At 55.1% G+C, this 136,108-nt stretch overlaps 7 protein-coding genes across 20 annotated transcripts in view; 4 read left to right on the forward strand and 3 right to left on the reverse strand.

Annotated features, from left to right (window-relative positions):
* Nucleotides 1-2,085: 2,085 nt before the first annotated feature.
* Nucleotides 2,086-3,983, reverse strand: LAMTOR2 (late endosomal/lysosomal adaptor, MAPK and MTOR activator 2). The gene is made up of 4 exons (XM_036397651.2): nt 3,881-3,983; nt 2,777-2,939; nt 2,572-2,661; nt 2,086-2,292 (listed from the first exon to the last, which is right to left on the reverse strand). The coding sequence occupies exons 1-4, from the start codon at nt 3,946-3,948 to the stop codon at nt 2,236-2,238; spliced, it is 378 nt and encodes a 125-aa protein (XP_036253544.1). The 5' UTR covers nt 3,949-3,983; the 3' UTR covers nt 2,086-2,235.
* Nucleotides 3,984-4,347: 364 nt separating this feature from the next.
* On the forward strand, nt 4,348-16,520 carry UBQLN4 (ubiquilin 4). Of its 2 annotated transcripts, XM_036398036.2 has the most exons (11): nt 4,348-4,529; nt 6,501-6,652; nt 8,786-8,991; nt 9,297-9,559; nt 10,632-10,790; nt 11,471-11,696; nt 12,018-12,157; nt 12,606-12,689; nt 13,287-13,402; nt 13,993-14,170; nt 15,313-16,520. In XM_036398036.2, the coding sequence occupies exons 1-11, from the start codon at nt 4,371-4,373 to the stop codon at nt 15,463-15,465; spliced, it is 1,836 nt and encodes a 611-aa protein (XP_036253929.1). In that variant the 5' UTR covers nt 4,348-4,370; the 3' UTR covers nt 15,466-16,520. The 2 variants fall into 2 exon arrangements, with proteins under 2 accessions (XP_036253929.1, XP_036253930.1); XM_036398037.2 differs by lacking the exon at nt 12,606-12,689.
* Nucleotides 16,521-19,850: 3,330 nt separating this feature from the next.
* On the forward strand, nt 19,851-23,260 carry LOC118696137 (G patch domain-containing protein 4). Of its 2 annotated transcripts, XM_036398108.1 has the most exons (7): nt 19,851-19,988; nt 20,686-20,759; nt 20,840-20,932; nt 21,756-21,863; nt 21,958-22,061; nt 22,166-22,216; nt 22,329-23,260. In XM_036398108.1, exons 1-7 carry the CDS (start codon nt 19,913-19,915, stop codon nt 22,918-22,920), a joined length of 1,098 nt encoding a protein of 365 aa, XP_036254001.1. In that variant the 5' UTR covers nt 19,851-19,912; the 3' UTR covers nt 22,921-23,260. The 2 variants fall into 2 exon arrangements, with proteins under 2 accessions (XP_036254001.1, XP_036254002.1); XM_036398109.1 differs by lacking the exon at nt 21,756-21,863.
* On the reverse strand, nt 23,217-25,458 carry NAXE (NAD(P)HX epimerase). The gene is made up of 6 exons (XM_036398110.2): nt 25,197-25,458; nt 24,873-24,981; nt 24,273-24,383; nt 24,033-24,146; nt 23,800-23,947; nt 23,217-23,715 (listed from the first exon to the last, which is right to left on the reverse strand). The coding sequence occupies exons 1-6, from the start codon at nt 25,382-25,384 to the stop codon at nt 23,513-23,515; spliced, it is 873 nt and encodes a 290-aa protein (XP_036254003.1). The 5' UTR covers nt 25,385-25,458; the 3' UTR covers nt 23,217-23,512.
* A 391-nt stretch (nt 25,459-25,849) lies between these two features.
* TTC24 (tetratricopeptide repeat domain 24) lies at nt 25,850-30,153 on the reverse strand (the record flags this gene model as incomplete). The annotated part of the gene is made up of 11 exons (XM_054517589.1): nt 25,850-26,019; nt 26,652-26,694; nt 26,770-26,828; nt 27,053-27,185; nt 27,292-27,356; nt 27,452-27,522; nt 27,619-27,735; nt 27,817-27,938; nt 28,047-28,175; nt 29,097-29,309; nt 29,382-30,153. Coding segments are annotated over 11 exons (1,815 nt in total), but the record flags the coding sequence as incomplete, so codon positions are not given.
* Nucleotides 30,154-45,090: 14,937 nt separating this feature from the next.
* On the forward strand, nt 45,091-63,166 carry IQGAP3 (IQ motif containing GTPase activating protein 3). Its single transcript, XM_036398033.1, has 37 exons — nt 45,091-45,170; nt 45,698-45,854; nt 46,485-46,562; nt 46,693-46,769; nt 46,892-46,959; nt 47,225-47,338; nt 48,177-48,371; nt 48,641-48,703; nt 48,933-49,096; nt 49,412-49,499; nt 49,620-49,783; nt 50,328-50,488; nt 50,708-50,832; nt 51,008-51,171; nt 51,886-51,976; nt 52,056-52,223; nt 52,341-52,483; nt 52,945-53,115; nt 53,425-53,508; nt 53,997-54,068; nt 54,645-54,714; nt 55,031-55,239; nt 56,318-56,470; nt 56,970-57,133; nt 57,674-57,898; nt 57,983-58,123; nt 58,587-58,671; nt 58,946-59,178; nt 59,258-59,390; nt 59,672-59,774; nt 59,920-60,061; nt 60,198-60,285; nt 60,905-61,120; nt 61,231-61,397; nt 61,553-61,654; nt 62,013-62,121; nt 63,053-63,166. Exons 1-37 carry the CDS (start codon nt 45,106-45,108, stop codon nt 63,164-63,166), a joined length of 4,866 nt encoding a protein of 1,621 aa, XP_036253926.1. The 5' UTR covers nt 45,091-45,105.
* Nucleotides 63,167-89,063: 25,897 nt separating this feature from the next.
* MEF2D (myocyte enhancer factor 2D) overlaps nt 89,064-136,108 on the forward strand; it is a 96,044-nt gene continuing 48,999 nt past the window's right edge. For 5 of the 12 annotated variants that reach the window (XR_008508877.1, XR_008508879.1, XR_008508876.1 and 2 more), the window contains exons 1-3: nt 89,373-89,634; nt 116,190-116,258; nt 135,123-135,451. Coding sequence is in view for 8 of the 12 variants with exons in the window: in XM_054517549.1 (XP_054373524.1) it covers nt 135,398-135,451 (54 nt within the window). In the remaining 4 variants the exon portion in view is untranslated. Of the gene's footprint in view, nt 89,140-89,350; nt 89,635-97,804; nt 97,822-116,189; nt 116,259-119,494; nt 119,547-135,122; nt 135,452-136,108 lie in introns of those variants that run through there. The other 7 variants (XM_054517550.1, XM_054517556.1, XM_054517555.1 and 4 more) reach the window with 7 other exon arrangements.

Raw genomic sequence — 136,108 nt, forward strand, 5'->3', positions numbered from 1 at the left:
CCGGGTGTCGCAGCGCAGGTTGGGCAGGTAATGTCACCCCTGGGACCGTCACGGGGCGGCTGGAGGAGGAGCCAGGGCACGATCCCGAGTGCAGGCAGGCTGGGGCAGCGAGGGCAGCACCGGCAGAACGGGCACCGTGGGCAGCACCGACAGCGCGGGCACCGTGGGCACGGAGGGTGCGAGGGCAGCACCAGCAGCACGGGCACCGTGGGCACGGAGGGTGCGAGGGCAACACCAGCAGCACGGGCACCGTGGGCACGGAGGGTGCGAGGGCAGCACCAGCATCACGGGCAGGCTGGGACAGCACCGACAGTACGGGCGCCGTGGGCACGGAGGGTGCGAGGGCAGCACGGGCAGGCTGGGGCAGCGAGGGCAGCACCGACAGCATGGGCAGTGTGGGCACGGAGGGTGCGGGGGCAGCACCGACAGTACAGGCAGGCTGGGCACGGAGGGCAGCACTGACAGCACGGGCAGGCTGGGGCAGCGAGGGCAGCACCGGCAGAACGGGCACCGTGGGCACAGAAGGTGCCAGGGCTGCACGGGCAGCGCGCACAGGACACCGGGGGCATCACGGGCAGCGCGGCAGGGAGGGTGTTGCCCTGATTTTTTAAGATTTTCCAAGCCTTCTGATTTTTTCATTCTTGTAACGAAGTTTCTCACACGCTTTCTGTAATTTTGCATTCTTTTCTGGAGGAGGAGAAATCTGATGGACTGTTGCATTGTCCAGTGTCATTGGAGAGGTGGCACTGTCACCCTCCAATCCACTGTCACTTCTGGAAATCTGTAAATGTTGGAGTCAGAAAATAAACGTCTCTTTTTTGCCTTGAGAACAGCAGTGTGTGCGTGTCGTGTTATTTCGTGTGCTGTAGGGACAGGGAGAGTGCGAGGGCAGGACGTGGGGGCATCACAGGCATCCCAGGGAGGGTGGCACGGCCGGGAGGGCAGCACGGCGAGGGGACGGGTGCGGATGGCATCGGGGGCAGCGATGGCAGCAAAGGCAGAGCGAGGCACTGTGGGGTGCGATGGCATCGGGGGCAGCTGTGCCAGGAGCAGAACCCCCGCTCAGCCCGGCTCCCAGCGCTCTCAATGTTCCCTCGCCTCTGCTGCCATCGTGTGAAAGCCAGGGAAATAGGGATGGGAAGGAGCCCCCAGCACCCCCAGCTACCCCAGTGTGACCAGCAGGGCTGTGCTGGGGCTCGGCTCGGTTGAAACCCCTCTCCTTTGACAACAGCCCCTTGCAACTTCTTATCTTTCCTCAGCGCAATGGGCACCTCCCAAACACTGCCCAGTGTCCTGGATTGTCGAGCGAATTGTATTCTATTTACCATAAGTATGGCAGTTGTCTTCTGTTAAGTGGGCAGTTTTCCTTATCTCTTCCACAACTGGGGAGACATCTGCTGATAACAGCCTACTGAATATCACTGCATGACCGATAAGAACTATAGCATCCCCGTGTGAGATGCTCCACCCAGAGGAGAGAGCCAAGCATTCTACCCCGATATAATCTGGAGATTCTGGGACACCAACACGGCTTTTCTCTACTGGATTTCCCAGAGGAACAGCTGCTCTCTTCCCCTGGATCGTCAGAAGAAGACTGCACCTTTTCTACAGGACCCCTGCTCCACCAGAACCACCCTTGACACTGCAAGAGGGCTGCAGCCACAATTCCAATTGGACTTTTACAAGATTCCTGCTCCACCAGAACCACCCCTGACACTCCAGGAGGGCTGTAGCCACAATTCCAATGGGACTGCTACCAACACCCTGACCAAGAGGGTGTCAGGTTGTGTTCTGACTCTGTCAGCGTTGTTTAAGTTTACTGCAATGTTTATCTTTTTATTTTCTTCCCTATTAAAGAACTGTTATTCCCTGCTCCCTTTTTTTTTTTTTTTTGCCTGAGAGCCCCTTAATTTAAAATTTATAGCAGTTTGGAAAAAGGCAGGGGGAAGGTTACATTTTCCATTTCAGAAGAAGCTCCTGCCTTCCATTAGCAAACACCTGTCTTTTGAAACCAAGACACCCAGGCACCTCCAGCCCAGTCTGGCTGTGTTACCCCTCAGCTCCCCCAACAACAGACACAATGGACACAAGCATCAAACACTTTTATTCACCCCAGATTCTGGATTCCTGCCACCTTATTTTTCAGACCACACTGGAGCTCTGGGATGCCTGTGGGGCCACTCCTGCCCAACCCACGGTGGTGATGGTGATGTTGTCAGGCCCTCCACCGCCTGCTCACGATGCAGCCACCTGCGTGAGTGGCTCCTCCAGGTACTGCACCAGTGCCTGTGCCTGCAAGCAGAGAATGGCATCAGCCACGCTCAGGTGGGTTTGGCAACACGTGTGCCCACTGCCCGCTTGTTTATTGTCATTTATATTTCAGTTTAGAACCCTAAAAAGGTGTCATAAAAGGTGTCAGGGCAGGCACAGGGGGGACAGAGGAGTCTCTGCAAGGTGCAAAGAGTGGCCCAGGCACGGCAGCTTCCTCCAGCCCTTCCACCCCAATGCTCTTCAACAGCTCCTCCCCACACCAGAGCAGGGATGCAGCCCTGCAGCCTCCCCAGCCCTTACCTTGGCTTTCAGCATCCCAAATCCGACCGTCTCCTTGGCGTACATGCAGAGCAGCAGGTTTGCCACCCGTGTGATGGCCACTCGCCCCTCCTGCCCAGGGAGAAACAGCACCCATTGCACCCCAGCTTGGCCTGGAGCCCCAGCAGGGTCCTGGCACCACGGGCACGTCCCCAGGGAGGGCAGGGCAGGCTCCAGCCCCACATACCATGCAGTCCATCAGGATGAATTTGAGGTTGTCCTCATTGAATGCCTGGTGCCCGTTTTTGTCATAGGCCACCCAGATGTTGCTGGCGATGGCTGCAGTGACCCTGGCATCAGTGTCCCCATAGCCAGAGTAGGCAAGCAAGGAGCCCTCGTTGTTCAGCAGCCTGGCAAGGACACAGCAGGGCAAACTGATGCCTCTAACACCAGAGGAAGAACAAACTTCCTCCCCCTCTCAGCACCAGGGGAAGAACAAACCTCTCCACCAGTCCCAAGCACTGTTCTCAACACAATCCCAATCTGCAGGGTTTTGGCAGGGGGTGGGGGGCTTCAAAGCCAGAAAGCTCTGCAGTGTCCCCAGGCCCGAGCAGGGCAGTGCAGGATCTGTCTGTTGAAGCAGTAGGATCTGCCACAGGCTGGGCATGAGCCTGGGGGACAAACACTGTGCAAAGCCCCAGCTCTGTGCGTGGCCCTTGCACTGTGCACGAGGCATCCCAGCACCAGGCATCAGGAGCCCCACACACTGTGCACAGTGCCAGCACCATCGGTAGCCCAGCTCCATGCAGGGTGCGTGGTGTCAGCCCCATGCCTGCCCCTGGAAGGGCCCGGCCCCTCTCCTTCCCCAGGCAGACACAGGGAGCATCCCTGGGAAGGGGCAGGAGCAGGGGCAGGAGCAAGGGCAAGGAGCATCCCTGGGCAGGGGCAGGGAGCATCCCTGGGAAGGGGCAAAAGCAAGGGCAAGCAGCATCCCCAGGCAGGGGCAAGAGCAGGAGCAGGGGCTGGGGAATGGCAGGAGCATCCTTGAACAGGGGCAGCATTCCCAGGGCAGGAGGGGGGAGCATCCCCCGGTGCAGGGACAGGGGCAGCATGACCGAGGCAGGTTCAGGGACAGGGACGGGGGAATGTCAGGCAGCATCTCCGGGCAGGGGCAGCATCGCCTGGGGCAGGGACAGCGGGCGTATCTTCCGGTACGAGGTCGGTACGAGGGAAACATTCCCGGGCAGGGAAAGCATCTCCCCTCAGTGGCGTCACCCCGCATCACGGAGCGCCCGGTGCCCGCGGTGCCCGCTCGGGGAAAGGCGCCCCCCGCCCGGCTCCCCGCACTCACAGCGTGCTCTGGACGCCGCCGGTGTTGGCCTGGCTGAGCACCTGCGTCAGGGCCTTGGGCCGCAGCATGGCCGCCGCCGGCACCGCGGGGCGGGGGTGCGGCCGCGCCGGGCCGCGCCGTCACGGGGCCGCGCCGGCCCCGGAGCATTCTGGGGGCTGTAGTCCCGCCCGGGCCCCGCCGTTGTCCTCGTGGGCGCCGGGACTCCAGAGGGGCCTCGGCAGCAGAAGGGAGCGCGGGGCAGGTGACCGCGGGGAGCGGGGATGGGGCCGGTGAAAGGGGGGTCGGTGAAAGGGGGGTCGGTAGGGGCACCGGCGGCACCCCCGCCCCAGGCTCCGGCCGCCTCTTTCCGCTCCCGTTCCGCCTCCACGCCCCGCGCTGCCGCTGTTCCTCCGCGCCGCAGGGAGGCGCTGTCCCGGGCCGAGGCGGTGCCGTGGCGCCGCTCCCGGCTCTCTGTGGTGGCGGTGGCCCGGGCTGGCGGCGGGCGGCGAAGATGGCGGAGCCGAGTGGCGGCGGCGGCGGCGGTGGCCCCGGCCCCGGGTCTGGCGGGGAGGGCCAGGCGGGGCCCGGCGGGGCGCTCATCCGCGTAACCGTGAAGACCCCCAAGGACAAGGAGGAGATCGTCATCGCGGATGGCGCCTCCGTGCGCGAGGTGGGGGCGGCGGCAGGCCGGGGAGGCGGAGAGGCCTGGGGGGCGCTGCCGCGGGTGCTTAGGGGCGGGGGCGGCTTCTCCGCGGGGGCTGAGGGATCCAGGGGTGCCGTAAAGGGTTTTTGGGAAGGGACCTGAGTTTTGGGGCCGGGGAGGAATTTCGGGCGCGCACAAGGAGCGGGGGAAGGGTGCTGTGGGCTGGGGGGCGGTCAGAGGGTTCGGGGGACCTCTTGAAGACCCGGATCAGGGCTGGGGCTGCGTTCGGGGGCTTTTCGGGGCAGCCCCGTCCTTTGGGCCTTGCTGGAGCCCGGGTGGGAGGGAGCGGGGAGATCTGAAGGAGGGCAGGTGCTAGAGGCCTTTGGAGGGGTCTGGAGGTGGTCTGGGGGGGCTCACCTGTGGGAGGGGTCGTAGGTGTGTGTCCAAACCACAATAGTTGAGGGACTCGGAGAGCGGCCTGGGGGGTGGTGGCAGTGGGAAGGACCGGGTGGGGTCTGGGGGCTCGGCCCGTGGGCTGGGCTGCGGGGGAGAGCGTTCCCTGGGCGGAGGGGTGGGAAAGGTGCTGGGCTTGTGGGCAGAGGCGCTTGGGTGCGTGGGGGGCTGCCGGGGGGATATCTGGGGGTCCTGGCGTGCGTCTGGACTTCTCTGGAGGGAAATTCCCCGGGCGAGGGGCGAGGAGCCGGGCAGATGTTTGGGGCCAGCGTTGCGTGAGGTAGAGGAAAGCAAACATCGGGTGGGCTGGAGGGGGGGCCCGTGCACCTGCTAGGGAGCGGGAGAGGGCTGGGATTGCCAAGAGCTGCGCTTAGCAAAGGCTGCGATTGGCAGGGGCGGGCTCAAGGGCTGCTCCTGGCGTTGAGGAAGTGGCGATGCCCACTGGGACAAGGTGTCATGGGCTCTGCCTTGGGCTGGCTGGCGCTTTGGTCGGGCGTAGGGCACGAGGTCGGCGTGTGAAGGGCCTGGCAGGGATCTCTGGGCAGCAGTTCATGCTGGGAGCAGGAGCTGTGCACGTGTGGCCCTCCTGATCCTTTCCCTCGGGGGGAGCCCCTTGGTAAGGGGGTGTGGAGACAGGGCTTTGTGCAGGGAGGGCACGGAGCTGTGTGGGGAGAGACACAGACAGGGTGATCTGGGGCCAGGGCTGTGCTGTGCCCAGCTTTGATTTTAGAGTTCTGCTGGGAAGGCTGAGAGCTCTGTAACCAGCGTGTATTTCACTCTCCATCCTGGCCTTCCCCTCTGAATTCCCTTTACTTTGTGTTTTCATCAAATTCCCTTCCCCTCTATAACCAGCGTGTGTTTCACTCTCCATCCTGGCCTTCCCCTCTGAATTCCCTTTAGTTTGTGTTTTCCAAGTGCAAGGCTTTATTTCCTCCAAATCAATCTGGGGATGCCCTGGCAGGGCCAGCAGTGAGAGCCTTGCTTGCAGGTGTAAATCCCAGCACACAGTAAGGATGAGGTGTCCATGCTCCATGGCATGCTCACAGGGAATTCAGTTGCAGAAATAGGAATTGGAGAAGACCTAGTTTATCTCCATTGGCTGATAAAGGATTATTGCCTTTTCCATAGAGCTCTGTCCTGTATTAAATCAGAGCTTGGCTTTCCTTAGGAAAAAAAAAAAAAAAAAAAACAAAACTCAAATGAGCAGATGAAACCAGTTCAGTCATTCAGCATAGAAGATGTGTTTGGGTTAGGCCTGAAGCACAACTGGTCTGGCTTTGGAAGCCTTCAGGGAATGCCTTCAGCCTCTTCTGAGGGAATGGCTCTGGTTTTTCCTGAGATTTCCTCCATAGTTTGTGATTTCAGAGCTTGTCTTTGCTTTGGTTTGGTTTTCATTAACACCTCAGACATCATCAACAACTGGTGACTGTGTGATACCTTCATGGGCTCTCAGTTCCTTGGGCTCTTCCTAGACTACAAATCAGCCCTGGAGCTTTATGTTCCTGCTACCAATCCTTTGCCTGAAAAATGCTGTTTGTTTTTCAGTTCAAAGAAGAGATTTCTAGACGGTTTAAAGCCAAACAGGATCAGCTGGTTCTGATCTTTGCTGGGAAGATCCTGAAGGATGGAGACACGTTGAATCAACATGGGATCAAAGATGGGCTCACTGTTCACTTGGTCATTAAGACTCCGCAGAAGTAAGAGCTTGGTTTTGGGGGGGGCTGGGGTCAAATGGGGGTGGGAATTACTGATTGTGGTGATTTTTACCTGCCCCAGCTGTGGGGTTTGTCACTAACCTGTCCATGGATGACACAGCTGTGATGGTGTATGGCAGGTCCTTTAACATTACTCGTGTGTGTGTGTGTGTCTTGGAAGAACCCATCAGAAATGGATACTGGTTCTAGCAAACCAGCAAAAGTTCTAGGAAAAGTTGCTGATAAAAGAAATTACTTTCCCAGTGAATTTGTGTTAATACCTGGGTTTTCTGTCACCTCTCTGAGGTGCTCTGTGTGGGCCCTGCAGGCACAGCTGCTCAGGCTGGTGCAGGCAGTGGATGCTGTGCAGCCACGGGGCACTGTGGGCTTCACTCATGTGGCTGCACCTGGGCAGTTCCCTGTGGGGATGTGGCTCAGGAGCACCACAGAGCTCAGACTGAGAACAGGACACAGGGCTGACCTCAGGGTCCTGCAGGTTTGGCTCTTCCCAGCACTTTCCAGAGGGGTGGTGGGCATGGAAGGGTTTTGGGAACAGCTGCTGTGCTTTAGTTGCAGCCACATTTCATTGATCTTGGAAGGCCCTTCACAGCCATGCCTCAGGCTCTGGCCACAGTGAGCCCCAGCTCCCAGGAGCTCCAGGGCTGTGTCTCTGTGCAGTTCTTCTATCCCCTGGGGGAGCTGCATTAATCAAGATGGGCTTTTTCCCTTTGTTTTTGTTTTTTTTTTTTTATTCCACCTGTTCTTTTACAAAGACAAGGAAGTTTGCTGCCAGGTTCTGCAGCCTCTCCTTGGATTCTGCCTCTCCAGGCAGCCTGAGAGCCTGGTGCTGTTTCTGCTGTCTCCACTATAAATGTGGTATTGGTGAACCATTTCAAAGAGGGAATCAGAGCTGTCCTAGGCTGCTCATTTTTCTCCTGCTAATAGTTCTAGAAAAGTCCTTACTGAAGACATTACAGCCTCTTCCTGTGAGAAGAGGCTGAGAGAAACCAAGTGCCCTTTCTCTGGCTTCCTTCTTCCTTTCTTATTCAGCTTCCCATTTGCTTTGTTTTCCCACTCTTTGCCTCTCTCAGTGGCCACTGGTTTTCAGCAGCACTCAGGTTAGTCTGGACAGTGGACAGGGACCTTCAGGGTTGATTTTTCAAGTTTTAGAAGAGTGAAAAAGGAAAGGGAGATTAAAAAAATGAATAATTCTTGGTTTGGGGGAAAAAAACCAACAGGAATTAATTGTTCTTATTGTCAGAGGCATAACAGCATTATTGAGGAGAGTAAAGTGAATTTTGTGGTCTAATTTAATGAAAGCTCTTCAGCACTAGTCCAAGGCTCACTGTTGTGACTGCAGAGGCTTCAGAAAATCTTTAAATGTTCTCTTCCAAATTCCTGTAACACTCTTGAGGATAACTGTGGTAAGAAGGTACTAACCTGGGTTGGTGTATTCAGCAAAGCTGATGTCCAGCACCTGCTGTGTGGTGGCTTACAGCACAGTGTCTGTGTGGGTGGGTTAAAAGCAGCTCCAGACAATTTGTGTTGGAGCAGGAGCCTTGCATCAAGGTGCAGCCAGTGGCAGAGCTGGGAATTTGGAGCCAAGCTGGCCAGAAAGGTTCCATGGCTTTGTGAGACAGGTGCTGGCTGCCTCGTGCCTCAGTTTCCCTCTTTGCACAGTAATGCTGATGCTTCTTTTTGCCCCAGAAGCACTGATAGGAATATTCAGAAGTGAACATTGTTGTTTACCCCATGCACTAGCCCTGCTGTAACCTCCTGTGGTTTCTGTGGGAGCAGCAGAAGGATTTTGCTGTTTGAAGCACACTCATTGCTCAAGGATATGGCTGCAGTAAATAGTTCAGTGGGATTCAAGGAAGAGCTGGAGACAACTCAGGGTAAGACCCATCCAGGCGCTCTGCGTGGGCCAGGACATGTCAGGGGCTGCAGTGCTGCAGGATGGGAGGCAGATTGCAGCAGATGGAAGCATCTGGGAGCACAGCTGTGCATCAGTGCAGGCAGACACGGGGTAGAAGCTGGGCTGGCTGCTGTGCTGGGAGCCTGCTCACCGTGTACCCGCAGAGGACTCCCCTTCCTCTTCCCCAGTACCAGGAGTTTAATACTTTTTATCCTTTACAGGGTCCAAGATTCAACATCTGCTGCTTCTGCCCCTAATGCTGCTTCTGCCCCCACTGCAAGCCCTTCTTCTCCTGCTGCCCCATCTCAGCCCTCCACATCCAGCAGTGCTGGTCCGGACGCAGGGAGCGGCAGCAGACGGAGCAGCGGGTCAGGGAGCGTGGGAGGTCCTGGAGATGGAGGCCCCAACAGTGCTGCATCCATCCTGTGTAAGTGGGCACTGGGAGAAGGAAGAATTTTCTGGGATTAGACCAAGGACTTGGGGTTCTTGACCCCTGTTGTTGTCTGTGCTTGCCATGGGTTTTGCCTGAGTCACTCCCATGGCACAGCTCTGTGTCCCTGCTCAAGGCAGTGCCACTTGGTGAGGTGTGTGTGTGTAGGGATGTCCTTACTCAGAGCTGGCTGCTGTAGGAATACAGGATAGCCCTGGATTTGTGGGGATGCAGTGCTGTGCCTGGCCTCTCTGACAGTTACTGACTCATGCCTCTCTTCCCATGTGTTGTTCCCTCTCCAGCTGGCTTCGGTGGCATCACTGGGCTGGGCAACCTCGGCATGGGCTCTGCCAACTTCATGGAGCTCCAGCAGCAGATGCAGCGGCAGCTGATGTCCAACCCAGAGATGCTTTCCCAGATCATGGAGAATCCCTTGGTGCAGAACATGATGTCTAACCCTGACCTCATGAGGCAGATGATCATGGCCAATCCCCAGATGCAGCAGCTCATGGAGCGAAATCCAGAGATAAGCCACATGCTCAATAACCCAGAGCTCATGAGGCAGGTGAGTCACACCAGGGCTCAGTAAAGAGTGTTGAGGAGAGTCTTTGTGGACCAACATCAGTGTCTGCACTGCAGAGGAGGAGTGGGAATGCCAGGGCAGTGGTTTTTGGAGATCTCTTCCTTCCTGCTGTGAGCTCCCCACAAACAGATGGTGGTCTTGAGTTATGTTAATACTAAATGCTCAACCCACATCCTTGCAACTCTTTTCTTCCTTCCAGAGCTATTGAATTCATGGTGTATTGGGAAAAAAAGAGATGCTGGGATTTTCCTTGCAAGGCTACTGTGGTGTGATTCAGGAATGGGAGTAAAAACAGTGCTAGAGAAGTGAAGCTACTGCAAAAGCTCTTTGTTTCTCTCTAGTTCTCTTGACAGATTATGTAGAGACTCTAGAGCTGTACAGTGAATGTTTCACTACCTGTATCAGTGAGGAGCATTAGTGTAGGCTGGGATCCTAGAGGGCTGTAATTTTTCCCCTGTCCAAGAGGACTGACTGTCTGGAAGACCAAAGGTTCATTGCAAGGGAATCCTAAGGGATCAGTGGGAATCAGGGTGTTAATAGCCATTAACAGGACTCTGCTGTTTACTGGGAAGGCTTGTGAAGAGGGTTGTGCTGAACGGGCCTCATTTCCATCTGCTTCTCAGTCATTCTGCTTTCAGCTGTGTTGACCATACATGAAATTGCAGAGCTGCAGACTAAATTGTGAATAATCTGTACTTGAGCAGTTCCTCAAATGAGACCTGGATATTTTTTGTGCAGGGGAGACTCATCAAAAGTCTGGAGAGGGTGGAAGGATCCATCTTCCCAGTTGTTGTATGTAGTCCATCCAGTCTGAGTGGGAACATATGGGTGTTGGGATGTCCTGGTACTGCTTAGGAACAGAACAGTCTCATGGAGCTGAACTGAGGCTGAGAAGGAAGAGAGCTGAGCAAGGCTGGGGAGGAGCCTGGATCCCTGGTCTCTCTCTGCTTGGATCAATGATCTCTCTGCTCTCTGCCTGTGAATTGGGTTTAATTATCTCCTCTCTCTCCTGGGAGAGGAGCCTGAGCTTTCCACCTTTTCCTCCTTCTCCCAGACGATGGAGTTGGCTCGTAACCCTGCCATGATGCAGGAGATGATGCGGAACCAGGACCGTGCTTTGAGTAACCTCGAGAGCATTCCAGGAGGATACAACGCCCTGCGCCGGATGTACACGGACATCCAGGAGCCCATGTTCAGTGCAGCCAGGGAGCAGGTATGGCTGTGCTCTGTCAGTGGGGTGTAGTGTGGGAAGGGGGTCTTTAGGGGGTGTTTTTCCCTGTCCCCTCTGCTGATGGGGCAGTTTTCCTACAGCGTGGCTCCACTCCAGGCAGGCACTGGCTGGAGAACATGGTGCAGTGTCTCTTGTGACATGGCTTGAGGTGTCAGAGGAAAGACCTGCTCTGGCTCCTGCAGTTCCCCAGCAGGCTGGATGCCAGCCCTGACTGATAGGCAGGCCCTGTCACTGTTAGCCCAGCCCTCTGCTCCCTGGATTAGCTGGAGCCTGATGCCTTCAGTACGGAGCTGGCTCAGATCCAGCTGGCTGGTAGTGCAGGAGGAGGGAGCACAGGCCTGGCTGCAGAGGGCTGTGCAGACACACTCCAGTCCAGCATTACCTACTGCTATGTCTGGGTGCTGGTTTTACAAGGGCATTTTGAAGCCCTGCATTTGGGAGCTGAATCTGAGGCTGTGGCCACTCCTGAGCCCGGTCTTTTTCTGAGTGAGGTGTGTTGTGGATTGCAGATTTCTCAGGAGGCGGATCATGGCACATGTTTAGCAAATTCTGGACTTGGCTGAATATGATCGGCTGTTCCCTGGCTCGCTCAGTGCTGGGGTTGGGGTTGCTCTGCTGGGACTAACTGATTCCATCTGTTCCTTTTTTTTTTTTCTCCCTAGTTTGGCAGCAATCCTTTCTCTTCCTTGACGGGGAATTCTGACAGCTCGAGCTCTCAGCCTTTGCGGACGGAGAACAGAGAGCCATTGCCAAACCCCTGGAGCCCCACACCCCCTGCTTCCCAGAGTCAGGCACCCAGCAGTGAAGGGAGCACGGGCTCAGCAACCACCCAGGGCACCCCAACTGTGTCCAACCCCTTTGGGCTGAATGCTGCCAGCATCGGCGCTGGTACGTAAGGGAGGAGCTGGAGGGTGCAGGTCACCCAGGCTTCCTTGGAGGACTGGTTCCTCTGGCATTTAAGCCCTGTTTGTGGCTGTTATTCAGAGGAATGGGCCTAGCCTACTTGCAGACACCAATGAGTTACTCTGATGCATTTGTTGGATGGTTCCTTTGGGAGCTCTGCTGTCCCTGAAGCTCTCAGGAGCAGGAGGGTGGCCAGCAGAGCACTGCCATGGCTGTCCACAGCCCTGTTTGCTGCTGGCTGGGGGATGGAGTACAGGCAGTGCTGTCACCTGTCACATTGTGTTTTGTCTTCCCTTCCCCTTGCAGGCATGTTCAACAGCCCAGAGATGCAAGGACTCCTGCAGCAGATTTCTGAAAACCCTCAATTGATGCAGAATATGATCTCTGCCCCCTACATGCGGAGCATGATGCAAACTCTTGCCCAGAACCCGGACTTTGCGGCACAGGTAAAAGTGTTGCAGGTGTCTGCTGTTGCCAGGCAGGCCATGAGCTCAGTGTGAGGTGTCAGTCTGCTGCTGGGGTCAGACTGGTTCCTCCTGCAGACACTGGAGCAGAGTGAATACACAGTCTGGTTGTGTTTCTCAATAGCCAGAAGGCAGCCCCAGCTCTGAGCCCAGTGTGTTTTGCAGAGCCCCTAACACAAGAGGTGGCTCTCAGAGGGACATGGGAATGGCCCTTCTCTTTGCCTGTGGCCAAGTGGCCCCTGTCCAGCACTGCTGTCAGGAATTGAGCTGTCCCATTTTGATTCCCCCATAGCAGGGCAGCATGTTGAAAGCCCAGGGAGGGAGTCAGGGGCCCCAGGAGTGACCTGTTCTTCATGGCTTAGTTGCATAGGGTTTAACAGCAAGTGGCAGCAACCCTCTGACCCTACCTACATGTGCTGTCTCTTGCTAGATCATGGTAAATGTCCCCCTCTTTGCTGGGAATCCACAGCTTCAAGAACAGCTCCGCCTTCAGCTCCCTGTCTTCTTGCAGCAGGTAAAGGCCTCTGGCTGGCCCTGTGCTGCCCTCAGCCCCTGGCTCCAGAGCTTCTCCCCCACTGTGGCACAGGCAGGATCTCAGCTGCTGGTTGAGTGCACTAGGAGGAAGCATGTGGGCTTGGGGGGCCGGGCTGAGCAAGGAAGGGGGTTGCACAGGGGAGACAAAGAGGAAGAACATGGTTAGAAAAGGTGGTCTGAATTAACTCATCCGAATTATTGAAAGGTGGACTCCAGATTAGGCTTGTTAAGCTACTTGGAACCCCTGTGTTGAGTTTGCTGTGTTGAGTTTACACAAATGACACAGTTCATTGTGCTAGAGCAGCTGTTCTCAGGTAAATCGGAATCCAAAGGCATGTGTCCCCACTTCTAATCTGATTCACCCAGTTCATTTAGGAAACTGATGTGAGCTCTGTGAGTGTCCCTGCAGGTGAGCCCTGCAGTCTGGAGCCTTGGAGGAGGATCCAGACACGAAGGGCAGCCCTGGCTGCGGGCAGGAGGTGCAGCTTGGCGCCGGCCCAGGTGTGGCAGTGCTGCAGCTCTGGCTGCCTGAGCTCTCACTGGTTGGTACCGTGTGTGTCTCTGCCTTGCTCCCCAGATGCAGAACCCGGACTCGCTGTCCATCCTCACCAACCCCCGCGCCATGCAGGCCCTGCTCCAGATCCAGCAGGGGCTCCAGACGCTGCAGACGGAGGCCCCCGGATTAGTGCCAAGGTACGGAGCGCTCCAGAGCAGAACTGCTGTGCCCAGAAACCAGCAGGCAGAGCTGGCTCTGCATTCATCCAGGAGATCTGCTTAGGGCAGTCTGTCATGGGGACTTGTGCTGGCCCCTCTGAGCAAGCTCATTAGCACTTGCTGCTTGCTTGTCCTTCACTGGGAAGTCCTTGACCCTTTGTTTTTGGAGAAAAGGTTTGGAATGCACTTGGTCCTTCCCCCATTCTTTGTTTGCTGCATTTAGTGTGGACTGAACTCAAGAGTTCTATCTCTGGAGAACAGTATGAGATGGACAGACACAGACACAAGGCTGGGTGGCTGTGCTGGGGCAGGCTGATCTACTGGCAGTCCTCAGCTCTCTGCTTACTGTCACCACGGGTCCTGCTCCATCACAGCAGTTCTCTGCAGGCTTCTGCTCACTCCCAGTTCCAGGCGTGACCAGAACATGGATGCAGCTGGTTCAGTTTGCAGAGCTGCCCTATAGCAGGGCCTTCAGTGAGGGCCAGCCTGGCTGTTCCTGCTGGCTGCCCCGCTCTGGGGAGGTGCCCAATGCCAGTGTCACCCTGAGCATGCCCTGCCTTCCTCTGCAGCCTTGGCTCCTTCGGCATGCCCCGGATGCCCCCGTCCTCCACAGGAGGAAGCACAATCCCGGAGAACCCCGTTCCCTCTGCTTCGACGCCGGCCAGTGCCTCTCCAGCTGGGGGTGGTAACCCTCAACAGCAGCTCATGCAGCAGATGATCCAGCTGCTGGCCGGAGGAAGCTCTCAAGTACGTAACCCCCAGGGGGTGCTGGCATGGGCAGGGAGCTCTCCAGGGGGGTCCTCACCCCACCCCACTCAGGGGATGTGGTCCCCAACAGTCTCTTGTGGCTGTGGTGCTCTAGGCCAGGTTTGGTGTTGGGGTCTGGCTGACCCTTTGGGGTGTTGAACTTTTAAGAGGTTTAAGCTCAGCGTGCTGAGGATCCTTCTGCCTGCACTGCTGCCTCTGTCAGTACAGAACCAGGACTGACTCTGGTGTGGCTGCTGTGCCACATCCCAGGGGGACATGGAGACTGTCCCCACACAACCCTGAAGCTGAGCTTGGGGTTCCTGCACGGGCTGCTGGCAGTGCCCGTGTTGGGATGTGACTGCAGGGTCCATGTGGGTCCATGTGTGCTCTGTGTGTGCTCTGACTCCATGCTCTGTGTGTGCCCTGTGTGTGCTCTGTGACTCCAGGTCTGTGTGCTCTGTGTGTGCTCTCTGACCCCAGGCTCTGTGTGTGCTCTGTGTGTTTTCTGTGACTCCAGGTCTGTGTGCTCTGTATGTGCTCTGTGTGTGCTCCCTGACCCCAGGCTCTGTGTGTGCTCTGTGTGTGCTCTCTAACTCCAGGTCTGTGTGCTCTGTGTGTGCTCTCTAACTCCAGGTCTGTGTGCTCTGTGTGCTCTCTAACTCCAGGTCTATGTGCTCTGTGTGTGCTCTCTGACCCCAGGCTCTGTGTGCTCTGTGTGTGCTCTGTGTGTGCTCTGTGTGTGCTCTGTGTGTGCTCTCTGACCCCAGGCTCTGTGTGTGCTCTGTGTGTGCTCTGTGTGTGCTCTGTGTGTGCTCTCTGACCCCAGGCTCTGTGTGTGCTCTGTGTGTGCTCTGTGTGTGCTCTGTGTGTGCTCTGTGTGTGCTCTGTGACCCCAGGCTCTGTGTGTGCTCTGTGTGTGCTCTGTGTGTGCTCTGTGTGTGCTCTCTGACCCCAGGCTCTGTGTGTGCTCTGTGTGTGCTCTCTGACCCCAGGCTCTGTGTGTGCTCTGTGTGTGCTCTGTGTGTGCTCTGTGTGTGCTCTGTGACCCCAGGCTCTGTGTGTGCTCTGTGTGCTCTGTGTGTGCTCTGTGTGTGCTCTGTGTGTGCTCTCTGACCCCAGGCTCTGTGTCCTTCCCCTCGCAGGCGCAGAGTCCCGAAGTGCGATTCCAACAGCAGCTGGAGCAGCTCAATGCCATGGGCTTCATCAACCGTGAGGCCAATCTGCAGGCGCTCATCGCCACCGGTGGGGACATCAACGCAGCTATCGAGAGACTGCTGGGCTCTCAGCCTTCCTAAACTCTGTCCTGCTGCCCCACAGACGTCAGCACATGCATCCATACACATGCACAGGGGATCTTTCCGGAAAGCCCGCCATCATTTTCATATCTGACAGCTGTCCATGTATTTAAAACAAAAAGATACAGCTTAACCCTGACCTTCCTACTAAGTTAAGATTTCATGTTGAAATGCTCTTTAACTGGCTTGTATGTGGATTCCAGTTCTCATCGTGGCCACAGAGACTTCAGATGTGTATTTTTTCCTAAATATGCCCTGTCTCAGACACTCTTCTCTCTCTCTCTAGATGGTAGAGGCGATACTTCTAGTTACTTACCTGAATGATTGTGTTTTGAGTAGCTTGATTTTAACTGTACATGATTCCTTCCCCTAGCCCTCCTTTCAGGCAAATATTTAAAAAATTGAGCCAAGTTTGGGGATTGGTTATTTCTCTCAGTGTCTTATTGGGAATGGATCAAAAGAAAAAATTGAAATTACCTGAGAATTTCTGATGTCATTTGTCTTAATGTTTCCTGGGATGAACCGAGCCCATGTCCCTCACTCACAGGTGCCTCCAATCTCCTGGTAGAGGGTTAATGGGTGAGAAACCTGCATTTGAAGTGTGGCCTCTTTACACCTTGGGGGTGGTGTAATGGAACCCAGGGGTGTGCAGTGACCAGGTGTGCTGTTCTTGAGCTTGAGTTGAAGGTGCTGTGCAGAGGAAAGTGTTTGGAAGGTGTGTTTCTGCCCAAGTCGTGTGGTTCCTGGTCAGAGGTGTCCAGGGGCATTGACTCCTGTGCTCAGTGGGTTCATTTGTACAAGTGTGAAAACTAAAAAGGAAATGGAAAAATAAGCTAACGGTCTTTTCGCTTCACTGGAAAATGTTGGAAGTTCATGTTCTTCCCAGTTTAGATCCATCCTCCACCCCCCCTTCCATTCTGGTGTGTTTGAATGTTCAGACTGTCCAAGAGCCTCCCTAGGACCAGCAGGGTGGTATTTCCCAGGAGCCTCCATGGCTGTGTAATTTGCATACACCATTTTTATCAAAGGAAAATAAATGCGCACAACCATCTGTCTCCCTGCATCCCTGTCTCATCCTTGCCTGCCTTGGCTCAGCTGGGCCACTTCCCAGTTACTTGGGATTAATCTGTGCTGTCCTGTTCCCCTCCCCGAGCTCAGCTCAGTGCAGGCACGGGGGTATCACCCGCTCCCTCCTGGCCAGGAAACCTCTGACGCTTGAGGAATGCTGCTGTAGCTTCCCAAACACTGGCCCTAAAGTGCCGGCTCGGAAGCTCCCTTTGAAGCAGAATTGGCAATTAGCAGCCGTTGAGAGCTGGGAGTCAGTGTTATTTCAGAGTTTAGAGTTTCTCTCAGTGTGGGAGGATTGGGCAGAGAGGGAACAGGAGGTTTGCTGCATACCTGTAAAACCTGCTGCACCCAGCTGGAACTGGGATCATCCATGGGTGTTGGTGTTGCTGAGAGTGTAGGTGGTGCTGGTGGTGGAGACAACACGGGGCTGGAAACACTCCTGCCTCTGTGTGTGCATCCTAATGAGACTGCAGTCCCTTGGAGGAGGATTTAGAAAGCAACTTTAGCCTCTTCTGGAGGCTGTGCACAAATGTGTGCAGTGCTTTGTGCAGCCTCTCCTCAGACGTGGGAAGTTTGCACAGAGCTGTGTAAGGATGGGACTGGAGATCCTGATTGGCACTGGCAGGGTCAGAGCTCTTCCCAAATGTTCCTGACTGGCCTCTTTTCAGCTCAAAACAGGCTCCTGAGAGTGCCTGTGTGAGCCTTGAGAGCTCTTCAGGGTCCCTTGATGGCACTAAAATCTGCACGGGCCAGCTCTTGTAAGGAACATGCTTGTGGGAGGAGAGGATGGATGGATGGATGGATGGATGGATGGATGGATGGATGGATGGATGGATGGATGGATGGATGGATGGATGGATGGATGGATGGATGGATGGATGGATGGATGGATGGATGGATGGATGGATGGATGGATGGATGGATGGATGGATGGATGGATGGAGCAAGCAGGGAAGGGAGGGTGCACAGGGTCACAGGGAGTGGGGACATAGCCCCGTGGCGAGTTTAAAATCCCTGAGGAGCAAAATGAATGCCAGCAATGTTGTTTCTGGCCAGGCAGAAATTCTCCTTGCACCCCTTCAGTGTGTCAGCAAGGTGTGACGTGGTGGTGTCAGTCACACAGTGCAAGGGCTCTGTGTGTGTGCTGGAACAGGGCCTTGGAGGGATGGAGCAGGTTGGTCACTCCAGAGCTGGCTGGAAATTTGTCCCTGCAAGGTGGAGGGATCCTGCTGCAGATGGCTGTGAAGCACTGAGGGGAGTCCACAGGAGTCTGAGAATCCCAGAAAGGTTTGGGTGGGAAGAGCCCTCATGGCTCATCTCACCCCACCCCTGCCATGGGGACACCTTCCACTATCCCAGGTTGCTCCAAGCCCTGTCCAACCTGGCCTTGGGCACTGCCAGGAATGGGGCAGCCACAGCTTCTCTGTGCCAGGGCCTGCCCACCCTCACAGGGAACAACTTCTTCCCAATATCCAGTGTAAATCTTCCCTCTTTTGCTTTAAAACCATTTCTCCTTGATTCATCATTATCTGTCCATATAAAAAGAGTTTGTCCATAATTTTAACAAGTTCTCTTTAACTCCTGAAAGGCCATGTCCTGGTTTAGGGAATGTCACCCTAGGACAGGCCATGATGAGCCCTCAAAGGCCATCCAGTCCTTGGTTAAGTGGGAAAAACAAATTTCTCCTGTCTCCCCACATTGTAGCATCTGCTCTTGTGCCACTTTGGGATCATTCCTGCCCTGCTGCCAGCCCAGCAGCCAAGGTGCTGAAACAGAGACCCAGGGCAGGCTGCAGCCTCTGGTGCCCACCCAGTGCCACCTCCCCCAGCAGAGCTGCCCGCGCCACGCTGCTCCCAGGGGCTTTGCTGCACTGCTCTGTACAGGAAGGAGAGTTGGAATCCCAAACCTTTCTGGGCCTGCAGCCTCCTCAGGGGTGGAACAGCAAGCCTGGGGTGGCTGGGACAGGGCTGGGAGGTGGATGCAGCTGGGTCTGCTCTTTGGTACCCACGGGGGTGCAGATCCTTCCCAGGCTCTGGAGGAAAAGGAGCTTTGAAGGCTGGTGGGAAGGAGCCTTTGAGTGAAATCTTAATCCCCTCCAGAGCTTTCCCTAATCCCTGGTAATATGCTGTTCAAAGGCCCACTTCCAAAGGAACCACTGCACTTTCTCACTCCCATATCCATCCTTCCCCAAGGAACTGCCCAAAGGTGTTCTCACTGACTGTTTCCTCTCATTTTCCTCTGGTAAATAGAATTAATTATTTTATTTTAAAGCATAATAAATGAAGCAATTTCTGCAGCAGGTAGTGGTAAATCTGGCTGGTTGATTGGGAGAGATTTCTGCTGTCAAGGATATATTTGTACTTCACTCCTCCCCCTTTCTGCAGCCTTTCTCCCCAATGTCCCAGTGCAACACTTCAACTTTGAAATCAAACCTCAAAAATGTTGGTGTGTGTGTGTATATGTCTGTCTGTCTGTCTGTGTGTGTACAGGTCAGCTCTGTGTGTGTGTGTACAGGGCAGCTTTGTGCGTCTGTCTGTCTGTCTGTGTGTGTACAGGTCAGCTCTGTGTTTATGTGTACAGGGCAGCTTTGTGCGTCTGTCTGTCTGTCTGTGTACAGGTCAGCTCTGTGTGTGTGTGTGTCTGTCTGTGTACAGGTCAGCTCTGTGTGTGTGTGTACAGGGCAGCTTTGTGCGTCTGTCTGTCTGTCTGTGTACAGGTCAGCTCTGTGTGTGTGTGCCTGTGTGCCCGCGTTCCTGTGTGTGACACGGCTGCAGCTGTGGGTAGGGCTCTGTGTGCACACGTGTGTGCACGGTTTTGTTCGTGTGAGCACACCCGTGTCTGTGTCCCTGTGTCTGTGTGTCCCCATGCCCGTGTATCCCACACCTCCATGTTCACGTCTCATGTTGCCATGTCCCCTAAATCCCCGTGTCCGTGCAACCCCGTCCCCATGTCCCTATCCTTGTTCCCATGTGCATGCACCCCCCTGTCCCCATGTCCCTTTCCCTGATCCCATGTCCGTGTATCCCCCCATCCCATTGTCCCTATCCCTGTCCCCATGTCCTCATCCCTGTCCTTCTCCCTGTCCCCATATCCCTGTCCCTCTGTCCCCATATCCCCACATCCCTGTCCCCATGTCCCTATCACTGTCCCTGTCCCCCATGTCCCCACGTCCCCCTGTCCCTGTCCCCACGTCCCTGTGCCCGTGCTCCGCCCCACCCTCGGCGCATTCTCTGCCCCGCCCCTCGCGCATGCGCGCAGCCCTTTCCGGGCGGTGCGGCCGTGACTCCGCCCCGGCCTCGTGCGGCGGTGCCGGGACCCACCGGGACCCTCCCCGGGACCCACACCGGGACCCACCGGGATCCCGCGGACCCTCCGGGCCATGAGCGCCGCGGAGCCGCCGGGCCGCGGGATGCTGTTCGCCGAGACCCAGCTGAGGCGGCACGGCTGGCGCCGAGGTGGGGCCGGGCGGGGGTCCCCGCACCGCGGTCCCGGCCTGTCCCGCCCTGCCCCAGCCCCCCTGAGCGCCCCCGGCTCCCCCAGACTCCGATCCCCCCCAAAGCCCATCTCCCCCAGCTCCCTCCAGGCCCCAGCCAACCCCGAGCCCCGGGACCCTGCAGCCCCCGGCAGCCCCCGGTGCCCATCCCAGACCCCAATGCTCCCCAAGTCCCGGGACCCTGCAGCCCCCCGATCCCCACCCCAGACCCCAGTCCCGTCCCCAGAGCCCCCGGACCCTGCAGACCCCGGCAGACCCCGGTCCCCATCCCAGATCCCACGCCCGTCCCCAGAGCCCCCGGACCCTGCAGCCCCCCGGTTCCCACCCCAGGACCCGGGACGCTGCAGACCCCGGCAGACCCCGGTGCCGTCCCCAGAGCCCCCGGACCCTGCAGTCCCCCGGTCCCCACCCCAGACCCCAATGGTCCCAGAGCCCGGGACCCTGCAGCCCCCGGCAGCCCCCGGTTCCCACCCCAGACCCCAATGGTCCCCCAAGCCCCGGGACCCTGCAGCCCCTCCCGGTCTCCACCCCTGACCCCAGTGGTCCCAGAGCCCGCCCCCCGCCTCCTCCGTCCTGTAGGACCCGGTCTGGACCTCTCCCCAGCCCCCGGTGTCTCCGGTGTCCCGGGCCATGCAGGGGTGACGCTGCCTTGTGTGCAGGGCAGGGGCTGGGCAGGCGGGAGGACGGCATCGCCGAGGCCATCCGGGTGAAGGTGAAATGCGACACGGCCGGGGTGAGTCCCGATCCCCGCCCGGGCCCGGCCCGGTGCCGCTGCCCGGTGCAGCCATCCCAGCAGCTCTCTGCACCCCGCAGGTGGGACACGACGCGGCGGAGCCCTTCACCTTCCACTGGTGGGACCACGTCTTCAACAAGGCGGCTGCCAACATCGCTGTGGAGGCCGGGCAGGTTGGAGGGCTGGGGGACAGGGACGGCGTTGAAGGCAGGGGAGGGTGTTTGGGTTCTTCCTTGGGTGACTCCTGTAGTGCCACCGTATCCCCCCAGGCCCTGTCAGGAAGCAGCACCTTGCACAGGGGATGTGGTGGTGGAAAAGTGTCAGAACTCAGGACATTCCTCTGGGTGTCCAGAGTTGCTGGGACCCCTGCCAGGGGGCTCAGAGACCCTGGCACACAGCCCAGAACACCTGTGGGTTTGATGATGACCCGTGGAGCAAATTACCAGCTTTGTATGAAGACCTGAAAGCCACAGAAGTTTAAGTAGTGTAATAATAAAATTATCACTAGGCGAAAAAGTAGATTTTTGGGTTTTTAGAATAGGGGTTCAGGGGACAAGATGGAGGGACTTGGGTGTGTCCAGCCTTTCTTCTTCTTCTTCTCTGCTTCCATCTTCTGCTGTGATGGTGGCACTTTTGGATTGGTTTAGAGTGGAAACTCACTGTTTAACACAGGTGATAGGTATTGGAAAGTAATTGTAAATATTGTACACATAGTTTTTAGTATAAAGACATAACACTACCCTGGGGGCAGGCAGAGTGCCTGGAACTGTCCTGCTGGATGGACCTCGGCAGGGCAGGAGAAAAATTTTTATAGATAAGATACAATAAACAACTCTGAGACCGAGAACTGAAGAACTCCAACTCATTCTTTGAACGTGTGGGCGGAAACAGAGACTTTTCACCTGTCTTGGGGCTGCAATAAACTGCAACCTTCCGAGAGAAAGGTGCTGCTTGGAGGGATCATTTCCAACCAAGCCTTTGCCTTTTCTCTCCCAGGATGGCATCTCTGTGAAGGCACTTTCTGAGCAGGGAGGCAGCATCAGCAATAAGAAGCCACGCAAGGCTGGCAGCAGCGGGAGCCTGCTGTACGGCCGCTTTGTGAAGGTGACTGGCCCCAGGAGCCTGGGGGCTGCCTGGCCCCCAGAGCCCCGTTTTCCTTGTCCCCCTTTCTCACAGTCCCCGTGTCTCTGTGCTGCAGTCAGCCACGCTCACAGCCTGTGGGGAGGAGTCTGTGACAGCCAGCTCTGAGAGCAGTCAGGAGGAGGAGGAGGAGGAGAAGCTGGACCTCTCTTCGGTCAGGAGGTGAGGCTGGGCCCCATCCCTTGATGGGAAGGGATGAGGGCTGAAAGGTGGAGCCGTGTTCCCCCCATGGATGCTGGGGTGACAGGTCCTGTCTGTGTCCCCAGGCTGACGGACGAGGAGCTGGTGCAGGCGTGCGGGGGCCGCACAGCACACAAGTGAGTGCCTGGGGGGGTCAGGGCTGCCCCCTCCTCGCAGGCTGGGCTGGGGAACACCTTCCCTGCTGGCTGGGGAACCAGTGCCAGTCCTCGCTGCCTGTGGTCATTGCAGGGGTGCCCGGCACGGCCTGACCATGAGTGCCAAGCTGGCGCGGCTGGAGGAGCAGGAACGAGCCTTCCTGGCCACGTACCGGCAACGGGAGCAGCAGCAGGAGCCCCCAGAGAGCAGCCAGGGCAAAAAGAAGAAAAGGAAACGGTCCAGGGATGGAGCTGAGGTGCCACAGAGCCAGGAAGCAAACACAGAACAGGAGGAGGTGTTGGAAGAAGAAAAGGTTGTGAAGAAGAAGAAGAAAAAGAAGCAGGGGCCAAGCAGAGAAGAGGAGGTGACAGGAGAGGAGGAGGTCATGAGGAAGAAGAAGAAGAAGGTGATCATGGAGCCATGTGGAGAAGAGGTATCAGGAGAGGAGGGGAAGGTCATGAAAAGGAGGAAGAAGCCAGAGCTAAGCACAGAAGAGGAGGTGGTGGAAGAGGATGGGAAGGCTGCAAAGAGGAGAAAGAAGAAAAAGAAGAAGAAGCAGGAAGAGGAGGACGAAGAAGAGCCAGCTGAAACAGATGTACCTCTACAAGATACAGATGAGCCAAACTTGGGACACAGCCCTACAAAGAAGAGGAAGAAGAAGAAGAGGAAGAGGGAGGCAGAGTGAGCAAGTGACATGGCTGCCATGCTGTGCAGCTGCCAGTCCCACCTGGCTGTAAGGGTCCTGATCCTGGTGGGTGCCATGGGCTGCTCTGAGCTCGTTCCACATGGAGCCCAGCACTGTGGCCCAGCTGCCCGGGGATGCTGAGCTAGGACAAGTTGGTCTGGAGCTGTATCAAGCTTTACTTCACCACCTGAACTTTCAGGAGTGACCCTGGTTCCCCCCAGGCCCTGGGGCAGGGACCCATTTACCACGGGCCTGTCACAGAAGGACACAAGGACACACCCTGCAGAGTACTAAAGTATTTTTTCAAGGGCATGAATAAATCTTTATTGTGATCAGGTTATCCCAAAGTGTGAGTGGTGCCGTGAGTGGCAGAACCCCAGATCACCTTACACCTTTAGCACTTGCATTAGGCAGCAGCCCCAAAGAGAGCAGCCCCTCACCACTCCCACCTCCTGGGCCTTTCCATCTTGCAGGCTCACACCAGAGCCCAGTGAGGCGCTGAGCACCCTCCTGGCAGAGCCTTGGGCAGAATTTGGCCCAGGTGTGCAGTGCTGAAGCCAAGCCTGGCCCCCCAGCCCCTCTGGCCCCAGCTCTAGGTGAGCTGCAGGACGCAGTCTGTGCCAGGGTACTCTGGCAGGTTCAGGCTGTATTTCTCCTGGAGCGCAGGGGGCACAAACCTGCCCCCAAGGAAGTGGTAGCGGCCCGTGAAATGCATCGCTGCCTTCTTGGGCGCCGTCAGGGAGATGAGCATGTCGGGCTGGAGGCCGTCTGCCTTCCCCTTCTCCACATCCCAGCCTGCAACGAGCGAGCCATGGCCAGGCTGGAGCTGGGAGCACCCTGGACGGGCACCTTCCTGCTGTAGGTGCAGCCACAACTCACCTGAGGGGATGTCAATGCTGGCGATGGGCACCGTGACACGCTCCAGAGTGCTGAGGATGCTGCCAAAGGGCTCCCGCACCGCTCCCGTGAAGCTGAAGCCGAAAATGGCATCCACCACCAGGCCGTAGAGCTCGTCAATAAACTCAGCCTGCAGTGGACATGGTGGCAGGTGAAGGGCAGTCCTGGCCACAGCTCCAGGAACAGGTGCTGCCAAGCTGAGGGCTGCTCCTCACCTCAGCTGGGAACTCGGGGAGAAAGGGAATATCCATCTTCTTGCACTGGGTGGTCAAACCTTCAAAGAGGGGCTTGCTGGAGCGCTTGGGGTAATACACAGTTGGCTGGTAGCCCTGCAAGAGCAGAAGGAACCTGAACTAATCCCACTCTGGCACCAGCAGCAGCCAGAGGAGCGGGATCCTGGAGCCCACAGGACCAGCACCCTCATAGGGACCCTGTGCTGCCTGTGCAAGACTCACAAACATCTTCAGGTGCCGGGCACAGACCAGCCCATCACCGCCGTTGTTCCCTGGCCCGCAGACCACCAGCACAGCGGGCTGGCTCGTGGTGAAGGAGCTGGGTGGGTAGGCCTGATGGGGGGCAAGAGGCACAGGGTTATGATGGGGAAGTGGACCCACACCATGGGACCAGCATTTGCAAGACCCTCAACTTTGGACTGGCATGCCCATGGGGCTGGGATGATTCCCAGGACCACCATCTGCCTCCCTGGTGCCCACCTTGGTGGTGGCACAGCTTGGTACATAATGCTAGAACCCCCAGGACCCTCCCTTGGCTCTGAGGGCCCCCAGCTTGTCGATGTAGTGCTGGAACTCTCCCCCAGGACCTCCACCCACCTCCTGGGCACCCACCCTGGCAGTGGCACAGCTCAGCCCGCAATGTCAGCATCCCCACCTTGCTGCTGGCAGTGGCACAGCTCATCCCATAGTGCCAGGACCCCCACCTTGGCAATGGCAATGGCACAGCTCAGCCCGCAGTGCCAGGACCCCCACCTTGGCAATGGCAGTGGCACAGCTCAGCCTGCAGTGCCAGGACCCCCTTCTGCCCCCCAGGACCCCCACCTTGGCAATGGCAGTGGCACAGCTCAGCCCCGCCAGCTCCATCAGCTGATCCACGCTGAACTTGTACTCAGTGAACAGCTCCTGGTCGATAGCCTGGGCCTCCTCCTGCCTGGGGTGGGACACGGCACCGCTGGGTACCCCAAAACCCGGCCAGGCCCAGCCTAGGGGCTGTGATCCTCTCGACTTTGCATGAGCCGGGCGGGGGGGACACACAGAGCCGAGCCCCCGTGTACACCTGCACCCCATCCCCGACCCCTCCGCACCCCGGCCCGGTGCCCCCTCCGCCCCGCCCGCCCCCTCTCCCGCCTCCCTCCTTCCTCCTACCCGAGGAAGCGGAGCCCCGTCGGGCCGGCCCCCGGGCTGGGGACGTGCATGGCGCGGCGGGGAAGGCACCGGCCCCGCTCCCGGCCCCAGCCCAAACCCCAGCTCCAGCCGCGATCCCGGCACCGCCCGCCCGCCCGCGCCGCCGCCACCAGCAGCCCCAGGCCCAGCAGCGCCCGCGGGCCCGGCATGCGGCGGGCACGGCCCGGTACGGCCCCGGTACGGCACCGGAGCGGGCACGGCCCAGTACAGCCCGGTACGGCAGCCGGAGCTCCACGGAGCAGGCGCGGGGCCGCCCCGGGGCGGAGCGCCCTTCAGCGCCCGGGGAGGAGCCGCGGAGAGGCCGCGGGCCCTGCAGGCCCTGCCGGGGTTTCGCGGTTCTGCCCGGCCTCGCCGTCTCTCCGCCGTTCCTCCAGCCCCGCTGGCTCTCCACCGTTCCTCCAGCCCCTGTTGGTTCTCCCCGATCCCCCAGCCTCCGCCGTCTCTCCGCCGTTCCCCCAGGCCTCGCCGTCTCTCCGCTGTTCCCCCAGCCCCGCCGTCTCTCCGCCGTTCCTCCAGCCCCCGTTGGCTCTCCCCGATCCCCCAGCCCCTTCTTTTCCTCCCCGGGAGCCCGACATACAAAGGACGGCAGAAACGGAACGGGGTCAGAACCGTGTTGGCTGAACGGCCCACCCCGCCTCCGGTTTGGGCCTGCACAGCCCCGCGAGAAGCGGCGTTTCCCCGGTGTCCTCCCGCTCACACGAGGCTGCAGACGAGGGACAGAGTCCTGGTGCCCGTGCGGGGTCCCCGGCGGGACCAGCAGCCGGCAGTGGGGTCATTGTCATGGCTGCAAGGTCACGGAGGCGTCACAGGGAGTGAGGGTGTCCAGCAGGATGCAAAATGGAATCATCAAATCACGGAGTCACTGACTGGTTTGGGTGGGAAGGGATCTTTAAGCCCATCTCATCCCACCCCCTGCCATGGGCAGGGGCACCTTCTGCTATCCCAGGTTGCTCCAAGCCCTGTCCAACCTGGCCTTGGACACTGCCTGGGATGGGGCAGCCACAGCTTCTCTGGGCACCTGTGCCAGGGCCTCCCCACCCTCACAGCCAAGAATTCCTTCCCAAAATCCCATCTAACCCTGCCCTCTGGCAGTGGGGAGCCATCTCCCTTGTCCTGTCCCTCCAGGCCCTTGTCCAAAGTCCCTCTCCAGCTCTGTTGGAGCCCCTTTAGGCAGGAACGGGCAAGAGGTTCATACCAGGGGACTGGAAGCCACCCTTAGATCTGCTGTCCCATCCACAGGGCATGGTTCTGGTGTTGGCTTGAGGTACCAAAATTCCCAGCCCCTGTGACTTCTGGCTTGGGGTCGTGTCCATTCCACGAAACAGCCTTGCTGGGGTCTCCACTTGGGAACCCTCCCCTCCGAGGACACTCTGGAGCCCAAACCTCCCTTGCCCACTCCCCCAAGGTATCACCTACCTCTCTGGAGGCCTCTGATGGAGGTTTTGGTGGTTTTGGTGCCCTGTGGGATGCAGTGTGAGACCCTCAGGCCTGGGCTCACTGCAGAAGCGATGTTCTGGTGGTCTGTGGTACTTACACAACTGGAGGCTGGCATGGGGCGGCTTGGCCTGGGGCAGGGGGCTGGTGGTCCTCGTGCTGAGAGACAAGTGAACCTTGTGTGGGGCTTCTGGACAGCTCTCCTGTCACATCATGACTGGACCCTCCCTCAGATCCAGCTGGAATGACCCCAAACGCACTCCCAGAATTATGTATCTTTAAAAAACTCTGGATTTTTACTGTTCAACAGGACAGGTCCCTTGTGCTGCAGAGGTATTTGGTGCCAGGGGCTGTACCGAGGTGCCTCCCCCTTGCCCACCCACCTGTTAGCCTGGGGCTCACTGTGATACCCTGGAGCTGAGCTGGGACCATCGTCATCCTCCTCAGAGGTGCCCAGGAGCCCACTTGGGTTGCAAGGCTCCAGTGAGAGACCACCAGTCAGGGTCATTCTTGTGCCTCCAGGACAAACAGACAAGAACACAGTATCAGACTGTGCTAAAGACTCAGCTCCACCAGGAATTGCCTGATGGCTCAACCCCACGTTTAGTTTGCAGCCTCTCACCTGAATACCCGGGATGTGCTCCTGGTGTACACCAACACAGCTTGTCCTCAGCCTGGGCTTTGCCCCTGAAGGACACGGAGTGAAGGAAGGCTTGTCTCCTGTTTCATCTGGAAACTCATTCCAGACGAAGAAGAGAGAGGATGGCAGCTTTGCTACTCACACCTTGCTCCCCTGGAGCTGTGTCCTACTGGCACGGGGCAGTGTGGAGCAAAACCGCAGCTGGCTGGGCTCCTGATGGGATTAACACGTGTTAATCTGCCCAGCAAACCCTACTGGGGTCCCAGTTCCCAGCCCTGCAGAGTGTGCCATGCCCTGGGTGATGCTCACCAGGCCTGGGCTGGGTGTCCAGCCCTGCTGGTAGGAGAGGTGGCTGAGGTGGAGCCGGTGCTGGATGGCATCTGTGAGCTTGTGCACCACCCGTTTGTGGGCAGCTCTGGGGCTGTCCTGTGGTGGAGAGAACCCCTATGTGTGAAGGGCTAAGTGGGTGCGCCCCTGGGCTCAGGCCAGTGCCCCATCATGCCTCACCTGACAGTGGGAAAGCAAAATCAGGGCCTCCTGATAGTGCCCGATGGCTTTCTGGGGGTCTCCCAGGTGCAAGCACGCTGCCCCCAGCCCCTCGCACGCTTGCCACTGCCCCTGCAAGTCCCCTGGGAGGCAAAGGGCTGCGTTAATCCCTGCCCTGCTCAGCCGAGATCCCCGGCAGGCGGCATTACCCAACCTGAGCCCGCCTGGCTGCGGGATGTGCCTCCCCTCACCCGAGTCCCTGAAGGCTTGCAGGGCGTGCAGGTAGCTCTCGGCGGCATCCCCGTGCTTCCCGAGCTGGCTGCAGGCGAACGCCAGGTTCCCAAAGCTCTGGCCCTGAGCCCTGCGGTTCCCCAGAGCACCTGGAATTGGGAACTCCATGCCGAGCTGGCCCATGCGGCCCAGCCAAGGGCAGGGACAGCGGTTCGGGGTACCGGTGTGGGGTACTGGTGTGAGGTGCCAGTGTGAGGTACCGGTGTGGGGTACTGGTGTGTGGTACTGGTGTGGGGTACCACTGTGAGGTATTGGTGTGGGGTACTGGTGTGCGGTACTGGTGTGAGGTATTGGTGTGGGGTACTGGTGTGCGGTACTGGTGTGAGGTACCGGTGTGGGGTACTGGTGTGGGGTACTGGTGTGGGGTACCGGTGTGAGGTATTGGTGTGGGGTATTGGTGTGCGGTACTGGAGTGAGGTACCGGTGTGGGGTACTGGTGTGAGGTACCGGTGTGAGGTACTGGTGTGAGGTACTGGTGTGGGGTACCAGTGTGAGGTGCCAGTGTGAGGTACCAGTGTGAGGTACTGGTGTGGGGTACCAGTGTGAGGTACCGGTGTGGGGTACCGGTGTGAGGTACCGGTGTGGGGTACTGATGTGAGGTACCAGTGTGCGGTACCGGTGTGTGTGAGGTACCGGTGTGCAGTACCGGTGTGTGTGCAGTACCGGTGTTCAGTACCGGTGTGTGTGAGGTACCGGTGTGCAGTACCGGTGTGCAGTACCGGTGTGTGTGCAGTACCGGTGTGTGTGCAGTACCGGTGTTCAGTACCGGTGTGTGTGCAGTACCGGTGTTCAGTACCGGTGTGTGTGAGGTACCGGTGTGCAGTACCGGTGTGTGTGAGGTACCGGTGTGGGGCACCGGTGTGTGTGAGGTACCGGTGTGCAGTACTGGTGTGTGTGCAGTACCGGTGTGTGTGCAGTACCAGTGTGTGTGAGGTACCGGTGTGCAGTACCGGTGTGCAGTACCGGTGTGTGTGCAGTACCGGTGTGCAGTACCGGTGTGTGTGCGGTACCGTGCAGCGCGGCCGCTCGCCGGTGCCAGCCCAGCGCGGCGCCGAAGCTGCTCAGGGCGTTGAGGGCAGCGCCCAGGTTCTGCAGCAGCGCCGCCTCCCGCTGCCGGTCCCGCTCCCCACCGCACAGCCCCAGCGCCCGCTCGAAGCTCTCGGCAGCCAGGGAGAAGATGTGCAGCTGCGAGTAGCCGAGGCCGATGTCGTTGTAGAGTTTCCCTGAGGGCAGAGAGGAAAAGCAGGCGTGGGAGCTGCCGCGCAGGGCCCTGAGAGGGGAGGGCGCGGCGTTACCTCGCAGGGCGGGGTCGGGGATGGATTCACAGAGCGAGCGGCACCGGGCGAGGACCCCGGCGATCTCCGCGGCCCGGAACCGCCGGCTCTGCAGCATGGAGCCGCTCGCCCTGCTCAGAGCCACGGCCGCAGCCCCGGGGCTCTCCGCCGCCGCGTAGGCCTGCGCCGCGTCCAGGAAGCACCGCGCGGCCCGCGCCGGCTCCCGCATGCCCAGGTAGCAGCAGCCCATCTGCACGCAGGTCCCCGCTCGGCTGCCAGCCTGAGCAGCGCCAGCGTGCCCGGAAACTTTCTCAAAACACTCCAGAGCCTTTGGAAAATCCTGGAGCCCTTCGTGAGCCGCCCCGACGCTGAAATAAAGGCTCCCCGAGTGGTCCCCGCTCTCCGCCTCTGAGGGCTGGGACTGGAGGAGGAACTCAAAGCCCTTTCTGGGCTTCCCAGTCTCCACGTAGGCAGCCCCCAGGTTGAAGGCACAAGCCCTGCGGAGCTGGGGGCTCACTGTGTCCCTGGAGAGGAGCAGGGCCTTCCTGAAGCACCCCACTGCCTCCCGCCCGGCGCCCAGGGCCAGTGCCCGGTGTCCGGCCCGTGTGAGGCCCTCGATCGCACCCACCCGCCCTGCTGCCTCATCCCCTCCCTCCTGAGCAGCTGCCCTGGCCTCAGCCTTCTTCTTCTTCTGGCTCTTCTTGCAGCTGGTGGGGGCTGCGGGGGTGGTGGGGATGGTGGGGGCAGAGGGGGCAGTGGGGGAAGTGGGGTGTGTGGGGACAGAGGGGGCAGAGGGGACAGAGGGGACTGTGGGGTGTATGGGGGCTGAGGGGGCAGAGGGGACAGAAGGAGCAGTGGGGTGTGTGGGGACAGAGGGGGCAGAGGGGACAGAGGGGACTGTGGGGTGTATGGGGGTGGTGAGCTGCACTCCCAGCTCAGCAGCCTCTTCTGAATCCATGGGCAGGAGCAGCAGCCTGCCTGCAAGACAGAGAGGTGCTTAGGCAGCCAAGCCAGCATAGTCCAGCACTTCAAATGAGCAGCATTATTTTACATTATTTATGAAAATTAGGGATGGCTTGTAGGCTGTTTGCTATTAAGTTTCAGGAAGGAAAAAGGCCTTTCCATGGAGGACCCCATGGTGGCCATGAGAGAGGAAAGAGGTCACTGGGGGAGGAGGAGGGACACCACAGCATGGAGTGGGATGTTGCTGGGGTGCCTTTTTGGGAGGCAGAATAACGGGTTGCACACACTTACTGTTTTCTCTTCAGGTGCAAAGGGTGCTGAGAGCAGAGAGCAGAGAGACAAGGCATCCCTGCTGCTGCAGCTGCATTGCTGCCACAAGCCAGGGCTCTCTGCTGCAGGGATGGAGGATGTCTGAAGCACCTCCGAGCTTGGGCTGCCTGGAAAAGTGCCTGGAGCAGGTCACAGCTCTGAGACAGGAGCGTGGCAGGCGGTGGCACAGGCTGGGACAAAGCCAGGCCTGTTCCTGGGAAAGCACATCCCACAATGGCACCGCTGGCTCCAGTTTCAGCCCTGTCACCAGGGTGGTGTGCAGTGCCATGGCAACTCGGTGCAGCAGTGCCAGTGTGAGCCCTGTGAGGGATGGACGGATGGGAAAACTGTGTGGTGGATGTGGTGGTGTTTGGAGGGGTCCCAAGACCAGGGAAGAGACGAGAGTCTGACTCCATGTTCCAGAAGGCTTGATTTATTATTTTATTATATATATATATATATATATATATATATATATATATATATATATATATATATATATAATATTAAAACTATACTAAAAGAATAGAAGAAAGGATTTCATCAGAAGGCTAGCTAAGAACAGAAAAAGAATGATAACAAAGGCTTGTGACTGACTGAGACAGTCTGGATAGCTGGACTGTGATTGGCCACTAATTAGAAACGACTCAGACACGCTGCTCTTTTCAAGGTAAAAAGGGATTTTTTTATTTCTGACTCCAACATTTATAGATTCACAAAAGTGACAGCGGATCGGAGGGTGACAGTGCCACCTCTCCAATGACACTGGACAATGCAACAATCCGTCAGATTTCTCCTCCTCCAGAAAAGAATGCAAAACAATAAGCTATTTACAGAAAGTGTGTGAGAAAGTTCGTTACAAGAATGTAAACATCAGAAGGCTTTGAAAATGTTAAAAAATCAGGGTGACGCCAGTGTCCCCGTGCCCCACTGTCACAGTGCCGCCGTTCCCCAGTGTCCTGCGGTCCCCGTGTCCCACTTTCCCCGGGGTTCGGGGTCCCAGTGCCGCTGTTCCCCGGTGTCCTGCCTTCCCAGGGTCCCGCTTTCTCGGGGTTCAGGGTCCAGGGGCCCCTGTGCCCCGCTCTCCCGGTATCTCGGGGTCCCAGTGCCGCCGTTCCCCGGTGTCCTGGTACCCCATTTTCCCGGGGTTTGGGGTCCCGGGGTCCCCGTGTCCCGCTTTCCCGGTGTCTCGCTTTCCCAAGGTCTCGCTGTCCCGGGGTTCGGGGTCCCGGTGTCCCGCTGCCCCGGATTTAGGGGTTGGTCTTGTGGCTGTCAGTCCTGAGCCTCTGCTGGGAGCTCTGGGAAGGGTTTGGGTTCCCCCTCAGGAATTCCCACATTTCCCCCCTTAGGAATTCCCTCATTTCCCCCTCAGGAATTCCCACATTTTGCCCCTCAGGAATCCTGCATTTCCCCCCTCAGGAATTCCATGTTTTCCTCTCAGGAATTCCTTGTTTTTCCCCTCAGGTCTGTCATATTCCAGCCTCCCCCTCCTTGTTGCCCGGTTTGTGTGCACGGATGTGGCTGTGCGGACGAATCGTGACACAAAGTAGTCCCACCCGGTGCTAGGGATACGGAAGGCGAAAACGCGGAGGGATATCACGTGTCGGTTGTGCAGTGTCACGGGCTGCGGAGGGATCTCTCGGCGATGCGGCCGAGAGAGGTCCGGGAGAGCGAGAGACGCGGAAGGATACATGCACGGCGCTGCAGTTTTCGCCTGCTGTGGTGCCGTGTACGGACCCGGTGGCGGCGGAAGCACCGTGCCAGTGCACAGGGATGCCGGCTGTGGCCGGACAGCGGCACGCAGCGGCTCGGAACCGGGACCGCGCTGTACCAAAGCGGCGGCGGGGGGTGGCGGCGGAGCCGTGGAAATAGAACTGCGCATGCGTGCGGCTGATCCCGGAAGCGGCGCTGTGGTTGGATGAGTCGGCGCGGAGTGATATCGCTGGTGCGGGGGTTGTAGCAACTGCGCATGTGTGGATTACGTCACTAGGGCAGCGGGGGGACAGCCCTGATGGCGGCTGGCGGGCCGGGGCGTGGGGGAGGCGGCGGCGCTGTGGAAACGGGAGCCGGGGCTGCGGCTGTGGCCGTGGAAAGGAATGCCGGGACATCCGTGGTTGCAGGAGGCGGCGGAGCCGCGCCATCCAGCAGCTCTGAAGCGGGGGGCTGCGCTGGGGAAGGCGCGGCTCGGCCTGCCATGGAGCGGCGGCGGCAGGAGCGAGAAAGCGACCACGGGCGGCGGTGGGGCGGCCTCATCAGCGGGAGATGATCCCGTTGATCCCGGGGTGGCGGGAGGTGCTGCGGGGAGGCCACGCACGGCTGGAGCACGGCGTGCAGCCGCTGGGGGCTGGGGTGGCTGCTGGCCCGGCGGGCAGGGGCGGCGCGGACGGGAGGCAGCGCTGGAGCGGCGGCAGGCACGGCAGAGGCTGCAGCCACCGGTGCGGACGCCGCGGCGCTGGCACGGGCGGGCTGGGCGGGCTGGGGCGCTCCGGTCCCAGCGCAAGCGGTGCCGTGCGGGGCCAGGGGATTGCGCCGGAACGCCGGCAGGGACGGGGTCAGCCGGGGGCGTTTGCACTGCCACGGGGCCCGTGGGCGGCTCGGGGTGTGCGGCGTGCACTGGAACGCGAGGGTGGGGGGGGGCAGAACTTCCCGCGGCAACGTCCGCAGGGGGCGCTGAAGACGCAGCGCGGCCGCGCCAGGAGCGCTCAGCACCGCAGATCCGGGAGCCGCAGGGAACTGCAGAGACGCAGCAGCAGCGACGGGACTTGGGCCAGCACCGGCCCCGCTGTGTCGGCAAAGGGGGCGAGGGGGACGTGGGGGGGGCGGGAGCGGCCGCACTCGCGGGTAACGGGGGGGGGGGGGGGGGAGCAGCGGCGGCGGCAGGAGGGGGCGGGGCCGGGTGACGCCGGTGGGCGGGATTGGGGGGCGGGGCCCGCGGTAGCCGGGACAGCCGGGACCGACGGGATGGCAAAGGCGGGGATGGTGGGAGCGGTGGGAGGGGCCAGGGGTTGGCCGGGGCAGGGGGGACGGGTGTCGGGACCGCGAGGGCGGGGGGCGGGGCGGCAGGGGTGAGCAGGACCGCGGGTACCGGAGCGGCGGGGTCTGACAGGGAAATGGGGGGCGTGTCCGGCTGGAGACTCGCGGCGGCGAGGGGCGGAGTCGCAGGAGGAGCGGAGCTCAGCGTGGCAGCTGCGGGGGGCATCCCCCGTGTGGCAAACAGAGCTCAAGCAGCGCCCTGCAAGCTGGGACCAGCTCCCCGGCAGCCAAATCCCGGCGGGAGATACTATTAAAGTGCTTTATACAAACTGTGTCCAAAAGTCTCTGGTAAACACAGCTGAACGGTCAGCATTGGAAAAATTCATTAAAGTTCATTCTAAGAGGATTTTTGGCTCCTGTTTTGGTAACTGACTTGGCATGGAACTTTAGAAAGGCTTTAGTTGCTTATAGAGGTCTCTGTCGTGGGCAGAGTGAGTTTGTCCTGTTATTAGACTGGTGTGTCACCAGCCTCGATGCTGCAGAAGCGGCGTCCTTGACCAGAGCCTTACAGCACTGCTGTTTACCACAGTCGCACTTTACGGCACTTTTTGCGGCAGTCGCGCTTTACGGCAGTTTTGCGACAGTCGCGCTTTACGGCACATTTTACGACAGTCTCGCTTTACGGCACTCGCACTTTACGGCACTTTTGCGACAGTCGCGCTTTACGACACCTTTTACGACAGTCGCGCTTTACGGCACCTTTCGCGACAGTCGCCCTTTACGGCGCCTTTTACGACAGTCGCGCTTTACGGCAGTTTTGCGACAGTCGCACTTTACGGCACCTTTTACGACAGTCGCGCTTTACGGCACCTTTTACGACCCTTTTATTGCAGTCGCACTTTACGGCAGTTTTGCGACAGTCGCGCTTTACGGCACCTTTTACGACACTCGCGCTTTACGGCACCTTTTACGACAGTCGCGCTTTACGACACCTTTCAAGACAGACGCGATTTACGGCAGTTTTACGGCAGTCGCGCTTTACGGCACCTTTTACGACGGTCGCGCTTTACGGCAGTTTCACGACAGTCGCGCTTTACGTCACCTTTTACGACAGTCGCAATTTACGGCACCTTTTACGACAGTCGCGCTTTACGGCACCTTTTGCGACAGTCGCGATTTACGGCACCTTTCACGACAGTCGCGCTTTACGGCAGTTTTGCGACAGTCGCGCTTTACGGCACCTTTCACGACAGTCGCCCTTTACGGCGCCTTTTACGACAGTCGCGCTTTACGGCAGTTTTGCGACAGTCGCGCTTTACGTCACCTTTTACGACAGTCGCAATTTACGGCACCTTTTGCGACAGTCGCGATTTACGGCACCTTTTACGACAGTCGCCATTTACGGCACCTTTCACGACAGTCGCGCTTTACGGCACCTTTTACGACAGTCGCACTTTACGGCACCTTTTACGACAGTCGCGCTTTACGGCACCTTTTGCGACAGTCGCGATTTACGGCACCTTTTACGACAGTCGCGCTTTACGGCAGTTTTGCGACAGTCGCGCTTTACGGCACCTTTCACGACAGTCGCCCTTTACGGCGCCTTTTACGACAGTCGCGCTTTACGGCAGTTTTGCGACAGTCGCGCTTTACGGCGCCTTTTACGACAGTCGCGCTTTACGGCAGTTTTGCGACAGTCGCACTTTACGGCACCTTTTACGACAGTCGCGCTTTACGGCACCTTTTACGACACTTTTATTGCAGTCGCACTTTACGGCAGTTTTGCGACAGTCGCGCTTTACGGCACCTTTTACGACAGTCTCGCTTTACGGCACCTTTTGCGACAGTCGCGATTTACGGCACCTTTTACGACAGTCGCCATTTACGGCACCTTTCACGACAGTCTCGCTTTACGGCACCTTTTGCGACAGTCGCCATTTACGGCACCTCTTACGACAGTCGCGCTTTACGGCACCTTTTACGACAGTCGCACTTTACGGCACCTTTTACGACAGTCGTGCATTTCGGCACTACCTTTTATGGAATTTTACAGTACTTCACAGCACTTATGGAGTTTATTTTGCTTTTCATGACTTTTTAATTAATTTTTTAATTTTATTTTTTATTTTTATTTTTTATTTTTCTATTTTTACAGCCTTTTTAAAAAATTTTTTCAATTTAATTTTTTCAATTTTTTATTTTTAAAGCTTTTATTTAATTTTTTAAATTTTATTTTTTATTTTTATTTTTAATTTTTCTATTTTTAATGCTTTTATTTTTTAATTTTATTTTTTAATTAACTTTTATTTTTAATTTTTCTATTTTTAAAGTTTTTCATTTTATTTTTTAATTTTACTTTTATTTACTTTTTATTTTTAATTTTTCTATTTTTAATGCTTTTAGTTTTTTTTAATTTTATTTTTTAATGAATTTTTATTTTTAATTTTTCTATTTTTAAAGCATTCATTTTATTTTTTTCATTTTATTTTTATTTAATTTTGTTTTTTATTTTTCTATTTTTAGAGCATTTATTTTATTTTTTTAATTTTAGTTTTTATTTTATTTTTATTTTTAATTTTTCTATTTTTTAAGCTTTTTTTAAATTTAATTTTTTTTTTTTAATTTTTCTATTTTTAAAGCATTTATTTTATAATTTTTTTAAATTTAATTTTTATTTTTAATTTTTCTATTTTAACGCTTTTGGGTTTTTTTAATGTTATTTTTTATTTTTTTATTTTTCTATTTCTAAAGCATTTATTTAATTTTTTAAATTTTATTTTTTATTTAATTTTTATTTTTAATTTTTCTATTTTTAAAGCTTTTTTAAAATATTTTTTCAAATTATTTTTTATTTTTCTTTTTTTAAAGCATTTATTTTACTTTTTAAATTTTATTTGTTGTGTAATTTTTATTTTTAATTTTTTTATTTTTAAAGCATTTATTTTATTTTTTTAATTTTAGTTTTATTTTATTTTTATTTTTAATTTTTCTATTTTTAAGCTTTTTTTAATTTAATTTTTATTTTTAAATTTTTCTATTTTTAAAGCATTTATTTTATAATTTTTTTTTAATTTAATTTTTATTTTTAATTTTTCTATTTTAATGCTTTTGGGTTTTTTTAATGTTATTTTTTAATTAATTTTTTTTTTTTTTTCTATTTCTAAAGCATTTATTTAATTTTTTAAATTTTATTTTTTATTTAATTTTTATTTTTAATTTTTCTATTTTTAAAGCTTTTTTAAAAATATTTTTTCAAATTATTTTTTTATTTTTCTTTTTTTTAAAGCATTTATTTTACTTTTTTAATTTTATTTTTTGTGTAATTTTTATTTTAAATTTTTTTATTTTTAAAGCATTTATTTTATTTTTTTAATTTTATTTTTAATTTTATTTTTATTTTTAATTTTTCTATTTTTTAAGCTTTTTTTTAAATTTAATTTTTATTTTTAATTTTTCTATTTTAACGCTTTTGGGTATTTTTAATGTTATTTTTAATGAATTTTATTTTATTTTTCTATTTCTAAAGCATTTATTTAATTTTTTAAATTTTATTTTTTATTTAATTTTTATTTTTAATTTTTCTATTTTTAAAGCTTTTTTAAAAATATTTTTTCAAATTATTTTTTATTTTTCTTTTTTTTAAAGCATTTATTTTACTTTTTAAATTTTATTTGTTGTGTAATTTTTATTTTTAATTTTTTTATTTTTAAAGCATTTATTTTATTTTTTTAATTTTAGTTTTTATTTTATTTTTATTTTTAATTTTTCTATTTTTTAAGCTTTTTTTAAATTTAATTTTTATTTTTAAATTTTTCTATTTTTAAAGCATTTATTTTATAATTTTTTTAAATTTAATTTTTATTTTTAATTTTTCTATTTTAACGCTTTTGGGTTTTTTTAATGTTATTTTTAATTAATTTTTTTTTATTTTTTCTATTTCTAAAGCATTTATTTAATTTTTTTAATTTTGTTTTTTATTTAATTTTTATTTTTAATTTTTCTATTTTTAAAGCTTTTTTAAAATATTTTTTCAAATTATTTTTTATTTTTCTTTTTTTTAAAGCATTTATTTTATTTTTTTAATTTTATTTTTTATGTAATTTTTATTTTTAATTTTTCCATTTTTAAAGCTTTTTAATTTAATTTTTATTTTTAATTTTTTTTTATTTTTAAAGCTTTTTATTTTCTTTCATTTGGTGCTGCCCAGACCAACTCAAGCTGGTGATTGTGGTGGTGTTTGAGGGTCTTGCATTACAGCACTACCTTTTATGGAACTTTTACGGCACTTTACAGTTTTTATTTTGTCTTTCATTTATTTTAAATTAATTTTGTTATTTTATTTTTTATTTAATTTTTATTTTTAATTTTTCTATTTTTAAAGCTTTTTATTTTATTTTTTAATTTTATTTTTTAATTTTTCTATTCTTAAAGCTTTTGGGTTTTTTTAATTTTATTTTTTAATTAATTTTATTTTATTTTTCTATTTTTAAAGCTTTTTATTTTATTTTTTAATTTTTTAAATTTAATTTTTATTTTTAGTTTTTCTATTTTAAAAGCATTTATTTTATTTCTTAATTTTTTTTAATTTTGTTTTTAATTTTTCTATTTTTAAAGCATTTATTTTAATTCTTAAATTTTATTTTTTATTTAATTTTTTATTTAATTTTTCTATTTTTAAAGCTTTTAATTTTATTTCATTTGGTGCTGCCCAGACCCGCTCAAGCCAGTGATTCTGGTGGTGTTTGAGAGTCCCCAGGACGAGGGAAGAGACAAGAATCTTGACTCCACTTTTCAGAAGGCTGAAATATTATTTTATGATCTCTATTCTATTAAAAGAAAATGAGATAGTAGAACTGTCACCCTGGGTTTTTAAGATTTTCTAAGCCTTCTGATGTTGACATTCTTGTAGTGAATTTTCTCACACACTTTCTGTAAATAACTCATTGTTTTGCATTCCTTTATGGAGGAGGAGAGAGTTGATGGACTGTTGGTTTAACCAGTGGCATTGGAGAGGTGCCACTGTCACCCTCCAATCCACTGTCACTTTTGGAAAACTATAAATGTTGAAGTCAGAAAATAAACGGCCTTTTTTTTCTCTTTCACCTTGAGAACGGTGTGAGCGTGTGTTCTTTTGTGTCCTATAGCAACAGTAGAACTATACTAAAAGAGCAAGGAGACATCAGAAAGCTGGAAAGGAATGAATAATAAAAACCTGGGACTGCTCACGGCCCCGACACCGCTGGACCATGATTGGTCATCAAGTAGAAACAATGCACAGGAGACCAATCCAAGATGCCCCTGTTGCCTTAACCACCTCCAGCCCACACTCCACAGCCAGCAGATTGTTACTGGTTCCATTTCTGTTCTGAGGCTTCTCAGGAGAAAAATCCCAGCGAAAGGATTTTCATCAAACGTGTCAGTGCCAGCTGATGGCACAGGCAGCATGGGCTGGCCGAGGTCACTGTGTCATCCCTACCAGCCCAGGTGTCACAGCAAGGAGGAGAGAGTTCACCTTTAATGTGTGTGTGGTGTTGTATTGCTCTGTATTGCTCTGTATTGCTCACCCTGTGCTCACCCTGCAATACAGAGCAATACAACACAACACACATATTAACACAAGGCGATAACCTTGTTCTATTTTCATTACATGTTGGTTTATTGTTACAGGAAACCCAAAACAACAAAAGCACACAGAAAACAACACTCATCTGTGGGGAAATATCGCGAGTCTTGAGATATCGCGAGATCACGCAGAACCCCTCCCCTTTTACTGTTACTGACCGTTACCCCCTGTTATAAAAGACCCTGACCAACCGTTAATAAGGGCCAGTTACTGTCCACCACATTGGTGTATGCATGTGCTTGGCCCCTGTGGCAGAGGTGCCGCCACTGAACCGTCCTCAACCCGGGACGCCACGCCCCAAGTGGCGGCAACAAGTGGTGCCAAAACCCGGGAACAATCCAGGAAGCGGGAATCGCCTGGGCGAGTGGACGGCGGCCGGAACAGCAGGACTGTCTCCGGCGGGGAGGACGCTCCCAGAGGACCAGCAAGAGGGAAGGGTCTCCCACTGGCATTCGGCGAAGGAGGAGGGCTCGCGCCAGGAGTGGCGAAGGAGGAAGGCTCGCGCCTAGGACCGATGAAGGAGGAAGGCTCACGCCGGGGCGGCGAAGGAGGAAGACTCGCGCCAGAAAATTGGTGAAGGAGGAGGGCTCGTGTTGCAGCTGGCGGAAGAGGAGGTCTCACGTCGCGATTTGGCGAAGGAGGAAGTCTCGCGCCAGGACCTGGTGAAGGAGGAAGTCTCGCGTCGATAGCCAGCGGTGGAGAGGATGGAGCCCCTTGCTAAGGTCATTTTTAAAATTCACAGAGACTGGGGCATAGATTGTGAGCCAGGTGATTTTGTCCTCGCAGTGTCGAGGCTCCTGCGCGCTGGGGTAATCAGGCATCCGGAGGATATCTTCCACCTGGAAGCATGGGATAATTGTACTGGGGCCCTAGCAAAGGAGCTATGTCCTCAGGCTTGGGGCAGAGTCTAAAATCATGGGGCAGGTTCATGCGGGCACTGAAAAAAGCTCGGCCAGTCCAGCAGGAGCAGGGAAAGTGGAAGGCCACCCAGGACTGCTTGTGGGAGGGGCCCCGGCAGGGTGCGGACGATCGTGGGTCCGCTGAGTGTGGGGATTCGCAGCCTTGGGAGCGCTCTTCGCAGCTCCCGAGCCCAGGCACCGCAACTACGGGGAAAAAGCGGTCATTTTGGGACGGGCTGCTAAAGGAAGAGCAGAACGCGGCCGTTGGTTCAGAGGCGCGGGGTGTGGCCGTTGGTTTAGAGGTGCAGAGCGTGGCCGTTGGTTCAGAGGCGCGGGGCGCGGCCGTTGGTTCAGAGGCGCGGAGCCCCGCCGTTATCTCGGGGCCGCAGGGCCCCGCTGTTAGCTGGGAGTCGGGGGGTGCCGCCGTTGATTCGGACTCCGAGGGAGCCTGGGCGGGGCCTCCGCCTCATGTGCCGCAGGGTGACGAGCCCCAGAGGGGAGGTGTCACCATGGCGACCCCCGGCCGGCGGGGCTGGCGGGGCTGCGTGCCGGGGGTTGAGCTGCCAGGCTCCCAACTGGCCACGGCCAACAGCCGCCGCCTCCAGCGGCCGCGCTTACACAGGGCCGGCGGGCAGCCTGGGCGGCGCGGGGCAGCCGGACCCTTCCGTGGGCTGGTGGCGAGCGGAGCCGGGCAGCGCGGTACCGACGTCGGGGCGATGCATCGCACCGGAGAGAAGAGCCGTGCGGGGCGGCGGGAGTCCTGCCCCGCCGCCCTCCGCAGCAGCGGCGGCCGGGCCGTGCTGGGGGTGCTGATGGAGAACGGGCAGCAGCAGCAGCGGCCCAGCGGCCAGGGTGCTGCTGTTATCAATTGCTTTTCTGGCTTTGAAAACACCATCACTTCATGTAGAAAAGATGAAGTGCCCAACTGCATCATCAGTGCTGCATCAAAGCAAGGTTTTGCTATCTACATAGATGATTCAGAAGATAAAGAAAACTACAGCTGCCAAAGAGTTTGAAGAGCTGGAATTAAGCCACTGTGAACTGGATAAACTTCGGACAGAGACTTTGTACTTGGCAGTGAACTTCCTGGAGAGGTTTCTTTCCTGCATGTCTGCTCTCAGAGGGAAGTTACAGCTTGTGGCAACAGCAGCAATTCTTCTGGCTGCAAAGAATGAAGAAATCTACCCACCAGATGTGGATGAATTTGTCTATATAACAGATGATACCTACACAAAGAAGCAGCTGCTAAGAATGGAACACTTGCTTCTCAAAGTGCTGGGTTTTGACCTGAAGCCCCAACCATCAGCCAGTTCCTCCTTCAGTATATTCAGAGACGTGGAATCTGTATGAGGACAGAGAACTTTGCAAGGTATCTTGCAGAGCTGAGTCTCCTTCAAGTTGATCCTCCTCTGGAGTACCTTCCTTCACAAATTGCTGCAGCAGCCTACTGTTTAGCAAACTATACAGTGAACAGATCTTTCTGGCCAGAAGAACACCTTAACATCGTGACACTGGGCCACCTGAGCACTTGAGAAAGGCTCACAGGTCATAATTAAAAATGAACTAGGGGAATGGGGACAGGGTTGAAGACTGGTACTCACAGGGCGAGGGTACGCAGCCGTTAAGAAAAATAATAAGATCAAATGGTGCCCACTTAAGTCGATAAAACCAGACCTTCAGGGTAAAAACTAATGAAATTTATGAAGTTTGTTTTGCAGGACTGAATCCTCAGACACCCCCGCGGCCTGTATGCCCCGCTTCCTAAAGGCTGCAATGAATCATCAAGCAGCCCGATGGCAGACCATCCCGGGGTCGTGAAAGAACTCAATGACCAAACTAAAGGAGCGGCCAGCACAGAGAAGGACAGGGGGGGAAAAAACAGCTCAGCAAAAATGTAAAGAGGTATCCAGCAAGTAGAGTTCGAGCTCTGGCCAGGTTCTAGCTCTACTCGGATGGAATGCCAGGTAACCCAGAGTTCTTCCCTGTGTCAAAGGATCAAGGGGCGATTTGGAGGGAACATAAGTCCGGACATGGACTCTCCAAATCCTCTCTAGTTTAAGATCAAACAGGTCGCAGACTCTGGGAAAAATAATTCGGTCCTAGGAGGTCAACTAAAACAAACAAGCAAAAAAAAAAAAACAAACTGAGGAGGTCCTACAAAGATATTCAAAGTATTCAAAGATAGGGTTCAGTCAGCACCCAGCACCATGACTTGTCACCTTACATTTTAAACAAGTTTGTGTCGGTATTTTTAAAAAACAAACAAACAAACAAAAAAAACCAAAAAAAAAAAAACCCAAACAAACCAGTTAGAGATAGATAGCTTTCCGTTTGTTACAAGTTTATTGCAGTTGTGTTATATTGTTCAAGTTAGTTGCATCTTGCCAGTTACACGTTTCCTACTTGTCAGTTTTGCTTTATGCTTTTAACTGGTCATAAAAGGGGGGGAAATGTGGGGAAATATCGCGAGGTCTTGAGATATTGCGAGATCACGCAGAACCCCTCCCCTTTTACTGTTACTGACCGTCACCCCCTGTTGTAAAAGACCCTGACCAACCATTAATAAGGGCCAGTTACTGTCCACCACATTGGTGTATGCATGTGCATGGCCCGTGTGGCAGAGGCGCCGCCACTGAACCGTCCTCGACCCGGGACGCCACGCCCCAAGTGGCGGCAACACCCGGTGTCCCGCTGTCCCTCTGTCCCGCTGTCCCGCTCCTCGCTGTCCCGCTGTCCCCCTGTCCAGCTGTCCCCCTGTCCCGGTGTCCCCCTGTCCCTCTGTCCCGGTGTCCCTCTGTCCCGGTGTCCCCCTGTCCCGCTGTCCCGCTCCTCGCTGTCCCCCTGTCCCGCTGTCCCCCTGTCCCGCTGTCCCTCTGTCCCGGTGTCCCCCTGTCCCGCTGTCCCTCTGTCCCGCTGTCCCGCTCCTCGCTGTCCCGCTGTCCCGCTGTTCCGCTGTCCCGCTGTCCCCCTGTCCCGGTGTCCCTCTGTTCCGCTGTCCCGCTGTCCCCCTGTCCCGCTGTCCCGCTGTTCCGCTGTCCCCCTGTCCCCCTGTCCCTCTGTTCCGCTGTCCCTCTGTCCCGGTGTTCCGCTGTCCCGCTGTCCCTCTGTCCCGCTGTCCCCCTGTCCCGGTGTCCCCCTGTCCCGGTGTCCCGGTGTCCCTCTGTCCCCCTGTCCCTCTGTTCTGCTGTCCCTCTGTCCCGGTGTTCCGCTGTCCCGCTGTCCCTCTGTCCCGCTGTCCCCCTGTCCCGGTGTCCCCCTGTCCCGGTGTCCCGGTGTCCCTCTGTCCCCCTGTCCCTCTGTTCCGCTGTCCCTCTGTCCCGCTGTCCCGCTGTCCCCCTGTCCCTCTGTCCCGCTGTTCCGCTGTCCCCCTGTCCCCCTGTCCCTCTGTTCCGCTGTCCCTCTGTCCCGGTGTCCCCCTGTCCCGCTGTCCCTCTGTCCCGGTGTTCCGCTGTCCCCCTGTTCCGCTGTCCCGCCCGGCAGCCCCCGCGCGGAGCCACGTGGGCGGCGGGAGATTCAAACCTCGGGCGGAGCCACCGGAGCCACCGCGGCCATGGAGGGAGCGGGGCCGGGGCGCTGTGAGTGACCAGCACCGGCACCGGGGGGCACAAGGATGAAGGGAGCAGGAATGTCCGGGGTGCAGGGGACGGGAGGGGGACAAGTCTGGGGTGCAGTGAGCTGGGGGAGGACAGGTAAGGCTGGGGGGGAGCAAGGGAATGTGGGGACAGGTAAGGCTGGGGGGCAGAGGATGGGGGAACAGACGGGTTTGGGGTGCAGGGGAATGTGAGGGGACAGGTAAGGCTGGGGGGCAGAGGATGGAGGAACAGACGGGTTTGGAGTGAAGGGGAATGTGGGGACAGGTAAGGCTGGGGGGCAGGAGATGGGGGAACAGACGGGTTTGGGGTGCAGGGGAATGTGAGGGGACAGGTAAGGCTGGGGGTACAGGGGATGGGGGAACAGACGGGTTTGGGGTGCAGGGAAATGTGAGGGGACAGGTAAGGCTGGGGGGCAGAGGATGGGGGGACAGACGGGTTTGGAGTGAAGGGGAATGTGGGGACAGGTAAGGCTGGGGGGCAGGAGATGGGGGAACAGACGGGTTTGGAGTGAAGGGGAATGTGAGGGGACAGGTAAGGCTGGGGGTACAGGGGATGGGGGAACAGACGGGTTTGGGGTGCAGGGAAATGTGAGGGGACAGGTAAGGCTGGGGGGCAGAGGATGGGGGAACAGACAGGTTTGGAGTGAAGGGGAATGTGAGGGGACAGGTAAGGCTGGGGGGCAGGAGATGGGGGAACAGACAGGTTTGGGGTGCAGGGGAATGTGAGGGGACAGGTAAGGCTGGGGGTACAGGAGATGGGGGAACAGACAGGTTTGGGGTGCAGGGGAATGTGAGGGGACAGGTAAGGCTGGGGCCCAAGGGAGTGTGGGGACAGGTGTGGGGTGCACATGGGGACAGGGACTCCGGCTGTGCAGAGGGATGGGGGCAGCAGTCGGATTTAGGGGTGCAGGGGGAACAGGCAGGTCTGCATGTGGGTAGAGGGATGGCAGTGGCAAGGTGCCAGGCCCTTGGGGACAAACTGGGGGGGACATATTTTGAGGGATGGTTTGTTGGGAGGCAGCCGGGTGTCCCCCAGAAGTCATGGGTGCCTCCAGCACCAGCAGCAGTGTAAAAGGACCCCAAACCTGTAGCTGTGTTCCCCTGAATGCTTGCTCTGTGCCCTCCCCCACTCCGGTGCCAGCTCTGATGGCCGTTATTTGGGAAAAAGGGAAATTGGAAACTTTCCTTCCACTGCCACAAGGGCTGCGAACTGTGACGTTGGTGCCACTCCCACGACGGCTGTGGGAGGCTACTGCACCCAAAACCTGGCTGCCTTTCACAAATCTTAGTTTCAGTGGCCATGGGGGCTTCAAAAAGCCTCCCTGAGCAGGGGGCTCTGATGGGAGACCTCCTTTGTGCCCAGGTGAGCGCCTGACTGCCGATGAGATGGACGAACAGAGGAGGCAGAACGTTGCCTACCAGTACCTGTGTCACCTGGAGGAAGCCAAGCGGTGGGGCTGCACTTGGGGAGATCCTCGAGCTCACATCTTGGGGGGAAAGGGGGTGGTAAGGGGAAGGGCAGAGGGAAGGGGTGGGGAGTGGCTTAGCTTTTGAAAAGCAGAGATTTCTTAGGGGAGTTTTTAGGGAGCAGCTGAGGGAAGTTGTTCCTTTTCCAGGCAGGATTTAGGGTTATGTTGAATTTTAGGGCTGTTCTGAGATCCTGAGCAAGCCCAGTGGGTTTTGGGTGATGAAACTCAGCGAGGTGTGATGGGATTTTCAGGGAAATGAATCAGGGAATCCTGTCCTGGGGCTTATCCTGCAGAATGCTGTTTGGATCCTGTGCCTTTATGGCTCCTCAAAGCTGGCTGGGGGGGTTGTGTGTTTTGGTGGGGGGATACTCAACCCTCCACCCAAACTAAAAACCACCCAGCAGCAAGGGCCTGAAGGCTGAGCTCCCCTGCCAGGGAGGATTTATTGGAATGTGGCTGGGGGGGGTGTCCTTTGGGGTTTGTGACGTGCCCTGTCCCTGCCCTGCCAGCTGGATGGAAGCCTGTCTGGGTGAGGGGCTGCCCCCACCCACGGAGCTGGAGGAGACCCTGCGCAATGGGGTCCTCCTGGCCAAGCTGGGCCACTGCTTTGCCCCTGCTGTTGTCCCACTGAAGAAGATCTATGACCCTGAACAGACACGGTACAAGGTAAGGCTGTGGCACCAGAGGAAGGTGTCGTACCCCTTAGGGTGTAGCCCCAACCCTTTCCCTTGCTGGTGAGTGCAGAGTGAGGAAGGACTCATTGACAGCTGTGACAGAGTTCACAGGGGTCCAGGGATGAGGGAAGAGATGAGGATCTGACTCCATGTTTCAGAAGGCTTGATTTATTATTTTATAATATATATTACATTAAAACTATACTAAAAGAATAGAAGAAAGGAATGATAACAAAGTTTTGTGGCTTGGGCTCTCTGTCTGAGCCAGCTGGGCTGTGATTGGCCATTAATTAGAAACAACCACATGAGACTAATCCCAGATCCACCTGTTGCATTCCACAGCAGCAGATAATCAATGCTTACATGTTTTTCCTGAGGCCTCTCAGTTTCTCAGGAGGAAAAAATCCTAAGGAAAGTATTTTTCATAAAAGATGTCTGTGACAGACAGCAGTCACTGAGGGATTGCTCTGTAAGGGGGGCTGCAATAGGTTCCCTGAGCTGGAGATCACAGGCATTGCCTCTGTCTTTGACCTCCTGCTTTGGCTGGGTTGCTCTGGGGGCAAGGGAGACCCCAGGCCTGGAGAAGTTGGTGTTCAGCCTGACCTCAGCTCCTCTCTTCCAGACAGCTGGGCTTCACTTTCGGCACACAGATAACATCAACTACTGGCGTGATGCCATGAGCCACGTGGGGCTTCCCTCGGTAACGCCTCCCCTCTTCTCTCCCCAGCCAAGGGGCACACTGCCCTTTGCCTTGTGGCACTGCTGGGGGGGTGCTGGTATGGCAGGGGGGCTTTGTCTTTGCCCCTGATGTGTTCCTGTCTTGGTGGCAGATCTTCCACCCAGAGACCACTGACATCTATGACAAGAAGAACATGCCCCGGGTGGTCTACTGCATCCATGCCCTCAGGTGGGTGCCCTGGCCTGGCTCTCATGGGATGTGTTCATCAGCCCTTTGGTGGTGTCACCTGTCAGCCTCAGGTGACACAGAAGTGTCAGGAGGGATGTCACCCATGTGGGTTTGTATTTCAGCTTCTACCTCTTCAAGCTGGGGCTGGCTCCTCCGATCCAGGACTTGTATGGGAAAGTAAACTTCACAGGTATGTGCAGGGAGACCTGGGCTGGGACTTGCCAAGGGGGGTTTGCCACCAGTGCTCTGGGGTCCCGTGGCAGGAGGGGATGTGTGGAGTGAAAGCCTTGGATGTGTTTTGCCAAAATGGCCTCAGTTTTGGCAAAACCCCCATTGTGGGGGTTTTCTGCACCCCTCTTAGTCTGGCAGGGGAGTGGGGGCTCTGCTGGCTGCCCCTGCTCCAGTACTGGGCTATGAGGCTGGTGCTGAGCAGTGCTGCCTCTGCTCTGCTCCAGAGGAGGAGATCAACAACATGAAGCGGGAGCTGGAGAAGTATGGGCTGCAGCTGCCTGCCTTCAGCAAGATTGGAGGCATTTTGGCCAACGAACTCTCAGTGGATGAAGCAGCAGGTGATGGGTGCCTGGTGGGGAGCAGGGCTGGGTGTCAGCCTGTAGCAGGATTTTGGCTCAGCTACCAAATCTTGTGTTTGGGGGGTTCCCAGAAGAAGGAAGGAATGATGAATCTGACTCCGTGTTCTTAGAAAGCTAATTTAGTATTTTATGGTACTATATTGTATTAAAGAATACTATATTAAACTATACTAAAGAATACAGAAAGGATACTTACAGAAGGCTAAAAAGATAATAATGAAAACTCATGACTCCTTCCAGAGCCTCAACACAGCTTGGCAGTAATTGGTCATTAATTCAAAACAATTCACATGAAACCAATAAAACAAGCACCTGTTGGATAAACAATCTCCAATCCCATTCCAAAGCAGCAAAACACAAGGGAAGCAAATTAGATAATATTTTCCTTTTTTTCTGAGGCTTCTCAGCTTCCCAGGAGAAGAATCCTGGGCAAGGGGATTTTTCCAGAAAATATGATAGTGACAACTGAATGCCAAATTTGGGACCAGCAAACTGGGAGGGGGTGCCCTGGGAGGTGATGGTGGTCTGGGATGCAGTGGGAGGCACCTGGTTGTTGTCTTTGAGCCTGGCACAAGGCTGCAGGGGCTGGCACAGCCATTGCTAGGCAGCAGCAGCAGCAGCAGCTGGGGTTCTGGATTCCCTGGCTTGCTGTGAGACTTCCCAGGTGCTGGGAACTGCAGCAGGCCTGAACAGGGCAGGTTCCCACCATTGCCCGTGGAATGTCTCGTCCCACTGCATGCAGGGATAAAGCAGATGGTCCATCCTGCCCCTCTGTGTCCCATCTCACCCTCTGTGTCCCTCCCTGCCTCCCCTGCAGTCCACGCCGCCGTGCTGGCCATCAACGAGGCGGTGGAGCGAGGAGTGGTGGCCCAGACCATGGAGACCCTGCAGAACCCCCACGCCATGCTGCTGGGACTGCGCCACGAGCTGGCAGGTGCCTACCAGGAGGTGCTGCACCAGGCCAAGCTGGAGAAGGGCAGCAGTGCTAGAAACAGGGTGAGGAGGGCACGGGGTGCTCTGGGGTGGATGGGAGAGGAGCAGCTCCTTTGCTGATGGGGAGGTGGAGGGGTCCCTTGGCCAGAGACCATATGGGAGCCCTTGTGCTGAGCAGAATCATCTCAGCAGGAGATGATTCCTCCTTGGGGGCTCACCCAGGGGTTGGGGCTGGGAATGAGCCCAGGCATCTGCAGGGGACCCTACTGTGCATAGTGGGGTGTGCTTGGGCAGAAAGCTCAAGCTGGGGAGTCCCTGTCCAGTGCCCACAGGTGATCCCTGAAGGAGAGGACGTCTACGACTGGTGTCTGACCCAGGCTGAAATCCAAGGGAACATCAACAAAGTGAATGGTGAGCAAAGCTGGGGGTTCTCCAGGGCTTATGGTGAGACCGTGGTAGCCCTGGACATGGGGAGAGTGGTGGGCATAGCAGAAAGAAGTCTGCTCAGGCCAGCCTCAGACCTAGTGGGAAGAAGGGCTGGGTGTGCATTTCCAAGGAGAAATTAAAGTGACGGGTGTGCAGGCTTTAGCCATAGCTACCTTTGCTCCCTGGAGCTGTGGGATGAACTGGCCTCTTGTAGTGCGTGGAGCCCTGGAAGAGGTGGACAATGCCCTGGAGAGACAGGATGTGCTGGCACTGCACTGTGCACTGCAGGACCCCAGCCTGGCCCTGCGCTGTGTCCAGCGTGACAACCTCGAGCTCTACATGGAGCAGCTCAGCACAGACCGGGAGGAGAAGGCGCTGGTAGGGGCTGGCAGGAGCCTGGGGTGCAGGGTGCTGCTGCTGGGGGGCAGGCCATGGTCCCCAGGAAGAGGAGGTTCCATAGGCTGGGGAGTCCCCAGCTTTCTGCCAGGCAGCCCATGGTCCCCAGGAAGAGGGGGTCCCATAGGCTGGGGGCTCCCCAGCTTTCTGCCAGGCAGCCCATGGTCCCCAGGAAGAGGGGGTTCCATAGGCTGGGGAGTCCCCAGCTTTCTGCCAGGGGTCTGTCTGAGCACGGCTGCTCTGTCAGCACAAGCATGGTGAGCTGTGAGACCTGACAGCCCTCTGTGCCTGTGGCAGGAACTGGGCTACCTGGAGCTGCTGGAGCAGGAGGAGGTGCAGGCAGGGATCCACACAGCAAACCAGAGGGACGAGAAGGAGCAAGCCAGTGAGTGCCTGGGTGAACTCTTATTGCAGCTTCTGCTGCCCAGGAGCTGCTGGGCATGCTGGCAGCCTGGCCCTGAGCCAGGGCACAGCCCCCCTGTGCCAGCCCCTGTCTGTCCCTCAGTGCTGCAGGCTGTCGGCCGGATCAATGCCGCTGTCCGCCAAGGGGTGCCAGCCAAAACCTTGGAAGCTCTGATGGACCCTGCAGCCCAACTGCCTGATGTGCATGCCCCTGCTGCCCCCCTGTACCAGCAGCAGCTGGCCCTGCTGCAGAGCCAGCACCCACGGGTGAGACACCCCAGGTGTCACAGTGTTCACAGGGGTCTCAGGTTGAGGGAAGAGACGAGGATCTGACTCCATGTTTCAGAAGGCTTGATTTATTATTTTATGATATATATTACATTAAAACTATACTAAAAGAATAGAAGAAAGGAGGCTGGCTAAGAATAGAAAAAGAAAGAATGATAACAAAGGCTTGTGGCTCAGACTCTCTGTCCAAGCCAGCTGGGCTGTGATTGGCCATTAATTAGAAACAACCACATGAGCCCAATCCCAGATCCACCTGTTGCATTCCACAGCAGCAGATAACCATTGCTTACATTTTGTTCCTGAGGCCTCTCAGCTTCTCAAGAGGAACAATCCTAAGGAAAGGGTTTTTCATAAAAGATGCCTGTGACACCCAGGGATGGGCCATGGGTGCCCTGGACAGTGGGTGGGGTGGTCCCTTGCTGGGTCTGGGGTGCTTCCTTTGCTGCTGCTCCCCTGGGGAAGCTGGGCCTGGAGGAGGAGGAGGAGGTTATGGGGGTTCAGTGTCTCTGCCTGCTCCATGCAGGGCGAGTTGGCACAGGAGGAGTTGTTTGTGGCTGTGGAGATGCTCTCGGCTGTGGCACTGGTTAACCAAGCCCTGGATGCCAGGAACCCCAGCAGGCTCTGGAGCAGCCTGGTCAGCCCTGCCCTGGGCCTCTCAGGAGTTGAGGATGCAAATGCACAGCGGTGAGTTGGGCTCTGTGTTAGGGGTTGGGGTGAAGAAATCTTGTGAAAAGGGCTGGTCAGGGGGCCTGGGCTTTTTGTGGGCTTGTTCCAGCAGCCTCCTTGTCCTGTGCCTTGCCTTTCCCCGCTGAAGGATCTGCTCAGATTGCACCAAGCCCTCCTTGGAATGCACTGAGCTCTGCTTGGAATGCTTCAGGTCATTGCCTTGTTTCTCTCCTGCAGGTACTTTGATGACTTGCTGCAGCTGAAAGTCCAGTCGAGGAAAGCAGGAGCTGAGTTCCTGAGCTGGAATGACATTCAGGACAGCATCAACAACACCAACTCATCAGTGCAGGATGAAAACGACCGTGAGTCCTGCCCACACGAGTTTGGGCATGCAGGGGGGTCGCAGATATCCTGGGAGGGAGGGATTCCAGCCCCGATGAGACACGGGGAGAATCTCACACCACCCTGGGCTGTGACTCCCTTGGTGCCTGGAGATCGGAGGGGTTGAAGGACGTGTCCTCCCTTCCCTCCCCGCAGGAGCCCGTGCGCTCCGGCTGCTGAACGAGGCGCTACTGCAGGAGGACCCTGAGGTGACGCTGTCGGCGCTGCTGCTGCTGGCACCTGCCCTGCCCGACATCGCCCTTCCCACGGCCCCGCGCTACCACAGCGTCCTGGCCCGGGCACGGAGGCGGAAAGCCCAGGTGGGGTGGGGGGCATCAGCTGTGGAGACCCTCCCTGGCAGCGTGGCATCCCCCCTGGTACCCTGCCTTGCTCACAAGACTGTGAAATAAATAACCCCCCTTGGGGTTATTGTTGTTGTTATTGTTGTTATATTATTGCTATATTATTGTTATAATTATATATATATATATATATATAATTATATATATTTATTTTCACTATATATATTTATTATTATATTTATATATTATATATTATTTCTTATTATATGTATATATTGGTTATTATTATAGTTATATTATTATATTACATAATTATATTTTATTATTATATTATATTTTATTATTATAGTTATATTATTATATTTACTTTATTATTATATATTTCTATATCATAATATATTTATATATTATTAATGATTATATTTATATATTAGTTATTATAGTTATATTATCATATTGCATTATTATGCTTTATTTTATTATTATTGTTGTTATTATTATATTTACTTTTATTATATAGTTCTTATTATATTTATATATTATAATATATTTATATATTGTTTTATTATATTTATATATTAGTTATTATAGTTATTATATTACATTATTATATTTTATTTTATTTTTATTGTTATATTATTATTTTTATTATTATTGTCATTGTTGTTGTTATTATTATTAGCAAAGCAGGAGGTGCCCAGCTCACTAGAGCCCATCTCCCCCATCTCCCAGGCCACACAGGACAATGGAGCTGTTCTTTGCTGGGAAGAAATCCAGGAAGGGGTCTGCCAGGCCAACCAGGACACAGTGGCAGCCAGGAGGAGTGAGTGCTGTCCCCATGTGGGTGCTGCTGGAGGCTGGGGGACAAGAAGGGGCTGATGTGAGCCCCTCTGCTCCCGCAGTGGCTCTGGGCATAGCTGCCATCAACCAGGCCATCAAGGAAGGGAAGGCATCACAGACACTGAGGGTGCTATGCAACCCTGATGTGGCCCTGCATGGGGTGGTGAACGCCTGTGCTGACACCTACCAGGAGCAGCTGGCGGCTCTGATGGCCACCAAGAGACCAGCAGGTAAAACCTTGGGGGCTGCAAAACCTCCCCTGCCCTGGGAGCCTGTGGTGCCCCCCTGGCCAGGGTGTTCATGGGGAGCAGCACCCTGCAGCAGCTCCCATCCATCCTGGCATGCAGGGAGCACAAAGCCATGCTGGGTCAGGCACAGGCTGCTGGATGGGGCCGAGTTCTACCTGAACCTGCAGACCTTGGAGGGCAGCTGGCAGTGCCCACGCCACGGCAGCTTCAACAGCACACACCTGAGCCAGGAGGAGATGCAGGTATGGGCAGGATGGGTGTGATGGTGTTTGCAGGGGTCTTAGGGTGAGGGAAGAGACGAGAATGTTGACTCTATGTTTCAGAAGGCTTGATTTATTATTTTATGATATATATTATACTAAAAGAATAGAAGAAAGGGTTTCATCAGAGGGGTTTCATCAGAAAGGGTTTCATCAAGGCTGGCTAAGAATAGAAAAAGAATGATAACAAAGGCTTGTGACTGACCGAGACAGTCCAGACAGCTGGGCTGTGATTGGCCATTAATTAGAAACAACCACATGAGACCAATCCCAGATGCCCCTGTTGCGTTCCACAGCAGCAGATAACCATTGTTTGCGTTTTGTTCCTGAGGCCTCTCAGCTTCTCAGGACGAAAAATCCTCAGGAAAGGACTTTTCAGAAAATATCCTGGCTACAAGTGGGCACCGCTGGCACTGAGCTGGTGCTGCCTGGTGTCCTTGCAGTCTGTCATCACCCGAGTGACGCTGGCCCACGAGCGGGAGCGCCTGTGGGCATCCAGGGTGGCCCTGGTGGTGAAGCTGCAGGCGCGGCTCCGCGGGTTCCTCGTCCGCCGGCAGCTCGCGGCACGGCGCCACGTCCTGCAGGAGCAGAGGCCAGCTGCCATCAGGATCCAGGTGACACAGCCAGCCAGGGCCTGTCCCTGCTCTGAGCACAGCCACACAAACCATGGGCAGCTCCTCGCAGCACCTTCTGGCAGGCCCTGGGAGGAGCCAGCGCTTGCTGCTCTCTGTTTTTACTGCCAGGACCCCGAGGTGCTGCAGAGAGCAGTGAGGGGCTTGTTTCTCTCACAGTGGCTGCTTTGGGTGCTGGTTTCCTCTTTCCCCATGCTCTGTTATTCTCTTTCTTCATGTGCACCCTGAAAAACCAATGGAGTCACAGTGGCCTCACTCAGGTCTCTCTACCTGGTGTCTTCTTGTGCCCAGGCTTGCTGGAGGGGGTACAGGCAGCGCAGAGCTTACCTGGACAGGCTACACTACCTGAAATCCAACACAGAGGCTGCAATCAAGGTTTGGAGGATTCTTTCTACAGCCTTTGTTCTCGTGTTGGGCACTGTCACCTGCTTGTTCAGCTTGTGAGGGTGGCATCTACTCCTGCCCAGTGCAGAGGAGCCAGGGGGGATTGTGGCAGCTGGGCCAGGGCAGCGTGTGAGTGGACAGGGGAGAAAAAAAATCATAGAATAGAATTGTTACCATGGGCTCAATGAGGCTGGAAAAGCCCTTGAAGATCACTGAGTCCATCTCAGCACTGCCAAGGCCACCACTAACCATGTCCCCAAGTGCCACATCCCTATGGGTGTTAAATCCCTCCCAGGATGTTGAACCCACCACATTGCTGGGCAGCCTGTGCCAATGCCTGACCACCCTTTCCACGCAGAAATTTTCCTTAATTTCCAACCTAAACCTCCCCTGGAAGTCCTCATGATTTTTCCCCTCCACCCATTCCTTTTGGCCAAGCAAGTCCTTCCAGAATCCAAATGTTTGAACATCTCTCCCAGATCCAGGCAGCTGTGAGGATGTGGCAGGCACAGAGGAAGTACCAGGAGAGGCTGCGCTACTTCAGGCAGAATGTAAGGGATGGGATGGGATGGGATGGGATGGGATGGGTGTCAAACAGCTCCTGGGACTGTGTTGGTGGGGATGTAGAGGGGTGATCTGGAGCAGTTGGATCCCTGTCCCTGAGTGCTCACAGTGCAGCTGGAAGAATTGATTCATCCTGGCATGGGGACAGATGGGAAGGAATAGGTACCTGGTGGGTCTGGAAGCCAAACTCTCAGGTTTTGTGAAGCGTGAAGAGAGCAAAACCACTCCAGTTCCATCAAAAAACAACAATGACTTCAAGATTTCCATTAAAAAGGGAAGGAATTTTTAGGGGAGAAAAGGGGAGGGTGTCAGCTGTGGGAAGTGAAGTTGCACCCCTGGAGTTGCTGCAGCTTCTGATATACAGTGAATGGGGGGGGAATGACCACTGAGAAGGGCAGAATCCCAAAATCTCTCCTGTTTTGTAGAGATCCTCATCCCAGGCCTTAATACATTCCTGGCAGTGGGACCAGGCAGTGATGTGCTTGTCCAGCACTCCTTCACTCCCCACGTGTGTTAGGGACACCGTGGAAAAGCATCTCCCACCCCCTTGTTTGTCTTGGCAGATTAAAGCTGTAATTAAAATCCAGGCTTTTGTGCGAGCCAACAAGGCCCGTGGGGATTACAGGATGCTGGGTAAGTGCCTGCTCACTGCTGCTCTGAAGTGAGATGGCTAATTAGCAAGGGGACTCTGCCTCTCCCCTTGCTGGCCCTGCACAGTGGGGAGCAGTGATGAGCAGGCTGCTGGTGGCCCCTTGGCAAGGACAGGAGTGACAGAGCCTTGGTGCTGCCCCTGTGCCCCCAAAAGCTTCCTGGAGGTTTTTGCACAGTGTGGCTGTGTGCTGTCCCATGCCCTGCTGCTGCAAGAAGATGCTTTTTGGAGAGGAGGAAGGGGTGTCTGAGGGTCTGCAATGGGGGAAATTATTCACGGCCTTACTGTGCATTGCTGCAGTCCACACCAAGAGTCCGCCCCTGGGCATCGTCCGGCGCTTCATCCACCTGCTGGAGCAGAGCCAGCACGACTTCTGGGAGGAGTCAGAGGTGCTGAGGCTGCAGGAGGAGGTGGTGAAGAGGATCCGTGCCAGCCGGCAGCTGGAGAGCGACCTGGACCTCATGGACATCAAGATTGGGCTGCTGGTCAAGAACAGGATCACTCTGCAGGTAGAGAGAGAGGGGGAGGACTTGGCTGCCTCATGCCATCCTGCCCTCCATGGCATTACAGCTTGGACTCTGCTTAATTTTTTAAGCAGTTGGAGGGGTTGGGGAGCACTAGGGTGTTGTCATCCTATTGCAAAAGCCTCCACATCTTCTTGGTGATTTCTCATGGGCATCTCCTTGCAGCACTGACTCCTTCTTCCTCACATCACAACCAACAAACACCAACTCCCTTCTCAACCAGCTAGCCCACTCTTTTGTAGCACTCTTCTTCTTATTTGACACAGTTGTGGCCTATTAAGGGCAGGCCTGTTCCTGATCTTTGGTGATTAGTACAGCTGCAACTCCTCAGGTCTCAGAATCTCTGCTGGCCACAGTAACTCTGAGATGTATACAAGTCTCTTTTCCCAGCCCAGCTGTTGAAGAAGGAGTCAGGATTCTTTTGTTCTTGTTCTCAAAGTTGTTTATTGGTTCTTATCTATAAAATTCTTTCTCTGGCCTGCCGAGGTCTGTTCAGCAGGTCACACAGAGGCACACTGGTGTTATCTTTTTATACTAAAAACTACATGTACATTATTTACAATAACTTCCCAATACCTATCACCCATGTTAGACAGTGAGTTTCTACATCAAACCAATCTAAAAGTGCCACCATCACAGCAGAAGATGGAGGCCAAGAAGAAAAAAGACTGGACATGCCCAGATTCCTCCATCTTGCTCCCTGAGCCCTCATTCTAAAAACCCCAAAAATCAATTTTTCACCCTGTGATAAACTAACTATTATTCTACTTAAACTCTCTTGACTTGTAATTCTTCATATAAGGTTGGTAATTTTTTCCATGGGTCAAGATCAAAGGCACAGGGGTCTTGGGCTCTGTGCCAAGGTCTCTGAGCCCCCTGGCAGGGGTTTGAGCCATCCAGGGCAGCCAGAGGAATTTCCTGTGTTCTCACTCAGGGGTGAGATTGCCTTCTGCACTATTCTCTTACACTCTATCCCTCCACACTAGGGTGCCTCTGGCTCTCCCAGAAATTGGTCACAATTCCAGAGCCTTAGGCAGACCCCAGTGCTTCTCTCCCACCACAGGAGGTGGTGTCCCACTGCAAGAAGCTGACCAAGAAGAACAAGGAGCAGCTCTCAGAGATGATGTCCATGGACAAGCAGAAGGGGCTCAAGACACTCAGCAAGGAGAAGAGGCAGAAGCTGGAGGCCTATCAGCACCTCTTCTACCTGCTGCAGGTGGGGCTGGGGTGTGGTGGTGTTCACAGGGGTCTTAGGATGAGGGAAAAGATGAGGATCTGATTCCATGTTTCAGAAGGCTTGATTTATTATTTTATGATATATATTATACTAAAATTATACTAAAAGAATAGAAGAGAGGATTTCATCAGAAGGCTGGCTAAGAATAGAAAAAAAAAATGAAAGAATGATAACAAAGGTTTGTGGCTCAGACTCTCTGTCTGAGCCAGCTGGGCTGTGATTGGCCATTAATTAGAAACAACCACATGAGACCAATCCCAGATCCACCTGTTGCATTCCACAGCAGCAGATTGGTTACATTTTGTTCCTGAGGCCTCTCAGCTTCTCAGGAAAAAAAATCCTAAGGAAAGGATTTTCCATAAAATATCCTGGCTACACTGGGGGGCTCTGCTGTGTCCCCCACAGCTGGAGGGGCAGTGCAGGGACCTGGCCCCTCGCTACCCCAGCTGGGCTACCTTGGTGTCCCTCCTCCCTGCAGACACAGCCAGTGTACTTGGCCAGGCTGATCTTCCAGATGCCCCAGAACAAATCCACCAAATTCATGGAGTCGGTGATCTTTACTCTTTACAACTACGCTTCCAGCCCACGGGAGGCTTATCTGCTGCTGCAGCTCTTCAAAGTGGCACTGCAGGAGGAGATCAGGTGGGTGTCCTGCCCAGGGAAAGGCAGGAGGAGATCAGGTGTGTGTGTCCTGCCCAGGGAACAGGGAAAGGCAGGGGGAGATCAGATGGGTGTCCTGCTCTGAGAAAGGCAGGAGGAGATCAGGTGTGTGTCCTGCCCAGGGAACAGGGAAAGGCAGGAGATCAGGTGGGTGTCCTGCTCTGAGAAAGGCAGGAGGAGATCAGGTGTGTGTGTCCTGCCCAGGGAACAGGGAAAGGCAGGGGGAGATCAGGTGTGTGTCCTGCTCTGAGAAAGGCAGGAGGAGATCAGGTGTGTGTGTCCTGCTCTGGGAACAGGGAAAGGCAGGAGGGGATCAGGTGGGTGTCCTGCCCAGGGAACGGCAGGGGGAGATCAGGTGTGTGTGTCCTGGCCAGGGAAAGGCAGGAGATCAGGTGGGTGTCCTGCTCTGGGAAAGGCTGAACTGCATCAGCTTGGATGCTGTCCTCTCTGCTGCCTCCTGCTTGGAGCACACACAAACACTGCTCCATGCCCTGATCCCATCTGCCCCATCTCTGTCCCCAGGTCCAAGGTGGACCACGTTCATGACATCCTGACGGGCAATGCCACAGTGATCCGGCTCCTGGTCGGCTTCTACCGCAACATGCCTGGGCAGAGCGCCCTGAGGCAAATCCTGGCTGGCCCCGTGCAGGAGGTGCTGCAGGACAGGACCCTCAGCATCAACACAGACCCCGTGGACATCTACAAGGCCTGGATCAACCAGACTGAGTCACAGAGTGGGCACAGAAGGTCAGAGCCTGGGGAAGGAGGCTTGGCTCGGCCACAGGGTGCTGGGCATTGAGATGGTGATGGGGTCCTGTGCTCCTTTCACAGCAAGCTGCCCTACGAGGTGAGCCCTGAGCAGGCTCTCAGCCACCCCGAGGTCCAAAGGAGGCTGGACATTTCCATCCGCAATCTCCTGGCAGTAACAGACAAGTTTGTCTCTGCCATCACCTCTTCTGTGGACAAGATCCCGTGAGTGTCCCCATGGTTTCTGTGCACACCCCAGGAGTGCTCTGGGCTCTCAGGTGTCTCCAGCAAGGCCTTAGAAAGGAGGTTGGATTATGGGGGGGCTTCCTGGCCCCTTTGCTGCTGCAGGACTGAGTTACTGCACTGTCAGCAAGGGGAACCCCAAATATCAGCAGCACCTCATGGGTTGGCTGGTTTTTCTGCTCTGTTTCTGGGCAGTTTACTGCTGACATTGAGATGCATGCCAGCTTTGTGGTCATCTCAGAGGATGAAGGCCTCCTCCAGAGATGCCTGGGTTGGCAGCAGGGAGGGGGGAAGGAGCTGAGGGATGCTGTAGCTGCCAATCCTGCCTGTGGGCTTCTCCATCACCCCAGGGCTGGGGGTTTGCTGCTCCTTGGATGATGGGTTGTAGGACTGGGTCATCAGGGTGGACTCACATGCTGATGGTCCTCTCCCCACCTCTCCTCAGCTATGGGATGCGCTACATGGCCAAAATCCTGAGGATGTCCTTGGTTGAGAAATTCCCCAAGGCCCCAGCAGAGGAGGTTGATAAGGTACTGTGGGGCTGGGGCTCCTGCATGGTTTGGTGGGGTTCAGCTGTGTCTGTACTTGAAGGGCCACAAAAGGTCCTCTTAACTTAAAAACACCTCCAAGTCAACATTTTCCTTGAGCCCCTAAGGAAATGCCAAGGGTGGGCTTTTCCCCTGCACTGCCATCTATTCCAGGAGGGTCCTACCATGCAGAGCAAGGATGAGACATCCTTCCCTGCTGAGGTGTCACCTCCTCGGGCCCTAACCCAATTGCTCCCCAGCCTGTCTCACGCCCTAGATCGTGGGGAACCTGCTCTACTACCGCTTCATGAACCCAGCAGTGGTGGCCCCTGATGGCTTTGACATCGTGGCCATGTCAGCCGGGGTGGCCCTGCGCCCCGAGCAGCGCCGCAGCCTGGGCTCCATCGCCAAGGTGCTGCAGCACGCCGCCGCCCACAAGGCCTTCCAGGGGGACAGTGCCCACCTCTGCGGGCTCAACCGCTACCTGGAGCACACCCACAGCAAGTTCAGGTGATGGTGGTGGGCTGGGAGGGTGGCTTGGAGCCCGTGGCAGGGGTTTGGGGCTGAGCCAAGGGGTCCCTCCCTGCAGGAGGTTCATCTCTGCTGCCTGCTGTGTCCCTGAGCCTGAGGAGAGGTTTGACATGGATGAATACTCAGAGATGGTGGCAGTGGCCAAACCAGTCATCTACATCACCGTGGGGGAGCTCATCAACACGCACAAGGTCGGGGCATAAAGCTCATGGCAAGCTCTGTTTCCTCTGCTCCCACCCCCTGGGCTTTCTGCTGAGTTTCTTCCCATTCTTCTGTATTCCACCCCTGGCACAGCTTCCCTCTTCCTGACCCCTTATTTTCTCTTCTAAGCAAGGAAATAACCTAAATTCTGCAGGTTTGTCCTTCTGCAAACCTCAGATCTTCTCCACTCCCTCTTGGGTGTGAAGGGTGACCCTCCCTCACTCTCCATTTGCATCCCCCTTGCCACTGATTCATCCCTTGCACTGTCCAGCTCCTGCTTGAGCACCGGGACTCCATCACATCACACCCCAGTGACCCCCTGCACGAGCTCCTGGAGGATCTTGATGAGCTTCCTACAGTCCAGTCCCTGCTTGGTAGGTTGGGTTCTGGGACCAGAAGGGAGGAGGGTGGACGTGGATACACTTTCCTTGCACAGAACTTGAGCTGGATTGCTTTGGGCATGGAAAGCCAGCCCTCTGGAGCCCAACAGAGCTAGCAGGGCTCTCTGTGCCCTCACAGGGGAGAGTGTTGCCAGCCTGGGAGACAGCAGTGCTGAGCAGCTCTCCCAGCTCAGCAGAACAGAGATCTCCCTCACCCTCACCAACAAGCTGGTGCCAGTGGCCAGCAGCGAGGAGAGTGACACGAGGAGCCTGCTGCTGAGGTGAGTCTGGGCTCTGTGGGCATCAGGAGGGGGCTGGGATGCTCAAGGAGGGCAAGAAACCCTTGGGAGGCAACTGAATATTGTGTGGAGTGTGATGGTGTGGAGCGGATGCCTGACATCTCCCTCTGGTCTCTAGCACCAAGCAGATGCTGGTGGATTTGATCCAGTGCCAAGCAGGAGATTCCCTCCCAGACATCCTGTGGACACCAGCCTCAGAGCATGAGGTGGGATGTGTGAGGCTGCTGCTAGGGATGAACTGAAAAACTTGGTGGGCAAAGGGTGAAAAAGTTCTCAGCAAAAAGCTGCCCTGCTCCTCTCAGAGGTTTGGCCACTGATCTTGTGATCCAGCAGTGCCCGGACTCTGGTGTACAGAAAAATTACCTGTTCTGGGCCACATCAAAGTGTGGGTGAAGGAGTTCTATAGTAAATTCAAGGCGACCCCTGTGGCAGGGAGAAATGATTAATCTGACTCCATGATATCAGAAGGCTAATTAATCACTTTATTATACTGTATTATTCTATCCTGTATTGCAATACATCTGAGCTGAAACTGCACAAGCACTCAACTGCACAAAATGTTGTGTCTGTCTGCTGACCGACCGTCGGGACACAGTTTGCAGAGGTTGGTCAAGGAAACAAAACACCACCACTTTGGGTAAACAATCTGCATATTGCATTCCACTTTGGCACAGCACAGGTGCAGCAAATGAGATCAGCATTGTTTTGATCATTCTTTTCTCTGCTTCTCTCAGGTTCACAGAATGTGAATCCCGCAGAGTTCGGTTGTTCCGTCTCTGTATCCCATTCCAGCTGTGCTCCAGGCTGACCCCTTCTCATCCCTAGGAAGCTGCCCATGAGCACCTCGTGTGCCAGCGAGCTCTGTGGGATGCCCAGCCCTCTGCCCAGCAGCTGAAGCACCACCCCTCCCTGGCTGCCAACAGCCAGCTCTCCATGGAGGAGAAGAAGCGCAAGGTCACCCGCAACCTGCGGCGCTTGGAGAGCCTGGGGCTGGTGCGCTCTGCCAACCACTACCAGGAGCTCATTGATGAGCTGGCCAAGGTGAGTTGGGGGGTGTTGAGTTGGGAATCACCCCTAAACCCCCAGAGGTCCTGCTCTGGTAAAGCTCCTGATGACAAACGTTGGTTTTCTGGCGCTGCTGTTTCCTCCAGGACATCCGGAACCAGCGGCGGCACCGGCAGCAGCGCCGCAGGGAGCTCCTGAAGCTGAGGCAGACCCTGGAGGGCCTCGATGCCAAGACTCAGTTTTATGAGGAGCAAATTGATTATTACAATCAGTACATCAAAACCTGCCTTGACAACTTGGCAGCCAGCAACAAGTGCGGTTCCTTACCAAAAATCAGTAATTTTTTAAAAAAACCCGTTACTTGTTCTCATTGCTCTCTGGTTGTTGTGAGTCCTGGAGGTGCTGGGAATCCAAGAGGTCACAGGTGGCCAGAGATGAGCTCTCACCATGTGGTCCCTTCTCTTCCAGGGGCAGTGGGAAGAGCAAGAAGCTGCCATGTCTGCACTACACAGCAGCCCAGCTGTGGGAGAAGGGGGTGCTGCTGGAGATCCAGGACCTGCCACCCAGCCAGTGAGTGACCCTGCTCCAGGGGAGGAGCTCCTGCTTGGGGTTATTCAGTGCAAGGCCAGCAGCTGGACTCGATGCCCTCAGAGATCCTTGTGGGTCCCTTCTGATCCAGGATATTCCATGATTCTATGAAAACTTGGGCAGGTAGAGGAAAATAACAGAAGAGGAGGATGCGTGTGGGCCACTGTTGTCCTGCCATGTGGGGAAAGTTGTTTTGTGTAGGACAATGCAGGAAAGTTGGGATTTGCAGTGGGGTTTGGGCTGTGGGTCTGGCTGCTGTGCTGAGGGGGTGCCCTGGGTGGGTCAGCTGCTCCCTGGCTGTGTTAAAACTTTTGGTAGTGAGTGGCTCTGTCTTCCTCAGGCTCAAGAACGTGGTTTTTGACATCATCCCCTGTGAGGAATCAGGGAGGTTCCAGGTGAAAGCCAAATTCATGGGCATTGACATGGAGGACTTCCAGCTGCACTACCAGGTGGGGAGCCTGTCCTGCAGCTCTCAGAGTGTTTGTGCTTGAGATGACCCCAAGGTGTCAGAAAATCTCTTTTTCCCAGCCCTGAGGTTGAAGAAGGAGTCAGGATTCTTTGGCTGTGGTTTTCAAGGTTGTTTATTCTCTGTTATATGTAACATTCTTTTTCTGACCTGCTGAGGTCTGTCCAGCAAGTCAGTCCATGGCACACTGACTGCCCCAGAGGTGATGTTATCTTTTTATACTTAAAACTACGTGTACATGATAAAAAATCAGGGGCTAGGGTTTAGTTGGGGCATACCCTTAAGGAGGGGGGGAGCCTTCCTTCTTTAGCTTAAAGGGCTAATGCTGGTTCATAGCTTCTGAATGCTCAGGATGATATTAGGGAGGATCAGCTTTCAAAGCTGGCGAGTGGGGTGGATTCTACTACAATTGCTATGAAGCTGTGGTTGGCTCACAATAATTTCCTAATAATTCACAATAATTTCCCAATACCTATCACCTATGTTAGACACTATGTGTTTCTACTCTAAACCAATCCAAAAGTGCCACCATCACCCAAAAGATGGAGGCCAAGAAGAAGAAAGAAGAAGGACAAGGCACGCCCAAATCCCTCCATCTTGGCTTCTGAACCCCCATTCTAAAAACCCCAAAGTTTTACTTTTTCACCCCATAACAAACTAACTGTCATTCTCCTTAAACTCTCGTGCCTTCACATAAAGTTGGTCATTTTCTCCATGGGTTCAAATCAAAGGCAAAGGTGTTTGTGACTCTGTGCCAGGGTCTCTGAGCCCCCTGGCAGGGGCTGGAGCCCTCCAGGGCAGCCAGAGGGGTGTCCTGGGTTCTGACCCAAACCCAGATCCCTGTGCTCGGCCTGGGCACCCAGCAGGGCTTCCCTGGCTGGGCACAGTGGCAGTGAGAGTCCCCTTTCCCACAGGACCTGCTGCAGCTGCAGTACGAGGGCGTAGCAGTCATGAAGATGTTCCATAAGGCCAAGGTCAACGTCAACCTGCTCATCTTCCTCCTCAACAAGAAGTTCTTCAAGAAGTGACAGGGTCAGGGGTGGGGCCAGAGGGAAGGGGAGCAATAAGAACCTGCCAGAGCCATCAGGGCTGGTGGTGCCAGGGCAGGGGAGCTGCTGCTGGCCACGGAGCTTTCCTGACTGGGGAACCCAGGCCCAGCCCCAGCCCTGGGCACCCTGAGCTTGGTACTAAACCAGTGCCCAACCTCCCTGCAGGAGGATGCAGCTGCCAAAGCTTTTGCAGCATGTGTTGCTTTTAAAACCTATTTTATCTGGGTGTTTTGGCTGTTTAGTTCCTGTGTTGCCAACAGCCAGCTGCCCACTCTGTATTTCTGGACACTACACAGCTTTTACTGATATAATAAAGGTATCTTATTTATCTATTTATCTAATTTATCTATCTATCTATCTACCTATCTATCTATCTATCTCTCTTTATATCTCTCTATATATCTATATAGATATATATCTATATATTGATATATATATAAATATATATATTGATATATTGAAATATATCAATATATAAAAATATATATTGATATATATCAATATATATATAAATATATATATCTATATATATAGATATATCAATATATATAAATATATATATTGATATATTGAAATATGAATATATGTATTTTTATATATATATCCATATCTATATGTATATAGATATGGATATATATATATATATATATATATATATATATTTCTTACATAAATATATTTCTTCCTCACACTAAGGCTTGGGAAATGTCAGAATCAGTCTTTAGATGGAGGGGTAGTGAGAGGCCAGAACAGAGAGGCAATAACTGCTTGTGAAGACACCTGTGAGTACATTGAGGTGCAATAGAAAAATTTTAATTTTATGCAGAGGTTTACACATGGGAAGTGTTGGTTTATAAAATGCTGTGGGTCTCCCTCCCTGCTCAGTAACTTCCATGGGACCTTGAGGCAGCTCAGGGTCCCTGATCTATTGGCATCCAAGCTCTGTCTTGTCTTTGGAAAGTGATGTTTGTTTGTGAGGTTTTTATGTGTTTTTTTCTTTCCCTCCTCTCATAGAAATGCCTCAAACTGTGCTTATTCTATCCCCATCCATGCTGGATTGCTGCTGTGCTGCCTCTGCTTGTAAAGATGTAAATAAAGACGCATCAGAAATTAAAATAAAGACGGATCAGAAATTAAAATAAAGACATATCAGCAAATGCAGAATTTTTCTGGATGATCATTTCCCTTTGTTTCCCAGGCTGTTTGAGGCTGCTGACATTTCCTACAGCCCCCTCAGCTGCTGGCCAGGGAGCAGCTCCTCTCAGCAGTGCAGAGTCAGGTGCTGAGGCACCAGCTCAGCTCCTGCACAGGGAATTTAGGCCACTTTCAGACACACTTAATTCTTAAATAAATACTATGATTACATCTCCTAAAGACTATGATTATATCTCTACAGGAATGAAGTGGGATCAAGTTGCAGCACTTTTCTGTGTTTAAAATAGGACCAGGCTGCCATTAACCTGTTGGATGCTGCACCATCTGCAGGGACAGGATCCTGGGGAAGTTGCTGCTGCACAATACCCATTACCACGTGGGTTTTTATCTTCTGCTCACCATATTTGTTTATTTTTTTTCCCTGCTTGCCTTTAGAGGAGGATCCAGCATGTCTCTGGCTGTGCTTTGCTGCAGCCAAGCAGCCACTGGCTCTGCACCAGCAGCATTTGGCAAGCTGAAACCCCTTTTTTTGGGGTGCTTTGGGGATGGAGGAGAAGCCTGAGGTAAAGAACTCCACCTAATGACACCAGTCCCAGCTATTCACTAAGCACAGTTGCAGCAGGGGCTGCAGGGGACTCGGGGTTGCTGTGGAAAACGTGATTTATGTTTTGTTTTTGCCTCCTGGGAAGTCGTGCTGTGGCCAGCCATGACTCAGAATCAGGGTGCCACCTCTTGCCTGCTGCCCACACGCTTTGGAGAGGAGCTGGGAGGGGAAAATGAATCCCTGGGAGTGCTGGAGGAAGCCTGGCTGGCTGAGCTCCACTAGGTGTCATTGCAAGCTGGGGAGAAGCGCTCGGTGCCGGGTGAGCACAGCCCTGCCCAGGGCTCCTCGGTGGCCGCAGAGGCTCGGGGTGGCTCCAGCTCCAAGGATGGATCCCCCAGGGCAATCCCAGCACGTCCCAGGGCTGAGGGTTGGAGGTGCAGGAGCTCCAGCACAGCCTCTGCTGAGCCCTGGGCTGGTGCACACAAAGGGAGCTCGAGGAAAAGCAGCTCCCGCCCCAAGCTGGCACCATCTGAGGGCTGTTATTAGGGAAGGGGAGAAAAGGAGAGAATTTGGCTCCCTCTGGGGTTTGTATTTCATCCCAGAGAATCCCGCAATGGTTTGGTTCAAAGGGACCTTAAAGCCCATCCAGTCCCACCCCTGCCCAGGGCACGGACACCTCCCACCATCCCAGGGTGCTGCAAACCCCATCCAACCTGGCCTTGGGCACTGCCAAGGATGCCACAGCTGCTCTGGGCACCTGTGCCAGGGCCTCCCCACCCTCACAGGGAAGAATTTCCTCCCAATATCCCATCCAACCCTGCCCTCTGGCAGTGGGAAGCCATTCCCCGTGTTCTGTCACTCTGTGGGCACAGGGAGGTTTTGTTTCACCTTGCCCAGCCCCAGCACATCCTATCCAGCACCCAGGCACCACCAGCACTCCCTGCAGGGCAAAGGGCATGGCTGTGCTTGCATTAATGCCCCCAAAGGGCATCCCTGTGCTTGCACCAATCCCCCTGCACACCCAACTCTGGTGCAGCATCCCCAGGGCTGTGCTGAAGGTGCCACCTCCCCAGATCCCTCAGCAACTCAAGCCTTGCTCCCTCTCCCTCCTCACTCACTGCCAGAATTGCCTCCAGGAGCACAAAGGAGCTGCCAGATGGGTGGACTTTGGGGGAAAAAAATAAAGTTAAAAAAACAAAAGGAATGAGGGAGTGGGACCGTGTTCACAGGGGTCTGAGGATGAGGGAGGAGACGAGGATCTGACTCCATGTTTCAGAAGGCTTGATTTATTATTTTATCATATATATTATATTAAAAATATACTAAAATAATAGAAGAAAGGATTTCATCAGAAATCTAGTTAAGAATAGAATAGGAAAGAATGATAATAAAGGTTTGTGGCTTGGACAGAGAGTCCAAGCCAGCTGGGCTGTGATTGGCCATTAATTAGAAACAACCACATGAGCCCAATCCCAGATCCACCTGTTGCATCCCACAGCAGCAGATAACCATTGGTTACATTTTGTTCCTGAGGCCTCTCAGCTTCTCAGGAGGAAAAATCCCAAGGAAAGGATTTTCCATGATAGATGCCTGTGACAGAGGGAGGGCTAAGAAACCCCTGTGTGTGAGTGGGTGCATGTGTGGAGATGTGCGAGAGGGAGAGGAAATTTCCTGCACCGGGGTACAGCAAAGGCATTCAGCTCTTCACATCTCACCAGGCTGGTTTGGTTTGAGTCCTGCAGCCCCAGGGTGTCCCTGCAAACCCCAGAGTGTCCCTACAAACCCCAGAGTGTCCCTACAAACCTCAGGGTGTCCTACAAACCCCAGGGTGTCCCTACAAACCCCAGAGTGTCCCTGCAAACCCCAGGGTGTCCCTGCAAACCCCAGAGTGTCCCTGCAAACCCCAGAGTGTCCCTACAAACCCCAGAGTGTCCCTACAAGCCTCAAGGTGTCCCTGCAAACCTCAGGGTGTCCTACAAACCTCAGAGTGTCCCTGCAAACCCCAGAGTGTCCCTGCAAGCCTCAGGGTGTCCCTACAAACCCCAGAGTGTCCCTACAAACCCCAGAGTGTCCCTACAAACCTCAGGGTGTCCTACAAGCCTCAGGGTGTCCCTACAAACCCCAGAGTGTCCCTACAAACCCCAGGGTGTCCCTACAAACCCCAGAGTGTCCAGGGGCTCTGCTCCCCAGCTCCTGCTGGGATGGCACAGGAATCACACCCCGCTGTTCCCTTCTGATTGCAGCAGCTTCCTTGTGGGAGAGGGGGAAAAAGCACAAAGCAAAGCAGGGAGAAAATAAGAGGGGAATGTTTGCCGACTGTCTGCTGTGTGTTGTTGCTGTTTGTTGTGTTTCTGTGGTTGCTGTGGCAACGCTGGGAAGGGATGCCAGGCTGCAGCATGGTGGGTACCAGCACAGCATGGTGAGGAGCTGGGGATGGAGTGCTGGGTGAGGCTGGGCAGGGCATTTATGGGGTCACATTTGGGGCCCAGCTCAGCTCCTGCCCTCCTGGCGAGCCTGGGGTGGGTTCTGGTTCATATCCCATTCCCTGGGGTGGGTTCTGGTTCATATCCCATTCCCTGGGGTGGGTTCTGGTTCATATCCCAGGGTCTGGGGTGGGTTCTGGTTCATATCCCAGGGCCTGGGGTGGGTTCTGGTTCCCATTCCTCTCCCTGGGGTGGGTTCTGGTTCATATCCCAGGGCCTGGGATGGGTTCTGGTTCTTATCCCATTCCCTGGGGTGGGTTCTGGTTCATATCCCATTCCCTGGGGTGGGTTCTGGTTCCCATCCCAAGGCCTGGGGTGGGTTCTGGTTCATATCCCATTCCCTGGGCTGGGTTCTGGTTCATATCCCAGGGCCTGGGGTGGGTTCTGGTTCCCATTCCTCTCCCTGGGGTGGGTTCTGGTTCATATCCCATTCCCTGGGATGGGTTCTGGTTCCCATCCCAGAGACTGGAGTGGGTTCTGGTTCCCATTCCTCTCCCTGGGGTGGGTTCTGTTTCATATCCCAGGGTCTGGGGTGGGTTCTGGTTCATATCCCATTCCCTGGGGTGGGTTCTGGTTCCCATCCCGGAGCCTGGAGTGGGTTCTGGTTCATATCCCTGAGCCTGGGGTGGGTTCTGGTTCCCATTCCTCTCCCTGGGATGGGTTCTGGTTCCCATCCCAGTCCCTGGGGTGGGTTCTGATTCATATCCCATTCCCTGGGGTGGGTTCTGGTTCATATCCCTGAGCCTGGGGTGGGTTCTGGTTCCCATCCCAGGGTCTGGGGTGGGTTCTGGTTTCATATTGAAATCCAGGAATATTGAAACATAGGATTATTGAAATATAGGAATATTGAAGTACAGGAATACAGGACTTATGATATAGGAATGTTGGAATATTGAACATAGGAATACAGGGCTGTTGGAATATTGGAACACAGGAACATTGGAATATAGGAATGCTGAAATCCCAGAGTGGGATTTGCCCTAAAATCCCAAAATTTGGGACTTTGGATGCAACATGAGGAGTTTGGGATCTCTCAGTGTCTCATGGGAAGCATCCCTGATCCCAAATCCCACATTTTGGGGCTGTGGATGAAACATGATGGGGAGTTTGGGATCTCTCTGCATTCCATGGGAAGGACCCAGGAACTTAAATCCCAAGATTTTGGGCTTTGCATGGAAAATGGGGAGTTTGGGACCTCTCAGTGTCCCGTGGGAAGTATCCATGACCCTGAATCCCAAGATTTGGGATTCCTGAGGCCCTGGAACGCCGGGATCAGCAGGGCAGGGGAGGGGACACCAGGGCAGCTCTGGGGAGGACGGGGGTGCTCCCAAAGCCCCTCTGTGTCTGCAGCCCCTGGAGCTGTGCAGGATGTGAGAGCCGGAGCCCGCAGCACCCCCAGGGCAGGGCAGGGGCAGGGGTGGGTGAGGGCTGTGCCCCTGGGAGCCAGCAGTGCTCTCTGCAGCTCCAGGGATGAGTGTTACCCCTTTGGGGGCTGCACTGCAGGAGCTCCTCGGGGCTGTGGGCATCGCCATCCACACAGAGCCTGCGGATCCTGGGGTTTGGGGAGAGATTTCAGTGGTTTGGGGGCTCTGCTGCTTCCCATCCCACCTGGCTTGGAAAGGTTTCAGCCTTTCACCAGTCAGAAGTGCCAGTTTAATTGAATTGTTTGATTGCTGCATCTCCAAGTGGTGATTTTTTAACAGAGAGGCCTGATGAGGAATCCTGCCCTGAACTGGAAGCTGACTCATTCTCCTCCAAGTCCTGGGGTCATTGTTATATTGCAAATAAACACAGATTCCCACTGCTGGCTTCTGGGAACGTGCTCCTGGCCCTGCATGCAGGCCAGGGACCCAGGAAGGGGCTGGGTGCTGCCTTCCTCCCACTGCATCCTCCCACCCTCGGGGCAGGGGGGGCTCTGCTGGCACCTGGGGCCGTCTGGGCTGGGGGCAAACCCAGCTTTAACCCTGATGGGGGCTGGAAAATCCCAAAGTGCAGAGATTTGCTGTTTCCTCTTTGAAAAGGCAAGGGCAAGAATCAGGGCCCAGCTCTCTCCTCCCAATTCCCATTTCTTCGCTCGCAGCATCCTCTGGGAGCAGCTTCAGCCCCGATCTTGGGAGCAAAGGAAAAACTGAAGAAAGAAGAGCTCAGGGCTGGGGCTTGAATGCACATCCCAGCGTGGGGAGGTGAGGGGAGGGCAGCGTTTTCCACCCCAAAAACCTCTCCACAGAAGCTGGAGCCAGGGTGAGTCACCCCGAGCAGCTGCTGCCAAGGCAGGAGCGACCTTGTGCTGCTGAGCCAGCGTGGGCTGAGCCACGGGAAGGGGAAGCTTTTGCTCAGGCCGGATGCTCCAGGGGAAAGAATGAGCTCTGGGGCTGAAAGTGCTGCCCAAAAAGGGCCAGAGCCACGGTCTGGGGTCTGCCCCTTCCCTGCGGGGAGAACAGCAGGGCCAGGGTTTGGGCACTCCCAAAATTCCAGGGTTTGGCGAGTGATGTCTGTGAGCACCCGGGGATGGGACTCACTCTCCATGAAAGTTCAGGGAAAATAGGATAAATCTCCCCTCTGCTCTTTGCCACCCTGTCCTCAGCCTTGGTTTCCTTCCAGGCTGGCACTGCTGGATGTTTTCCCCTCTCAGTTTCTCTCTCCTGAATCAGCGGACGTGACTCACAGGGAGGGAGGGAGGGAGGGAGGGAGGGAGGAGAGGGCTCGGGGACAGCTCTGTCCCTGCAGGAGCCACCGGGGGAGCAGCATCCTGAGCCCCCTCCCTGCCAGCACCGGGCTCAGGGCTGACATTCCCCCTGTCCCAGGCTGTCCCTCCCTGTGCCCAGCCCAGTGGGTGCAGCAGAGGGGGAACTGGTTGGGCTGGTGCACCCTGTCCCAGCAGAAAGGGGACATTCCTGCAGGGCAGGGGTGGCGGGGGGGTGACCTGGGGGCCTTTGTCACCAGAGTGCCACCACACCCTGACTGCTGGGGACACCCTTCGCCCTTGCCAAAGAAGCCCCTCCATGGTGGCTCCGAGCTTGGTAGGGTGGGCGGAAGGTGGGGAAAAGGGCTGGGAAGTCTCAGAGCTTTCTGGGCAATTTAGGTGAGGAAAATCAGCTCTGGGCAGGGAGAGACGGGACTGGAGGCACTGGGTCAGGGGAGCAGAGCCAGGGTGCCCAATCTTGGCTGGATTATTTAAAGAGATTAAAAACGGAGGGATTAGGGAGTCAGGAGAGCTGCAGGGGAGGGAACCAGCCGGGATGGGAGAGGTGTGCAAGGCCTGGGCTTTGGAGCAATTAGATAAGTGAATCAGGGCCTCGGAGCGATTAGAGAAAGAAATCAGGTTTTCCACCAATTAGGTAAAGTCCCCAGGCGATTAGACACAGAGGTGGCTGCGAGAGGAGGGCTCCCAGCAGTCCCTGGAACTGATAGGGCTGGGCATTGATTAAAGGAGCATCAGAGGCCGAGAGCAATTTGATAAGAAAACAAAACAGTGCATCAATTAGCCTGGGAAAAAGGAGTGATAATGGGAATGGGGAAGTGGGGCCAGTCCAAACAACCCCAACAGCTCAGAGTGTGGTGCAGGGAAAGGGTGGAAAGAGGGAAAATGGTCCCAGCTGGAGCCTCCAAGGGCCACGGGATGAGATTGGTGTATTTTAGTTTGGCCTCAGTGAATTACACCTGGCCTAAAGATGGGTTTGTTGGTGGTGGTGGCTTGTGGGCTGCACTGCAGCATCACCAGGCAGCTGCTGCTCCCACCAAGGGAAGCAGAGAGTTCTGCATTCCACAGAATCTCAGAATCACGGGGTGCTTTGGCTTGGAAGGGACCTTCGAGCTCATTTACTTCCAATGGCCCTGCTATGGGCAGGGACACCTTCCACTATCCCAGTGGATCCCATTATCCCAACCTGGCCTGGAACCCTCCCGGGATGGGGCAGCCACAGCTGCTCTGGGCAACCTGAGCAAGTCAATTCAAAAAAAAAAAAATTTAAAAATTTTATTTTTAATTTTTTTTTCCAGCAGGTTTTGCTCTGTGCTCACACTGTCACACACCTGGAGCGATTTTACCCACTGGGAAGGCAGTGAGAGCAGGATAACTCAGCCCTGTGCCCTGTCTCAGATGCTCTGGGAGTTTCCAGATCCGGGTGCCAGACGAATGAGCAATTAAGTAACTCAACGGAGCCCAGAAATAATTAGACCAAGGAATGCAGCTCCAGCAGATGAGTTTAGTGAAGAAATGGGAGTATTGGAGAGATGGAGATGAGAAGGGTGATCAGGTCTCAGCACAATTATCTAGAGAAAGTCTGCTCCAGACTGATTAGAGGAAGGGAAAAGAGCTTTCTGGGCAATTAGGTGAGGGAAATCAACTCTGAGCAGGAAGAAAATAGACTGTGAAAGAGATTGGGGTGGGAGATGCTGAGTTTTCTCTGCCCCTGACTTAGATAAGGGCCCTTAGATAAGGGCTCCCCGCGGCAGAGGCAGGAATGAGGATGAGGAGGATTAAGGAGCAGAGGTGGGTGTGCAGCACATGCCTGGGGCTGGGGAAGGGGCAGTGAGGAGAAACTGAGCCCTGCCCCAGGAGGGCCAAAATCTGGGGATCAGAGCTAACAAACAGAATAAACCAGGGTAAAGCAGAGCAAAGCAAGTGCTGGCAGCTGGGATGGCCGTGGGTCGGAGCAGGGAAGGGAGCTGGGCGCTGTTTCCAGCCCAGCACGTGGCAGGATCCTTCCTTAATCTGTAAAACAGGATTAGTCCCTCGTGCCCAGCAAAGTTGAGAGCCAGCAGAGCCTTTCTGCACGAGTGACTTTGAGTTCAGGACAGAGGAAGCTGCAGGGTGGGAGCGTGACCAGGGATGAGCGTGGGCTGGCAGCCCCTGGGATGTGCCCTGGGGCACCCAGGAGCCCCTGCCTGAGCCTGGGGTGGCCACAGCAGGGAGCTTTACCCGGGTTTTGGGCTGAGAGGGGTGACCATGGTCAGCTGCAGCCCAAGGTTGCACCCTGGGTCAGCAGCAGCTGCAGCTGGGGAGTGCTGGATCCTTTGGGAATGGCTTCATTTGCTCTCTAATTGGCCTTGACGGCTGCTGGAGCGGATTCTGCTGGTCCTTTCCTCTCTGAGGCTGGCCCTGGCTTGAAGTGGCAGGGTTCAGTGAGGTCAGGCTCCTTTTCCCTTCTTTGCCATTCTCCTTTCTTCCCTCCCTGCAGAGCGGCATCACTGAGGCACATGATGCTGACTCTGGTCCTGGGCGAAGGGGAAGGTGTGGTTTGGCTGCCAGGGCACAGTTTGGCCTCTGGAAATGACCCTCTTGGAAAGGGAAGCAGGGTCTGTCTTGCTCAGCAGCCCCCCAGGAAATGTGGCAGCACTGCTGAGGGGTGGCTGGAGAGGCACTGAGGGACCTCAGCAGCAGCCAAGGGCAGTGGGAAACAACCCCAGCTTAAACCGAGCACCTGTGGAGGTCATGGAGGGTTTCCACATTTTAAAATTCTCCTTTTAACGATTTCTTTCCATGTTTAGTTGAGTGCTTTTCTCCACAGCCGCTGGTGAGTGACAGAGAGCAGCGCCGGGGCCATCCAGGGCAGCTCCCATGGACACTCATCCCTCCTGGGCATCCCAGCCCTGCTTTTCCCAGCAGGAGGGTGGCTCTGCCGTATCTCCTTCACCCCTTGGCCTCTGCTGAGCCTGCTTTCTGTGGCCTGACAGCGTTATCTGGGACACAGGCAGAGCCAGGCTCCACTTTGGTCCCTGCTCCTTGGCTGCTGTGGATATCCCCGGGAGATAGCACAGCCAGCTGTCCCCTGGGACCCCATGTGCTTCTCCTGCTCCGTCACAGCATGGAGAAGGGGATTTACAGAGCACCAGAGCCCAGCAAAGCCCCAGAGGCAGATGGATCCATCCCTGGGGTCCATAGGTGTATCCTCCTCCCAATGCTCAGACACTGCTTTTGTTCAAGCCCTATTGTGGATTTCAGTGTTTTCATGGCTTTTAAAAAAAAATTTTTTTCCCCCTTTCCAATTCTGATGCAAAAAAAAAAATGTATTTGGGGAAAATAGAAATATTTAGACATTTCCCTGACAGGCAGCAGAGCTGGAAGAGCTGTGGCACAGCGCTGCTCACGTGTGCTGGTGGAAAGCTCAGCACAAAGAATCAGCCTGGGGAATACAGCAGGAGACCCACAGGGTGAAGGGTCAGTGCCCACCCCTCTTTGCCAGCAGCCCAGCACCAAGCTGCCTTCAAAATCTGCATAAGAAGAGGGGTTTGAGCTGGTTTTGGGGAGGTTTTTAATGTGTGTATATCTATATATCTCTCTATATATCTATATATCTCTATATATCTCTATATATCTCTATATATCTCTATATATATCTATATATATCTATATATTTCTATATATCTATATATATCTATATATATCTATATATCTCTATATATAACTATATTTATCTATATTTATCTATATTTATCTATATTTATCTATATAGATCTATATATCTATAGATAGAGATCTACATATACATATAAATCTCGTGTACACAAAAATATATGTACCACATTAAAATATACTGTATAGCATATCAAACCTCACCACAGTAGGAGTTTTGCATTAAATAAGTAGCAGTAAATGGATTACAAATATGTATTTTGTATTACATATATTACAAATATGTTATGCAGGGGGTTCCCCATTCCAGGGGGTTCAGAGCCTCCTTCAGGCTTCTCCCCATTCTCTGCCCCATTCCAGGGGGTTCAGAGCCTCCTTCAGGCTTCTCCCATTGCTCTGCCCCATTCCAAGGAGGTTCAGAGCCTCCTTCAGGCTTCTCCCATTGCTCTGCCCCATTCTAGAGGGGTTCAGAGCCTCCTTCAGGCTTCTCCCCATTGCTCTGCCCCATTCTAGAGGGGTTCAGAGCCTCCTTCAGGCTTCTCCCCATTGCTCTGCCCCATTCCAGGGGGTTCAGAGCCTCCTTCAGGCTTCTCCCCATTGCTCTGCCCCATTCCAGGGGGGTTCAGAGCCTCCTTCAGGCTTCTCCCATTGCTCTGCCCCATTCCAGAAGGTTCAGAGCCTCCTTCAGGCTTCTCCCATTGCTCTGCCCCATTCTAGGGGGGTTCAGAGCCTCCTTCAGGCTTCTCTCCATTGCTCTGCCCCATTCTAGAGGGGTTCAGAGCCTCCTTCAGGCTTCTCCCCATTCTCTGCCCCATTCCAGGGGGTTCAGAGCCTCCTTCAGGCTTCTCCCATTGCTCTGCCCCATTCCAGGGGGTTCAGAGCCTCCTCCCACCCACTCCCATCAGGGCTGTGCCTGCCCAGGCTGGTCCCTGAGCCCCCTCTCCCTGCTGGATCCCCATTGCAGGAGCTCCCTGGATGTGTTGTCCTTGTTGAGATGGTCACAGAGCAACACTCTCCATTTTCAGAAGGCTTCAAACCCGGTTTTATTCTCTTAAATGAAATGGGAATAAATTTTAGAAATTCTTTTTATAAATTCTTACAAAACTCTGAAGTTTACATTCGCTCATTGGTCAGGAAAGACAAACAAAGGGCTCACAGTTGCAGGTTTCTCTTATTTATCCTTCTTCCTTTCTTGGTTTCTATGTCAACAACCTTGGTAGAAAATTCTTTCAGGGGTAAATCTTCTCGAACTCCTCTCAGAAGTTGCTGTAAAAGCTCTCCCACAGGTGTGGATGCCCCGTGCTCAGGGCAGCTCTGCAGAACTGGGTCTGTGGGGCTCCTGAGCTGCTCCTGGGCAGTGGCAGGGACTGGGGGCCACAAACTCACAGAATCATGGAATGGTTTTGCCTTGGAAGGCCCTTAAAGCTCCTCTCATTCACTGTCCCAGGCTGCTCCCAGCCCTGTCCAACCTGGCCTTGGACACCTCCAGGGACAGGGCAGCTGCACCACCCTCACTGTCAAACACTTCTCCCTTATATCAATCCTAAATCAACCTCTTTTAGTTTAAAAATGCTCCCCCTTGTCCCACCCATCCTTCTGCTTGGGGAAGCTCAAGGCCCCAGTGCCCAGAGATCTTGCAAAGTCATTTTCCTGCTTGAATTTTGGGGAGTTTCCCTGCACATCTGTTTGGTTGCCCCCTCCCTTCCCTCTCTTTTCTCACTTGGTGCTGGTGTGAGGGGAAATAAATGCTCTTAAAGAGTTTTGTGGCTGCAAACCTCTGGATTTCACACAGCTGGAGAAATGCTGGGGTGGGGCAGCAGCAGTGCCATGAGCTGCCTCCATCCCATCCCTGCCTGCTGGAAAGAACAAAGCACTTGATTTCAAACCACCTGAAAACCACCTTGGCGTCCTCGTGTCCCTCTGGGACATGTCCTGATGTGCCTTTGGGAGAGGTGATGCAGGAGGCGCCGTTTTTATCCCATACTTTTTGTCCGTTCTGCCTGAGCCACCCTTGGTTTGGGTGGTGAGGGGAAGGACCAGAGACCCAGAGAGAGCCAGAGGGGTGGGAAAGTTGGAGAAGGGAGTGACAGGGACTGGAGGCCATAAACTCATAGAATCATGGAGCCTCCTTCAGGCTTCTGAACCCATGGGCTGGGCTCTGTGTTCACTGGTGGAGAGAGGGACCCAGAGACCCAGAGAGAGCCAGAGGAGATGGGAAAGTTGGAGAAGGGAGTGCTGGACCCATGGGCTGGGCTCTGTGTTCAGAGGGAAGGACCAGAGACCCAGAGAGAGCCAGAGGGGATGGGAAATTTGCAGAGGGCAGTGCTGGACCCATGGGCTGGGCTCTGTGTTCACTGATGGAGAGAGGGACCCAGAGAAAGCCAGAAGGATGGAAAAGTTGGAGAAGAGAGTGCTGAACCCAAGGGCAGGGTTCTGTGTTCACTGGTGGAGGGACCAGAGACCCAGAGAGAGCCAGAGAAGGGAAAGTTGGAGAAGGGAGTGCTGGACCCATGGGCTGGGTTCTGTGTTCAGAGGGAAGGACCAGAGACCCAGGGAGAGCCAGAGGAGATGGGAAGGTTGCAGAGGGGAGTGCTGGACCCACGGGCTGGGCTCTGTGTTCACCGGTGGAGGGAGAGACCCAGAGAGAGCCAGAAGGGGTAGGAAAGTTGGAGAAGGGAGTGATGAACCCACGGGCTGGGCTCTGTGTTCACTGGTGGAGGCACCAGAGACCCAGAGAGAGCCAGAGGGGATGGGAAATTTGCAGAGGGCAGTGCTGGACCCATGGGCTGGGCTCTGTGTTCACTGGTGGAGGCACCAGAGACCCAGGGAGAGCCAGAGGGGTGGGAAGGCTGCAGAGGGCAGTGCTGGACCCACGGGCTGGGCTCTGTGAGCTGTGCCCTGAGTGAGAGCCAGGCTGGCATGGAGCTCTCTCCCAGGGCTGCGGGCAGTGCCAGGGAAGCAGTGGCGCCTTTGCCACCTCTCAGGGCTGCTCTGGGGGCTGGGGCTGGCTGCCTCTTCCCACAGCCCCCACACATCCTGGCTCCATCGTCAGCCTGACCCCTGATTCCACTCCTCGGGCTCTGCATCGCTGCCGTTGCCCCAGCAACGTGTCGTCGCCACGGCAACCGTGACAACCTTCTGCTCATTAATTTCAAAAGGTTCGCAGTGTAACAAATGAAATAGTTATAAGCTTGTCAGGGTGTTAAGGAGCAGGGGCTGACAACTTGCCCCCCTTGCCTGTGCTGCCAGAGCAGCCTGGCTCTGCCACGAGGTCCCCAGCCCAGAGCTGCCTCCATCCCATCCCCTCTGAGGGCAGCAATTCCTTCAGGGCAGTCCTTGGAGCGTCCTGGCACGGTGGCATCGCTTGGTGACCACCCCAGGGGACAGATGCAGGTGAGGGATGTAGCAGAGGTGGCTTTGGGGGGTTTGAACCACTTCTGCTGGGCCATTCCTGGTGTCCTGCCACTCCATCCTGATGTCTGGGATGCAGATTTACCCCAGGGTCTGTCCTGGAGGAGAATAATTTTTGTGCAACATGTAGCACCTCTGTATCTGCACCATTAAAATTAATATCTTTACCTTTGTACCTGATAGGATTGAGAGGGGGGAGGATGAACAGATCAAACACTTTCTATACACAGATTTATTCCTTAGGAAGCCTGGACACATCACAGATACCCTGGATATCCCCAGCTGGGGGAAGTTAATCCCAGCTGGCTAAGCCTGGCAGCTGAGGTAAATCAATGTTTCCCTTGAAGTCCTGGGCCAGGTTGCTGACAGGTACAAAGAGGTATTGGAAAGCTGAAGCTGCTGAAGCCAGGGCAAAGGACACCAGTTGAGGATTTGGCTCTTGCTTCATTATATACCATTTTGCTGAAATCTCAGCGGATTTCAAGTTGACCAAACCCCTTTAATCTCAAATAAAGGCCATTCTCTGGCTTTTTGTAAGTGGAAACACGAAAGGAACTGGTTTAAAAAAAATAAAAAATCCTGCCATTGCAAATTCTGCTTGGCAAGCTGAGAATAAGGTCATTTTTCAGCAAGAAAAGTGTCCGTTCAGTTAAAAATAAAAATGGTGAGTTCTGGGCCACATTCATTCCTAATGGAAGCTGGTGCTGGGATTGCACTGGATTTTGTGAGCTGGGACCCAGCATTTCCCAGCTCTGACACAGCCCCTTGTGCCAGACAGGTGTTGCTTTGGGAGCAGGGTTTGTCCCTTGTTTCAGCTCTGGAGCCTCTCTCCTCATGATCACCCAGTGGTTCCAAAGCCCAGACCTGCTGCCTCCATCCCTGCATCCATCCCTGCCTCCATCCCTGCCTCCATCCCTGCATCCATCCCTGCATCCATCCCTGCATCCATCCCTGCCTCCATCCCTGCCTCCATCCCTGCCTCCATCCCTGCATCCACCCCTGCATCCATCCCTGCATCCATCCCTGCATCCATCCATCCCTGCATCCACCCTTGCATCCATCCCTGCATCCATCCATCCCTGCATCCACCCTTGCATCCATCCCTGCATCCATCCCTGCATCCATCCATCCCTGCATCCATCCCTGCCTCCATCCCTGCATCCATCCCTGCCTCTATCCCTGCATCCACCCCTGCATCCACCCCTGCCTCCATCCCTGCATCCATCCCTGCATCCATCCCTGCCTCCATCCCTGCATCCATCCATCCCTGCATCCACCCCTGCATCCACCCCTGCCTCCATCCCTGCCTCCATCCCTGCATCCATCCCTGCATCCATCCCTGCCTCTATCCCTGCATCCACCCCTGCATCCACCCCTGCCTCCATCCCTGCATCCATCCCTGCATCCATCCCTGCCTCCATCCCTGCATCCATCCATCCCTGCATCCATCCCTGCCTCCATCCCTGCATCCATCCATCCCTGCCTCCATCCCTGCATCCATCCCTGCATCCATCCCTGCATCCACCCCTGCACCCATCCCTGCATCCATCCCTGCACCCATCCCTGCCTCCATCCCTGCATCCATCCCTGCATCCATCCCTGCCTCCATCCCTGCATCCATCCCTGCCTCCATCCCTGCCTCCATCCCTGCCTCCATCCCTGCATCCATCCCTGCATCCATCCCTGCATCCACCCCTGCACCCATCCCTGCATCCATCCCTGCACCCATCCCTGCCTCCATCCCTGCATCCATCCCTGCACCCATCCCTGCCTCCATCCCTGTCTCCATCCCTGCATCCATCCCTGCATCCATCCCTGCATCCATCCCTGCATCCACCCCTGCATCCATCCCTGCATCCATCCCTGCCTCCATCCCTGCATCCATCCCTGCATCCATCCCTGCCTCCATCCCTGCATCCATCCCTGCACCCATCCATCCATCCATCCATCCATCCATCCATCCATCCATCCATCCATCCATCCATCCATCCATCCATCCATCCATCCCTGCATCCATTTTTCCATCCATCCCTGCCTCCATCCCTCCAGGCTGGAGCTGCTCTCAGGCTCCTGTGCCCAGGGGGAGCTGCAGCTGCTCCATCCCTGCTCTCTGCCCCAAGCTTCAGGAAGGGAAATCCAGTGAGTGCTCCAGGGCCTTGTTTCCTTGCCTTCAAGAGATCCTTCAAAACCTTTCTCAATAATTAAACAAGCAAGGCCTAAAAATAGCCCCAATATCTATTATATGTGGCAGAATAATTGAAGGGGAGAGCAGGGAAGAAAGTGTCCTCAGTGTCCCAAACTTCCCCCCAGCCCACGCTCAGTGGGTTCCTGAGGGCTGCAGGGAGGCTGCTGGATGGTGGCTGGGATAATTCCTTCCAAAGCAGCCAGATTTGGGGATGGTTCATTCCCTGGAAGAAGTTTTTTGGCAGTTTTTTATGCCATGCTGGGTTTTGGAAGGGCACAGCAGCTGCAGCAAGGAAGGCCTGGCACCTACACCCATGGCTGGAAGCATCTTGCCCATCCTGGGCACCCTAAATCTACCCCAAAATAAGCTGCTGGCACAGCTGGTTCTTGGAAATTGGGCTGCTCCCACCCAGCACGTGGTGCAAATGCCATTGTGAGTGGCAGCCCAGGAACAGCATCCCTGGAAGTGACAGCTGGAGCCTTAAATCTGCACTCTCCTGAGCTCTTGCTTATCTCCAAAGCTCCCAGCACTGGAGTGGGGCTGTGGTGGAGCAGATAAAGCCTTGGCTTGGAGGGGGCTGCTGGAGCCTTGGCTCCAGGGAAGGGCAGTGAGGGGAGGCCCTGCCCTGGGGGTGCTGAATTTGGGGCTGTGCCTCGTGGTCCTGGGAGGGGGTCACAGTGCTCTGAATCCTGTGGAGAATCAAGAGGAGACTCAGTGCCAGCAGCACCACGGCACTGCAGTGTGACATGGCACTGCCACTCTGTGGAATGGCACTGCACTGTGACATGGCACTGCCACACTCTAAAATGGCACTGCCACACTGAAATGGCACTGCCACACTGTGACATGGCACTGCCACACTGTGAAATGGCACTGCAGTGTGACATGGTACTGCCACTCTGTGACATGGCACTGCCACACTGAAATGGCACTGCCACTCTGTGAAATGGCACTGCCACACTGTGAAATGGCACTGCCACACTGAAATGGCACTGCCACTCTGTGACATGGCACTGCCACACTGAAATGGCACTGCCACACTGAAATGGCACTGCCACTCTGTGACATGGCACTGCCACACTGAAATGGCACTGCCACACTGTGAAATGGCACTGCCACACTGAAATGGCACTGCCACTCTGTGACATGGCACTGCCACACTGAAATGGCACTGCCACTCTGTGAAATGGCACTGCCACTCTGTGGAATGGCACTGCAGTGTGAAATGGCACTGCCACACTGTGACATGGCACTGCCACACTGAAATGGCACTGCCACTCTGTGGAATGGCACTGCCACACTGAAATGGCACTGCCACACTGAAATGGCACTGCAGTGTGAAATGGTACTGCCACTCTGTGAAATGGCACTGCAGTGTGAAATGGCACTGCCACTCTGTGAAATGGCACTGCCACACTGAAATGGCACTGCAGTGTGAAATGGCACTGCCACACTGTGAAATGGCACTGCAGTGTGAAATGGCACTGCCACTCTGTGAAATGGCACTGCCACACTGTGACATGGCACTGCCACACTGAAATGGCACTGCCACTCTGTGAAATGGCACTGCCACACTGTGAAATGGCACTGCCACACTTTGGAATGGCACTGCCACACTGAGGGTGGGTGAGGATCCCAGCTGGGAGCTGGCAGGGGCCAACTGGGATGGCAGAATTAGCCAGGATGGTGTGCCAGGGGTAGCCAGGATGCCATGGCAGGGTTTACTAGGATGCTGCTGCAGGGTTCACTGGGATGCTGTGGCAAGGCTCACTGGGATGCAGGATTCTCTGGGATCTGTGTCAGGATTCACTGGGATCTGTGTCAGGATTCACTGGGATCTGTGGCAGGGCTCACTGGGATGCAGGATTCACTGGGATCTATGGCAATACTCATTGGGATGCTTTGGCAGGGTTTACCAGGATGCTGGGGCAGGATTCACTGGGATGCTGGGCCAGGCACACCGTGAGCTTGAGGAAAGCTCTTCTTGCAGCATGGAGAGGCCATGTGGAAAGGGAGCAGGGCTGAACCCTGGGGGATACCTGGGAGAAGGAGAAGGGGAATGCATTAGGAACGGGACAACAGCCCCGGGGGCAGAGAGAGGAGGGGAACCAGCGTGCAGTTCCTCCATCCCCATGCGGGCATCCCAGGACCTGCCCATTGCCCGGACAGGGGAGCCAGCCCAGCCTCCCAAAACTCCTCCCGGAGAAAGGCAAACAGCTCAGCCGTGCGTTGCATAACCAGGAAAAAAGGCGTCCTCGTCCTCGGAGCCGAGTGGCTGCCGGCCAACTCTGGCATTAAAGTGGAGCAGAGGATACCGGGAGGGGAGCGGGATTAGGCGGGGAGGAGACGGGATCAAGTGAGCAGCAGCGAGGGCAGCCTGGCCGCAGCCTCAGCGAGGGTCACGGTGCCCAGGAGGGATCCAGGATCCCTTCCCTGGGCTCTGCAGGGCCCCGGGGACAGGAGGGATCCAGCCAGGAGGGATCCAGCCAGGAGGGATCCAGCCTCCCTTCCCTTCCATGTGCACAGCCCTGGGGCCAGGAGGATCCAGCCAGGAGGGATCCAACCTCCTTTCCCTGTGTTGTGCAGAGCCCCAGGGCCAGGAGGATCCAGCCAGGGGAGATCCAGCCAGGAGGGATCCAACCTCCTTTCCCTGTGCTGTGCAGAGCCCCGGGGCCAGGAGGGATCCAGCCAGGGGAGATCCAGCCAGGAGGATGCAGCCAAGAGGGATCCAGGCTCCCTTCCCTGTGCTGTGCAGAGCCCCAGGGCCAGGAGGGATCCAGCCTCTCTTCCCTTCCCTGTGCACAGCCCCGGGGCCAGGAGGGATCCAGCCAGGAGGGATCCAGCCAGGAGGGATCCAGCCAGGAGGATCCAGCCAGGGGGGATCCAAGCTCCCTTCCCTTCCATGTGCAGAGCCCCAGGCAGGTCCATCCATGCCAAGGAGGGGTCGGACCCGCAGCAGCCACAGAGGCTGCCCTGACTCACTGGAGATAAGAACTCACCCAGGAGAGGCTTTTTGTGTGCGATGGGCTCAGTTTGTGCAGGTTGAACTGGCTGGGCAATGGGGAGGCACCGGGCCCTTTCATTAGGGCCAGGTGTGCGTGCAGGAATCACAGAGAGCATCTGGAGGAGGAGGGGATGAGATACTCGTGTTCAGCACCGAGGCTGTGGCTGCAGAGACCCGGAGCTTTGCTTTCTCTGAGCTGCTGAGCGTGGAGCTGCTCTGGATCTCGCACTGATTCAGCAAGATGTGAAGGCTTGTAACTTTTGGGAGTTCTTGGAAATTGTGCTGCTCCCAGTCAGCAGCTACTCCTACACACAGAGGAGATACACTTGCTTGGGGAGCTTCTGGAGCTCTACCCGCTGGCTGCCTGCACCAGAATGGGGCTGCAGTTTTTATGCTGGGAAGAAAAAGGAGACATTGAGTGAATTTAAAATCGCAAGGTGCTTCAAAGTCTCCATTAGCTGATAAGCATTGTGCTGGGCTTAAGCCTCCGGGGTGCTAAAAGACACTGACCTAGCTGATAAACCCCCAGCAGCAGAGATGGGGGTTCTGCTGTGCCTGCTGTGCCCCAGGAGCTGCTGCTGTCCCAGCTGGGAAGGTCCAACACAGCCCAGCAAAGCTGCTGCCAGCTTGGGCTGAGCTAAACCCCAGCTGGGTTTGCTGCCTGCAGAATCACAGAATTACAGGTCTGGAAGGGTCCTTAAAGCTCATCTCGTTTGACCCCTCTGCCATGGGCAGGGACACTTCCCACTATCCCAGGTTGCTCCAAGCCCCTCCATGCTGGGCAGCCACAGCTTCTCTGGGTAACCTGTGCCAGGGCCTCATCAACCTCCACAGAGAAGAATTTCCTTCTAATATCTCATCCTCTGGACTCGCTCCAGCAGCTCCATGTCCTTCCTGTGCTGGGGCCCCCAGAGCTGGAGGCAGCTCTGCAGGTGGGGTCTCACCAGAGCCCAGCAGAGGAGCAGAATCCCCCCCTTTGGGTGCTGTGGGATGAGCCCCACACAGGTGGGACAGCATTGCTTGTGTTGGCTGCCAGTTTGTATTTCCAGGTCACATCGAGCTTCTCATTCCCCAGCATCCCCATGTCCTTCTCTTTAGGACATTTCCCAGCAGGGTTTGGCCCTGGTGGTTACCCCACAGTGCCAGCCCTGGTGAGCAGATCCCACACCCTGCAGCAGGGTGAAGGATCACCATTAGCAGTGGATGAGTGTGTTGGGGTTGTTGATAAACAATCCTGACCAGTGGCCAGGCCAAGGCAGTGGGGTCCTGCCCCACCTCCTTGAATTTATCAGGTGTTCTCCACACCCAGCAGCCAAGGCAGCCCAGCTCAGGACTGCTAAGTGTCCCCTTGGCTTGGTGCCCTGAGTGTGTGCCAGGGAGGATGAGGATGGTCCCCAGTGAGTGTGCTGCTGGCCTGGGGATGCTCTGCCTGTTGCCTGCAAGGGGTGGCCCTCACTCAGGGTGCCTTTCTGCAACACGAGTTATTTTAATTTTCCCCCTCTCTCGCGGTGGCTCCTGTTTGAGGGCTCACCACGATGGCTCCCACTCACCCATCTGTCTGAGCTGAGCATTCCACAGCCCGTGGCACTGCCGGAGCTGCTGGAGGCTGGGGATGCTCGAGGGGAGGAGATTCAGGGCTGCTCCGCGGGGAGCTGAAGGGCAGAGCGTGTTTGCTCTCAGCTTTGCATCAAAACCCAGGGTCAGAGCCAGGAATCTCTGTCCCCCAAGAGCCTTGCAGTGCCAGCGCCCATGGCACGCTGCCCAGGCTTTCTGGCCTTGGGTCCAGGATCAGGGCGAATCCCGTTTTAAGGCAAAAGGTTATGGGCGGGAAGGAAGCAATCACAAAGCAAACACCACAGCCTTCTCCAACCGCACACGGCTCCGGCACAAGAAATAGAAGGGAAGGGACAAAAATAGCCCCCGGTGTCGCAGCGTGGACACAGCGAGGAAGCGGGGCTGTGCTCAGGGGTGGCAGCGCGTCCTCCTGCCCACCCCGACACCGCCAAGGGGACGTCCTGCAGCGCTGCGGCTGCCAGGCAATGTCCCGGAGCAGAAATGATGAGTGGGCTTCAGGGCAGGTACCTGAGCCCTTGGGAAAGTCACCGCACCCCGCAGCTGAGTCCTTGCAAAACTCGCTGCATCCCACGGCCGGGCAGAGCTGCGGCTCTTCCCCTGCGGGCAGAGGCTGCTCCCAGCCCCCAGGAGCCGCCCCGTAACTCGGGCAGAGGCAAAGCCCAGATGTGGAGGCACAGGGACTGGCTGGGGGCCCGGCATCGGGAAAAAACCCACTGTGAGTCTGGCTCTGGCTTTGGGAGCCAATGCAAGCCGCCTTCCCCGGCCAACAGAGCTGCCCGTCCCCATTTGGGGTGGGCTTGGAGCACGGCAGGGAGGATGCAAAATGTTCACGGTGCCGGCCGTGTAAGCTTTGCGAGAGGTGATCCAAAGCCTCATCTTGCCCCAGCCCGCGCTGCTTTGCCCAGGAAGCACCGCCCGGCGGCTCCGGGAGCGGGTCCCGTTTGGGTGGGGGGCTCGGGGGGAGCCCCTCCCCAGGCGGCCCCGCTGCTGGGGGTGCGCAGCTGGAGCCCTCCCAGGGCCCTGCCGCTTTAACCTGCCTCTCCCACGTGCTGTCTGGTTGTGCTGGAGACGGTGACGCAGGCAGGACGTCAATGGACGCTGTGGGAGAATTTAGACTTGGAGAGGAAAAGGGGGGGCAGGGAGGAAGGCAGCGCTTGCAGGGGCGGGGGGTGCACGGCCGGGGCAGGAGGGACCCCGCACGCAGCCCGGAGCATCGCCCCGGAGCAGCGCTGGCAGTCCGTGCCACCCCGCGCACCCCCTGCCCGGCACAGGCTGGGAGCAGGGCCAGCTGCCAGGGCAATAATCCTCCTGCCTTGCCCAAGCCCCCCCAGGGGCCACGTGAAGGCGTCGCTTCCTCCCTGCCCGCTGTCCCGTCCCCCCCCCCCGCATTGTCACCACACGTGTGCCACTCTTGTCCCCGCGCGGCTCGGGCACGCAGCGACCGTGCCGTGCTGTGCCCTGGGCGTGCCAGCCCAGCTCAGGCAGGAGGGGACGGGTGGGCCAGGGACGGGGCTGGCAAGGACCCTGGTGGTCACCGAGCTGTCCCTCGGCTCGGGGTGGGGAGCTGGGAATGACCCCAGTCACGGGTGCTGCAGGAATGGGGCTGGCAGGGACCCTGGTGGTCACCGGGGCTGTCCCTGGGTTTGGGAGATGGGAATGACCCCGGTCATGGGTGCCCAAGGAATGGGGCTGGCAGAGACCCTGGTGGTCACCGAGCTGTGCCTCGGCTCGGGGTGGGGAGATGGGAATGACCCCGGTCATGGGTGGGCGAGGAATGGGGGTGGCAGAGACCCTGGTGGTCACTGGGGCTGTCCCCCGGCTCAGGAGCTGGCAATGACCCCATGAGTGCCCCTCCATGCCCGGCTCTGCTCCTCTCCCCATCCTGAGATGGGTTGTGGGGGCATCACCCCAAGGGCATCCCCCCCATCCCGGGCCAGGGTCCAGCCGATATGGCAAGGCAGGACCCCCATCGCCCTCCCTCTTCCAGAGCTTTCAAAGCTCTTCCAGAGCTTCCAGCTCTGCATACCCACGGCCCCAGCACTGCCAGGGACAAGCTGGAGCAGCCCTTCCACTCCAGGGAGGGATGAGATGAGCCACAAACTGTGATTCCTCCCTGCATCCAACCCCAATCTTTAGGAGCTACACTGGTCTCCCCAAAACTTGCATGGAACTCTGCTCCCGCTTGGTTCAGAGGGAGGAACACAGAAAGAGACAAAAAGTCGTGGCAAAGAGGCTAGAGATGCTGCTCTGCAGTACAAGACTCTGCTCTGGGCCTCTTGGCTTTGCCCCCAGCCCTCACCCCACTCCCCTCCCTGAGCTCTGTGCAGGAGAGGAACAAATATCTTTCCCACTTTAGGTTTTTGGGTGCATTTTTTTTGTTTTGTTTTGTTTTTGTTTTAATAGCCTGAGGGTGTAGGTGGCTGCATATCTTGGAGGACCCAGGAGTCCTGCCTCCTTCCTGCTGGCATAGGGCAAGGGAAAGCAGTTTCCACTGTCAAGAGGCTGCGCACCAGCTGTACAAAGCAGCAGCCTGGTGTGGGAAGGGAGTTACTCAGCATTTGGTTCCCAAGAGACAAAAAAAAAAAAAAGAAAAAAAAAAGGCAGAAAAAAAAAAAAAAGCAGCTCAAACTGACTTTCCAAAATACTTTGAGGTTCATAGTAATGTTCTTGTCTTTGTCTCATAAATATCCTGGGTTGGATCCTTCCCTCATTTTCATCCTGTAACTCACAGAGAGGCACCAGAGCGCGGCTGCTGCATGTTATTCTGACTATTTTTATTTTTTATATCTTTGGATACATGATCTCAGTTGATTGGAAAACAAACCCCAGAGAATCCTTGAGGAGAGACTGCAAACAGCTCTTGGTGAGATGACTAATCCCATCTCTATCTAAACCAACAGCATCCTAAAAATAGCCTTATTTCTAACAATAAATATAATAAAATAACTAACTGACAACAAACAGCCCCAAAAAGCCAAACACATTGAAAAGTCCACTGGAAATACATATTGGGATGGGGGAAGGAGCCAGCAGGAAACTGTGTCACTGAGTCAGAGGGGTGGCCATGCCACCAGTGCTGCTCGGTCAGATCCGGCCTCTCTCTTGAGACCACGGTGGCCTCTCGCCCTTGTGCCTTTGCTGTCCTTGTCCCAGATCAGTGTGAGGAAGGCACCAGACCCAGGGGAAGCTGATCCCAGAGTCACCAGCACCCGCTGAAAGCCCTGGAGTGGGACCCCCTGCCCCAGCTCGGGGTGTGGGTCCATCACCCCAATGCTGCTCTGTGCCCACCAGGCCCTGAGCTCACCACACACCTTGGATCATTTGGATAATTTGCCACCTACTTTCCACACACCAGGAGCCTCCCACACCCAGCGTGTTGCAAAACACCCCCCTCAGCTGAGTCACTGGCATCGGGGAACTTCTCCCTGCCCTCCTGGCCTGGGATGGGGCTCAGGGCAGAGCTGGCCCTGACCAACAGCTGTGATGGGAGCACAGCCCAGCCCCATCCCAGGTCAGCCCAGGCCTTTGGGGAGGAAATTGGGTGTTTTGGGCTTGTGCAGTGCCCTGTGTTGTGGAGGCCAGTGCACGGGGACCACGTGCTGCTGCATTAATGGCTCTGGGCACCATCTGGGTGAAAACACAGTGACTCTGTCCCCGTGCCTGGCAGCTCCCCTGTGACACTGGGAGCACTCGTATTCTCAGTGCTCCAGCTGAATGTGACCCAACAGGGCTGGCCCATCCCTGTCACTGCCCCCTCGAGCTGGGACAGTGGCTTTGTACGTGACAGAGCCATTGCTCAGTGTTTTTATGGAGCACTGGAGCTGCACCAGACTCGTGCTGGCTCCGTGTCACCAGTATGGAAGGTGGGCTGCATTCTGCCCGTCAGGGGAACCCATGAAACATCTACTGTGGAGGCTCTGACCCCTGGCACCCGTCTTTTTCTGCCAGAAGCAGTCCCACACCAGCCTGATTTTTATTTTTACTGCTTCGTGTGGCACGTGGGAGCCTGCCCAGGCCCGCCATGCCTGGGAAAGGACAGCCTGTGCCCCACGCTGACCCCCAGCCCTGCCATATGGCACTGCTCCAGCATTCCCAGCGGCGGGAGAGCTCATCCAGTGGGATCACCAGCTCCCACCAGTGCAGACCTGGGCTGTAGCTGGGTGGTCTGCATCCCCCCAGCCCCAAGGATGATTGTGCCCACCACCGACCTTGCTCTGAGGCTGTGGATAAGCAGCACTGGACATGGTGGCGAGACAGGAATAGAACTAGTTACCCAACCCCCTAAAAACCAGATTCCTGCCCAAATTCACAGCCCCAAACTGTCCTAGCACAGAGGGGGGAGTCTCTGTTCGTCCTTTTGGATTTTTTACGGGTAGCACAGAGTGGTTTATCTGGCTTGCAGCTACTTTAGGAGCTGGGGATGAAGAGCCCCGGCTTGGAGCAGGGTCTGGGCTGCCGAGGAGCACAGTGCCGGTGCCATGTGCTCTGTCACTGCAGGAAGGGCCGGGTGAGGAGGGCTGGGAGAAGGGGTGAAGGCTGGGAGAAGGGGTGAAGGCTGGGAGAAGCCCAGTGCAGCGAGGATACCAGAGGCAGGAGCAGCCCTGGGCCGTGTCCGGGCACACCGGACAGCATCGTACCCATGAGGGCTCAGTGCTGGACACACAACTGGGACGTTCCACTGCATCTGAGTGCTGTATCCAGCATGCTGGCAGCACAGCTGGCACCTTCAGGGGCAGCTGATGGCACCGGTGTAGCTTTAGGGACACCTGGACCTCACTGACCTGCTGTTCTGAGCCCGACCCCCCATGGGAGCCGGGCAGAGCCCACCATGCCCCCATCACCCCGGGCAGCCGCTGTGGCCTCGGGGCTCGGCCGGACACTCCTGCCCAGCCCGGGGAACACGAGTGGGACCGGGCCAGCCCCTGAGGGCGGCCGAGGGGAGCTCCGGGCCCAGCACACCCCGCCGCCGGCTGCCATTCCCCGTGCCCGGCTCAGCGAACCATTCGGGCCTGGCTCGGCCCCGGCCCGGCCCCGCTAGGCCTCGGTTCCCCGTGCCCGGCTCAGCCCCCCTTGGCTCCGGTCCCACCCCGTCCCCCCCGGCCCCGCTCGCTCCCCCCCGCCGCGGCCATTGGCCGCCCGCGCCGCCGCCGCCGCCCCTGACGCTGGGCCGGGCCCGGCCATGGTCGCTCCCCGCCGGCTCCGCCGCAGCCCCGGCAGCGGCCGGTCCGCGCCCCGCTCAGGTGGGTCCCTCCCGCTCTCGCGCTTCTTCGCCGTCGGCTTTTTTTTTCCGCCCCCCCCCTCCTCCTTCTAATTGTTATTTTTAATTATTTTGGATTTCTTTTCACGTTTCGCGATTTCTGGCGCTTACTTCCGAGAACGGCACCCCCCCCCCCCTTCCTTCCCCGGGCGGCCTTGGGGGGGCGCGGAGCCCCGCTCCGCCCGGCGCTGTTTGGGGTGGGGGGAGCGGAGCGGAGGGACCCCCCCCCCCCCGCCGACCCCCGGAGCCGCACGGAGCCGCCCCGAGGCGCGGGGATGGGCGGGGGCGGGAGCAGCGGCGGCGGCGGCGGCGGCGGCGGCGGCGGCGGCAGCGGCACATCCTTCCCCCGCGCCCCCCTCCTCCCTCCTCCTCCCCCCTCGGCTTCAAAACAAACCGTCACCAAAATGGTGCAGAGGTGAAGGAGGGAGCGGGAGGAAGGGGAAGAGGTGGCGGCTCGGCCTGGGCGCTGCGGGGACAGGTGAGGGCGGCGCGGGACGCGGAGGGTACGCGGGACGCGGAGGGGGTGCGGGACACCGAGGGGATGCGGGACGCGGGGGGATGCGGGTGCCGGGTGCGGCACACGGGGATGGTCCCGCTGGGTGCTGCCGGTGCGGTGGGGGCAGCACTGGGGGTGCCCACCCCGCTGCGGGGCGCTGGGCAATGTCCCCGTGGGACCCCCGTGGTGACAGAGCACGAACCCACCGCGACACTGCGCCCACCCCGAGCGGGACCCGCTGCGGCCTGGCGGGACGCAGGGAGAAGCAGGGCCCGGCGGATTTCGGGCGTTGCGGGGTGCCCTTCCTGGCAGGACACGGGGTGATGACATGGGGGACCCGCCGGCTCGGCTCCGGGTGCCGCTGGGGGCTGCGGTTTGATTGGCAAGAGCAGATTTTGGGTAAATCGAATCCTGGAGCGTCCATGCCTTGGCCGTGCGCCGGCTCCGGAGCCGACAGCTGGGATTGTTTGTCCGGGGGGGGCTCAGCGCCTCGGCTCCATCCCACAGCGGCCGGAGCACGGTGTCGTGTGGGGCCGAACCGCGTCACTGCTGCCGCGGCCTCCCCGCGGTGCCGAGCGCTTCCTTGGCCGGAGGGACCGGCGATGCTGAGCGGGGATGCGCTGACAGAGCGCCCGGCATCTGCGGCTCTTCGGCATCTGTGACGCCCGTTGGACCGCAGCTTATCCCTTCCCTGCAGCTCCCAAACCCCTTCGGCTTTGTCGTTGGTTTTTATTCTTTTATTTATTTGCCTTTTCTCTCCTCACGCACAAGAGCAGTACAGTCAGTTGTGCCACACACGCTGCTCTTACCCCTGCACCGCGGTACCCCATGGTACCCCCAGCTCTGCACGGCCACCAGCTGGGCTGTCCCCTCCTCCTAATCCTCCACAAGTGTCGGAGCTGCCACGCGGTTTTGGCTAGTGACTCCCTCTTTGCTGTGGGCAGGGGTCTGGGCAGGGACAGGGACACCTGTGCTGCTGCAAATTCCTCTGGCACTTCAGCTCGGCGCCTCTGCCTGCCCCCACCCCGGGAAGGCCTGATCCTGTCCCTCCAAAGCCCCTTCTCCCACAGTGCGTGGCTCTGTATGGGTTTTTGGGCTGGTGTTGCTTTGCCAAGGTGGATGTTCTCCAACCACTGTCCCAGGACAGCCAACCTGAAGTCCTGCTGCTGATGGAGAAGGGGCTGTGCCGGCCTCGGTGTGACAGGGACGCTCATCAGGCCAGGGGTGCAGGTTTTGGGTTGTAGGTAAGGATTATTCTCATTATGTTCTTTCCTTCCCTGAGCTGATTCAGTGCAGGTGGCCCTGGCGTGGGAGCGCTGAGCTGCCCCTGTTTCTTTGGAGCTCCAAAGCAAGCTGCTCGCCTTGCCCTCAGGATCACTGGAACGGGCTCCTGAAGGTCACAGACCTGTGGATGGGCCTCATGGATCCTCCTTTCCACTCCCACCTTGCCCTTCAGCCCCTGCAGTTGTCGAGCTGAGGCATCTGCACTTGTGCTGGCTTCGAGCAGGTGGCCGGTGTCCCCGCAGCAGCAGCAGCAGCAGCAGCAGCAGCGGGGGCCACTGCTCGGGTTTCGCTGGTGCCTCTGCCACAGCAGGGATTTAACGAGCTCATGTTGAAGGGACATCAGCTCCCGTGTCAGGTGGCTCGGGGGTTTCCACTCCTGCCCAGGCTCTCCCGCAGCACAAACCGGCTCGGGGGGGCTCCTCGTGCTGAGTGGTCGCGTCCCTGTGTGTGCTCAGTCCTGCTGGGGGGCTCTTGGCACCTTGGGAAGTGCTGGCTTTGGCAATAGGTGACCTTGGGCACGTCCCTTTGCTTCCCCGTGTTTTGGTGGTGTTCTCGGAACGGGGGAGGTGGTTAATGTGTTTAATCCCCCCCCTCCTCACTGGTATGGGGCTGCTGGCTCCTCTTGGGAAGTGCTGAGCTGGAAAGGGCTGTTGCTATTTTGTGCTGTCCCCGAGCGGGCAGGGCGGAGGCATGGACGGTGCTGGAGTCACCCGGGGTGGATTTTTCCCAGGCTGCCAAGTGAAACAAGTGGGGTCTGAGTCTCATTTAATGCCTGCAGCCCTTTACTGTGACTCTGGCAACATAAAGGAGCCTAAATATGGTCATAAACTGCATCCACTTCAAGGTCCCTTCGTGCTGCCAGGGCAGCCTCACGGCGGCTTTGTGAGAGGGAGAACAAAGCCCAAAGTGTCGGACGAAAAGTACAGGAGTGCGACCCAGCTGCCGTGTGCCGGGAGCTGCCCGGCAGGGAGGTGTCACTGCTGGTGCAGGCCCTGGCTCACGAGGGAAGGATGGGTGTGAGGGTAGGGGGAGATGCTGCCTGGCACATCCTGAAGGAGCAGGAGGGCTTCAGCTAGGTGTGGAGAGCTCTGCGTCTAACACCCTGGGCACGTCATTTGAAGCTAAAAAAGCCTCTGTGGTGAGGGGCAGAAATTGCTTTTCCCTCTTTTTCTCCCCAAGCCAGAGTGCTTGCCAGGGTCAGGTTGGCATCGCCTGGAGCGTGCTGGGAGGAACCCGCCATGGGGTGCTGCGTGGCATCTCCTCTGTGATGGATTGCAGGGATGTGGCCTTTTTGGGAGTGAAGGCGAAAGAGGCAGCGGGGTGCGGGCTGCTGACATTCACTCCGCTCCCCTGGACCACCACTGCCCCACTGGGTGCCCCAGCAGTGGTGGTGAGATGCCATGTGGAGCTGTGATGGTGTGAGCTGGCCTGGAAGGTGGTGCCTGAGGCTCAGGAAGTGAGCAGGCAGCATCCCATTAAATCCTGTTAATACCCGGGAGTGCACATGGAGGTGACCCAAGGCACGGTGAGCTGCACAGGCGGCGGTGGGGCTGCCGTGTCGATGCTGTCCCGGACTTCCCCATCTGCAAGCAGAGCTAAAAATATCCCCCTGCCTCACCCTGCCGCCGTCCCATCTGTTCCGAGGGTGAACTCCTCAGGCCAGGGGCTCTTTCTTATTTTTATCGCTATTTTGGCAGTTCCTGGCGGCTGAGCCGTGCCAGGTTCAGAGGTGACTCTATTGTAGATGACAGTCCTGCTCCCGGGAAGGTTCAGCTCTGCTGCTGAGCCCGCCGTGGTGAGCAGAGAGTGAGTGAGGAGGAGGAAGGGGAGGAGGAGGAGGAAGGCAACGTGTGGCACTGGGTGCCCTTGGCTGTGCTTGCCCTCTCCTTGTGCCAGCAGGACTGTGGGGGGTGCATCACCCCCTCACCTCCCCCAGCACTGTCTGGGACTTCACCACTCTCAGGGCTTTAGTTTTGTTTTTTTTTTCCTTTCCTTTTTTTTTTTTTTCCTCTAATTAGAAAAGCTTTCAATAAAAAGCTGAGATTTGTTAATCACTTTGTTTGATCAGAGCTCAGGCAGTGCTGAAGACCTTTAGGTTTTTCCCTCTGCCTGTGTGAGCAGCAGTTTGCTTTTGCTTTCAAGATGGATCTCGCCGTCTGCCTGCCAGCAGCTCTGCCTCCCCGGATCTGTCGGTTTGCATCTTGCACTCCACTTTGCTTTGCTTGTGGTTCTTCTTTAATTTTTCCTTTCCCCTCCACTCTTAGTGTCTCCCTGCTGTAGCTCCCCACTGATTGCAAAACAGACAAGAGCCCACATCCTTTAAAAAAATCCTAAAAAAGTGCCCATGTGGAGAGCAAAGGTTTGCTAAATACTCCAGTTTGGAGTGATTTATTTTGGGGGGGTGAGGTCTAGGTTTGCTTTCTCTTAAATGAGGGTGCAGAAGATGGGGGACTTGGGTCTCTGAGCTGCATGGGAACAGTATTTTGGGGCAAGTTGGCCTGGTTTTAGTGGGTCACAACAAGGCTGGACACAGCAGCTGCTCCATGATTCCCAGGCTGCTTCTAACTCTGGTGAGCACCTTCCCCTATAGAGAAGGGGGCAACGACATGAGGTGCATGCAATAGTGGTGGGGATCTGTGTCACCCAGTGAGCTCTGCTCATGGTGACATGTCCTGGCTGTGGCTGACTGCTGGAATGCTGGAGCAGCTGCTGGGGCCTGTTCCCAGTGCTGGATAATGCCAGGTTGCCCAGTGGGACTTTAAATGGCTCTGTGCCCCTCCAGTCCCCAGCAGAGCAGGCGTGGGGTGCAGCCCTTGTGCTGCCACAGTGTCCTGGTGCCCGGTGAGGACGAGCTGGAAGGGCAGGATGGTGCCTGTGCTGGGATGTGCCAGGCTCCAGCCACCACCCAGGAGCCACCGTGGTGGCCATGCCACCGGTGCTGCTCGGTCAGATCCGGCGTCTCTCTTGAGACCACGGTGGCCTCTCACCCTTGTGCCTTTGCTGTCCTTGTCCCAGATCAGTGTGAGGAAGGCACCAGACCTTCCCAGCCATCCCAAAGCAGCCAGGGGCTGAGCAGGGCACGTAGGGTTTCCCAGATCGCCATCAGCCCTTGGTTTTCCTGGAGGCAGCAATGGCCCTGCTGGGGCTGTGCTTGGAGCAGCACCCCAGCCTGACCCTCCTGGCTGTGAGTGACCAGCAGGAGCTGGAATGCAGAGGTGGGGAGCTGAGCCCCTGCCATCTGTGCTGGCTGTGCCCTGTCAGCCCAGTGCTGCTGGCACAATGGCTCAAGGTCAAAGCCCAGCACGGTGGCTTTGGGGCTGCTGCTGGCGCAGGGTGGAAGCGCTCCCACCTCCTGTCCTGAGTCAGTGCTGCTTGGGCTTGGAAAGGGGGTAATTAAATGACCTATTTCTGGGCAGGGAGGAAGAGGAGGAGGAGGAGGAGGAGGAGGAATGGTTTCTCTTTCCAGAGCTTCAAACAGCTTGCTGCAAACGTCCGGCACAAACCCCAAACCGCTTCCAGCCCTGCAGCCCCCCTGGCTGGGTGCTTGGGGCTGTGGGGAAGGGTGACCTCCCACTGCAGCACTGCTGTTGCATCAGCCTTTTTTTTTTTTTTTTTTTTTTTTGGAAGGAGGCAGGACAAATCCATGGCTCCCAAATTATTTTTTTTTTACCTTTTTTTTTTTCCCATCCCCAAAAAGTAGTAATGAGATTTGGGAAGCCATACCTGCCTATAGGGCCGGGTCCTTGACCCGAGCCCACCCCAGGGCTGCCAAGGGATCATCTTAGGATTTCTAGTGGGATTTCTCCTTCTCCTCTCTCCTCCTTCTGCCATAGGGGGATTATCAGCATCTACTGTGTGATGGATCCTGCAGCTCATGGCCCCAGGGGTGCTGGGGCTGTGGGCCTGGGGCTACCTGCTCCAGGGGATGTGGTGGAGCTTCAGGTGCAAGGTTTTTATTGATGGATATAAGCGGTGGTTATAAATAGCCCTGCTTGGAAGTTTTCATCTTCTTTTTTAAATGGAAGTGCCTTTTGGAACAAAGTGACTTTCCTCCATCCTTTTCGAAAGCATCTTTTTTCTCTTCTTATTTTGAAGATGAAATTTTTTTTTTTTACTCTTAAATTTTTTCCTTTCCGATTTTTGGAAGACTTCAGGGAAAAATTGCTAGGCGCCATACCCAGGAACACATCCCATGTCGTGCAGGTGGGGAAAATATGTGGGGTCAGATTCATCTGGTTTGGGTTTTCCTTAAAAAGGAAATTGAGAATTGGAAATGTTCATGGCATCAGTGAGAATTTTCTATCAAAGCAGACAAAATCTGAGGGGCAGGAATTTGCTTAAACCTGCAGCATCAAGTGTAAAAAAAAAAAAAAAAGTTAAATAAATTAATTGGATAAAGAACTTCTGTTCACTGAAAGACTGGCAACATTTCTGGGTTTCTGTCTGGAATTTTTCAGTTGTAAAACCTGAAATCCTCCCCCACCCCTAGCAGTAACCTTGAGACATGGTGCCGGAGCAGGAGTTTCCACTGGCAGGCAAGAAAAAAATTACAATAAAGAATGTGGACAAATTATTTTGACTGACCGGGCTTTTTTTATTTTGCACGGGCAGTCACCGAGACTGTCCTGCCCTGCAGCTGCTGTGCTCAGTGCTGGGAGCAGGAGATAAATTACTGTGACGAGGGGCTGGGGCAGGGAATGGCAGGGATCAGGCTCCAGGCACGGGTGCTCTTGGTCCATGGTGGAATCCGTGGGGAAGAACCTTCTGGGACAGCCAGAAATGTGTGTTTTTCACCCAAGATACAGAGGCAGAGAGTGGCTGTGTGTTTGTGTAACTATAGGTGAGGGCTGAGCTGTTGTGCTAAGTCTAAATGTCGTGATAAATGTCTCCGTGGAGCTGGTACCCACCCAGGCTTCTTGCTGGCATCTGAGGGAGCTGCCAGCCCTGGGAGGAGCAGCCACTCTGTCCGAATTCCAGTGGCTGGGAATGGTGTCCATCCCTGGGGTGCAGTGCCCTGTAACACCACCCTCTGGGTGGGCACCTCGGCTCGATGATGGGTGGCAGGTTTGGGGTGGCTGAAAACCCCACAGTTTGTGAAAATCCTGGTGTTGCCGCAGCCTGGCTCTGCCACAAGCACCCTCCTGCTGCTGGGAATTCCTGCAGGGAGCTCTGGCTCTGTCGGACACGGGGTGCTTGGACTGGTTCAGAACTTGCTGGAAGAACCAGGAGGAAAGGAAAGTGTTTGTGTGTCACCAAGTGTCTCTGGTGCTGGCACCACTGGGGAGGTCATGGAGGCGAGGAGGTGCCTCTAGGCACAGTTATCACAGACTCATGGAATGGTTTAGGTGGGAAGGGACATTAAAAATCATCTCATTCCAACCCTTGGGTTTATCCCAGGGGGTAAACCACACGTTCCCTGGAGACATATCTCTGCCCTGTGGTAGCAGCAAGTTTATTTCAATAACTGGAACAGCATGTGGAAGGGTTGGGTGAAGGCAGGGCTTACCTGGATGTGGGGCAGTTTTCCATCGAGCATTCCAGTGAGGAGCAGCGCTTGGGATCACATGGACAGCGTGTCCATGCCAGCTCTCCCTCCTCTATGGGGGCACTGGGGAGGGCTCAGCGGGTTGGGATGCAGCCAGAGCCAGGCGTTACCTCCAGCCTCACCCCTTGGCTGCTGCTTTCCCAGAGAGCTCCGTGTACCACTGGCCGTGTGGCTTTGCACGACTGAGGAGGATTTGACGCCCCATCTCCAGTGCTTTGAAGCCCAGGGATCAATCACGGATCCATCCTCAACCTTCCCTGACTCCGCGGCCGTTCCTTCCCACGCGCCGGCAACGAGCCGCCGGGAAAACTCGCACCTCTCGGCTCGCTCGCTCAAAAATATCCCCCAGTCCTGCATGGAGGCTGCCAAGATGGGGAGTGGAGCCTGCGCTGCCTCTTAGCAGAAATCTGTCGCCTCGCTCGGCGGTGGGGAGGCTGGGAGGGAGGCTGGGATCTGCCGAGCGCTGAGCCCCGGCGCTTTCGAAAATAGAAGCAGAACAAATGGTTGGAGCAAGATGCTGGTGGTGAAGGCAGCCAAGGCCTCTTCCCGCGGCAGCTGGTGGCTGCTTCTTGCTCCTCCATCAATCCTCTCCCCCCCAGAGCTGGCATTTCCTTGCGGGGGGAGAGGTGAACATCTGGCTCTTGGGGCGGCCTGGGGCGCAGCGATGCTTTGTTGGGTTCGGTGTGGCGCCCTGGGGTTTGGCACAGATGAGCTTTGAGCGAGCTGTGAGGATGGCAGGGCGGGAGGGGGTTCAGTCGGCGTGAGATAAGGAGGAGATGGTCGGGTGGTGCCAGTTCCTGGAGGGACTTTGTCCCAAAACAAAGGGACACGTGCTGGGTTGAGCCGCGGGCACGTGGGCACGGCGTGGCAGCAGGTGCTGACCTGGTGTCTGACAGCTGAGCACGGAGCTGCTCCCATGGGAGGGGTGGGGGTCCGCTGGGGTGAGTTCCTGGGGGCTTCTGGGGGCCCCGGGGGTCGTGGGAGCTGCTGGAGAAAGGCCAAGGTCTGGGTGCCTCCTGCTGCCCCATGGGCACTGCTCTGGAGGGGACAAAGCTGCCTGTCCTTGTGTCAGCCATGGGCACCCAGGAGAGGAAAATGATGAGCCCAGCTCTCAACACAGATTGAGAGAGTTTGGAAAACTCCTGGTAGTCGCCCTCAGGTCTTTCAGCTTTAGGGCCAGATGTGAGTGTGTGCTTTATTGAGCAGGATTTCACCCCTGCCTTTGTGCTGGAGAGAGCTGCTCCAAGTGGACGAGGTGCAAGTGGGAAGATTGGGAAGATGCTTTCCTTATGGGAAGATGTTCTTGCCTTGTCCTTTCCAGTGGGAGAGGACCAGCCACGGTAAGCTCAGCATCTGCCTGGGTGACCTTCAGCGCCTTTGCTTGGAGAAAGAGGCTGCTTTGCATGTCCTCTGCCCTGCCAGCAGCACTTGCACCGAGCATCGGGGTCTTTTTGTTATGCAAATGGAGCTTTGGTTTTAGCTTCTCAGAGATAAATACCTTTGAGGCTAAATTTGGAGCTCGGGGCACTGCTGAAAGCGCCCTGATGGCCCAAGGCTTGACAGGTCAGATGCTGAAGGTGATAGTTTGGGTGTTTGGCTCCCCTTCAGGCACGGAAACAAAACAGTCACGGTATTTTTCCCACCGAGGTTATACGAGATTTTTTGCAGCGAGGAACAAGCGCTTTGAGTCCTGGTGGGGGTCCTTGGCACCTGCTGCCACCCTGCACTGGAGTTCCCACTTTTGCAGTGATGTGCTGTGGTTTTATTTAGGCTTTTAGAGCTCAGGAGACCCTTTTGTCCCAGCTGCCCTTTGAGGATCCCCTCTGAGCTGTGCCCAGGCACCGGGGCTCCAGTGCAGGACTGATAACTCAGTGTCCCTGACCCTGACCACCTGGGTTTTGTGGTCAGGACCTCTCTGCCGCCCCTCAGAGAGGCTGAGGGGTGCAGGCTGCATGGCCAGAGGATGCAGTGCCAAGTGCCATGCACCAGACCAGAGCCTTTTGTCACCTCCCTGCTTGTGCGTGGTGTGGACCTGGCATCCCCAGGGGCAGTGTGGCTTCCTTTGGGACCCCGTGAGTCCCTGGCAGCCCGTCTCTCTTGTGATGGGGTCATGGGCCGTTGGGCTGGGTTTGGGCAGAGCTGTTTGTGTATGGTTTTATTTTTATTTGTGCGTCTTTCGGAAATTTTTCGTCACAGCAGGTGCCGGTTCAGTGCCCGGCAGCGGGGCTTGTGAGCGGGGTGGAAACGTGGCTAAAACTGGTTGGGCTTCTGTTCATACAGTTTTGCTATTTCTGTGCCACAGGAGAGCTTGAGCTCCCTGGGGTCTGCGTGGGGCTGAAGCCATCGAGTTCCTGATTCATCCCTCCTGTGGGGTCACAGATCACCTGCCAGCCTAAAAACTCACAGACATCAGCCCAGGGGCTCTCTAGGGCTGAACCAAAGTGAAGTTCTGAACTTCAGAACACCCAAAGGTATCTCATGGGCAGTGGTGAGTTCCTGATTCATCCCTCCTGTGGGGTTACAGGTCACCTGCCAGCCTGAAAACTCACAAAGATCAGCCCATGGGATCTCTAGGGCTGAACCAAGGTGGTGTGACCTTCAGAACACCCAAAGGTATCTCATGGGCAGTGGTGAGTTCCTGATTCATCCCTTCTGTGGGGTCACAGATCATCTAGCAGCCTGAAAACTCACAGACATCAGCCCAGGGGCTCTCTAGGGCTGAAGCAAGGTGAAGTTCTGAACTTCAGAACACCCAGAGGTATCTCGTGTCCTTGCAAAAACACAGGCAGTGTTGGGTTTTGTTCCACCGGAGAGCTGGACAGGAGCACAGGGTCTCCCACATGCTGCTCACAATGGGATGCCTTGGGGACCTGCAGGTGGAAAGGAAAGGCGGTAGGAAACAGAGGTAAAAAGGGGAGGGCAGCTCTTTTCGAGCTGCTTCTTTGCAAAGTTTTGGCATTGGCTGCGTGCTGAGCTGTGGAGGGCTGGGCTAAGGCCACCCCAAAACAGGGTGGTCCTGCTCAGGGGCACCTTGGGTTCCACAAGTTTTTTGGGGGGGGATTTAGGACTTGTTGCTGCATCCTGGCAGGGTGGCTGCTGCATCCCCCAAAGGCCTGTGGGGTCTGGAGTGCCCATGCCCAGGGAAGCTGCTGTGCCAGCGATGCCCCAACATGGGGCTGAGGCACAGGAGCAGGTCCCCATTCCAGGGAAGAGAAGGCTCCAAGTAAACCTTAGAGCCCTTTCCAGTGCCTAAAGGGCTCCAAGAGAGCTGGAGATGACTTTGGACAAGGGCCTGGAGTGACAGGGCAAGGGGGGGACGGCTTCACACTGACAGAAGGCAGGGTTGGGTGGGATATGGGGAAGAACTTCCTCCCTCTGAGGGTGGTAAGGCCCTGGCAGAGGTTGCCCCATCCCTGGAAGTTCCAAAGGCCAGGTTGGACAGGGTTTGGAGCAACCTGGTCTAGTGGAAGGTGTCCCTGCTCATGGCAGGGGTTGGAATGAGAACATCTTTAGGGTCCTTTCCCACCCAAACCATTCCATGATTCCATGATCCCCTGCATCCTTTCAGCCTGCTCCTCCAGCCTCTGCTGCCCAAGCAAAGGTGCTGCCTTGGTTCTTTTCTTTTTTTTTTTTTTAATTTTTTTTTTTCCCCCTAAAAACGCATTACCAGTGCTGCTCATCCATATTTCCACCACCTTCTCCCTCCTGTTCTCGCGCTGAAGTCTATAATGCTGAAATTATAGCATCCCCCTCGTCACCATGGCAACGCTCAGGGATGTATTTAAAAAAAAAAAAAAAAGACCAGAAGCCCTCCAAGGATTATGACTTCAGTGAGGGATCAGGCTGGAGGGGAATCTGGGTCATGGCTGGAGCAGGCTTTTCTTCCAGCCTGTCTTCAGTAATTCCCCTTACAGCGCCCGGGGCCGCGTCAGGGCAGGGCAGGGCACCCATGGGTGCCCTCGAGGGGGTCCAGCTGCTCTGGAGGGTGCTGCCTTCTTCTGTATGAGACTTCTTCTTGCTCATGTACACTCTGGGAAAGAGCATCCTCTGCAAGCTCAGGATTCCCACCCAATATTGAGGTGTTTTAACCAAACCCTTTTGATTCCCAAATGTGTGGTGCCTGCAGGAGTGCCAGAGCCTCGTTCCCCCTCCACCCCGCTTTGTGCAGTGCAAGCTTTCTCTCTCATCCCCCAAAATAAACAGGACTTTTTTTTTATATATTTTTTTTTTTACTCCTCTTTTTCTTTTTATTTTTTTTTTCCTCCCTTTTTCCACACCCCCAGAGCCGCTGTTGCTGGTGGCAGGGAGCCCAGACTCTGTAGGAACTCAGAAATGCTGCGAATCCAAGCCCTGGCTGCCCTCTCAGTTTCGCAATCCTTTGGAAGGGGGGAGAGAAGAAGGAATAAAATGGGAGGGGATTTTTTTTTTTTTCTTTATTAGAGATTTATAGACTTTCCCACCAGTAGGGACAAGGAGCTGGAGCCGAGCGGCCAATTTCCTACAGTAAGTTTCCAACACTGCTCCTCTCTGGCCACTGCAAAACCCTCTGCAGCCTCTCCTCTGGTGGGTTGGGCTGGTTAAATTTTTGGAAAACCATGGGAAATGCTGGCATTTCCAGTGCTGGGGGGGTTGGCAGGGTGAGGGGCTGCTGATGTGGGGGGTGGTGGTGCCAGCACCTCCCATGGGCTAGGTGATGCTAAGGGCCAGGAAAAATCAGCTCAGGTGGTGCTTTTTGAGCAAGGAAAGCCTTTTTCCCTACCTGCTTTTTGGTTGCATGTGAACCCTTTGGCTTGGGCTTCGTGGTGGTGCCTGAGAGCCGCTCATGGTTGCTGGTCCCTCCAGCCAGCTCGGTGCTGCTTGGGGCACGTTCCCTGCTGTCCTCATCCCCCTCAGCCATTTGGCCTCTTGAGGTTTGTGGTCCATTTATTTTTAGGTAATTGCAGTGTCCGGGCGTGGAGAGGCCGCTCGGTACCACGCAGCCGGACAAGGGAGGGGTTTGTTGGCCAGTTATATTTTAAGCAGTTGGTTTCTTACAGGAGAGAGCTTGTGCAGCTCCTTGTGCACTGGTGTGGAGGGGCCCAGCCAATGCCACGGTGGCTCCTGTGCCCACAGATGCCACTTTACCCCTGCCTGGTGCTGGACATGGGGCAGGGTGTGAGGGTTCAGCTCCTGGCCCTTCTCTGCACCCTCGTGCAGGATCTGACCCTCTGCCAGTGCTCCTGCTGGAGGAAAAAATCCTCCCTTAAGCTGTGCCTGGATGAGATCTGAGTGCTGGCAGCTCTGCTCCCAGTATCCAGTGATTAATGGGATTAAATTGGTGCCCCTAGTGAGGTTTTTTTCTTTTGCATCTGGTTTTCTCAAGACTTTTCAAGCAGGGGGAGGCCGGGGCCATGTCGCACTGAGATCTGATTAGATAAGGGAGAGCTGCCTGTGAACAAAATTCCTACCGGATAATTATTTATACCTCCATGTGCGTCACTAATAAACATCTGGATCTGCTCCAAACATCTTCATTTGATTTGTTTTGTAGTCTCTCAACAGGGATGTTTCTCAGCTCCCCACCTCCCTCTTGTCGTGTGGCTTTTGAGGACTTGGCTGAAATGAGGGGTGGGTTTGAGCAGATCCCCCCAGCACCAGCCTTGCTCCCCCATTTCCCCCTGGGCATTTGCACTCTTGGGGCCGGTTTAGCAAATTCCCACTCCTGGGTGCCCGTGATGGGGCGACAGTCACGTTGCCCTTTCTCAGGAGGAGAAAATATGTGGTGTTGGTGGTTGAAGAAAAAAATATGAGTGGTCAAAACAAGCCAAAAAGCAACCCCAGATGTGTTGCCTTCTATTTTAAACATCCTCGTTTGATTTGGGGGCGAACCAGACTCCTGACCTTTCGGAGCACGTGGGGCTGGCAGTCACGCCAAGCTCTCCCAGGCCAGGGCTGACTTCTTGCTCTGTTTGTGTAGAGCCAAGAAATTACTATTAATAACTTTCCCTGAATGAGAGCTGAGTACCTGCTTCCCTGGGGCTCCTTGGAAGGCTCCGGCTTGGGCGGATAACATCAACAGTCATTAGGAACGGGACTGAGAGCATCGGGCGCAGCTGGGATGCAGATGGGAAGGGACTGATGTGGGAGGGGAGAGATGAAGGAAGCCTCTGGCTGGCTGTGAAGCGCCTTGGGCAGGGCTTGCAGGCGCCACGAGCCATTTTTTGTGTGTTCCTCCATCCTTTTTTACAGCCCTGGCCCCTCTTTGCACGAATGCGATGCGAAAACCATCCCGAGCCGCCGGAGCCGGCGGCAAATGCCAGCTCCATCCGTGTTGGCTCTAAAGCTGTGTCTCACCTCTGCTGGGCTCTCAGGAGGAAAAAAAAAAAAAAAAAAGTTTCAGTGCTGCACCCAGCCTTAATCTCTTTAAACTGTATTTCGCTAATCCTTCATTAGGATCTCATTGTGAGCTTGTTATCCCGTTAGGGCTGAGCCGTGCGTGGCGGCGCCCGCCGAGCTGGGTGGGAAGGGAAGGGAAGGGAAGGGAAGAAGGGAAGGGAAGGGAAGAAGGGAAGGGAAGGGGCTGCCTTGGCCCAACCTCCTCCAGGATGTGCCAGCAGCACCAGCCAGGTGGGCTCAGCTCTGTGGGGATGGGTGTCTGTGCTCTGTGCTGCTGCTGGGGTGGGTGCTGGGTGCTGGTTTTTGGTGTGAGCTGTGGGGATGTTGTTTCTCTTTCTGTTTGCCTTCCCATCCATTCCTTGATGTGTTGGAGCTGGGGACAGGGGGGGTGTCACGTAGAAAGTGCTGGTTTTGGTTTGTACCAAGGCTTGGTCAGTCTTTAGAGCATTTCTGGGAGCACCTGCAGTCCCGGGGCTGGGCACCAAGGGCAGGGTTTTAGCTGGGGTTGTTACCCTGGAAGCTGGCAGGACACAATCCCAGGGGTTTGCACTGATCCCCCTTCCCTCTGCCACGAGAGTGTTAGAAAAGGGCATCAGTTGGAGCCAGCATGGGCAGGCAGGTTCCTTCCTTTAGTGAGAGCTGCTCTCCTGCTGGCAGGCTGTGCCCTGCTTGGTGCTGCTGTCCCCTGTCCCAGGGGCCACACCATGCCAGCACTTTGCACCCTTCCCTCCACACAGCGACCTTCTCAGAGTGACTGGCAATGCCAACAGCTCTGCAGCACCCTGAGGGCTGGGATACCTGCAGGCCACGTTTCTGGAAGTCCTTGGAGCAGGAGGGTGTAGCTGGAGGGGTGGGATGTCCACCCTCCCTGCTGGCTGCTGGAGCTGGGCTGAGCCCGGAGCAGGAGATGGTCTGCAGAGCGGTGCAGAAAGCAAAACAAAACCCACACACCCACACATTCCCACAAGCACACAGGCAGTGAGCAGGCAGGAGGGGATCTGCCGGCAGCCAGAGTCGAGGCTCGAGTTAATTTGGTGGAAAATGAAAACCATTGCGGCGAGCGAGAAGGTTCCTGCCTTTTCTTTTTCCTTCCTCAAAGAAAAACATTAGGTGGGATTTTTACCTTCCCCAGGTTTTGTTTCGTGCAGAAATGTGGCTCTGAAGAGGAGCCTGGTGGTTAAAAGTGTCGCTGCCTGTTTTGTACTTTCCTGCCCGGCCTCCTCCCTGCTGGAAGGTCTCGTGGGCACATGTGTCACCGTGTCCTTGTCCACTTCTGCGCTGGGTTGAGGGAGGGAGGTGGCTCCTGTGACATTGCTCAGTGAGTGACAATGAACTCGGCTCTAAGCTTTGCCTGAGAGCCTTGCCTGGGCTGTAAATTAATGCAGGTTTATTTGCCCCCAGACTGGGGAGCATCTCTGCGGGTCGTGCATTTGGGCAGTGCTGGGGCACAGTGAGGGGCTTGTGGCATCCTTCACCTTCTGGAGATGGGATCTCTGAGCAGGGAACCCCAGCTGCTCAGATTCCAGGTGTGGGACTGACAGACAGGTTCTGGCTGGGGCTGGGCTGGTGCTGTACCTGTCCTGCTCCCCCTGAGGGGCTTCCACCAGAACACCTTGGAATTGTGAACCATTGTGAGATAAGATTTATGCTGGCTTTCATCTTTCCATCATCTTTCCATCTTTCCTCACCTTTCCAGGACATGAGGATAGTGAAGTCCCAGGAGGACTGGATCCCTGGGATTTGCTCTCCTTGCCTGGCTTTTGCAGCCCTTTGGGCTGCTCCTGTCAGGGGCTTGGCTGTGGCTGTGCTGCCCCACTCTCCTGTGCCTGGGAAGGTAGAGCTTTTCCAAATGCCTCTCTCCCCTTTTCCTGTGCCTATAATTAGCCCTGGCTCCCTGCCACCATATACTGTACGATCCTGGAAAGAGGTCATGGCTTTGCTGAAATTCTTGGGAACAGAGCTGCCTTTGCAGCTGGGAAAGCAGCGCAATTTCCAAGCAGATAAGAAATAGGGCAAATGCAATTCTGTTCCCTGCTGTAATTTATGGGCTCTGGGGATGGCATCCAAGGGCCTCCTCCCTCCCCTGGCTCTCCACGTGCTTGGGAGAGTCTGGGTGGGTGAAGAGGTTCCAGCTGGTTCCCAGCTCTGCTGTCCTGTGCACTGGTGGTGGATGAGGAGGGTCCTGTCTTCTTCTCCTGGACTGCTGGGTCTGGTTTTCCCCTTCTGCTGGATCCTGTAGAGGTCTTGCCCAGGACTGGAGAAGGAAACAAACACATCTTTGGGTGTGTGTGGTCCTTTTCAGTTCTAAAACTTCTCATTTTGATGAACTTCCCCAGAATGGAACTTCCTTTGTAGCAGGAAAAGGATCGTCTTTTGACCTTAAAGGTCTTTTTCCAACTGAAATGATTCTGTAATTCTGTGATCCCACAATCTCTGGGCAGGTGAGGAACAGGACTTGGCTTTTCTTCCAAGGAGGGCAAAGCCCACAGAAGCAGAAGGGTCTGCAGCAGCTGGGGAGGGTTTTCCCACCTCCAAATCCTCCTGTGCAAACTGGTGAGAAACTCAAAGTGAAAAGAGTATTCTGAAAAGAGAAAACTCCCCTCTTCAGAAAAGAGAGACAGAAACACAGCAAAATCCCCTGGTCAGAAGTTTCCCAAAGTTTTGCTGTTGTTTCTCTGCCCCTGTACAGTTGTTCTGAGAAAAAAACAGGATAAATCTACCCCAGAAGGACAGGATTGGAGAGCAAGGGCTTGAGTTTCCATTCCAACTGGGACTCCACACGTGCTGTATCCCCCTGGCAGCATCCTGCTGCTGAGCTGATCGTCCCTTTCCAAAGGAGAGATTAGCTAAAAAAATCAGGAGATTAAAAAGCAAAACACTTTCCATTTGTTGTAATTGGCTTCTGGGCCAGTGAGCTGCTTCCCTTCCCTTCCCTTCCCTTCCCTTCCCTTCCCTTCCCTTCCCTTCCCTTCCCTTCCCTTCCCTTCCCTTCCCTTCCCTTCCCTTCCCTTCCCTTCCCTTCCCTTCCCTTCCCTTCCCTTCCCTTCCCTTCCCTTCCCTTCCCTTCCCTTCCCTTCCCTTCCCTTCCCTTCCCTTCCCTTCCCTTCCCTTCCCTTCCCTTCCTTTCCCTTCCCTTCCCTGAAATTCTCTGAATTTTCCTTTAACCACTGAAGGGTTTTGAGGGGAAGAATCACTGAGGATGCTGAGGTCCATGGTCCCCTTTGACAGCACTACAACTTTTTCTGGTGATTCCAAGACTTGATAAACCCCATTTTTTTTTTTTTAATTTTTTTATTTTTTTAAACTGGGAGCAGCATTTGGAATTTGGAATTTTCCAAGGATCACTGCTTCTGTCAGAGGGAGGTGATGCTTGCACTGGCCACGGAGGTTTTGTTGCCCCACAAGGGGAACACAGGACAGTCTCCTATGGATCCATGCTGCTCGGTTGGCTGATTAACCAAATTAGGCAGAAATCTCATTTTTTCAGTGTAGGTGCCTGTGAACCCCGTTCTGCTCCCCCCTTGCAGTGGTGAACGTGGGGGGTGGTGTAGGAGTTGCTGACGACGGCACCGAATGTGTGTTTCTTGTGTGTTTCTCTGCACCTCGCTGGGGAGAAATATTTTAATCTTTTTTTTTTTTTTTGGTTGGTTTTTTGGGGGTTTTTTGTGGTTTTTTTGTGTTTTTTTTGGTTTTTTTTTTAATAGTGGATCTGAAGTTTGGGGAGTAGAGATTTGTCAAGGACGTGAAAGGGAGCTGGGGCTTGAACTGGGTGATTTATAAGGCCCTGAGGATGATTTTGTCTCTGGCTCAGGTTTTTCCCTGCTGGGTTTTCCAGAGGCAGCTGGGTGGCAAAGCCTTGCTCCAGCAGGATGTGCCACCTGCCTCTCTGGATGCAGCAAACATCCGTGCTCAGCCACGAGCCCCTGAGTGTGTGTGTGTGTGTGTGTGAGGGGTCAGGGTTTGCACACACCCTTCCTGCTCCCCAAGGCCGAGCAGCCCTGGCTCTGGCTCACATCATGGCTGTGCCAGGTGATTTTCCAGCTGCTCTGATGCTGGCACAGCTGGCAGGGGCTGTTGAAAGGTGCTGGAGGCAGCAGCCCTGCCCAGGGCTGGCTCCACTCTGGACACACCAGAGGGGCTGCAGCACAGCCCAGAACGAAGCGTGAGCCTCCCAGTGCTGGTGTTTGAGAGCAGCCCCTCTCCTCCCTCTCCTCCTCATCTTGCCCTTACAAACAGTTCACAAAAATCTCTCAGCTTCCAGCAAGGCTGCAGGGCTGGGCTGGAATGGAGGACGGCAGCAAGGGGCAGCTGGAGGTTTTTCTGGTCCCCCTACCTCACATGTGCCCACCTCCTTCTTCTGCCTTTGCAGTGCTGTTGGAAGGGATTTTGGGGGCTCATCTGGTGGCCAGCAGTGGGAAAGGCCTCTGCCAGCTCAGCATGCCAGCCAGTTGCAGCTGAGAGGGGTTTTAGGAGCTGCTACCACCTGTCAGAGCAGGAAGGTGGATGGCCTGGAAGCTCTGGACACGGGTGATCACGTTTGTTTGGTTTCCATGGGGAGAGGCCAGGCTGAGTGACCTCAGGTGATACCCTGAGCACCTGCCCAGGCTGTGGCAATGAAGAATTTCCCCATGGTTGGTGGTTCCTGACTCAGGTGATGGCAGAGCCAAGGCCGTGAGGGGCCTGGGCTTTGCTCTTAGTGGTGGTGATTGTCCCCCCCACCTGCCTTGGCCACACCTCACCCCATGGCCCTGGAGTTTGGACCTGTGTGACAGAGCCAGAGCTGGGGCTGAGCTGGCCTGGACACCAGCGAGGCTGGAGACACCCAGAGCCAGGTTCCCAGGGCTGTGTCTGCCAGGGGCAGCTCCCATGGGGTCCTTGGAGACCCTGCCCTGTGCAGGATCCTTCCCAAAGGGGTGGTGAGAGGAGCTGGCACCTTCTTCATGCCAAGGCTTTGCCTGTGCTGGGTGTGCACAGAGCAGCTCCCATGGGGTCCTTGGACACCCTGCCCTGTGCAGGATCCTTCCCAAAGGGGAGGTGAGAGGAGCTGGCACCTTCTTCATGCCAAGGCTTTGCCCATGCTGGGCGTGCACAGAGCAGCTCCCATGGGGTCCTTGGACACCCTGCCCTGTGCAGGATCCTTCCCAAAGGGGAGGTGAGAGGAGCTGGCACCTTCTTCATGCCAAGGCTTTGCCCATGCTGGGTGTGCACAGAGCAGCTCCCATGGGGTCCTTGGACACCCTGCCCTGTGCAGGATCCTTCCCAAAGGGGAGGTGAGAGGAGCTGGCACCTTCTTCATGCCAAGGCTTTGCCCGTGCTGGGTGTGCACAGAGCAGCTCCCATGGGGTCCTTGGACACCCTGCCCTGTGCAGGATCCTTCCCAAAGGGGAGGTGAGAGGAGCTGGCACCTTCTTCATGCCAAGGCTTTGCCCGTGCTGGGCGTGCACAGAGCAGCTCCTGTGCCTTCCCTGAGCTGCTCACTCTGGACACAGCAGCTGCACATCAGAGCCCTGCCTGTGATGAGGCCATTGGTGCTGCTGCTGTGTGCCCAGGTGTGCTGGGATGAGATTGTGGGTGGGGTCCCTTCCAGCATCACCCACCTGCTCCTTGTGCCTCCTGCCCTCTGGGGACAGTGGCTCTGCTTGTCCCACGCTCTGGGTTGGTTTTCCTGCAGCTCTGGTTGTGTAACCCACGGAGGGGCTGGGTTACTCAGTGGCCACAGAGGGTCAGGGATGAAGTTTTGGTGTGTGCAGGTGGCGTTTGCACTCCCCCATGCCTCGGGTGGGGTTTGTGGGGATGAGAGACGTGGATGGCTGCGTGCATGGAGGGCTGCAGAGCAGTGGCAGAGGATCTGTCCCCCCATGGGACACGAGGGAGAGGTGGGAATTGGATCTGTGGCCTCTGGGGAGAGGCAGCAGCAGACAGGAGAGGTTTGCAGGGAGTCTGGGTTGCAAAACACTTGGTGGTGCCATCTCTGCTTCACCTCTGCCTTGGAAATGCCAGCAGGAGCTGGAAATGCAGGTCTGGAGCAGCTCTCCCTGCTGCTGTGAGGTCTCCTGCACCCCTGGAGCAGCACTTTCACTGGTGCTCAGGAGAGTGTGCGGGCTGTGAGCAGGGTGGGGGCACCCACAGCCCCTCTCAGCACCTCTGGGATGGCTTTGGGTTGCACATGCACTGTCCCAGGCTGCCATGAAGTTGGATAAAATGAGCTCAGGAGAGTGAGAGGCTTCTCCAGCTGGATATGGCAGTGGCCTGCTGTACCCAAACCTGGACATGATCCCAGACCTGACACCCAGCACAGAGCCACTTGCTGTCCCCATCAAGGAAGGGGCCAGCGCTCTCAGCCCCCAGGGCTGGTGCCAGCAGGTGGCAATGTGGCCTGAAGTATTGTCACTGTCACCAGGGTGAGGGCAAGCACTGGCTGCTTGGGGTGTGGGGCACCCACGTCTCGGTGTCCCTGTGCTCTTATAGGAGCCCCCATGATGTCCTTGGGGGTTCTGGGGTCGCTTTTGGGGTCTTCCTTGTGCTGCCGTGGCTTGCTCAGGGGGAGGAAACTGGGCTTTGGGAGATGCTTGTGTGTCCAGCTCTGTGGTTCACATCCCCTCTCTGTGCCTCAGTTTCCCTGCATTAGGAGGTGCTGCTGGTGCTGGGATCACTCTGTGCTGCCCAGTACTTGCCCAATGGGCTGGGATTGCACTGTCCTGCAGCACTGTCAGCCTCCTGGAGCGGGGAGCCTGCCCAGCTGTGGGTACCTGCACACCCAGGGTGTTCCTGCTCCCGCCAGATGTGCAGGGAGCTGGGTGGCCCAGCTGTGCAGCGAGGGCAGGAGCAAGGTGGGTGCTGGGGGTTCTGGGGTCTTCCTTGTGCTGCTGTGCCAGCAGGTTGGGACAAGAGGTGAGTGGCTTGCTTAGGGGGAGAAAATTGGGCTTTGGGAGATGCTCTGTGGTTCATGTCTCCTCTCTGTGCCTCAGTTTCCCTGCATTAGGAGGTGCTGCTGCTGCTGGGACCACTCCATGCTGCCCAATGGGCTGGGATTGCACTGTCCTGCAGCACTGTCAGCCCCTGGAGCAGGGAGCCTGCCCAGCTGTGGGTACCTGCACACCCAGGGTGTTCCTGCTCCCGCCAGATGTGCAGGGAGCTGGGTGGCCCAGCTGTGCAGGAGCAGGATGGGCTCTGTGGAAAGCCCTGTGCTCTCCAGCTGGCCCGGGTCCCCCAGCAGCCTTTGGTCACTGGTGTGGTGGCGCGTGGCTCTGCTCTGGGCCCCCAGCCCTGCTGCACCTCCGGCCGCCCCCACGGCCACGCAGCTGCAGGTTTCAGTTCTGCATCTCTGCTGCCCAAGGGGAACTCAGCCAGCCAGAGTGAAACTCGGTGGCTCCAACGGTTGCACTTGTGCCACCACCCCCCCCTCGACGCCCCCTCATGTCCCCGTGGTCCTTGCAGGGCCAGCAGCCACTGTTGCAACACTTGCAGTGACAGCTGTGCTGCTCCGACCTTGCCTGGAGCCTGGAGAGCAGCCCCAGCTCCCCTGCCCAAAGCCAGGGCTGTGTTTGGTGCCAGGCAGGGTGACCTGGTGGAGCAGGGGGTGAGCCCCAACAATTCTGTCTGGATCTGGGGTGCCTTCATGGAATCCATCTGTGGGGTTTGGAGGAGCAGGGGGTGAACCCTGACAATTCTTACCCTGCCTGGATCTGGGGTGCCTTCATGCCATCCTTCTGTGGGGTTTGGAGGGGTGTGAGCCCCAACAATGCCTACCCTGCCTGGATCTGGGGTGCCTTCATGGAATCCATCTGTGGGGTTTGGAGGAGCAGGGGGTGAACCCCTTCATGCCATCCATCCATGGGGTTTGGAGGAGCAGGGGGGTGAACCCCAACAATTCCTACTGCTTTGATCTGGGGTGCCTTCATGCCATCCCTCAGTGGGGTTTGAAGGAGCAGGGGGTGAACCCCAACAATGCCTACCCTGTCTGGATCTGGGGTTTGGAGGGGTGTGAACCCCAACAATTCCTACTGCTTTGATCTGGGGTGCCTTCATGCCATCCCTCAGTGGGCTTTGGAGGAGCTCAGTGCAGGTGGTCATGCTCTGCATGTGCCCCTGGCACAGCTGGCTGGTGCCATCGTTCTTGGGCACTGCTCACCTCTGCCCCATCATGCTGAGCACCTCCATGCCACTGAAGGTGGATTTCCTCCTCCTGTCCCCCTTTCCACAGCTCCTGGGGCTGTGCTGCTGCGATTCTGGCACCACTGGATGGCTGGGAGCTGGGGCTCCTTGCTGTGTTTAAGTGCCAGCCTGTCCTGCCTGATGCCCCTGCTTGGAGTGAGATCTCTCCCAGTTTGTTCCTTCACACCTCTTGGTGTCAAGCCAGAGGAAACCCAACTGGAAAAGGCTCAACAAGGTCTAATTAAACCTTGGAGATATTGGCTGGTGCAAACTGAAGGCTGGGCCATGGCTGAGATGCTTTGGTTTCATGAACTGGGGAAATGGCGAAAAATGGAGAAAGTCCTTTTCCTTCTTTTTTCTTCTTTTTTCTTCTTTTTTCTTCCTTTTCCTTATTTTTTCTTCTTTTTTCTTTCTTTCTTTTTTTTTTTTTAATTTTATTTTGTCTGCTCCTTGCTGCTGTTGGGACTCCCTGAGACTGACATGGGAAATGGGGTCCATGAGCACCTGGCAGAGGAGCAGTGGGCTGGGTTGGGAGCCCGAGGTGGGGAAGTTTGGGTTTGGCATCCAAGTGTTTGCAGCCCCGAGCCCGTTGCTAGAGGAAACACGAGAAAAGGGGAAGGAGAGATTGCGGTCAGGGCTCTTCCCCTCCGCAATCTGTGCCTCCCTCTTGGCCCCTCCAGCCCCAGAGCTCCTTCTTCTGCCCATCCATCCCCCCTGGGCTTTCCAGATGTGTGCTTGGAGGTCCCCATGGCATTGGCCATGGTTCTTTATTTGTGGGTATTTTATGTATGTATGGTGTAGGCAGGGGCTGTGTGTGTTTGGGGTTTATATACATGGGAATAAATTTGTATTTGAGGGTTTATCTATACATGTGGGAATATATATATAATATATAATAAATATAAATATAATAGATATATAATAATATATAAAATAATTATATATTTTATATATATAAATATATATAAAATATATAAAAATATATAATATATAAATATATAAAAATATATAAATATATTAAAAATATATATAAAAATATATATAAAAAAGAAAAATATGTAATATATATATAATATATATATATAAATATATATGTATAGATAAACCCCAACATTTATATATATACAAATAATACAAATAATACAAAATATACAAAAAATATACAAATATATAAATAATACAAATTTATAGGTATATATACATATATTTGGTGGGTTACATACATGGGAATATGTGTATTTTGAGAGGGCTATGTGTATGGGAATATATATATTTTTTGGAGTTATATATGTGGGAATATATATGTGTTTGAGGGTGTAAGCAAAGACTGGCTGTGGCACAGGGGCTGCTGAGCATCAGCTGAGCAGATATCCAGGGAAGTCACCAAATCCTGCACATCCTCCAGGATCTTTATGGGCAGGTTGGAGCAGCTCCCTGCTGCCTTTGCGTGGCAGGTTGTGCCAGCCTGACTGCATCAGTTCAAAATGGGGATCCCAGGAGGTTCCCCTGGTTCTCCTGCCCTCAGGAATTTTGGTTTGTTACTTGGTGAAACCAAAGCTTTGGTTTTCAAATAGCAACAGTGTTAGCACCTCAGCATTTCTGCCCCAAAGCTGGCCATAAAGATTGTCTTGTCTTTACCCCTTTCTCTCCCCTTCTTTTCTCACTCAGAAATGGGAATTCACTTGCCTTTGCCACCTCCATCCCTACCTTATGTGTTTTTTTTTTTCCCTCAGCTTATAAAATAACAGCATTTTGAAAACACAATACTTTCCCCCTTCCCTGGGCAGCATTGCTCTGTTTATGAGGAGAAGGCTTGCAAAGCACGTGTGTGGTGGGGTGAGCCCTGGCCAGTGGCCTGACCCAGCCCCAGCCCCTCAGCAGGGCCTGCTGTCCCTGTGCAGGTCGAATGGTCACCTTTTGAAATGCTCCAGAGCTGCTGGGAGCAGTGCCAGGACTTTGCCTCGCTTGGCAGGGCAAAGGACAAGCATGGACAGGCAAGGGAGCTGGCAGTGCCGCTGTGAGTGGGGGCTTTGCTCCTTTGTACCAGCTCAGAATGTTGCAAAATGGGGACTTGGGGGTTCACTGGGGTTTGCTGGTGCTGGAAGTCCCACCAAAAGTCCAAAGGGCAGCGGATTCTGCAGCTTGGGGCGTGAAGCAGCTCTGGAGGTGCTGGGCTGGAGAGGGTCAGGGTCTCAGGACTGTCACCCCACGGGTGCTGTTCATCCCTGTCTCGGGTGACACGGGGCTGCAGCCCTGCAATGTCAGAGTTATCTGCAGGCTGAACACCCCAAAACCAATCCTGCTCCCCCTGGAGTTCCCCACCTTGGCCCTACAAGGGCAGCTCATCTGCCAGATCGGGTCAGCAAAGGCACTGCTGTTATTTGTCACCATCTGGGCACTGTGGCACGGCCGAGGGCTGGGTGGGGTCAGTTGTTGTCCAAAGTCATTGTCCTGCAGGGCTCTGGGAGCCAGATGTGGCTGCTGCCCACCTCCAGCTGTGGGCAGTTCTGTCAGTGCAAGAGTCTGTGAGTGGTGACTGTGTGGCTGTGCTGGCTGTCCCATGGCACCATGAGCATCCTGGACGTTCCTGGTGTGTCCAGCAGCATCTCCCACTGAGACAAAACAACTCTGTGTACAGACATCTGAGGTCTAGCCTGGCCACATGTCCCCCACTGCATCCTAGTGGGCTGTGGGGCTGACCCCAGTCCCCCCAAAGCAGAGCCAGCCTTGGCCACATCCTCCACTCAGCCTGGCCTGTGGTCCCCAAGTCCCCACGTGGCTCTGCCACCATCCCTGCAGGGCTCTGCAGTGCTGAGACCAAAGAGAACTGGTCAGACACTGAGAGGAGGTTCAGGAGCCTCTGGTTCCTGGTCCCTGTGTGGCTCTGCAGTGCTGAGACCAGAGAGAGCTGCTCAGACACCAAGAGGAGGTTTAGGAGCCTCTGGTCCCCAGTCCCCACATGGCTCTGCAGTGCTGAGACCAGTGGGAGCTGCTGGGACACTGAGAGGAGGTTCAGGAGCCTCTGGTCCCCAGTCCCCATGTGGCTCTGCAGTGCTGAGACCAGTGGGAGCTGCTCAGACACCAAGAGGAGATTTAGGAGCCTCTGGTCCCCAGTCCCCACATGGCTCTGCAGTGCTGAGACCAGTGGGAGCTGCTGGGACACTGAGAGGAGGTTTAGGAGCCTGTGGTCTCCAGTCCCCACATGGCTCTGCCACCAGCCCTGCAGGGCTCTGCAGTGCTGAGACCAAAGAGAACTGGTCAAGACACTGAGAGGAGGTTCAGGAGCCTCTGGTTCCTGGTCCCCGTGTGGCTCTGCAGTGCTGAGACCAGTGGGAGCTGCTCAGACACCAAGAGGAGATTTAGGAGCCTCTGGTCCCCAGTCCCCGTGTGGCTCTGCCACCATCCCTGCAGGGCTCTGCAGTGCTGAGACCAGTGGGAGCTGCTGGGCCGGTGAGAGGAGGTTCAGGAGCCCTCTGAGAGACCCTTGGCATTGAACAGCACTTCCCTCGTCCTGGCTGGCAGCGTGGCACTCGCAGGGTGGTGCTTCTTCTGTGGCTGTCCCTGTCCCCACGTGGTCAGTCATTCTGCAGGACACTGTTTGATTCAGAGAAATAAAGGAGTGGTCCTGAGGGGGGTGGCAGCTTGGTCTGGGCTTAATGGGACAAGGAGCCCCCCATCCTTGTCCCTGCTGCTCCCCGTTGTGGAGGACAGACCCGTCTGTCTGTCCTGATGAGGGGATCCCTGTGCCTGGTGCATTTGCAGGACTCCAGCCCGAGTTGTGTGAGGTTTGAGGCTGGAGAGCAGCTCACACCTCGGGGCTGTCCCCTGTGCTTGGCTCCTGCAGCGGGAGGAAGGGGCAGCCCCGGCTGGAGCCGCTCCTGGCTCCAGCTTTGTTCAGGGGGAATTTTGTAATGGCAGGAAATGAGCTGGCTGTGGGAGGGGAGGAGGCCGGGGGAGGAAGGCTGGTTTGTGGTTGGAGCGGAGGATGAGGACGCCGGAAAGCTGAGCACAATTCCTCGCTCTGGTGCAGGTGCTGGGGGTGAGGCTGCAGCTCGGGAGCTCTGTGCCTCAGTTTCCCTTTTGTTCAGCACCGTTCTGTGACGGTGCTCACAGGGGTCTCAGGTTGAGGGAAGAGATGAGGATCTGACTCCATGTTTCAGAAGGTTTGATTTATTATTTTATGATATATATTATATTAAAACTATACTAGAAGAATAGAAGAAAGGATTTCATCAGAAGGCTGGCTAAGAATAGAATAGCAAAGAATGATAACAAAGGCTCTGTCTCGGACTCTCTGTCCGAGCCAGCTGGGCTGTGATTGTCCATTAATTAGAAACATCCAACATGGGCCAATCCCAGATCCACCTGTTGCATTCCACAGCAGCAGATAATCAATATTTACATTTTGTTCCTGAGGCCTCTCAGCGTCTCAGGAGGAAAAATCCTAAGGAAAGGATTAGGATTAGGACATAAAAGATGGCTGTGACACTGTTCCCTTCATGGGAGTGTGCTGTGGTGGGCTCTGCACAAGTGCCAGATGGTTGTGACCACCAGTAGATGACCAGCACAAGGCCAGCTGAGGCTTTGCCCCATGGGTCTCCTCCCATCTCCCAGTGTGAGTGGGATGAGTTTTAGGAGCTGCATTTCCTTCTGGGCCGTGGCAGATTCTCCTTGGGCCAAGCACATGTGCTGCATGCATTCCCTGGGACAGTGTCTGAGCAAGCTGGTCAGTGCTTGTTCTTGTGGGATGTGCATGAGAATCTTCCCAAAAAACACAAAGTTCACCTCAGCTTTGAGCAATTCTCTGCTGGCCACGCTGTCGGTCTGGGCCACATCCCTCATTAATGTTAACTTTCGGTTTATGATTTGTTTAATTCCTGAACTCTTTTTAATTTCTTTCTCTCTGGTCACACCGAGATGCTTCCCACATTGCACAGCCCCAGGGCTCTTGATTTCCTGGATCCCTGCAGGTGCCTGGCCAGGTCCCACCCAGCCTGCATGGCCCTTGCAGCGATGCTGAGGATCAGGGCAGTGCAGGAGGGGACCCATCAGCCAGGAGTGCAGGGGATACTGGGCTCCCCTCGCTGTTCCCTCCATCTGTGCTTGGATGGCACACACGGGGAGTCCTGTCCTTGCCTCTGTTCCCTCACACTGACAGCTCCTTGCTTTGTCTTTGCAGTTGGATTGAGGAGCGGTGGCTGCAGCTCATCCCTGCCAAGAGCAGAAGATGCAGGAGGCTGCATAGCAGGTATGGGGAATATCCCAAACTCTGGCTTCCTGCCTTCCCTTTGGGTTTGCTTGGCCCTGTGTGTCTCCCCTGCTGCAGGCTGGGAGCTGCAGAGGGTCCCACAGAGACCCCCTCAAGGGTCTCAGGCTCCCACAGTGGTGCCAGCCAGACCCTGCAGCCCTGCTCCAGTGAGGGCTGGTGCAGGAGGGGCACAGGGAACACCCTGCTGCACTGTGCACCCCTCACCTGCTCTGCACATGGGGGTCCTGCTGTGTGGGGTGGGCAGAGCAGGGCAGGGAGGTGGTGCCCAGCAGTGGGTGCCACTGCTGTTCCCCAGTGCCCATCCTGCCCTTCACTTCCCCAGCTGGCACAGCTCTGATGGCTCCCAGCCGTAGCCACAGCACTGATTTGGGGTTCTCTGGGTGTTTTGCAACACAGCCCTGTGGATCAGTGCAAGGGAGGGTTTTCCTGTCCTGTTTTCTCCCGGTGTGGACAAGACTTGTGGCCAAACCTGCTGTTATTTTGTCCCTTGCATTCCTCTAAAATAAGGTGCTGCTGGGAGAGGGCCTCATGTCCAGGGTTTCTTCCTTTTCAACCTTCTTGGCCTGTTTATTGCTCTTACAGTAAATGTTTGTGTCTCCTGTGTCTGCAGTGAGGTTGTGGTACAGACACCACTGCGGGCTGCTTTATGAGGGCTCTATGGTTTCATGAAATGCATCTTCTGTACCTGAGAGTGAAATCAATAAAAGGAAAGATTTTTTTAAAATAATATGCCCCTAGCTCCTGAACGGAGAGGGCTCTGTCACGACTGCTTAGTGAGCAGTTTTGTGGGGTTGTGATGACTTTTAGTGCTGGAGAAGGGGGCAGGTAATTTATTTGGAGGCCTGATGATGGGAGCTGGGGGCAGCATCACTGCGTCCTCTGCAAGGTCAGCACCAAGGGCTTCATCTGCTGATAGAAACCAAGAGCAGCTCCCCAGGCTGGGTCAGGGGGGTGCAGCAGCAGGGCCCTGCTGTGTCTCAGCGGTGCTTGGTGTGTGCCAGTGATGGGCCAAGGCACGGGAAGGTTTGAGGGCTTAGCTGGGTCTGTCTGAGTGCTCTGAGAGTGTTCTGGGGGCTGCTGTGGGACCAGCTCTGATCCACTCCCCTGGGCACAAATGAATACTACCTCAAGGGCACGTGTTCTGGTGTGGTGAGTGATTACTTGGAGTGTTGGGGCACTGGGTCTGTCTGCTGTGGGGTGTGCATGGAGGGCAGCACCCTCCCTGGCTCCCAAACACCCCGGTCCCCAGGGACAGGGCACATTCCGTGCCCCAGCCCGGATGCAGGTGGGCGGTGGCAGGATCTCTGTCACTGCCTTCTCCCCCTCATCACTGCCCAGCTCTGACCAGTGACAACAGCTCCTTGTTCTCTCGTTTCACACAAATTCTTGGGTTTTGGGTTGGCAGTGTCCTCCCTCAAAGCCCTCCTCGTATTGCCAGAGTTTTGAGTGAGGAGGAGCAGTTTAGTGATGGCTGCAACTGCAGAACTGCTCGCTCCAAGCAGCAGCTCAGCAAGTGGTGCGCTCAGGGAGGAGGATTTGGAAAAGCATCTCTGGGGACTGCTTTAAGACTTGTCCCCTTGGCTGTGCAAGTGACAGGAGCTGAGCAATTAGAGGAGCAGTATCGACCCAGCCTTGGGAGCTGTGACAGCCGGCACCGGGCGATTGAATCCCGGTGAAGCCACGTCCTGGACGTGCAGCATCACTGCCTGCCATCAATAGGCATTTGCCTGAGGCCAGCCCCGTCTGAGGCCAACCAGGCAAACCTTCTTCTGTGGCAGAAGACTCTTCAAGGGCCTGTGACCTTAACTGAATCCACTCTTTCGTGTCCTGAAGACGGTGGCATGGTCTTGCTGCAGCCACGCTCGGTAAATGACGTGTCCAGCCCTGCATGCAGGGATGTGCCACCCCGTGAGATTTTGCATCCTGAGGCTGATTTCCAGCTGCTTGGGAAGAGCCCTTGGGTTCACCAGGTCTGTTCCTCTGCTCTCTGAGCCCTTGCCTATGTTCTCTTGGAGGTTCACTGGCAGCTGGAGTCCGCAACTCCCAGGCTCCCACTGTCCTGGAGGTGTGAGTGTGCCACCACACCTGGCACCTGGCTCTTTGCAAGATCCTCCTGATCTCCAGGGAGAGCTTGTAAAATCCAGCCAGTGGGCACAATGAAACCAAATCCCCACTCTTGACCCTTTGGGATATGGAATACTGAATTTGGCGAGGCAGTGGCTTCCTGCTGTGTTTGCCGCAGCTGAAATGTGGCTGAGCTGTTGGAGGTCACCTTTCCAGTCCCCGTGGAGCCGGGTGGCCTTCTCTGGTCACGGCACTGCCCTGCGCTTTGGGTTCTGAGCTCATCCGCTATTTTGCCACTGGCGGGCGGGAGAGGGGGGAAAAAAAACCCCGTGTCTTCAAAGCCCTTTTCCCTTGGGGAAAAGCCAGCTTGGTCAGAAACGTCGGCGCAGAAATGTCATCTGACCCAGCAGCTGGCTCACGCCTCCCGGGGGTCCTGCGGCGTCCGCTCGCCACGGGCCTGCCCCGGCTTTGGGCTGCCGGAGGAAACGAGCCCGGCCGCTGCTTTTGGCAAGCTCCGGCCGCTCCCTTCCCCCCTGCACGCTCCACCACCCCCTCCTGCTGCCTCCGCATCTGCCTGTGCCCTTCAGAGCACGGCGCCGGGGGTGCCGGGGCTCGGGGCCGGGGCAGCGCTCGGGGATGGCGGCTCCGGCCGGCGCTTCCTCCCGGCCCTCAGCGCGCAGCAGCCGCGGAGAAGGACGCAGCCACCCTGTCTCCTGTAAGTACCTCTCACTCTTTCCACTGGAGAGTTAAAATTAGCAACTTCTTTTTTTATAAGGCAGGCGTCGTTTTAAAGCTCGCCAGCCCAACTGGGTTTTCTTTTATTACCCCCCCCCCCCTCCCCCGGCTCCTTTTCTCTTGATTTTTTTTTTATTTTATTATTTTGTTGTTATTGTTCAACGCGTGCGTGCACTTTTCTCCCTTTTTACTTCTTTTTTTTTTTTTTTCCCTTTTTTTCCCCCCCCCCCTTTCTTTTCGTTCCTTCCTATTTTAAACACGGGTGACGCTGCAGTGTCGGTGCGGAGTTTGGAGCCAAATAAACAGCTCGGCACTCACTCCCCCACCCCGATCGCCTTACAGAGCCCGGGGCCGGAGCCCAGCGCCGAATTTAGACCCTTATCTATTGTCAGCCTCCACGGTCGGCGCTGCTCTGCCAGGGAGGGGTTGCCCCGGACCCCCTTGTTGCTCCTGACACAAATTCTCGCTGTGAGTTGTTGTTTTTCCCCTCTCCTTTGTGTTCGTGCTAAAGCACAGAAGTGCCCTTAAATCAGGAATCAGGACCCGTTGCTTTTTTTGTTTTGTTTTGTTCTGTTTATTCCAGGGCTGGCTGAGCAGGGAGGGAGAGAGGGGGGAAACTGAGGCACAGAGGTGAGCACGGCTCCCTGATGGGGGGAGTGGGCGAGCTGGGATTTCCTCTTTCAGGAATCAAAACAAACATAGACCAGGAAGGAAGAGGCAGCAGGAACGGGCTCAGACGCAGGACCAGTGCTTGTCCCGGGGGATAAATCCCTTTGGAAAGCCTGTGCCCCCTGCCCAGGGCCCGTTCGGGCCCGGAGGTGCCGGGGCCGGGGCTCCGCCGGGAGCTCTGCCGGGACGGGCCGGGGCCAGCAGCTGGAAGTGGACGTCCCAGCCCGGATCTGCGAAAGCAAACAGGAAGGCGAATGGGGAGCAGCCGCTGTGTTTACTCAGAGGTTATTTATTGTGGTTCCTCAGAGGTTGGTCCTGGGGACTTTAACACCTTCCTGCTTTGCTGCTGGGTCCTTTCGGCCGGGGCTGGATGCCCGGCAGGAGCCGCGGGCGCATCGGAGGTGAGCCAGGTGCCAGGCGCTGGTGTCAGGCCAGGTGTCACACTGGGGCTCTCTGTCCAGCTCCTTCTCCTCCCCTGACTGTTTCCTGAATGTTTGTTTTGCTCTAGAGCCCAGCCTGGCTGGGTTAAATGTGGTGGGGATGGATGTGGTGGGGCTGGGACCAGAAAAATCTTTTTCCTTTTGATTTTTTCAGGGTTTTTATGCTGTTGCTGCTTTGGGATAACTGTTAATAATGCTGATAATGTTCATATCCATGTCTGTGAAAATGAAGGTGCAGAGCCTGTAGGAAGGGGATCTTTCAGAAGTGTTTTTAGTGTTTCCCTCCCAAGAGGGAGGGAGGGAAGGAGGGAGGGAGAAGTGTTTCCCTTCCCAGGCATGTGCTGCTCTAGCTCTGATGCTCATGGATCAGGCTGGAGGATAAACTTTGGCTGTGCTTTGGGTTAAACCCTGCCCTTTACCATTGCTGGGTGGGTGAGGTGGGTTCTGCCCTCTGCTTGCCTTGGAGGGACGTGTCACAGGGTTGGTCTCCTTTGTTTGGGAACCACTACAGGGTCCCAGGGTTTCTGCTTTTGGAACTGAGGGGCTGCCCTCAGTGCTGCCCTAGGCAACAGCAGCTGCAGAGCCCTTTCCTCCTCCTCCTCCTCTTTTGGGCAAACAAGCCATTTGGGCAACTCTTCATTGATGCATTTTTACATCCCCATCCTTCATCAAAACTTGTGATCGAAATATTTTCATTTCTTTCTACAAACTCATGCCTTACTTTTTCTCATCCCATCTTGGCATGGGGAGTATTGACAAAAAACTGTGGTATTTGGTTTTCTTACCCAATATTTTCCCTTTTCCAAGAGGAATTGTGGCTGGTGTTCATCCATGGCATTCCTGCACTCACAATGGCTCTTACCTGCCCTCGGGGTCCATCTCCTGTGTGCTTCGGGAGCATCCCAGTGGCTTTTCTGCCATCCCTCTGACAATGTGGCTGAGAACCATGACAAGCCCTTGGCCTGGGCTATGGCCATGTGCCAGTGGTTCTCCAGCACAGATTTTGCCAGACCCAGGGTGTGATAGTGCTTCTGGAAGGTGCCAAACGTTGGCATTTCCCATTGCTCTCCTGAGCGTCACCTCCATGCTCTGCTGGGATGTCCTTGTGGGCGATATCCACATCCCCAGGGCTGGCCACAATCATCATCCCTCTGGCACGTGGCTTTTGAAGAGAAGGGTTCAGCTGCTTGGGGACCTAAATCCCCCTTGCTGAAACACAGAATTTGGCCTTCAAAAAATCCCCTTTTGAGACAGGACGCTGTTCCTGGAGGAGGATGTGTGCTGGGATGGGCTCTGGGTGAATCTGTCTCAGTGGGAAGCATCATCCAGGTCTGTAGGGGCTGCTGTGGGGTCAGCAGAGCTCATGGCCTCACTGCTGTGGCCCGGGCGGTGCTGGGGAGCAGCAGGACAGGATTTGTGTGCCTGGGACAAGAATGTGTGTCCTGTGAGTGAGCAGCAACAGCTGAGAGCCAGCTGTCCTGCTGGATTTGAGCTGCCTGATGAGCCTGGGGCCGGATTCTCACCCCTCTGGCTCAGGATGCACGTGGGTACAGGCTGTGGCTGAGCTGGGCTCGGCTCCCAGCTGATGGCAGAGCCTTTGTGGCACAGGGGGCATCCCTGTGTCATGCTGGGGATGAGGGACCTTGAGTTTGTGTCTCTGCACCCTGGGATGCTCCAGTGGTGCCCTGCTTGAGCTCTGGATAGCAGAGTGCTGCTGGTGGCTGATTTATTTATGGGCTGGGTTGCAGACGCTGTGTTTTCAAGGCAGCACAGGAGAAGAGGAAGTTAAACCAGTCTTTGCCATGTGGCATCTTGTCCCAGTTCCTCCTGTTTGCTCAGAGCGAGTTGGGTTGGGGTTCAGTGGCAGCCAGACCATGGGCTGTGCCTCCTGGTGGGCTTTGGTGGCTCCTCCTCCCACAGGTTCCCATGCTCAGGGCCTTGATCTCTGGTTTTGGTGCTTTTACAGCCCCAGTGCGAGGTTTGGGCCTTGGTTTCATTTATTAAATGGAATAACAGTGTCTGGTGGTGAGCTTCCAGCTGGAGTTTGGCTCTGAGCAGAGTCTGGGGCTGTGGACCACAGTGGCTTTTGGGGAATGTGCAAAGATGGGTGGGCCTGTCACCTCTGAGAAAGGCAGATGGCCAGGATGCCAATTTTTGTGGCTTTGTTTCCTGGCTGGAAGCGCCACGGGCAGGTTGGAGCTGTGCTGGGGGAGTGTGAGCACTGGGATGGAGGCAGGAGCGTGGTCCTGCCTGGGCCTCTTGGTGTTGGCCACATCTTTTCCATCCACGTCTCCTTCTAGTGAGCTCTGCTATGGCATCACCCTCACAGTAATTAGCACTGCCATATCAGTGACAAATTAAGATCTTTTGCTTCTTCTCCTTCTGGTGACCACCATCACCTTCCCAGCATTGGGGGGCTCCTGATTTCACCAGCTCCTTTCAACCCAAATGAATTCTGGACCCTGCAGCCCCTGGGGAACCTGGTGCTTCCTCCCCAGGAGCTCAAGACGTGGAAACCCTGATGGAGAATGCCTGGGACAATGCAGGAGCAACATCTGCCTCTGCATTGCCTGCTTGGGCCCTGACAGAAGTGATGGCTGCCTTGGGCATGGATGCAGTCAGCAGTCAGTTTATGCAAATTAAATCAAATCAGCAGCCTTTGGGCACCATGGCTGCTCCTCACCAGTGCTTGGGGGTGCAAATCCAACAAAGAATTGGTTGTGGGAGGTGGGTTTGAAAGATCTTGGTGGCCTTTGGGAGCGGCACTGCTGAGGTGGTGCTCTGGGAGGGAGGATTGTGCTGCAGGGCTGAGTTCTGGGGTGGCACTGGGGCTCTGGGCAGCCCTGGCTCCCAGGCTGAGCCCACCCTGGGCTTTGGAGGGTCTGCAAAGCTGCTCTGGGTGGGGATGGGGCACAGAGGCACTGAACATTTGTCTGGGCTGGGGATGGAGATGAGGCTGGGAGAGCTGGAACTGTTGGAAGGCTGCAGGGAGACCTTAGAGCCCCTTCTATCACCTAAAGGGGCTTCAAGAGAGCTGGAGAGGGGCTTTGGACCTGGCTGGGGAGGGATGAGGGCCTGGAACAACAGGACAAAGGGGAAATGGCTTCCCACTGCCAGCAGGCAGGGTTAGGTGGGATATTGAGAGGAAATTCTTCCCTGTGATGGTGCTGAGGCCCTGGCACAGGTGCCCAGAGAAGCTGTGGCTGCCCCATCCCTGGCAGTGCCCAAGGCCAGGTTGGGTGGGGCTTGGAGCAGCCTGGGATAGAGGTTGGAATGAGTTTTAAGTTTCCTCCCAACCCAAACCATTCTGGGATTTCATGATTTGTGCCCACAGCGCCCTTGGGCAGAGAGCAGGAGGATGTGCCAGGCTGGTGCTGAGGACATTGCCCAGTCCCCATCCCAGTGACACAGGAGGGAAGGGCAGAGTTCCCCTGGGACAGTTTCACTGCCAGCTGTGCCCTGTGGGGCTGTTGTGGGTTTCCATTGCTCTCTGGATGGCCTGGAGCAGCAGTTGGGTCTGATGGGATTTCCCCTGGGTAAAACCCACCAGGAGGAGACACAGTTGTCCCCTGTGCTGTTGGGAGGAAATCCCTTCATGGAGAGCCCCCAAATTGCCAGCAGGGAGGGATTTGCTTTGCCCTGATGCTGCTGAGCTGCCCCTGGGAGCTCCAGTGGGTCCCAGTGCTGAGATCCTGCCTTGTGCTGGAGCTGGAGGCAGTGATTGTCCCCCTTGGGTGCCCTGTGTGACAAATCCTCAATGTCCTTGGTGACCACCGAGGTGATGCTGCCCTGGGCTATGGGTGCACCCTCAGGGAGGGGGTGCTGAGGAGGATGGAGGCAATGTTGGGGTGAAACTGGGGTTCATTGGGAGAGGAGAACCCTCAGAGTGAAACATTTCAGCTTCTCCTGGGCTCACATCCCCCCATGTCCTTGGTGACCACCGAGGTGATGCTGCCCTGGGCTATGGGTGCACCCTCAGGAAGGGGGTGCTGAGGAGGATGGAGGCAATGTTGGGGTGATACTGGGGTTCATTGGGAGAGGAGAACCCTCAGAGTGAAACATTTCAGCTTCTCCTGGGCTCACATCCCCCCATGTCTTTGGTGACCACCGAGGTGATGCTGCCCTGGGCTATGGGTGCACCCTCAGGAAGGGGGTGCTGAGGAGGATGGAGGCAATGTTGGGGTGATACTGGGGTTCACTGAGGGAGGAGAACCCTCAGAGTGAAACATTTCAGCTTCTCCTGGGCTCACATCCCCCCACCCCAGAGCAGGAGGGGAGCAGAACTGGATGGCCCCAAAAGCTGCAGCTGTGTCCACCCCCTCCATGGCTCCCCTTTGCTCCCTGTGGCCTCAGCACCAGTGAGAGTGCCCAGTATGGGGCTGGTTTGGGGTGCAGAGCTGCTCCTGCACCCCAGCAGTGCAGGCTGAGCTGTGACAGCCTCCTGATTTACCGAGTGCAGCATCCGACCCCGAATTCAGCTCCTTCTCCTTCTCACTCTTTTTTTTTTTCCTTTTTTTTTTTTTTTTTTTTTTAATGAGTCAACCTCTCATCTGTCATATTAAACCTCCTCATTACCAGGTATCTAAATTTTGCTCTGACAATAGTGACAGGGGAAGCTGAGATCTCATTGCCACGGCGCAGGGGCTCCGGGGAGCTGGCAGGTGGTTATTTCATGCCCTGCAGGGAGCCGTGGGGGTGGGCAACAAGAGCTGGATAATGGGCTCTTGCTTGCTTGCCATCATTTAGAAAACCCTACTTTAGTGCAGAGGGAAAAAAAAAATTACCCCCAGTCTCTGCCTCTGGAGCTGGTGAGAGATGGAGAACATGGGGGAAGGGGAGCAGCTTTGGGGGTCTGGCTGCTGCTCCCTGGGTGTGAAGGGTGAAATTGGGATGGCAGTGGTTGGGGATGGAGAGTAAATGGGGATGGAGGGTAAATGAGGATGGAGGGTAAATGGGGATGGAGGATGAATGGGGATGGAGGATGAATGGGGATGGAGGGTAAATGGGGATGAGGGTGAATGGGGATGGAGGGTAAATGGGGATGGAGGATAAATAGGGATGGAGGGTAAATGGGGATGGAGGATGAATGGGGATGGAGGATGAATGGGGATGGAGGGTAAATGGGGATGGAGGGTAAATGGGGATGGAGGGTAAATGGGGATGGAGGATAAGTGGGGATGGAGGGTGAATGGGGATGGAGGATAAATAGGGATGGAGGGTGAATGGGGATGGAGGGTAAATGGGGATGGAGGGTAAATGGGGATGGAGGATAAATTGGGATGGGAGTGGTTGGGGATGGAGGGTAAATAGGGCTGGAGGGTGGATAGGGATGGCACAGGGCTGCCCTGTGCATGCTGTTGGTACCACTGGGGAAGGGGAAGCTCTGGGGTGTCCCCAGGGAGCACCTCTGGAGCTGGTGAGAGATGGAGAACATGGGGGAAGGGGGGGAGCAGCTTTGGGGGTCTGGCTGCTGCTCCCTGGGTGTGAAGATTGGGATGGGAGGGGTTGGGGATGGAGGGTGAAAGGTGGAAGGAGATGAGGGTGGATGCAGTTGGTACCACTGGGGAAGGGGATGCTCTGGGCATGTTGAGGTGCCCCCAGGGCATGCAGGGTTCCCAGCCTGGATGGGCACACCTGAAGAAGCTGCTGAGCCACCTGGGACAGCGCAGTCAGGCTCAGGGTGACCTCTACTGCAAGGATGCCACCACCAAGGTCACTGCTCAAGGTCATGAGGCTTAATCTGGCAGCTGCATCACCTTTGGTTGCTGTTCTCAGGGTGCTCTGAAGGTCACTTTAGTAGGGGGTAGGGGACTGTCCAAGTCCTGCTGTTTAACTCCAAGCCCTGCAGTGGCTCGTCCCTCCCTGTAGCATCTCCAGGAGAGAGGACCAGCTGCCTCTCTGGGAAGCCAAGTGGTGTGAGGGGCTGCAAGGCCCTGCTTGTCCTGGTCCCAGAGGCTTTTCCTTCCTGAAACTGGGTCCTTCCCTCGGGTGAGGGTTCCCTGGTTGGCCTTTGGACAGCACCAAGCAGGGCTGTGGGTTTGCCAGTGGAGCTCCTGCCCTGTGTCCCCTCCAGCCTCTGCTGTCCTTGGCTGTGCTGGCAGTGCAGAGAAGGTCACTGGCTGTCACCCTGCCTGTGCAGAACATGTCCCCAGTTTGGGATGTGCTGGGTGTTCTGTGCATGTGCTGGCATCCCTGGCTGCCTGTGGTGTGGGATGAAACTGTGATCTGGGCTGTAGGGCACCAGGGTTCCTGCTTTGGGTGCTGCCTTCAGTTCTTGTGCTGATGTTGGGACTGTCACCCTGTGCTGGTGCTGGGACTGTCACCCTGTGCTGATGTTGGGACTGTCATCCTGTGCTGGTGTTGGGACTGTCACCCCTGTGCTGGTGTTGGGACTGTCACCCTGTGCTGATGTTGGGACTGTCATCCCTGTGCTGATGTTGGGACTGTCACCCTGTGCTGATGTTGGCATTGTCACCCTGTGCTGGTGTTGGGACTGTCACCCTGTGCTGGTGTTGGGACTGTCACCCTGTGCTGATGTTGGGACTGACATCCCCATCCCCGTGCTGGTGTTGGGACTGTCACCCTGTGCTGGTGTTGGGACTGTCATCCCTGTGCTGATGTTGGGACTGTCACCCTGTGCTGGTGTTGGGACTGACATCCCTGTGCTGGTGTTGGGACTGTCATCCCTGTGCTGATGTTGGGACTGTCACCCTGTGCTGATGTTGGGACTGTCATCCTGTGCTGGTGTTGGGACTGTCATCCCTGTGCTGGTGTTGGGACTGTCACCCTGTGCTGGTTTTGGGACTGTCATTCCTGTGCTGGTTTTGGGACTGTCATCCCTGTGCTGCTGTTGGGACTGACATCCTTGTGCTGGTGTTGGGACTGTCACCCTGTGCTGATGTTGGGACTGACATCCCCATCCCTGTGCTGGTGTCATCCTTGTGCTGATGCTGGGACTGTCATCCCCATCCCTGTGCTGATGCTGGGACTGTCATCCCAATCCCTGTGCTGGTGTCTGACTCTGGCACACACAATGTGGGGGAAGAGAAGATCAACCCCAGTTTAATAATTTCCCCTAAATCCTTTCTTTCACCCACCCTTGCTCAGCAAACACCAGTTCTCCAGTGCCAGGGCTGGGCTTGGCACGATGTGAGGTTTTGTTACAGCTCAGCAGAGCTGGTTGCACGCTTGGCATCTGCTTTTCTTCGGAGAGTGCCTGAATCTGGGTCAGGAATATCTGTGTGTGTGTGTGTGTGTCTTTCCAATTCCTTGGGGGCCTGCCTGAATCCTCACTGAATCCTGAATCCTCACTGAATCCTGAATCCTCACTGCTGCTCCCCTGAGCTACCTGCAGCTGCCAGGAGGAGCTGGGGGCTGCTTTGGCTGCCCATCCCCGGGAAATCTGAGCCCTGCCAGGGGTGCAGGAGGGTTGGCAGCTCAGCACTGGGCTGGCACCTGCCTGGCCAGTGGGATTTGGCCCCGGGCAGGGTCGGGCAGCTGCGTTTCTGAGCAGGAGGTTTGCTCTGGAGCCACGGTTCGGGCGCCTTCCTCTCCCCTCCCCCTGCCTGCATCTGGAGGTTCGACACAGGAACCCAGATAGCATCATCCTGAAACCAGAATAGAAGCTTTGGAGGAGACTCGAGCATGTTTGTGCGGTTTTTATCTCGGTTTGGAGATAAAGAGGTGCTAAACAATGCAAAGCTGGCGAGTTGGAGTCCCTCAGGGTGCTGGGGACTCGCTGGCACCTCCCTTGCTGCCCTGCCAGGCACATCCCTGGGTGCTGCATCCCTCCTGAGGGCCACATTTCCCCTGGCAGCACTGCCCCCGTGGCACAGCAGAGCAGGGCTGGCAGCCAGCACCGTGCCAGGGGCTTTGCCAGAGAGGAAGAGCAACGTTAACATGAGCTCTGGCTGTGTGTTTTAGGGAAGGGGCTTTGCAAAGGAGAAGGAAGTCAGTCCTGCTGATCCAGAAACCACACAGAAGGAAACTAAAAGTCCTTGGTGTCAGCATGGAGGATATGTTAAAAAAACAACAATTAGCTCACAAGAGGCAGCAAGAAAGGAAACAGGAAGGCAAGGAGTGCAGTTAAACAGGCGGGTTCAAGAGGTGACTTGAGCTAAATCCATGTCCTTAAGGGATGGGATCCAGCCCTGGCCATGGGTGGGGAAGTGACTTTGCTCTGTGTCAGTGCAGGACTTGGTGTCCTCAAGGTGAGGCTCAGAGACCTCAGCTGCAGCTGCTCTTTATTTGCAGCTGCTTTTGGTGGCTGTTGGCAGCAGGTGGAGGGGTCTCAGCTGGGCTGGGGGCTGCTGGGGCAGTGGGGCCATCTCACCTCCCCATGCAGCTGCTTCTTGAGCTAAAAGCTGCAGCTTTGGGGCAGGAGTGGTGCAGCAGCTGCTCTTGCCACCTCCAAAGCACCACTGCCACCTCCAAAGCATCACTGCCACCTCCAAAGCATCACTGCCACCTCCAAAGCACCACTGCCACCTCCAAAGCACCACTGCCACCTCCAAAGCACCACTGCCACTTCCAAAGCACCACTGCCACCTCCAAAGCACCACTGCCACCTCCAAAGCATCACTGCCACCTCGAGAGCATCACTGCCACCTCGAGAGCATCACTGCTTCCTCCCCCCTTGCTCTGTTCCCTCACCCAGCAGGGCCAGTGAGGGGCTCAGTGTGGTGTAATCCACTTCCCACTGCAGGCCAGCTCAGGGGTTGGTTTGCATTCCTCACCTGGGCTCTCCTGCCTGAGTGGACAGACAGGGTGAGTTGGTGTGGACAAGGAGATGGACATGGCCCAGCTGTCAGTGCTGGCAGCCTGGAGAGCCACTGCTGTGCCCAGCTGGTCCCACAGCCTGTGAGGGGCCAGGATTGCGCCCCTCTGCCCCACTCTGGTGAGACACCCCTGCAGTGCTGCCTCCAGCTCAGGAGGAAGAGCACAAATGTCGTGGAGTGAGTCCAGAGGAGACCATGGAGATGCCCTGAGGGCTGGATCCCCTCTGCTCTGGAGCCAGGCTGGGGGAGCTGGGGCTGTAGGGGAGTCTGGGGACACCTTGGAGCTCCATCCAGTGTGGAAAGGAGCTCCAGGAGAGCTGGAGAGGGACTTTGAACAAGGACCTGGAGTGATGGAGCAAGGCTTCCCACTGCCAAAGGGCCTGGCAAGAAATCTGTGGGGTCCTGGGAAGAACTGTGTCCCTGTGAGTGGGTGACAGAGAGGGGGGATGAGATGAGCTTTAAGAATCTGACCATTGTAGAGTTCTGTACCACCTTGTACCCCCCCTGCCCACTGGCTGTGTGCTGAAGCTCCCTTGCCATGACCTTTTTCCCACAGAGAAGCTGCAAGGCTGGGACAAGTTATGGCTGTCATTTCTGTATGTGGATAAACCTGACACCCCCCAAAGCGTGCTGGGGCTTGGGTCCATTAATTCAGTTCCTGTTCCTTGGGAGAGGGGGGGGGGATTGTGGCAGAGAGGAGCCTCCCTTTACTCTCAGCCAGACCTCGATGTGATGGAGCCTGTTAAGGAGAAACACATCTTGGGGAGGTGTTTTCTGCAAATCTTGGGTAAGAGATGGGTTGGTCCCTCAGTGGGAGCATTGGGTGCCTGGAGGGAGCAGCTGCTGGCCTGGGCTGTGACCTGCCATGCCTGTCACCTGCATTTCTCCCTCCAAGCTGGGACTTTCTGTGCCTCCATAAGATGAGCTGTGTCTTCACAGGGCAGCATTTTTCTCCTTTTCCCAACCTTCAAATGTCCTTTGAAGCTCCTTTTGCAGGTTTCCTTGCAGCCAAGGATGTCCTCGTTGCACTGGACCTGTTTTGGGGATGGAGATCAGGAAAACATCCCTTGAACAGGTGCCAACCCATCCCAATTTTGCCCTCCCTCATGTCACTGGCTCTGCTGTGTGTCCCTGCACTGAGGAGCACGGTGCCACATGCTGGGAAAAAGCAAAGAGCTCCAAAGGAAAATACATTTTTTTTGGAAAGGATGCGTTTATTTGCCTTTATTTATCTTCCTAAAGCTTTCAGATTAATCTTTTTGATCTTGCCTCTGCAGCTGCATGGCCAAGGTTTGGTTTCTTTCAGCTGACATTGTGCTGAGAGCACAGAGCACTGCAAGGGGGGTGTTAAGGAAGGGCAGCAGAATTCCTTTGCTCTGGAGAGGGGCGGTGTGTCGAGCTAACTTTAGTAAGGAGCAACTAAAAAGGGATGCAATAAAAGTATATTAAAAATAGCAAACGGCTGTAGAAAGTGGATGTGAGACTCTCAGCATCCCCTGCTTGTGCCCAGAGAAACGTGGGGCTGGAAAAGGGACGAGTTATGGAGCAGTGCAGAGCCCCCCGCTGCCTGAGCAAAGCAAAGGTGAAACCACTTAGAAGTAGGTGGAACAGATCAGAAGTTTGTACAGCAGATTAAAAAAAAAATAAATCCAGAAATAAAGACTTGAAAGAGATATCAGCTCCTCTGTGTGCTCAGCTCTCGGAGCTGGGGATTCAGCCCCCCAGATTCCTTGTTTTGTAAAAACATCTCCCAGCTGAGATTCCTCTGCGCTTTTTCTTTCTTTTCCCCCCCATTTGCAAAATGCTAACTCTGCTCTCTCGCCTGTCTCTCCAATTTGGAGCAATTTACTGGGAGCCGGGGATGAATTACTCAGCACAGAGTTAACCAGCACCTGCTCGGAGTTAATTGGCATGTGTGCTAATTGCCGTGATAGTCACACTTGTGCGAGCTGAGTGCGGGGAGGGGGGAGCTCCTCCAGCCCAGAGCTTCTCATGCTCAGTTCCCTGATCCTGCCTGAGATTCCTGCCAGTGCCACAGGCTCGGGCTGGCTTTTTTCCAGCGGATTTGCAGGTCCTTTTCCATGCCCTTGGACCCTCCTTGTCAGGGTGGGGGAGCTGGGATGCTCGGTGGTTTCCTTGGAAAACGGGGCTCAGGAGAAAGGAAGAAGCTGCTGTCTGAGAAGGAGGAGATGATGCTTTAATGAGTGGGGTTATTGTATAAAAAATCATTCAAGACCCCCAAAGTGAGAAGTTACTTAGCAGCTCAGCTCCTTGTGGCAGTCCTGTGCTCTGGGTGCTGCTGCAGGTGCTTGAATTCCACCTGAGCACAGAGGAGGGTCCTGGGTGATCTTGGTGCTTGTTCAGGTGCTTGAATTCCACCTGAGCACAGAGGAGGGTCCTGGGTGATCTTGGTGCTGGTTCAGGTGCTTGAATTCCACCTGAGCACAGAGGAGGGTCCTGGGTGATCTGGGTGCCTCAGGCTGGGCAGTGAGGGAGCCAAAGCAATGTGTGGTGAGGGAGAGGGAGCTCCAGGGATCCTCCTGGGCTGGGGCTGAGCCCCAGCAGCAGCAGGGCCAGCGGAGATGAGGGCAGCTCTCCAGGTTTCTTGCTCTTCCAGCTGCTGTTCAGAAACTCAAACCAGTGGTTGGACTTTCTGAAAGAGCCACCTGGGCAGGAAACGTGAAAATACCTGGGTTTAAAAATATGGTGGGGGAAAAAACCCAACCTAAAAACAAATGAAGTCACCCCAAAACCCCAATTCCATGAAGAGAAAAGGGAGGGGTTTGAAATCCCCTCTGTCAGGTGCATTTGGAGGGCAGCAAACGTTCTGTGCTTTTCTCCATCCCTCCTCCTCACCCCATCCAAGGGCTGCCCTCCCCATGGGGTTTTTTCCTTCTCCTGCAGGGTACAGGGGTCAAGAGCATCACATGGCAGCTCCTTTTCTCCCCATGATGATGAGCAAAAACCTGTCAAGTCACCTTTTTCCTGTGGAAAACTTTGTCCAGCAGCACGAGCAAACCCTGAGGCTGGGACCATTGTCCCCAAGGTGCTGAGGATGCAGAGTCAGGACTCAGAGCAGCAGGAGGAACCTGGTTTGGTGGTTGAAAAAGGGGATTTGGTTTGAAACACTTGGGCTGTGTTTGTGGCCTGGGGAGAGGAATGTGGTTGGAAATTCACTGCTCCCATGTAAGAAACAGCAGCTGGTGTGGAGCTGAGGGCAGGGATGAGCAGCCCTGGGGCTTTTTCCTCATCCCTACAAACATCTCATCTCTTTGAGCACCGTGCAGCTTTTGGCTGCCATAGCATCCTGTGAACAAGTCCCACAACGAAATTGTGTTAAAATATGTTTCCTTTCACTCAGTTGAAATTTACTGCCCGTTGTTCTGCAGTGTTTATTGTTGCTTCTGGAGAGTTCCTCTCTGGTTTGGACAGTAAATCCGCTGTCTTTCAGAGGCTTTCTCTGTCCAAGAGCTGCAGCACACGGAAAGAATTAGCATCTTGCCCTGTGTCTGGTTGTGGAGCTGTTGCTGCTTTGTGCTGCTGCTGGTGGTTTTGAAGATGCTGAAGGTGAATATTTTTCAGCCAGTTTAGAGAAGTGGCGACTCTGAAGGGAAAAAGCAGCAAAGCAAACCCGACAAAAAGTTCCCCCTCTTCCAAAATTTCTTGATGTGTGTGTGCAAAATCCTCACCCTGGTTCTGAGCCTTTGGGCTGTGGGGTCTCTCCTGGGTGGGCTCAAAGTGAGGGAAATGCCAAGAGGACACTCCAGGTGGATGAAATAAAAATCCTCATTTTCCTTTTGGGTCTTGCTTTATCACTGACCTTCGAGGGATGGTTCGCATGGTGTGAGCTGGAGCAGTGATGCCCTGGAGCTGGTGATGCCCCAGAACTGGTGATGCTCTGGAGCTGGTGATGCCCCAAAACTGGTGATGCTCTGGAGCTGGTGATGCCCCAAAACTGGTGATGCCCTGGAGCTGGTGATGCCCCAGAACTGGTGATGCTCTGGAGCTGGTGATGCCCCAAAACTGGTGATGCTCTGGAGCTGGTGATGCCCTGGAGCTGGTGATGCTCTGGAGCTGGTGATGCCCCAAAACTGGTGATGCTCTGGAGCTGGTGATGCTCTGGAACTGGTGATGCTCTGGAGCTGGTGATGCTCTGGAGCTGGTGATGCTCTGGAACTGGTGATGCCCTGGAGCTGGTGATGCTCTGGAGCTGGTGATGCCCCAGAACTGGTGATGCCCTGGAGCTGGTGATGCCCTGAAACTGGTGATGCCCTGAAACTGGTGATGCCCTGAAACTGGTGATGCTCTGGAACTGGTGATGCCCCAAAACTGGTGATGCCCTGAAGCTGGTGATGCTCTGAAACTGGTGATGCCCCAGAACTGGTGATGCTTTGAAACTGGTAATGCCCTGAAACTGGTAATGCCCTGAAACTGGTGATGCTCTGAAACTGGTGATGCCCCAGAACTGGTGATGCCCTGAAACTGGTGATGCTCTGGAGCTGGTGATGCTCTGGGACTGGTGATGCTCTGGAGCTGGTGATGCTCTGGGACTTGTACTTTTGGGGCTTTCCATGGTGGGATGGGCAGCAGCAGCCAAAGGATGCCTCTAGCCCTGGCTCAGTGTTCCCCATGTGCTGCTCACAGCTGGATGGTTGCTCCCATTTTGCTGCTGGGAAGGAAACATGCACCTATTTTGGTAAATAATTACTTAAGAATTAAATGCCATCCCTGTATGATCTGTCCTTGCAAAGAGTCTTTTACTGATGGGATTTATGGTTAAAAAACCCAGGTTTTGCTGCCCTTTGTCTCTCTGGTCTTCTTCCTGGCCTCCCCATACCTCATCCTCCCTGGAGGGCAAATTGTGGGTGTCAGGATGGGGAAAAGACTCCGTGTTCTCCTCCTCTGGAACCACAGAACATGATGCACCATGATTAACTTCCCCCCTCAAAAAAAGCAGAGAAAAAGATGAAGTGACTCACATGACTCAGTGAACCCCAAAACTGAGTGTGGTAGTGAGACCATTTGGGTTTTTTGTTGGAGCATAGTCTGATGAGGAGGTGAAGGATGGGGCCAAGGTCTTCAGCAGCGTCTGGGGGTGCTCTGGGGTGGGAGAGGAGCAGGAGGAGCTTGGTCAGGTTGGCTGTGGCTGCTGCTTTGAATTTGGGGTATAGGTTTGGGAGAAAAACCTGTTTTTTTTGGGTTTTTTTAATGCTTTTTGTGTCAGGCTGGGGGCTGCCAAGTTTTGGCAGATAGGAAGCTATTTTGGGACTGGCTTTTCCCTTTGCCTGGGTCTTGGCACAGGGCACCTTGCCTTAAATGCAGCGTTATCACTGCTGTTATCCAGCTGCTCAGAGAGAGAGCAGGGAGAAGGACATACCTGTGGAAAATGAACTGGCTGGAGTTCCCTCTTTGTCCCCTCTCTGCAGTGCAGCACAGTGCTGGGAAATGAGATGGGCTGGGGGGCTGTGCCAGGAGGTGCCCTGGTACATCTGGGTGCAGCCTCTGCTGCTGGGGCATGCAGATTCACGTGGGAGCCCCTGAGATCTGCAGAACTCGTCCCTTTGGGGAGAGTTTTGGGCACAAGGCAAGCCCCAGATCCATGGAAACACCCTGAGGCTGAGCCCAGTGAAGGCCAGGCTGTCTCAGCTGCCTTCAGAGTCCTCCTTTCCTACAAGAATTGGGTTTCTGTGCCTGGTTATGAGGTTCCTTTCAAGCAATCAAAGAAAGACATTTTAAAAATTCCAAATTGGAGATTAGTGCAGAAACTGGAGACGGATTTAAATTGCCCAAGCTAATCACCAGCCACTCGACTGCTTATGACTTTATTAAGAGCAAAAAAAAAAGAAGAAAAAAAAAGTCTGGAGTGTCACAGAGGAGCAGTGATTCAGGGGCTCACTGCTGCCACCTCCTCCTCCTCACCCAGCATCGTGTGTCCTGTGCCATGTGTGTTCCTGGCCTCCATCCTCGGGCTTCTTGGAGGCCAGTTTGGATAAATAAATCCATAAATCCCTCTGCAGCTCTCCTGGCCCCGAGCTGGCCGGGACAAAGCAGCAGAGCCCACTCTGGCCTGGGGCTGGGATCTGGCTGGGCTGGTGTGGGGTGCTGGGCCTGTGTGGGGTTTGGGAGCAGAGTCTCACTGCTGTCTCTGTCCTGTGCAGGTTTCTGAGCAGCTGCTGCCTCCTCGTCCCCGCTGGATCTGCCTGTGCAGGACGGTACCATGAACTGAGCACGGAGCCGCGCCAACTTTTTTTTTTTTTTTTTTTTTTTAAATTTTTGGTTTTGGCTTTTTTTTGGGTTTGTTTTCCATCCGAGAGCAAAGCCCCTCACCCTCCCACCCACCCCAGGCTTTTTGATGCAAGCCTTCTAAAGTGGGGTTGCTGCTCCCCTCGCTGAGCCCGAGTGGTCCCGGCTGCGCTGAGGATTTCCCGAGAAGATGGGGAGGAAAAAGATCCAGATCCAGCGGATCACGGACGAGCGCAACCGGCAGGTCAGTGCTGCGTGTCCCTGCTGCCCCTCCTCAGCCTGCTCCCCCTGGGGCTTCCAGAATCACCCATTCCCATCCCACTCGGGGCTACCAGAGCCGTGCTTTTCCCGATCCATAAAACAAGCAGAGATTTAGGCCGGATCCAGGCGGATCCAGGACCAAGGCGTTGCTCCTCCTCGTCTTGGAGCTCTTTCCATCTAAGTGCTTTTCCAGAAGAAAGTATCTTCCCCACTTAGTTAGTTCCCCCCCCTGGTTTTTTTTTTTTTTATTTTTTATTTTTGTCTCGCAGAAAATATATTTCAGTTGACATTTTCCATGTGGTTTTTCCAATCATAAACAGCCACAACAAGTATCCATTTTGCTGAACGCAAACAACTCAAATTATTCCCTTTTTTTTTTTCCCCCCCTCAATTGTAGACTTAAATGACTCCAGGGCTTTTTTCCTTGGGGCTCTTTTGAAGCCAAGCCCGAGACACGCATGTGCATGTGTGTAGGAATGCATTCATGTATCTCAGAGGGAAAACAAAAACCAGCAGATTATTCCCAAATTTCCATGTTCCTTCAACTGGAGTGGTGGAGCAGCAGCACTTTGCCAGCCCAGGTTTGCTCTGGGATGACTCTGGCCATGTATTTCCCATTACCACAGGACTTCCAGGCAGC

The sequence above is a fragment of the Molothrus ater genome, chromosome 29, assembly GCF_012460135.2.
Source record: "Molothrus ater isolate BHLD 08-10-18 breed brown headed cowbird chromosome 29, BPBGC_Mater_1.1, whole genome shotgun sequence".
Classification (NCBI taxonomy): Eukaryota; Metazoa; Chordata; class Aves; order Passeriformes; family Icteridae; genus Molothrus; species Molothrus ater.

Excerpts from the sequence above, each read along its gene's own strand:
- LOC118696137 (XM_036398108.1), top strand. The coding sequence starts at position 19,913 with ATGAGCGCCGCGGAGCCGCCGGGCCGCGGGATGCTGTTCGCCGAGACC. Across the intron at positions 20,933-21,755 it reads TCGCTGTGGAGGCCGGGCAG|GATGGCATCTCTGTGAAGGC; the intron begins GTTGGAGGGCTG and ends TTTCTCTCCCAG. Across the intron at positions 22,062-22,165 it reads GACCTCTCTTCGGTCAGGAG|GCTGACGGACGAGGAGCTGG; the intron begins GTGAGGCTGGGC and ends CTGTGTCCCCAG.
- UBQLN4 (XM_036398036.2), top strand. The coding sequence starts at position 4,371 with ATGGCGGAGCCGAGTGGCGGCGGCGGCGGCGGTGGCCCCGGCCCCGGG. Across the intron at positions 8,992-9,296 it reads CAGTGCTGCATCCATCCTGT|CTGGCTTCGGTGGCATCACT; the intron begins GTAAGTGGGCAC and ends TTCCCTCTCCAG. Across the intron at positions 12,158-12,605 it reads ACCCGGACTTTGCGGCACAG|ATCATGGTAAATGTCCCCCT; the intron begins GTAAAAGTGTTG and ends GTCTCTTGCTAG.
- IQGAP3 (XM_036398033.1), top strand. The coding sequence starts at position 45,106 with ATGGACGAACAGAGGAGGCAGAACGTTGCCTACCAGTACCTGTGTCAC. Across the intron at positions 50,489-50,707 it reads GAGGATGCAAATGCACAGCG|GTACTTTGATGACTTGCTGC; the intron begins GTGAGTTGGGCT and ends TCTCTCCTGCAG. Across the intron at positions 61,398-61,552 it reads AACTTGGCAGCCAGCAACAA|GGGCAGTGGGAAGAGCAAGA; the intron begins GTGCGGTTCCTT and ends CTTCTCTTCCAG.
- NAXE (XM_036398110.2), bottom strand. The coding sequence starts at position 25,384 with ATGCCGGGCCCGCGGGCGCTGCTGGGCCTGGGGCTGCTGGTGGCGGCG. Across the intron at positions 24,982-25,196 it reads ACGGGGCTCCGCTTCCTCGG|GCAGGAGGAGGCCCAGGCTA; the intron begins GTAGGAGGAAGG and ends GTCCCACCCCAG. Across the intron at positions 24,384-24,872 it reads GTGCCACTGCCATTGCCAAG|GCCTACCCACCCAGCTCCTT; the intron begins GTGGGGGTCCTG and ends GCCCCCCATCAG.
- LAMTOR2 (XM_036397651.2), bottom strand. The coding sequence starts at position 3,948 with ATGCTGCGGCCCAAGGCCCTGACGCAGGTGCTCAGCCAGGCCAACACC. Across the intron at positions 2,940-3,880 it reads GGCGGCGTCCAGAGCACGCT|GCTGCTGAACAACGAGGGCT; the intron begins GTGAGTGCGGGG and ends TGTCCTTGCCAG. Across the intron at positions 2,293-2,571 it reads TTGGGATGCTGAAAGCCAAG|GCACAGGCACTGGTGCAGTA; the intron begins GTAAGGGCTGGG and ends CTCTGCTTGCAG.